Source organism: Lotus japonicus, chromosome 3 (assembly GCF_012489685.1).
Source record: "Lotus japonicus ecotype B-129 chromosome 3, LjGifu_v1.2".
In the NCBI taxonomy this organism is placed as follows: domain Eukaryota; kingdom Viridiplantae; phylum Streptophyta; class Magnoliopsida; order Fabales; family Fabaceae; genus Lotus; species Lotus japonicus.
In genome coordinates this window covers 7,574,898-7,715,763 of record NC_080043.1, presented here as the reverse complement: position 1 = coordinate 7,715,763, position 140,866 = coordinate 7,574,898, and the positions used below count along the sequence as shown (strand labels likewise).

At 35.7% G+C, this 140,866-nt stretch overlaps 17 protein-coding genes and 1 long non-coding RNA gene across 26 annotated transcripts; 9 read left to right on the top strand and 9 right to left on the bottom strand.

Moving 5' to 3' along the window:
• Positions 1 to 9,683: 9,683 nt before the first annotated feature.
• On the top strand, positions 9,684 to 10,702 carry LOC130749508 (FCS-Like Zinc finger 3-like). The gene is made up of 2 exons (XM_057602871.1): positions 9,684 to 10,003; positions 10,308 to 10,702. The coding sequence occupies exons 1-2, from the start codon at positions 9,831 to 9,833 to the stop codon at positions 10,480 to 10,482; spliced, it is 348 nt and encodes a 115-aa protein (XP_057458854.1). The 5' UTR covers positions 9,684 to 9,830; the 3' UTR covers positions 10,483 to 10,702.
• Positions 10,703 to 13,112: 2,410 nt separating this feature from the next.
• On the bottom strand, positions 13,113 to 18,803 carry LOC130748789 (probable serine/threonine-protein kinase PBL19). Its single transcript, XM_057602036.1, has 5 exons — positions 18,600 to 18,803; positions 17,847 to 18,258; positions 15,380 to 15,640; positions 14,233 to 14,355; positions 13,113 to 13,905 (listed from the first exon to the last, which is right to left on the bottom strand). The coding sequence occupies exons 2-5, from the start codon at positions 18,198 to 18,200 to the stop codon at positions 13,354 to 13,356; spliced, it is 1,290 nt and encodes a 429-aa protein (XP_057458019.1). The 5' UTR covers positions 18,201 to 18,258; positions 18,600 to 18,803; the 3' UTR covers positions 13,113 to 13,353.
• Positions 18,804 to 25,467: 6,664 nt separating this feature from the next.
• On the top strand, positions 25,468 to 28,248 carry LOC130748585 (receptor like protein kinase S.2-like). The gene has a single exon (XM_057601815.1). The coding sequence runs from the start codon at positions 25,598 to 25,600 to the stop codon at positions 28,061 to 28,063; it is 2,466 nt and encodes an 821-aa protein (XP_057457798.1). The 5' UTR covers positions 25,468 to 25,597; the 3' UTR covers positions 28,064 to 28,248.
• A 3,129-nt stretch (positions 28,249 to 31,377) lies between these two features.
• LOC130745366 (eukaryotic translation initiation factor 4G-like) lies at positions 31,378 to 41,089 on the bottom strand. 2 transcript variants are annotated; one of them, XM_057597559.1, is made up of 11 exons: positions 40,534 to 41,089; positions 40,060 to 40,196; positions 39,679 to 39,816; positions 39,442 to 39,512; positions 39,288 to 39,344; positions 37,655 to 39,025; positions 37,267 to 37,564; positions 34,716 to 36,948; positions 34,474 to 34,632; positions 32,189 to 32,383; positions 31,378 to 32,095 (listed from the first exon to the last, which is right to left on the bottom strand). In XM_057597559.1, the coding sequence occupies exons 1-11, from the start codon at positions 40,719 to 40,721 to the stop codon at positions 31,765 to 31,767; spliced, it is 5,178 nt and encodes a 1,725-aa protein (XP_057453542.1). In that variant the 5' UTR covers positions 40,722 to 41,089; the 3' UTR covers positions 31,378 to 31,764. The 2 variants fall into 2 exon arrangements, with proteins under 2 accessions (XP_057453542.1, XP_057453543.1); XM_057597560.1 differs by having other exon boundaries at positions 34,716 to 36,852.
• Positions 41,090 to 42,442: 1,353 nt separating this feature from the next.
• Positions 42,443 to 52,333, bottom strand: LOC130742901 (eukaryotic translation initiation factor 4G-like). Of its 3 annotated transcripts, none has more exons than XM_057594999.1 (12): positions 52,104 to 52,333; positions 51,716 to 51,988; positions 51,130 to 51,266; positions 50,764 to 50,901; positions 50,528 to 50,598; positions 50,375 to 50,431; positions 48,746 to 50,119; positions 48,363 to 48,657; positions 45,842 to 48,044; positions 45,599 to 45,760; positions 43,097 to 43,291; positions 42,443 to 43,003 (listed from the first exon to the last, which is right to left on the bottom strand). In XM_057594999.1, the coding sequence occupies exons 2-12, from the start codon at positions 51,898 to 51,900 to the stop codon at positions 42,673 to 42,675; spliced, it is 5,148 nt and encodes a 1,715-aa protein (XP_057450982.1). In that variant the 5' UTR covers positions 51,901 to 51,988; positions 52,104 to 52,333; the 3' UTR covers positions 42,443 to 42,672. The 3 variants fall into 3 exon arrangements, with proteins under 3 accessions (XP_057450982.1, XP_057450984.1, XP_057450985.1); XM_057595001.1 differs by having other exon boundaries at positions 48,438 to 48,657; XM_057595002.1 differs by lacking the exon at positions 52,104 to 52,333 and having other exon boundaries at positions 51,130 to 51,237; positions 51,716 to 51,939.
• Positions 52,334 to 57,406: 5,073 nt separating this feature from the next.
• LOC130742902 (methyl jasmonate esterase 1-like) lies at positions 57,407 to 61,740 on the top strand. 2 transcript variants are annotated; one of them, XM_057595003.1, is made up of 3 exons: positions 57,407 to 57,932; positions 59,657 to 59,791; positions 61,136 to 61,740. In XM_057595003.1, exons 1-3 carry the CDS (start codon positions 57,498 to 57,500, stop codon positions 61,415 to 61,417), a joined length of 852 nt encoding a protein of 283 aa, XP_057450986.1. In that variant the 5' UTR covers positions 57,407 to 57,497; the 3' UTR covers positions 61,418 to 61,740. The 2 variants fall into 2 exon arrangements, with proteins under 2 accessions (XP_057450986.1, XP_057450987.1); XM_057595004.1 differs by lacking the exon at positions 59,657 to 59,791 and having other exon boundaries at positions 57,456 to 57,932.
• A 990-nt stretch (positions 61,741 to 62,730) lies between these two features.
• LOC130745625 (uncharacterized) lies at positions 62,731 to 67,684 on the bottom strand. Of its 5 annotated transcripts, none has more exons than XR_009021831.1 (6): positions 67,189 to 67,681; positions 66,843 to 67,044; positions 65,758 to 65,865; positions 64,161 to 64,743; positions 63,869 to 64,068; positions 62,731 to 63,055 (listed from the first exon to the last, which is right to left on the bottom strand). It is a non-coding gene; the product is annotated as an uncharacterized LOC130745625 (long non-coding RNA). The 5 variants fall into 5 exon arrangements; XR_009021833.1 differs by lacking the exon at positions 62,731 to 63,055 and having other exon boundaries at positions 63,604 to 64,068; positions 64,161 to 64,232; positions 64,316 to 64,743; positions 67,189 to 67,683; XR_009021834.1 differs by lacking the exon at positions 62,731 to 63,055 and having other exon boundaries at positions 63,604 to 64,068; positions 64,161 to 64,232; positions 64,359 to 64,743; positions 67,189 to 67,683.
• Positions 67,685 to 68,508: 824 nt separating this feature from the next.
• Positions 68,509 to 71,927, top strand: LOC130743523 (gibberellin 2-beta-dioxygenase 8-like; the record flags this gene model as incomplete). Its single annotated transcript, XM_057595773.1, has 3 exons — positions 68,509 to 69,014; positions 70,144 to 70,459; positions 71,495 to 71,927. Coding segments are annotated over 3 exons (1,053 nt in total), but the record flags the coding sequence as incomplete, so codon positions are not given.
• A 3,548-nt stretch (positions 71,928 to 75,475) lies between these two features.
• Positions 75,476 to 77,090, top strand: LOC130743522 (methyl jasmonate esterase 1-like). The gene is made up of 4 exons (XM_057595772.1): positions 75,476 to 75,584; positions 75,646 to 75,995; positions 76,231 to 76,362; positions 76,776 to 77,090. The coding sequence occupies exons 1-4, from the start codon at positions 75,476 to 75,478 to the stop codon at positions 77,064 to 77,066; spliced, it is 882 nt and encodes a 293-aa protein (XP_057451755.1). The 3' UTR covers positions 77,067 to 77,090.
• Positions 77,091 to 78,111: 1,021 nt separating this feature from the next.
• Positions 78,112 to 81,723, top strand: LOC130743521 (methyl jasmonate esterase 1-like). Its single transcript, XM_057595771.1, has 3 exons — positions 78,112 to 78,537; positions 79,298 to 79,429; positions 81,373 to 81,723. Exons 1-3 carry the CDS (start codon positions 78,112 to 78,114, stop codon positions 81,721 to 81,723), a joined length of 909 nt encoding a protein of 302 aa, XP_057451754.1.
• Positions 81,724 to 82,049: 326 nt separating this feature from the next.
• On the bottom strand, positions 82,050 to 85,511 carry LOC130746968 (cytochrome P450 714C2-like). The gene is made up of 5 exons (XM_057599774.1): positions 85,172 to 85,511; positions 84,456 to 84,682; positions 83,841 to 84,082; positions 83,282 to 83,657; positions 82,050 to 82,650 (listed from the first exon to the last, which is right to left on the bottom strand). The coding sequence occupies exons 1-5, from the start codon at positions 85,458 to 85,460 to the stop codon at positions 82,201 to 82,203; spliced, it is 1,584 nt and encodes a 527-aa protein (XP_057455757.1). The 5' UTR covers positions 85,461 to 85,511; the 3' UTR covers positions 82,050 to 82,200.
• Positions 85,512 to 87,031: 1,520 nt separating this feature from the next.
• LOC130746967 (phosphatidylinositol 4-phosphate 5-kinase 9-like) lies at positions 87,032 to 92,746 on the bottom strand. The gene is made up of 3 exons (XM_057599773.1): positions 91,578 to 92,746; positions 88,239 to 88,500; positions 87,032 to 87,574 (listed from the first exon to the last, which is right to left on the bottom strand). The coding sequence occupies exons 1-3, from the start codon at positions 92,483 to 92,485 to the stop codon at positions 87,395 to 87,397; spliced, it is 1,350 nt and encodes a 449-aa protein (XP_057455756.1). The 5' UTR covers positions 92,486 to 92,746; the 3' UTR covers positions 87,032 to 87,394.
• Positions 92,747 to 96,091: 3,345 nt separating this feature from the next.
• Positions 96,092 to 99,990, top strand: LOC130748311 (acetylornithine aminotransferase, mitochondrial-like). The gene is made up of 4 exons (XM_057601489.1): positions 96,092 to 96,279; positions 96,674 to 97,139; positions 98,205 to 98,639; positions 99,224 to 99,990. Exons 2-4 carry the CDS (start codon positions 96,705 to 96,707, stop codon positions 99,746 to 99,748), a joined length of 1,395 nt encoding a protein of 464 aa, XP_057457472.1. The 5' UTR covers positions 96,092 to 96,279; positions 96,674 to 96,704; the 3' UTR covers positions 99,749 to 99,990.
• Positions 99,991 to 101,812: 1,822 nt separating this feature from the next.
• Positions 101,813 to 103,307, bottom strand: LOC130749545 (60S ribosomal protein L37a-like). The gene is made up of 5 exons (XM_057602919.1): positions 103,149 to 103,307; positions 102,977 to 103,016; positions 102,317 to 102,405; positions 102,144 to 102,226; positions 101,813 to 102,047 (listed from the first exon to the last, which is right to left on the bottom strand). The coding sequence occupies exons 1-5, from the start codon at positions 103,290 to 103,292 to the stop codon at positions 101,984 to 101,986; spliced, it is 420 nt and encodes a 139-aa protein (XP_057458902.1). The 5' UTR covers positions 103,293 to 103,307; the 3' UTR covers positions 101,813 to 101,983.
• Positions 103,308 to 106,486: 3,179 nt separating this feature from the next.
• LOC130743520 (smr domain-containing protein C11H11.03c-like) lies at positions 106,487 to 107,817 on the bottom strand. Its single transcript, XM_057595770.1, has 5 exons — positions 107,767 to 107,817; positions 107,503 to 107,624; positions 107,071 to 107,381; positions 106,641 to 106,710; positions 106,487 to 106,550 (listed from the first exon to the last, which is right to left on the bottom strand). The coding sequence occupies exons 1-5, from the start codon at positions 107,815 to 107,817 to the stop codon at positions 106,487 to 106,489; spliced, it is 618 nt and encodes a 205-aa protein (XP_057451753.1).
• Positions 107,818 to 113,514: 5,697 nt separating this feature from the next.
• Positions 113,515 to 117,392, bottom strand: LOC130749810 (beta-fructofuranosidase, cell wall isozyme-like). The gene is made up of 7 exons (XM_057603176.1): positions 117,186 to 117,392; positions 117,043 to 117,051; positions 115,757 to 116,391; positions 115,052 to 115,210; positions 114,375 to 114,619; positions 114,204 to 114,294; positions 113,515 to 113,951 (listed from the first exon to the last, which is right to left on the bottom strand). The coding sequence occupies exons 1-7, from the start codon at positions 117,349 to 117,351 to the stop codon at positions 113,769 to 113,771; spliced, it is 1,488 nt and encodes a 495-aa protein (XP_057459159.1). The 5' UTR covers positions 117,352 to 117,392; the 3' UTR covers positions 113,515 to 113,768.
• Positions 117,393 to 122,923: 5,531 nt separating this feature from the next.
• On the top strand, positions 122,924 to 125,046 carry LOC130743519 (uncharacterized protein At1g28695-like). The gene is made up of 2 exons (XM_057595768.1): positions 122,924 to 123,295; positions 124,534 to 125,046. Exons 1-2 carry the CDS (start codon positions 122,960 to 122,962, stop codon positions 125,044 to 125,046), a joined length of 849 nt encoding a protein of 282 aa, XP_057451751.1. The 5' UTR covers positions 122,924 to 122,959.
• An 8,018-nt stretch (positions 125,047 to 133,064) lies between these two features.
• LOC130749284 (uncharacterized protein At1g28695-like) lies at positions 133,065 to 138,024 on the top strand. Its single transcript, XM_057602620.1, has 3 exons — positions 133,065 to 133,435; positions 133,642 to 134,031; positions 137,326 to 138,024. Exons 1-3 carry the CDS (start codon positions 133,286 to 133,288, stop codon positions 137,860 to 137,862), a joined length of 1,077 nt encoding a protein of 358 aa, XP_057458603.1. The 5' UTR covers positions 133,065 to 133,285; the 3' UTR covers positions 137,863 to 138,024.
• Positions 138,025 to 140,866: the final 2,842 nt, after the last annotated feature.

Here is a 140,866-nt window from a genome sequence, read left to right as displayed (position 1 = left end):
TAGACTGCAAGCAGTGATGAGAAAGACAAACAATGAGGGCCAGAGTATAACTATTGTTTTGTCTGATGATGATGAGTCCCAGAATGATGTTGTCCTCCCAGATATTGTCCCTGAAGTTTTTGATGAAGTGAATGATGAAACTGGGATTGAAGTTCAAGTTGCTGAGAGTAATGCTGAGAATACTGCTGAGAATGGAGCTGAGAAAAGTCCTGAAGTTGCTGAGAATGAAACTGAGAATAATGCTGAGAAAGAAGGTGAGAAAAGTCCTGAAGCTGAGAATTTGATTTCTGATATTCCCAACCAAGATGGAGAAAACAGTGATAGTGGCAGTGACATTTCTGAGGAAAACATAAGGCTTGAAGACAGTGAAGAAGAGAGAGACCTAGGGAATGAAGATGGGTTTCCAAACTCAACTTTTGTTGAGGCAGAGGCACTGTTGAATGAGCATATCAACCAAATGATGCTCCAAGGTAAGGGGGATGATCCAGACTATGATGGAGGCTATGAGAGTGAGGACCTAGAAAGTGTTCCAACTGATAGTGACCTTGAAGAACTTCCTAGAAGAAAGTTTCCAAGGTTCAATGAAGAGGATCTCAATGCAGATTTCAGATTCAAACTAGGGATGGACTTCTGTTCCCTACAAGAGTTCAAAGATGCTCTAGCTGACCATGCTGTTGCATGTGGTAGGGAATTTAGCTTCAAGAAAAATGATAGCATAAGGTGTAGGGTGGTATGCAAAACTGATGGGTGTCCATTTGTCATGTTATGTAGTAAGGTTGGGAACAAGCAGACATATAGAATCAAAACACTTATAGATGAACACACATGTGCCAGGGTGTTTGACAACAAGTCTGCCACTGTTAAATTTGTAAAGAAGAAATTGTTGAACAAGGTGAGGATAGCAAACAAAATAACCACAAATGAGATTGTTGATGACTTTAGAATCAATCTAGGGACTGGGATTACAAGATATAAAGCATGGAAAGGAAAGAAATTGGCTACTGAAGAAATAGATGGAGCTACTGAGTTGCAATATACTCTCTTGTGGAGATTTGCCAATGAGCTGAGAAGAAGGGCAGCAGGTAACACATGCAAGATGAATTTTGTGTCTCCAAGGACTACATTGCATCCTAGATTTAGCAGATTCTATATGTGCTTGGATGGATGTAAGAGAGGGTTTCTCAGTGGGTGTAGGCCATTTATTGGCTTGGATGGATGCCATTTGAAGACCAAGTATGGAGGAATTCTATTGTCTGCTATTGGTAGAGATGCTAATGAGCAGTACTTCCCCCTTGCCTTTGCTGTGGTTGAATCAGAAAACAAAGACAGTTGGATGTGGTTTATGGAGTTATTGATGGGTGACATAGATCCTGCTAGATCATCTAGATGGGTCTTCATTAGTGATCAACAAAAGGTACACCTACACCTTCATTTTTTGCTTCTATGTATTACAATATCATACTAGATCATCTAATGCTTATTCAATTATTCCTCAGGGTTTGATGGAGGTGTTCAAAGAAGAGCTTCTACAAGGTTGTGATCACAGATTGTGCGTGAGGCATCTATATGCCAATTTAAAGAACAAGTTTGGTGGTGGAGTCCTTCTTAGGAACTTGATGATGGCAGCAGCCAAAGCTACCTATGAAGGAGCATGGAGGGAGAAAATGGACTTGATTAAGCAGCATAATGCAATAGCCTATGAATGGTTGATGGACAAACCTAAATCCTCATGGTGCAGACATGCATTTAGCATCTACCCAAGGTGTGATGTTGTCATGAATAACCTCTCCGAGTCCTTCAACGCAGCTATTTTGATGGCCAGAGACAAACCTATACTAACTATGATGGAGTGGATAAGAACCTATGTCATGGGGAGATTTCCAATTATGATGGAGAAGCTCAGAAAGCACAGTGGACAGATTATGCCAATACCCTTACAGAGAATGGCATTTGAAGCTGGAAAGTGTAAGAATTGGATCCCTAGGACTGTAGGTGCAACTACTTATGAAGTTCGACATTCTGACCGTTCAGAGAGGCATGTTGTTAATATTAATGCCAAGAAATGTTGCTGTGGATTTTGGGAGCTGAATGGATTTCCTTGCAGACATGCAGTTTGTGCAATTAATTTCCACCGCCATGACCCTAAGGATTATGTTGAAGACTGCTATAAGAGGGCTGCTTTCCAGGCAACATATGAAAACTATATCACTCCACTGCCTGGTCCTAACCAGTGGATTGTGACACCAAATGACCCTGTCTGTATTATGCCACCCTTGTATAAGAGAGGGGCAGGGAGGCCCAAGAAATTAAGAAGGAGGGATCCTTATGATGACCCTAACCCTAACAAATTGAAGAGGGGGGGAGCATTTGTAAGGTGTAGCAAGTGCAAGCAGTTTGGACACAACAAAAAGGGATGCAAGAACCCAGCTGTAGATGATGATGAGGCAGATTTAGAGGGAACACTGGAAACAATTGGAGAAGAAGTTGATGCAGAAGGAATAGAAAATGATGTGCCTGGAACTGATGAACCTGCAGTTGATAAGAACAAAGCAAAGGTATTACATATGTGTTGGTAATTAATCTTATATCCTAATACTATGCATATGTATAAGCCTGAAAACTAATGCATATTTTATTGTTTGTGAATATTGGTGTGCATAATATTTTCAGAAGAAAGGTTTTAGAAAGTGCAGTAAATGCAAACAATATGGCCACTACAAAAACAGTTGCAAGAACATCCCACAGGTCCAACCCCCTTCTCTGCCTGGGGTTGTTATAAGGGAACCTGTGAATACTCCTGCCCCTGTCACACTGCTTGTGAATTCTGGAAAACAGGCATTGATCTATCCCTATTTTGGATTTGTAGTGATAAACAAAGGATTAACTGTGAAACTAACCTTGTTAAATTATTTCAGAAAGAAAAAGTAGTAGAGGTTCCCAGATCTGAGAAGGGGAAAGGCACCAAAAGCAAGCAGTTTTTCTGGAATCACTTTTGATGGAGGTGCAAGCACTTCTGCCTCAAATTTCCAAGGTCAGATGGAGAGTGTAGCAGTTGCAGTTGAAGCACAAGAGACCCCCATGCCCAATGAAGAACAAGCTATGGCAGATGGAGATGCTCTACCTACACAGTGCAGTGGTGTTGTTGACAAAGCCCTTGGATGAAGAGATGACTTTTGCATAGTGGGAAAAAGCAAGGAATCTCAGCAGAATTTGGACCACATGGCCACTAGGGTCTGATTTTTTGTAATATTTATGGGGGGTGGGGATTATGGACCACATACTATGACCAAGACTATTATTATAAGTGTCTTTTTTGTTGAAACCCTGTTTAAGATGCTCTGTCAGATTTGTCCAAACAATGAGCAGTGTGCAGCATGTCCACACTTTATGTATTCAATTTCATGGTTCCAAAATCATGGTCTCATTTGAATTATGCATTCAATTTCTTTTTCTGTACTTGTTGTCATTTTAATGAGGATTCAATGATAAATGTGTTTGGTGAGTGAAGTATGAACTCAAATTGAGAAATAAATTTCACAACAACTCTTTTTCAATTTCATTAACATCTGCATACATCAAGTAGGACAGAAATCACACCCTCTCATTACATTTTTTCCAGTACCACAAAACAACAGACAAATCAAACCCTCCCCTTACATTTTCTCCAGTAAAACTGTCACTTTAAACCCTCCCCTTACATAAACACCACACTGTCACTAAAAAACACATCAAAGCAATCACACTTGCAACATTCTTCTGAAATCTCTCTACTTCAAGTTTCTTCTTCAGCTTTTTCATTTTTTTCATCAAATCAGGAACATGGTGCACAGAGTTGTGGTTTGATGAATTGCCAATCTCAGAACTCATTGTCTCAGCATCTACATGCGGTATAACTAGTTCTCTACCTTCAAGTGGATCATCAATCCAAAAAAAGAAATCACATGTGCCTGGAAGCTGAAGATTTAAACAAAGTCAGTGTTGATAGGGGATTTAGGCATAACACACACATATGGCTGCAAATTGGATATATAAGTGACAACCAACTTACCTGTCAATTTTTGCACCTAAGAAATCTCCTTTCTGAGTTTTCACGAGTACCAGCAGTGTAGAGCATTAGAGGAACTCCACATTGACATTTTGCCCTACCACCTGCACTTCGATGCCTGGAACGACAAGAGGATGCAGAAGAACCATTCATGTCTAATAAGATCCAGTTGAAGGAGAACACACCACTGTAGATCGAAGAGAGGAGATACACGAGCACTAGAGAGGAGAAGTAGAGGATCGATGGGAGGGATGAGGAGAAGAGAGGATGGAGATCGCAGGAGGGATGGAGATCGCAGGGAAGGAGATAGCAGAGGGATTATGTCGATGGGAGGGATGAGGAGAAAGAGGATCGAAGGGGGTGATGAGAAAAAGATAATTGGGATAGCATGAACCCTAATTTTACTTCTTATGATCTGAAAATTGGGGTGAAATTAGGAATAGGGATTGTATTTGGATTAGGATTATGATTAATTAGGGTAAGTTAATTAATTAAGGGATTTTTTAAATTTTTTAATTTAATTTTATTTAATTTTTTATGCCACGTCAGATAAAATTATCCAGTCAGCAAGCCTAGTCATCACTCGCCGGAGCTCCCAACTCCGGCGAGGACCTGCTCCACACACTTTCCAAACGCAAGGACTCACATTTTCAAATTTTCCGGGGAGGGACCAATTTCAGACGGCGACACAAACACAGGGACTAATTAGAGGATTAACCCAAATTATAATTTAACTTCTTATTATACCCTTTACCATTTATCTCTCTTATTAATTCTAACTTTTTAATTTTTCTACCACCAATAAATAAAGGGTATAATTGGTAAAGTATAATTAATGCTATCTTGAATTTTGTAAGGTGGCAGATAATTAAGAACAAAATTCAATTAGAAATAATGTCAGTTATATAGGAACGGAGGAAGTAATTATTAATCACACTTTAATTTACTGGTTACCCACGAGGCCTAGCCTCGAGCCTGGTTCAACCAATTTTTAGTAAAAAAAAAACATTTTCTTAATAAATAAATTAAGTTCCCGTTATATTGGGTTAAATTAATAATGGCGTTTTTATGGGTATCAAAATCATCAAATAATAAACCCACTATCAAGTGTCTCTTATTTTTTTATTCATATAGAATTGTGGGAGCTGATGAGTTGGGGAAAACAACGGCCAAAAGGAGTTGTCTGGGCTGTACACTGCATAGAAATCATGAGTTTGTTTGATTTTGAAGCATTGGAGCACCATCATAATTACTTTTCTGCGCATTCATTTGCATTATAATTTCTTAACCTGCTGGAAAAAAAATATGCCTCAAATATAAAAAGACTTATGGCTAAAGGTATCTTTGGTTTGTCAGTTGCTAGTTGCTACAAACGTTAATGTAATTTTACATATCTTAAAGTATTAACAGAAAAAAATTAATATGATGAGTTCGATATAAATTTGAGAAATAGAAGTTTGGCCTGTCAAAGTCAATGTAGATTCATATTAAATTTTTCCTTTATGATAAAAATATAGGTTACGTACATTTTCAATTTAGTGAGATTCACATGATTTAAAATTAATCAATGAGTAGTGTTAAAAAGTTATTTAAAATCTTTTGTTAAAAGAGTTTATTTCAGTAATTTATATTAACACTTTAGAAAATTACTTGAGATAACTTATAGCTTGAGGCTTATTGAGTTGGTTCTCACTTTTTTCATCATATTCTTATAAAATTTCTTCCTTTAAAAACATAAAAACCCCACTTAAAAAATTATATGATAAATTATTTACACTATCCTATTTAATTTAATAAAATATGAAGAATATTAAAATTAATATGTGAAATAAATTGAAATTAAAAAAAATTAAATTAATAATTATTTTTAAATTAATATCATATCAATATTGATGTGTAACAGGTCAATCATCCAATTATGTCCTTTGTTATGTAATTTTATAACTTTTGTTTGTTCAACAAATAGTTTTGACAAACATCTTTTATTCAATCAGGTAGCTTAACAACTTTAAACTTTCAGCTACCTCAAAACTTATTAGTTTTCAACTAGCTAGCTCTTTGCCAAATAGCTAGACTCAAGGAGAAAATTGGGAAAATTTCAGAGTGTAATTCGGTGACCCTAGCCCTAATTCAAATATGTCTTTGATATAATGATATTTATAAAGTTATAAAAAGTATGTAACTTATATAAATGCACACAAAAAATAGAGAAAAATCTCTTATTCTAGAAGTAAACTATTTGATACTTTATCAAAGAATATCAATTTATTTATGACATAACTTTATAAAAATAAATAAACACTCTCATCCTTAATTATAAGACACTTTAATTTAGAAATATATTTAGTAACCCTTAATATAAGAATTTCTACTAAATTTAGAAAAAATATTATCATTTTCCAATATATATCCATCGTATTAATATTTTTTTAATTTCAATATTTTTGTTACCGCTAGTAATTAATTAGTTTTCACTGTACCAAATACATCAATTAATGTTAAATATGGAAGATTGTATATTTTTTTATTAAAATAAATAAACATTAATTAATTTCAATATTTTTTTTTTGAATAAGTGTAATTGTCTAAGATGATCTTTTATAATTAGGAACTGGGAGAATATCATTTATAAAGATTATATACCTACAATTTTTTAATTTATTGAAAATTTAATTTACATGATTACCCAGGGCCGGCCCAAGGGTAAAGTCACCCATGTAAAGGCTTTAGGCCTCAAAAATAAATTTTTTTTACTAAGTAAAAAAGTCCCCCAATTTTTTTTTTACTAAATAAAAACGTCCTCCAAAAAAATAGTTTGTTTTAGGCTTCATTTAGGTAATAAGGCATCACTTTAAAGTTTGCTTTAGAGTTGGCCCTGTGATTACTAAGATAATATATATCATGAGATTAAGGGTTGGATTGATAAAAATAAGGAGTAATTTCTAAGATAAAGTATTTTACTGAAAATATGTTTCAGTTCTTGATTTTTTTATTTTTAAAAATATTAAGTCTTTGCTAGTTATTAATTAAATTATAATATATTGGATATGTGATTTATTTTGAAAATAAATAACACAAATAAGATGAAATAAAACCATGCATGCATGCAGCTAATCACACAATGTAATTATCATACCTAATCATACAAAATGAAGAAAAAAATAGTTTAAGCATATGTTAAAGTTCCCTCTGAATAAGCCTCTATAAACACCATGTGTCATATCTAGCTAGATTATAGACCTCACATGGAAGTTGTGTCTCATGAAGACATTGCAAGCAAAAGAAAGATTCTTTCTCAATTGTTTTTCCCCTCATGTCACCCATTAACAAGGGTTTTGAGACATTTTTCCCTGACTCACCAGATCTTAATTAAATTTGATCATGTACACTCTCTTTGTGGCTTTATTACTTGAAGATTTCATCATTTCCTAAGTGCCACGTTCTGTTCATTCCATCAAACAAATGAACTCAGAGGATGTGTGGACAATATAAGTAAAGATAGATTTTGTTAAAATAATAAAGTAAAAGCTGGCTGGATTCCCCTGTCCAAGTGAAGAGAACCTAGCTAGTTGAACATTATTTATTTATTCAGTTCTAACTTTCCTTTGTTTTTTGTCCTTTCCCATCAGTTGAGGAAGCATATGATTCAATTAAAGAGTGAAAAAAACAATAAATTTAGGGGTCCAGCCCAAATACTCAACAAAGAGAGGGCCACATATTGAAAGCTCTATAAAGAAGAAAGTTCATTTAGGAAAAAGTGCTTATAATGCATCAACTGGTCCCAATGTGGTTGCAAGTTTCAACCCCATGACATGACCTTCGAAAAAAGCCATTGGCTTTTTATTTTTTATTTCTTTTATTTCTAAAATTAAATGAATGGTCCTGACTCCTGAGAGTGGGGGTTAATGCTATTGGAGTATTGGTACACCATGACCCGCACGCACTTGGATGGTCCCTACCAATCAGGCCCTCAATCTAACCAATCACTTGATTGCTTTTGTTGAATTTTATCAAAATTTTATTTATGGGAACTAGAAATCTATTACTTTTACATTTACTTCTATTAAGGGTATGAGTTCTATAACGCTGATATCAAGGAAAAGGTATGGAACCTCTAAATTTTAGAGGGTACTAGAGGAATGACCTTTTATATAATTAGGTAAAAATACTTATAAATATAACTTGATTTTATAAAAATAAAAACAACTTCATGTTTATTAAGAAGTATTTTTATTTTAATTATTAACATTAAATTTGTCTTTCATATTTGTCTGTCACTTTTAAAATTTTAAGAAGCCATTAATTATTGTTTAACTTAAATAATAATAAAAAAAGCTGAAGGGTCAAAATTAATAAGAGGAATAAATGACATGACAATGTTTGATTATAATTTTGTCAAAATTAAGAAAATTAATACTGTTTCTTAATGTTTATTTGTACAAAAATTCGAAGTGATAGAAAAAAAAATCTAAAGGAGTGTAAAATTACTTTTAATATATACTTTTTTTAAGGAAAAAAACGTATATAAGTTTCTTGTATTCATTTTATCAACTTCACCAATTATGTAATAATGCATTCATGAATTTTTGAATTTAATAATAAATTCAAATGTCATTTATTTTTTAAAATAAAATTCATTTGTTATTGTTTAGATGAAGAACCTATAAAATGAATGTCAGGAGCTCGAAGTTTTTTCCTTCTTTCAATTGCCCTTGCCCCTTGGTAACTAAAGAGTAAAAAGAAAGAAATAAAGTCCATTTAGTCATTTAGTCTGAACTTAACTAGAGTTTTCTCTAGCTTGAGTTCATATGTTGTTTTGTTTGGTAGAATTTTGGTTATAATATTAATAACTTACGCTTTGGTTAAAATAATTAAACTTGGGTTTTAATGGAAGTGCATTCAACTTGTGTTTTTTTTTCTGTCAAAAAAATGTTTTTATGTTTATCAGTTTACTATTAAAATGACATATATATTTACCCATACTTTTCTTTCTATACCACTTTTCACTATTAGCCACAATATTTATGTTAGCAATTTTACCTAAGTGATTTCACTTTATTCTATTAATATAACATTTATCTTATTTTTATATTTTAAACTTCATTATATCAAACTTAACCGTAAAATAAACAGACCATGAATATAATTTGATTCTTAAAAGTAGAATCTAAGCCAGTATACATGACATGACAAAAATGTAATAAGTTTATTATATTTGAAATATTTAAGAATTTAGTCAAATGTTCAATTTTTAAGCAAGTGTATGAAGAAATTTTTGTTGCAAGTAATATACTAGCCAATTAATGTGATTTTTGAGTCTTGAAAAAATTAATTTCACTGTTGCCGGCAGTAGAATACTATGATAACACAAATGGAAATTATTCCAAAATAAAATACAATTTATTAAAATAATAATAATAATCACACAACAGTAATATATATAAATTTCAGTCCAATTATATTTTCTCATATCACTTTCTCATATTTTTTAATTCAATTAATTAAATTCAAATCTATGTCCACCCATCGAATTAATATGAGTCGAGATGTTTCAATCATTATCACAAAATAGTTTTTTTTAGGCTGTATGATTGACATAATAAAAAGAAATTGAAAGAATTCATATAATATTCACTTTAGAAAGAATCAAATGCAGCAATTATTAGCCACTTGAAAAACATCACCAAAAAAAAAAACTAACTCCCTGAACCTCTATATAGTTGCCATTCTTCTTTGCTTCTGCTCCCTCCCCTGCTTTCTTCTTCCAACTCCCCTCAACTCATCCATGGCTTCCTATTCTTTCCCTTCTTCATCACCACCATCCTCAATTGCTTCTCCAAAATCTAGCATGTTTTATTATGCTATAAGTGAAGATTCCTATGAGGAACCTCACTTCCTTCAATCCTGTTTTCTTTGCAGAAAGACTCTTGGCCAAAACAAAGACATCTTTATGTACAGGTCAGCTCAGTTTTCAATTCAGTCATCTTTATCTACAGTTTATGAGCTATTTAATCATACCCAGATGCTTGATTGGGTTGATGATATTGGCAAAGTTTTGATTCTATTTTTCTTCTATGATGTTGAATTCAGTTTTCAGCAAAAAGTTTCATTAAATTCCATAGATCTAGGATAAAATATATAAAATTTTGTATAATAATTCTATAATTAAACTTAAACATGATGGTGATGCTTGGATGAACTGATGAGAAATTGTTATGATGTTCAAATTTCTGATGAGGATGTTGGAATTGTGATTTTGCAGAGGGAACACACCATTCTGTAGCAAAGAGTGCAGAGAGGAGCAGATAGAGATTGATGAGGCCAAAGAGAAAAGCTGGAAGCGTTCTTCCAAAAGGGGTGTTAGACAATCAGAGAATAATCAAAATTCCACAACCAATAAGGCTGTGGGAAGAACAGGAACAGTTGCAGTGGCCTGATCAAAATATTCCATGAAATCATTGAAACTTTGAGTGTTGAAAGAATCCCATTTTTGAAGAAAAAGATGGGATAAGAAATTCCTAAAAGATAAGAGCAATCAATATCCATGAAGATTCTGATAGACCAGCATGAATCTTTGCTGAACTTTGTAAAGGAATAGTTGGGTCTCCAGAGAAAGAAAAAATCCAACAAAGAATTTTTGACTCTTTTTCTTTTTTACTTTCTGTTTTTGGTGATTTGATTAGAGCCTTTTATTTCTCCTTTTTTTTTTCTACTTCGAATTTTGATAGCCACTCACTCACGTCTCTCAATTGGTAAATTGTGGCATAGATTCATAGAAGTATGACATGATAACACAATTAACTGGAGTCCAGTAAACCAACTTAACAAAGTAAAATGAATCTTGAGACCTAAAACACACTGAGTCTACAATCACCTGATCTCCTAAGTATTCTGTTTGGAAAAAGTTGAAAATCGATGGAAACTAGGAAAGGTCATACGAGGGAGAGAATGGATGAGGAAAATGAAGATTCTGTTAGGTTTATGGTTAGAAATAACTTCAACAAAAAAACTTAAAATATGTTGTTTTCTTGTTTTGATAGTAAAACAAAAGATCTAACTAATAAAAAGAGTTTGTAGTTTTCCTTAGTTTAGTTTGGGTAACACAAGAAAAGAAGGAAGAAAGTTTTCTTAGGCTTGTCAGGAGAATCAATTCATTCACAAGTTACTATGTAAAGTTAATAACTTCTTACGGCAATCGATTTTGACCTTAGAATAAATTCTAAAAAAAAATATAAACAAACAAAAAAATATTTTCTGAGGCACGTGTTGTGTTGGTTTAAACGCAAATGTAATATCTAGCTCGTATTTTGCTTATAAAAAAAACCTTCTCGTATTTTAAAGTAGTAACATAGAAGATAAAATTTATTGCATTAGTTTAACATGAGAAATAAAATTTTAAACATAGAGTTCAATGGAAATCTAAAAGAAAAAAAGTTGAAATGACAATAAACTCCTTAACCATTGATTTCCTATGGTGATTTGTTTTGAAGGAATATGAGAAGCATGGTTCTATAGCTTGGTTATTACCTTGGTATGAAGTAGAAAATGGGAAGGAAAGTGGCGGATTGGAGTGTAAAAACTAAAAAGTAGAGTACCCTTGTGTATGTTTGTGTTTCTAAACAAAAATGAATTTCCTTGTCCAAAAAATTATAATAATATTTAGAATAATAGTAAGAAAAAGTTAGATATTATACTCACTTTCCAGTTTCCACTAGTCCAAACAAGTGAAGAGTAAAAGTTTATTTTCCTTTCCTTAATTTTTTCAATCTACTTTAAAGTTACCTTAATTCTCTTTATTTATTTACTGTCATTTTCTTTCTTCTTATAAATTCGTTTTTATTTTGACTTTTGTAAAAAAGGGCCCTGTAAAAAAAAGTCTTGTTTTTTAATCTATGTAGTGTTGAGGTGACAATGTGGACTGAAACCCACAAACCTTTCCATTGGGCCTTCCACTAATGACAAAAAAGTGTTTTGTGTGATAGTGGAGGAAGGTGAAATAATGTTGAAAGCAAAGAAGAAAGTAGATGATTAGTGAGTAAAAAGTTGGGGTTTTTTTTGGTAAACAAAAGTTGGGGGTTTTGATTTGAGTTTTGATTTTGGACAAAACCTTTATCAATTTTCTTATGTTCTTTTCTTTGAGTTGAACCATATATTGACACGTGTTCAATTTTTAAAACTTAATGATAAACTAATAGTGGATGTTATTTATTTTTAGAAATATAGTCTACTTGTCATTATTTGAATGAAGAACTTGATGAAAATGATAATCTAAGTTTTTTCCTAAGATTTATTTGTCTCTCTTCTGCTTATTGAAATTATGATACAAGTTTAATCAAAAGAAAAAAAAAATCTCTTTAGCAGATGAATATAACATTTTTCTTACTTTTATATTAGGATATTTTTATCTTGGAGTGAAGATCCCATTTTCAATGAAGTTGGGTCTGCCCTTGATAATAGACCCAAGACTTAATTTCATTTGGATTCTCCCTAAAGCCTAAATGGGAGTACCACGTAACTCAACATAACTCGTGAAACAATTAACCATCACATAAGATTAGAAATGATGGATACTTAATTTGATGTCTTGACCTCCAAGCTTTCTTTATATATGTGTGTGTTCGGATATGATCACATGAATTTGAATGTTAACATTGACTCTTGTTTCTTCTCCTTAGGCTTCGCCACCTCCTTCGACTTTGCTGGGTGGAGATGCAAACCACGAAATAAATATGGTTATAATGTGAAACAAGTGTAGACTTTGATCATTCTATTGATCTTTCTACACTTTTAGGTGTTCTTCTGTCTAACTTGAGCATCAGAGTACCCTTTACATGCACCCCACGCGGTGCTTCACCTTTTCTCTGCCCATCCATATTGCCGAGTATGAGTTGTTGACATGGACCTAAGAGTTGTGGAAGAACAACTACCCTTAATTGTATGATAACAAAAAAATCCATGACAATAAGTCTATTGTGACAGCCTAACAATCAAAACAATCTGAATGATCAATGATTAAGATCTGATATGATATATCAAATATTTAAAAGAAAAGAAAAGTCAAACTATATACCATAAAATAACTTTACTATATTAGCAATGCATAAAGGCCAACTCCCGAGCCATTAATATATTGAGTTCCCATTCATATCAAACAAAAATATGTGTCCACTCCATAAATGGAACATCATTGACAATTTAGTGCTCTAAACCACTCTATACATCAATCACATGCAAATGCTTATCATTCATCATCAATGGACATTGTTCCCAGTTACACTGAAGCAGATGTAGTTTTGCTAGAGATGAAACTATGAAGACACATTGGCTCTCTGGAGGATCATAAATCTTCTTCTACTAGCACTCTCCACTCGCTCACCGAGTTTTGCAAGATGTTCCATCCTCTTTCTCCACATTTCTGAAGAGGTTGATTGATTTGGGTTTTCCACCGGCTCAAGTGGATCATTTTCAGACATCTCAGCACTTAGCTCTGCAGAGTGTTCTTCATCAGAATCATTGATTATCTGCTTCAATCTCTCTACCACCTGACTCATTGTTGGCCGATCTTTCGAACTCTTGCACAGGCAATGATCTGCTAGCTTGGCAATTTTCTTTGCTACATTAATGGAATATTGTCCTTCAAGTCTTGGATCCATTATCAAATCAAATCTTTTGCTATCAGGAGGATACTGCTTCACCCACTCCAAAAGTTTCTGCTCCATTTTGGGTCTGTTTCTTTCCATTGAACGCCTGCCAGTAAGCATCTCATAAAGAACTACACCAAAACTCCACACATCACTCTTTGCAGTGAGATGGCCTGTCTCAATGTAATCCGGAGCAGCATAACCATGTGTCCCCATCACCTGACATGAGAAAAGTTCACATAAACATTGTATAAGCTTGGCCGTCAAGTATACATGCAAATAAAATATTAATTTTTTTGCTTATATTCAGAATGTCTTGTCTAAGGATTATATAATGAAGTTTATACACTGACAATATTTATGATGTACATGTTGGAAGTTTTATCACCAACAAGAGTCATGGAAAGAGTGAAGTTTATAATGAGCCAAAGAAAAACCCAAACATGACAGTCTCCAACATACAAGATTTTTGAGATCAACAAGTACAATATACTAATTCAATGTGCAAAAATGCTACTGAGTAAATATTGGGCACACAAAACTTACGGCAGTTGAAACATGAGTATTCCCAGCTACTGGTCCCTCCCTAGCAAGTCCAAAATCAGAAAGTTTTGGTATAAAATTTTCATCCAGTAGTACATTTGAACATTTAAAATCTCGAAATATCACCTGCAGCCAATAGAGGCAGTTAGAAGCAGAGAAAGAAGATTAAGCAGAATATGAAGTAGATGATATGAAAGCGATCTAAACTAAACGAAATGGACTGATAAAGGTGAGGATTTCCCTCGCATTTGTAAGTATTTCATTAGTCACATCTCTAGTTGATGCGGCGAGACTTAGCACACTCCTCAGAATGCCCATATCCCTAGCATGGAATATCTAATGGGCTAGTCAGGTAAGGTCAATGCCCTTATCCCCATCATGGAATATCTACATGGTGGTCGAGTCAATTTGTTAATTTCAAATTTCAACGGGTGGCCCAACAATAGATCTAGGATTGACTATAGTATTGACTATGATACCATATCAGAAGTTGAATTGGCCTAAATCTACCCCGAAAGCCAACTTAGATGTGAGGTTGTCCTCCCATTTGTAAGTACATCACTAGCCAATGCGCGACTTAATCCAATAGCTTATGTTGTTACTCCACCAATTTTTACTACAATTTTGTTGACATAATCAAGTGGGAAACACAATAGTTAACCTTCCAGCAAGAGTATTCTAATTTTCGATTTCAATATGGATGACATACAAATTACAATGACTTCAAGAAAACATTAAACTCTTAAGGGATTTGAGATTTCACATATATTTAACATATGTTTGCACCTTAATTATAGCATTGAAGTCTAAGAAATTTTTTTATCTAATTTCTTGGTGAATGCAGATTAATGGTTTCAACTTTCAATTCCTAACATGTCCCAACACGTGAAATCATGCTGGGCTTGAATTGTGGGCATTGGGAAACATATGCACCACCCTCCTTGTGCTGAAATCATAATTTAATTAGAAGGATGAGGAAGTTAACTTAGTTAAGTTAGGATTGCAATCTTAACCACATGGTCAGAGATACTAATACATTGTTAAGAAACCATAAGGTCAAGGCACATGAATGACAGTATGTCTTTAACTCTTCTTAGTGATGGAAGCAGGGATAATTCATAATATATAATCATATTGCTTTAAATCGAACCTGAACTTCTAATCCTTCATGCAGATACGATAATCCTTGAGCCGCTCCAAGTGCTACTTCAAGTCTTGTGTTCCAAGGAAGAGGATCATATGCTTTATTGAAAAGATGAGAATCTAAGCTTTTATTTGGCATGTATTCATACACAAGGAGTCTCTGGATACCTCTTTCATCATCCAGAGCACAGTATCCGATAAGCTTCACAAGATTTGGGTGCTCCACAACACCAAGAAACTGAATTTCAGTCACCCATTCCTTATGACCCTACATAACAGAAGGGGGAAAATTAAACAAAAAAAAATCAAAAGAATATCCTAATATCACAATATTGACTATGAAAAAAACAAAGCACCTTTATGTAATCAAATTCAGTATTACAAAAAAAAGAACAAAAAGGGAGAAGTAAAATTCTCTGGCAATTCATGAAAATTTCAAATTACCTAGGCCTAAGATATCTGACTAAGGCCTTTATGGTCCTTTCTCATGAAAAAGAGAGTAGTGCAATTTTAAAGAGGCACCCTATTAAAAGCATCCATGAATAGAATTCAAGTATTTAAACTGAGATTCTTGAGGCATTCATTTACAATGTTTTGTGATAAAGACAATTGACACACTCTTTTCAAGTCTTCTTAAAGCCTTATTCTAGAATGTACTATTAGAAAAGCAAAAGACTAAATAAGTGTTCCTGCTAAAAACTTGATCTCCTTTAAGTAGTCAAGGAGAAAATGGGCTGGAAAACCACAATACAGTGTTTAAAATCCTTCATATTAATTTTTTATGCATATTGCAGGCAGTAAATACAGTTTTAACTCATAATACTAAGTAACCTTACTTGAACTAGTTTCGTTTCTATAACTCCATTGACATACATATAATTTTGACAACTGAGACTGACTTTGATAATCATGCATGCATCAGCCACAAATGAAGAGCTAAAAACATAAATTCCACAGTAGAATTTTAAAATCAAAATCCTTAAATTAGAAATATTATCTCATGTAGGCAATGAAAATTCTACAGATGAGTAATTGCCTTAGGGCCTTTTGATAAAAAAGATTCTCAAAAGTACAAATCCTGGTTTATTCATATCATGCTAACATCAAATGACATATACCAATATTTTTTGTGACAATTGTCAGACAAATACGAAAAATAATATTTGCTCATTAACATAAAAGTCCTGCAAATCTGCCCACTTCTGTGCATATAGGTGAGTTTTCAATAGCCTGGTGAAAACTATAATATCCACAAGAGGTCAATAGCCTAATTTTTTAATAATGAAATTTTCCTCACAAAGAACAGTAAGTAATTTGTCATTTTCTAATTCTTGATACAAGACTAAAACAAACAAGAATGTCTATTGTCAGTTTGTAGAAATAATCAAAATATAAAAGGCTATGAAGTATACAAGTTTTGTTTCTCTGCATTGGTCCACTACTTCTATTAGTGTAACTTAAACTTTAACAAAGAAAAGGCCACAATCATTCTAGAGACAAGGGCTTCCCATTATAGCAAAATATTTTGACAGTTTTCACACACATGGACATGGTTCACAAAAGGTGTAAAATTACTTACACGGAATTAAATCTTCTTTTTATTATAGTTGATCAGACCCTATTAGCCACAGAAATTAAAAGCATTATGATATAATCAAAAGTCATTTCGGTGTCTACTAATTTTTTTCATTGGACACTAAAGGCATCTCTAAATCAACTTTCACCTCAATCAAGACTAAGTCTCTCCCCCAGAAATATTAGGGTCAGTCTCTGCCTCAGCAATATTAGGGTCAGACTCTCCAAGTTGGCATGCTGCATTTAAGGTGATCAATTTCCTTAAGAATTGACGAAAGGTTCGAGTTCAAGTGAAGACAGGGGAAAAGGATCTCTTATGTAAGATTTATCGGCGATTATGTCATGTACAAATTTAGTTTCTATTTCACATGAGATAATCCATTCTTATCAAGGTAGAGAGCACAAATCATTCATAAATATCCAAAGCCTTGGCTATGGATATCGGCTACATAGATTTTTCAACGCCATAAAACTCTATCATCTGCCGGTGCATCTATAGGTCTTCGCATTATATGTTTGAACAAACCACCTATGGCAAGACTCTACCATCTTTTCTACAATGGAGGTTACTCCGATTTTCTCTCTTATAGTTTCATTTCTTATCCCGTATGTGACATTCTCATCTTGATGACACTAAGTCTGTTCTCTTGTTGACTCTTTAAAGCCTAACATTCAATCCCACACAAAATTTCAAGCAAACAGTTGTGCAGTAAAATTTTCCTAAAGCCTTGAGTCGTACCTTTCTATTCCAAATCATACATGGACCATTCCATCATAACATCACATCAATAAGCAAAGCATACATAAAATAGAGATAACAACTATGAGCTCTAAAAATGTTTTTAATTTGTAGCATTCTCTGAAAAGTTACTTCACAAGAAACTTGTTGAGCCTCATACCTGTAATGCCTCCTTATTGAGCCTTTTGATGGCAACAAGAACAGGATCACCATTCCCCTCAACAGGCTTGATTGAGCCTTGATACACACTTCCAAACCCACCTTCTCCAATCTTAAGAAGCCTGCTGAAATCATTCGTTGCACGCCTGAGCTCCTTGTAGGAGAACGCCCGTAAATTGTGAGCCTTCTCCTCGTATAGTTCCGGTATACCACGAGCCGAGGCAGTTGAACATGAAGACTTGGTGTCTCTATCATCAGCCCCTGAAAACTGGAGCTTCTCCTTCTCTTTCAGTTCAGGTGCTGATCTTTGTCTCCTGAACCTGGATTTATCTTTGAAGTAGTAAAAGCACTTCATTGCACACAATTCAATTATCTATGGTTCTTAGGTTTCTCTCTCTGAGACTCTGATCATTCTGTTATCAATTCAACAAATCACCAGAACAATGAATGTCAAGAATATATCACAATGATACCTATAACAACTAGAAAGAAGAAAAGCAACAACAGCTAATGAATCAATGATCCAGAAGTGCTTAAAAATTGATGCAGTCCCAACAGCAATTAGAGATAAGATAAAAAAGGATTAAGTATGAAAAGCAAGATAAGAGTTCACACAACATACAATTCCAGAGAAATAGCTGATGCAAAATGAACCAGAATCAAGTAAAGCACATAAATAAGCATGATAATGAGAAATGAAAAGACAAAGAGCAAAAGGGATGAAAATGAAGAGTATAAGTATTGGAATACTCACAGGAGTTTTGAAGAACACAGAGGCATGGCTATGCTCAACATTCTAGAGGTTTGTGCTTTGCTCAAGAAAATGGAAGGCACACATCCACATATACTATTAATTTGCCTTTTTTTGGTTTGCTTCTCTTAGTCTTACTCACGGACATCATAGAAGAAATAATAGAGAGAGACGGCTCTGTAGTTATGACCATTTTATTGATTCATTGACCAAATGCCAACTTTCCCAGTTTCTGTTTTGTTAGGATGAAGGGATAACTGCATCAGCATTGACCAAAATTTTCAGATATTTTATTTTATAATAAATGCTACTCTTATTTACAATTCATAATTTATACATTTTTCATGTTGCTTCAAAGTACTAAAGTTTAAATGGGAGAAGCATTTGGAACTTTGGGAGAGTGCTACCCACTTAATGTGAACTCAGAGTATTAGAGATTAGTCTCATGACTATCAGTTATGAAAATACCTTGGGTAACAAAAAAAAGTGAAGAATATAGTTGACTAATACAGCATATAGTTCAGTGTTTAATCTCTAAGCGTGTGTATAAAAAATAATTTGTTGGGAAAGACATACTCATTTAATGTGATTTCTGAGTTTTAAGAAAATTAGTCTCATAACTATAACTGTTGGCTGAAATAAAAAATTAAAAAGCAAAATTCATTCGTTAGAAGAACTTTTGCTGGCACTCGTCTTATAAAAAATTTTAAGTCTAGCTTTCATAGTCATAGGTTTTTAATAAACTATCATTTTATCTATTGCCAAAACTAATAAAAAAACAATAGTGGTTCAATTATGTTTAATTGTTTAGAACGGAGAATTTTTAAAATATTTCTTTAAACATACGTTAGAGTCCCATTCTAATTCTAATGATAAAATATCGTCAGCATGATTCCCTGAATATCTCAAATAAACGAAATGAAAAAAGAAAAAATTGGTATTGAGTATTGACTAATCTCTAACCTTACTTGTCTGTTTGGGCTTTCTCCGCAAACACAAATTTATTTATATAACTTGTTGTCCAAGAATTAGGTAATCTTCCACAGTCAAATAGAACCTGGATTCAGTGATTGCACAGCTAACATATTGAAAATTTTGGACTATGTATCGTCACAAACTTTAACTCATTTTGACAAAAGAGATTTATAAGATTTTGACAGACAGTGACTTTAGTGACTCTAATCTTAACCTCCCCAATAAAATCAACTCACGAATAATATTATCTGCATAAATAAAACAAAAGAAAAAAAAGACATGTCATTATTTTTTTTAGAGTAAATTCATTTGGAAAACTATGCTTGTCCTTCCCAATTAGGGAGCGCAGTAAGTGTGACAGTTTATTATGGCTCGCTTGCCCGTTAAAGATGTGGTCTGATCTAACTGTTTATTAAGAAGATCGAGCTTCAACTTTTAAAAATTTGATCAATTAAAAAGTCTAGACTCAGATGGTATGTGAGCAAATAATTTTATTATACATCCAACAAACAGACACATTTCTAACGGTCTTTAGCCGTGGCAAATATTAGTAACGGTTAGAAACCGTCATTAAACGGTATGTTTAAAGGATATATGTGAAAAATATATATCTACTATAATTTATGTTATACTAATTATATTCTTTTGTGTTGATTTTTTTGGGAAATAATTACTATGTTTAAGTTTTCTAAAAAATTATAAACTATTTTAGTGCCAAATAATTTAATTCAAAGACACGGCTTTGATTTATTTACACTTCATTTCATTTTCATTCTTTTTTTTTTCTTGCCGCTTTCTTTCTTTCCTATCATATTGACCATTATACCTCTGATTTATGATTTATCTCTTTTCTCATCTTATATCTCACTTGCTGTGAGTGTTAAGTGTGACTATGATGTGAATGAACCTTTATTCTTAGTAATTTTGTTGTTGTTGTTGAAGGTAGTTTTGTTGGAATCGATAAAATCATTCTTGGTTGATGATCATGTACTTAATTTAAAGATTTTAACAACTTTTTAGTTCTTCAACAAGATCGATACACTGATTTTTACTACTTTTTTTAATATTTTAATTACTTTAATCCCTTAATTTTAGGTTCTTTTCCCATAGTATTTTAATTATTTTAACGCCTCTTGATTGAAGCCCTTTCTCCATCGACCATTGCATTGGGTTGGTTCTGTTCCTATCTCCTTAATATTGACTTCAAATCACTCTTTCAGAATCAAACCAAAATAGTCTATTAAACCAACAACTTAAACTAAAAAACTGGAATTAAGGACATCATATACGACCGAGCAGGGTAATTACTTGAGCAGCTATAATCCTCTGAAACGAATGTCCATTTTTTATTGGGTTATTTATAAGAGCTGAAGCCTTACACTAATTTGGGCTAATGGGCTAAAATGGGACCCAATCACCAGGAAAAAAAAATCTGTTTTCTTAAAAAGTATGATAACAAAAGATAAATGGGCCTATCTAAGGAAGTCTAGTCCAATGAATTATTAGTACTATAAAAATTATTTCTTATTGCCTAACTGATTGGTAAAAGCCCAAAATCAAGAACAAGTTCTATCATGCACCTATTAGAAGATGAGAAGTAATGTGAAACAAGACACCATGTTTTATGGTTTGTTATAAGACAACACCAATCAAGTTCTAACAACCAGTTATCCAAAGATGCTACAAGCTTAAGCTAAAAATATTAGAAGTTGAGAGGACCTAACTTTATCCCAAAATATAGTTTAGAGGTGATCGAAGGTTGCTCTATCTATTATAATTAAGGACTATCTTGGCTATATCAATTTTGCATTAGTTTTTAATAACATTCTTCTTTGCTGGTATTTTTCAATAATGTGAAAATTTTATGTTGCTATCAAATCTATATTTAACCGTCTAAAATAGTTTTTTAAATGTGTATTTATTATTAAATTAAATTTACACATAAAAATTTACTTGACCAGTTAAAACTATACTTTCAGATATATCTTAAGCTTAAGGTGTACATCTATATCTAACATTATATCGTTTGGAAATTAATTTCTTTCTTAATGCAGGTTTGCTTGTAATGAGAGGTTAGGATTACACTGGTTGATGTGGTACAAATGACTAATGAGGTTAAGTAAATTAATCCCCCTAGCTAGCTAGTTCTGGGTGGTTTTGTTGTTGTTTGAAAATTTCCATGGTTGGTTGGCATTGTACTATTGTTCAATGCGTGATTTAGACCTGCATATTAGGTATGTGTGTATGCGATTTCACTGACTCGAGGAGTTGGCCTGAATTCAACCTAACAATTCTACTTTTGTTTTTGTTCAATTCAAAGAAAATCGATTTTTATAACAAAGTAAAACTTCTCTTCTCAAGCCTTCCTTGAAACAGATACCTTTTCATTCTTTTCATAATATGTTATTTATGCCCATCCTTTGTATATATTAACCCCATTCAATTCGTGTACCACAAAACAATAACAACACTTATATATATACACCATTTTTTTCTCTCAATTTCTATCTTAATTATGTAACATCACTTCACATTATCACATTTATTTGTATTGCACCAAAAGAATTTATATAAATTCAGTGAGAAAAATTGAGCTCCTTGTAATTTAAATTCTACCATCTTGGCATTAAAATAAAAACCATAGCATAAAATCTTTGACTTGATATTGGTAGAGAAAAAAAAAATTGATTGGTTGCTTAAAGTATTTACAACGCTTATATGAGTTGCTTATTCCTCCTCTGTTATAAGACCCCTTATTGTGAGGGGGTGTTATTTTGTGAGCTCAAAATACCACATAATATATAATATAAACAACTCATAAGTATCTTATACAAATTTTGCTTCTATTGGTTCTTATGTTATTTTTGGTGGAATGAAAACGGTTGAAGTATGAGAAAGAAAAATCATTTTTTATCTAAGAATTGGGTTAAGACCGGCTGCTTACTAAAGCAATAATTGCTTTAGTTTAAGCATCTAGCAATGCATGTAGACCTCTTCCATTAAATGCAGGTAGCATTTGATAGACATGTAGGAAGGGAACGGAACATGACATATTGGTTCTTTTCAGTGTTTGTTATGTTTTTTTAGAGGGAACGGAACAGGACAAAATGCTCCAAGAACGGAACATTTTGGTTCCTTGAAAAATGGTGGAACGGAAAAGAAGAGAACAGGACACTCAATTAAAATATTTACACTCACTAAATTACCCCTAAATTTGTTCTCTTATCGCCCCTTGTCCACTCACTCAATGCGCACATCTGTCGAGAGCCGTCACCCATGATCTCACACCACCCACATCTCCCCCATTTCCTCCATTTACATTTCTGTCAAACATGTATTACCCATGTCGCTTACCCAAAAATGAAATGTATTACCCACATCAAATCTGTCAATCACGAAAGAAAAGGGGTAACAATGAAAATTGAAATTGGGTGAAACAATCTCCCTACTGCAAATCTGCAATGTTATCTATAATTGTATATATCTATGAAAGACGAAAAGGTAACAACATAATTAACATACATGTATAAAAGGTGGAGATTGCTGGTGCAAGTTGCAGCCGTTCATATGATAAAGTTTAGGCTTAATTCCACTTTGAGCCCCTGATGTTTTCAAAATGTGCGATTGACACCCCCCGTGTTTAAAACGTGCGGTCAGGGCCCCTAACGTTACAGAAACGTTAACTTTGGGCCCTTCCGTCCACTTCCGTTAGTTGACCAAACAGAAATGCTGACCTGAGACCCTTTAATTAATAAAAAAATTCATTTTTCTAATAAAACATATTAAAACATGATTATAATTTTTTTAAATTTTGGTAAATTAACCTAAATCCCTTTCAACCTTAATTTAACCCCAATTTGAACCCTAATCCAATCTGACCCATTCCCAATTTCATAACAATTGCTTCTTCTTCTTCAACAAATGCACAATCTTCATTTGCTGTGTTAATTTGCAGGCTAGAGAGGAAATGTGCAGGGAAAGATTGCGTGATGATGATGAGTTGGAGAAGAAGAAGAAGGAGGAGGATCGGAGATGAAGGAGTAGAAGATGATGTGATGATTTGGAAGAGAAAAATTATGATGATGATAAATTCTGGAAAAGCTTCATGATGAAGATGAAGGAGTAGGAGATGGTGGGAAGGGAAAATAGTGAAGAGGGAAAATAGGAGATTTGGGAAGGGAAAAACTTTCAGATCTGGGAAGATGGTCGGCAGCGAAGCTGGATGGGGCGCCGACGAGGCCGCACCACCACCACTACTGCACCACCAATTCTTCTACCTCCTACTCCTCTTCCATCGCACCACCACAACTACCGCACCACCAACCCACTCTCCTCTTCTTTCTCCTCCTCCTCCATCCCACCAACCACCGTCACAACCAAACCCCATCACCTCCAAACCCACGCCCTCGTGAAGTCCCTGTCACCGTCCAACAAGAGGAGAACCTCGTCCTTCACCTTCAGGTCCTCCTTCAACGCCTTCATGACGAATGCCTTGCCCATCGCACGCGATGGTTCCTCCTTCGCCTTCAGCTCCCCGGAACTCTTCCCTTTCGTGAGCCCGACTCCCCGTCACCGTCTTGACCTCGCTGGCATCGTCCAGAAGAAGATTGGATTAGGGATTTTGGTGGTGGGAGTCAAGCAGATTTGGGGATGGGGTTAGGGATTTTTGTTTCATGGAATCAGTTTTCTGGGTAGGGATTTTCTTTAATTTTTTACCCTAATTTTGGGGAAATTCCTTCTCTTCCTTTCTCCTTCTTCTTCGAGCTTCTTCTTCTCCCCTTCTCTTCTTCTTCTTCCTTTCTTTATTTTAATGTTAAACTAAAAAAGAAAATTCACGTCAATTAATGAAAGAGCCTCTGTTTGGTCAACTAACGGAGCTTAACGGAAGGGGCTGGATCGCACGTTTTTGAAACGTTGGGGTGTCTGACCGCTACGTTTAAACACGGGGGCCCCGATCGCTCATTTCTGAAACATCAGGGGCCCAAAGTGGAATTAAGCCTAAAGTTTATGATAGAATTCAATCAATTTTTTAGGTTTTAAAACATGACAGGGGTACATATGTAATTAATTATTTGTTCTTATTCTATTTGTGATGTGTTGCCAAACATAGTGTACAGAACATTTTTATCCTGTTCTATCACATTACGTTCTTTTCCGTTCTGTCATGTTCTGTTCCGTCCTGTTTCCAAACGCTACCTAAAGAATCCCATTAGAGATACCGAAGAAAATCAACTCAATTTAAATGTATTATTTTCTCAATTCCATATTTTCTAATAGTAAACCATCAAAGTGGCAGGTTATATTTCAATTTGTGAAAACTGATATTTGAGCAATCTGAACAACGCACAAGAGCTGACAATGACACCCGTTGACTTGCCGCCAAAACCATCGTCAGTTTTTTTTTTCTTCACTTTTTCATCACATTCATTCTTTCTTTTTTCTCTATTCTTTCCTTTTTACCTTAGTCAAGAAAAATATTTTCCTAGTTTCTAGAGAGCACACCATGAAAATCTTAAGAGCAACAATCTAGAGAGTACACCACTTGTGAGAAGGATAAGATCTAGAACGATTCATATTTATTATAATGATTTGCATCCATGACTAATCAAATCCTTTTCACTAAAAATTGTTATTAAAAGTTACAAAATCAATTAACGTGACTAATTCAATTTTCCAAATGTTACATAAACAAGATTAAGATTCTCACTGAAGAAACAAAGGACCTATGGTGTAAAACAAAATGTGAAATGAAAGAATCTTCATTGTTTTGCTACGTCATTTCAGACGTGGTAGGTTCCAATTTGGCATACATGGTTGCACACAATTCAACCAAACAAACTTAATGCGTTGAATAATCCCATTTATAATGCAATCATCATCATCAAATACCAAAACCTCCATTACATAACATATTGCAACACACCATTAGTACCACCATTACCATTTGCCTTAGCCATTTTCATGTCCAAAAAGTTTATGCTTTCTCATAAAGCAATATTGTTCATTTCCCACACATAAAAACAGCTATGCATCTCACTCAACTCTGCATCATTCTACCTTCAGATGCTGATGATGAAATAAAGCAACTTGATAAGGGGGTGAAACTAGTTAAGGCCAAAAAACAGCCTAAAGGGTCTTGTGGGTGTCAATTTGTTGCATTTTTTCATGGTTCTTTGACAAAGTTGTATGGGAGAGCAAGGAGAACCAAGAAGAGAAACTCTGGTGTGTTGTTTCATGATATTGGTGGTGTTCAACTCAGTGCCAAGATTGGGAGGGACAATCCAAGGATATACAGCTATGCTGAGCTTTATATAGGATCAAGGGGTTTCTCTGAGGATGAAGTTCTTGGCAGTGGAGGGTTTGGTAAAGTGTACAAGGCTGTTTTGCCAAGTGATGGAACAGTGGTTGCTGTGAAATGCTGCTTAGCAGGGAAAGGGAAGCAATTGGACAAGACTTTTGCGGCGGAATTAGCGGCGGTAGCGCACCTCCGCCACAAGAATCTGGTTCCATTGAGGGGTTGGTGTGTTTTCCAAGACCAGCTTTACCTGGTTTATGAATACATGCCTAACCGCAGCCTTGACCGCGTCCTGTTTCGCCGGCCCGAGAATTTGAAAGAAGAGCCTCTTGGCTGGTTCAGGCGTGTGAAAATTGTGAAAGGTTTAGCAGCTGCATTGTACTATCTGCATGAGCAATTGGAAGCTCAAATCATTCATAGAGATGTGAAAACTAGCAATGTTATGCTTGATTCTCATTACAATGCTCGGTTGGGTGATTTTGGCTTAGCAAGGTGGCTGGAGCATGAGCTTGAGTATGAAACAAGGAAAGCACCAACCAAATTTGACCTTTTCAGGTTGGCTGAGACAACAAGGATTGGTGGCACAATTGGTTATTTACCCCCTGAAAGCTTCCAGAAAAGAAGCATGGCTACCTCGAAATCCGATGTTTTCGGGTTTGGGATAGTTGTGCTAGAATTGGTGTCTGGAAGGAGAGCTATAGATCTTACCTACCCAGATGATCAAATCATTTTGCTTGATTGGGTTAGAAGGCTTTCTGATGAAGGGAAGCTTGTTGATGCAGGGGGTACAAGGCTACTAGATGGTTCCTACAAAAAAATTGAGATTAAGCACTATATTCACATAGGTCTCTTATGCACACTCCATGACCCACAATTTAGACCAAGCATGAAGTGGATTGTGGATGCACTTTCTGAAATGTCAAGCAAATTGCCAGCACTTCCTTCATTTTATTCCCATCCTATGTATATTTCTCTGTCTTCCTCATCAGACACTAGTCCAAGCAACACAAAAGGCACAGGCACAGGCACAGAAAGTTCTACCCATCATCATGCTTCTTCCAAATATGTCACAGCCTTAGGAGAGACTATATATGAAACTGCTGAAGCTGAACAAAGAAACAGTGGAACAAGCTCTTCTCAGAGTAGGAGCATACATCATCATCATCCATCATTTCCTGTGGTTGAAACTCCTAGGGAGATATCATACAAGGAGATTGTTTCAGCCACTGATAATTTCTCAGAGTCAAGAAGGGTTGCAGAGCTAGACTTTGGAACTGCCTATCATGGCATCCTTGATGACCGCCACCATGTCATGGTGAAACGCCTTGGCATGAAGACATGCCCCGCACTGCGAAATAGATTCTCGAATGAGCTGAGGAATTTGGCGAGGCTTCGCCACAGGAATTTGGTGCACCTTAGAGGATGGTGCACTGAGCAAGGAGAGATGCTTGTTGTTTATGATTACTCGGCAAGACTAATCCTGAGTAACCAACTTCACCATCATAAAAATGGGAGTAGAAATGGGGGTTCTGTCCTCAAGTGGCATCACAGGTACAGCATAGTGAAGTCACTTGCATCAGCACTTCTCTATCTGCATGAGGAATGGGATGAACAAGTCATTCACAGGAACATCACTTCTTCAGCAGTTACTCTTGACCCTGATATGAACCCAAGGCTAGGTAGTTTTGCTCTAGCTGAATTTTTGGCAAGAAATGAGCATGGTGATCATGTAATCATTGATAGGAGCAAATCAGTTTGTGGTATTTTTGGCTACATGTCACCGGAATATGTGGAATCGGGCGAGGCAACAGCTGCTGCTGATGTTTATAGTTTTGGTGTGGTGGTGCTTGAAGTTATCAGTGGACACATGGCAGTGGATTTTAGGCAACCAGAGGTACTATTGGTAAAGAAGGTTCATGAATTTGAGATAAGAAATAGACCATTAGAGCAATTAGCAGATATAGGCCTAAATGGAGAGTACAATTACAAAGAACTGATGAGGTTGGCAAGATTAGGAATTGCTTGCACTCGTTCTGACCCAAAACTAAGACCAAGCACCAGAGAAATAGTGAAAATCCTTGATGGCAATGACAAATTAATCATGGGGGATAACATGGAGAGCAGGGAAGAATGGAGACAGAGAAATGCTAGTTCTATGTCACTAGTTAAGAGAATCCAAGCTCTCGGAATACAGTAAAAATGTGCAGAAGAAAGTGAAGAAACAATATAGTCACTGATAATTTGTAACATAGAGAAAGCTTTTTCTTTGTATTTTTATGGTTTAGCAATTTTCTGCTTATTGGCTACCCTTGGTTGTATATAACAAAGAGAAGGTTAATATATTGGATATATTTCTGCTAAAGCAGGACTCATTCTATTCTAGTTCTATACTTTTTTTTCTTATTACTTTTAATGTCTAACAGATTGTATACATTTATGCCATAATATCAAGATAATGTAGGAAAAGATTCAGCTTTGAGCAAATCCAAGGTTCATCACATTCAAAATCTAACATCAAGTAGTGTTCTGTGCAGTATAACTTCCTATTTGTCTATTTGATGTAACTATTCATCCACACCAAACCTAACCCCTCTCATGAAAACATTTTTAATGGGACTCCCTGAAAGTGACTTCCTATTCTTGATTCAGACACATTTAGGTAAAAGGCCTAATTAAATATTTGGTGACTATCACCTAATTGCTTGTGTGAAAAAAGCTAATTCAATAAGCAATTATTTATAAGCCTTTTACAAGTTTTAACAAGCACATACTAGTGAAGTGTTTATGTCGTAAGATAAGTTAAATAAGCTCTAACAAAGGGCTTAACATCCCCGAATCCATTTATCATGCGTTGAAGATTCAAAGAAAGGGAAGTTGAATCAAGTAAATATGAAGAGCTAGTGCCTAGTATCACACAAGTTAAGGAAAAGAATCTCAGTTTCAATATCAAGTAGGAAAGCACAATATTAAGTTTCTGCTGAATAAATTATCAGTGGATAATGAAAAATGTCTAAAACTTGTATACTCTTGCATATATGCATTAAATTGTATGCGCTTGCATCCATCAACATCAAAGTAATGAAAAATGTCTAAAACTTACAAATAGAAAGCAACCAGCCAACTAAACAAATCAAATCGATAGATTAAACATGAAGAAATCATATTAACATCCTTTTATCCATATTCTCTCTATCCATCAACATCATGTTATGTGTGTACAACATTCATAAGAAATCCTTAAATGACGTAAATTCGCAAAGCATTTGCTACATGATAATCTGATCAAGGACACATTCTACAAACTCTACAAAAAAAGTTTCTTTCAATTCTAATCCTAACTTTCACTATGATAGAGTAAGTATTAGACCACCTATTATTAAAGTGTACTCTAGAAGGCTTAAAGAGTCTCTAATCAGGCCTGAGACTCATAAGCAAGGGCCTGTTGAACCAGAATTAATAGGATTTTGTATTAAACAAATAGTCAATTAGTTAGAAATGTTGACAATTGTATTTATGTTGTAAGCTGATATCTTTCCTAAGAAGTTAGTTAGTTTCTCTAATAAAGAGGAACTCAAGTCAAATTCAGTAAGAATTTCAAGTTATCTAGTTATTTACTTCTTTAAGACATGCTATTGCTTTCTCAGATGCTAACAAATTTAAGGGAGTCTAAATAGAAACTGAAAAAGTAATTTCAGTAATCAAAAGATGCTCATAGAGCATAAGAATAAGGTCCCGTTTGGAAAAACAGCTTAATTAAGCACTTATGGTCATAAGCGCTTATGACATAAGCGCTTATTCATAAGCTATTTTTGAAAAATTATTGAAATAAATTAAAAATAAGTTGTATATAAGCATAAGCTGTTTTTCATAAGCTATCCTGAGTAGCTTATGAAAATAAGCTGAAAATAGCTTATGGCAGGTCATAAGCTGTTTGCATAAGCCCTCCCAAACACTGGCATAAGAGCTTATGCTGTCAGATAAGCTCAAATAAGCTCTTCCAAACTAGGCCTAAGACTAACTTGGCAAGGTACATTTCATAATAGAAAAGAAATAAGAAATAAACTAAGCAGGAGGATGAAAATCCAGGCAAGGCACAAAGTTTCCTTCTTTGTCAACAACACAAATCTTTCCATCACGAGTAATTTTTTCATAAGAAGCTCCTTCATCTTTAAGCTCCGGCCTCCGGGTTGAGGATCTTAACTTTACCCGTGGTGAACAACATTGAACTTATATGGTCATTTTCAGCCTTAGTGAATCAGAAATCTTTTCAACAAGTTCTTTTTTCTTTTGCTCCTCCTCAAGAAGCTTGGAAATTTTTTCTTTCTTAGTAATCAGTGACCTTATTTTCTCCTCGTCCTGTTTAATCTTTTCGTGAAAAAGTTCAAATTCTTTCTCTTTTTCTCCTAAAGAAGATTCAACAATGTTTGTGTACTTAGTTTTACCCGTACATTTGGTTGCTGGGATAGGCTCTCCAATCAGGTGACATTTATCCATCAAAATATATATCTAGCTCCATGATGACGATAAGACTGTTTATAAATCATTAGATAACCAAATCATCAGCAAATCCTGACAGGATTCACCTAGTTTGTAATAAGAAAAAATGCTACCAAACACTCAGTTTAATAATACAAATTAATAAGGCACCAACAATGCGACACGCCTGAAATTGAAAAAGTATGATATCGGGACACCGCTTATATATATTAAAAAATAAAATTTATATATTTTTTTGAAAAACAGAGGAATAAGGCATAGAAAAAAATAGCTTGTCCAATAAAGGAATGATTTCCACTTCAACATATCCAAATTAAAAGCTACTCTAGCATTTTGTTAGTTGTGTTTTCCACTTCATTTGCTAGCCTCCATTATTAAGCCCTTCTTTTGGCATTTTTTTATGAAGCTTGTTGGGCACTACTCTCTGAACCCAACATGTAACACCAATGGGAGCTATGGTGGTGGGTGGTAGCGGAGGGATAAAAAGTTTACATGTCGTGATAGGAAGCAAAGAAGACAAAAAACACAAAAAACCAAGAAAGTTTCTACCTAAAAGATAGAAAATCCGACCTCTAGGATAATTTTTTTGGTTTTCCAAGGTATCCTCACAGCCGACAGCTATGAGACTAATCATTCGAAGCTCTGAGATCACGTTAAGTGAGTAGGCGTCTCCCAACAAATGCTTCTCCATACGCACCGCCCAGGAATCGAACTCTGGACTAGATGGTTAAGAAGCTCAACTATCTACCAGTTGTGCTACACCTTGTTGGTTAATAACTTCAACAAGCCACAACAAAGAGGAGAAAACCCCTCTAAAAAGGTACAGAAAACCTAATGACAACTCAACCGACCGAGAATTTGCTAGGCTAAATTGAACCTCTTACAATAAGTCAACCGACCTCTTAATGTTCTCTTCATAATGGAAAAAATACTAGACCAGCTTATCGTAATACACGATTCATGAATTTTTTACAAACAATATCATTTTATTCATCCTTCATTTTACACATAATATCAAAGTTCAAATGAATGCCCTCAATATAATAACGTTCGAATAAACACAAGACCAAGTAACTTGGCATTTCAAATTTTTCACCATTATGCGCAATTATAAACGAGATAGAAGATTATCAAGATTCTCAATGCTCATAGAGACCTTTGATATCTACAAAGAGGACATAAAATAGCAGCCTGAAACTTCTAATGCTCAAAGTGAACCTTTTACAATTGCAGAGAAGATGCCAGAGAAATAATATTAAGACAGATATTCCATACATTAAATTCTACCCACCCATCTCACGGAGAAAAATCATCCCTGCGAATTGAGTACCCTCAAAGCACCTGGCAAATTAAAATTTCCCCATGTATCTGTAAAAAGCCTACCATGAGCATCACTAACATCTAAATAAATGCCTCCAACTTCCTCGATGTAATAGGTTTCGGTGGCCGGAAAGTCTCCAGCTGCAAGTTAGAGCTTGTACGGATCTCACTTAGAACCGCGTCCCCTTTCTCTAATCTTATAGCCTCCAAGGTGCTTCCAAGAACATCAGCTGCAAGTCCAACTTGTAAGAGACTTTCTGGCTCCTCTCCACCATCATGTATTAACTGCCCAATCTCATTCAAAGAGACTACACTCTCTGTTATCACTTTGGCGAAAATTCGGCCAAGAAACTCTGGTGCTTTCGGGGCATCATTAACAGCATCCTCCAATGTACGGAGAGCAGATTCAAACCTAGTCATATAAAAGGGAAAAGAATAACATGAAAAGTGTCTTCAAAGTAAAGGAATTATTCTAATGGCCACTATATTGTTAAATAAGCCTCACCCTTTGACAAGTTGAGCTTGATTCAAGGTGCCATTCTGAGATTTCACAAGGTTGACAAGCAGTTTTGCCAAAAGATCTCGTTCCGTGTCCTTTCTCTCAAAGGAGTCTATGACCCAGAGAGAAACCATTGAAGGATGAAAGCTTGGAGAATTCAAATCTTTGACACATAGAGCAACTTCATCCACGTCTCTAGCACTGAAAATTGCATAAACTTCAGTCAGAAAATAATATGCAATAAACTCCAGTAATCAACTTCTAAAGCTTGCTTTGTACTCATGATTACGCTGATACCTTTTTTAATTTTTCACTAAAAATCTAGAGACCCTAATTATTCCAAAGTCTCATCCTCCCATTAAATAGTTTTATTTGCAGGACTTCATGCTTCAGACTCAATGTTTGTTTGGTTATTTAGGATTTAGGAATTAATCCTATTAATAAGCAGGAAGGATTTAGAACCCTTATGGATACGAATTAAAGAGCACTTGTTAGAGCTTACCCACTAAAAGACATTGAATAAGCTCCAATAAGTGCTCTTTGTTCCGCATCCAAAGGGGTTCTTAATCTAATTATGAGTTATTTTTGTTTCAACAATGGGGTTGCAAAAAGAAATAAGGAAGTAATCCAAACTTTCCCCTATATTAACTTTGGAAATAAACTAAAATTTTAGTCCTCAATACAAGCAAGTACAAAAACACAACCATTAAAAGACAAGATTCATAACAGTATGAAATTAAAATAATTGGCACCAGCACATAGTACAAAGTTGTACCAAATCAAAATAAACTCCTAACTTGAATAAAATGGTTAGATCCAAGAGATTGTAATGAACATTTGCATGTCTAGACTTTCAAGAGAGAGAGAAAGATGCTTCAATGCCTCAGAATAGCTACAGTTTGGTTGAAGGTCTAGACAGAACTAAGCACTAAAAGCTAATTGAGGAGTTAGACCTTAAGGCAATAAGAAGTGGCTAAATCACCTCAAGAGCACACAGGACTTGATTTATATAGATCCAAGAGATTGTAATGAACATTTGCATGTCTCAACTTTCAAGAGAGAGAGAAAGATGCTTCAATGCCTCAGAATAGCTACAGTATGATTGAAGGTCTAGACAAAACTAAGCACTAAAAGTTAATTGAGGAGTTAGACCTTAAGGCAATAAGAAGTGGCTAAATCACCTCAAGAGCACACAGGACTTGATTTATATTGATCTTTAGTCTCATCTCTTTTCACTCACAGAAGACCAATATTGCATATTAGCTCCTACAAGAACTATTTTGTTGATGGGTGCGCCTAGTAAAGTGATCCCAACCGCCAACAGGACGGATGGAAAATAGAAGGGAAACCAGAACAGAGAGCATTTGTGGGGATTGAACCCTACTCTCCCACTGCATGTCCCCAACACCTACCCACGTAGGATTGTTTTCATTGAAATACCCAGAGATGACAAATCTGTATCTAATACTGACATTATATTAAATAATACCCACATTCCTCAAAGTACTGAAGACATTAATCCTTACCAAACAAGATATCATGGTGACTGCTGTTGATGGTAGGTAAGAGGTCAGTGGCAGAGTGGAGAAGGCACTGCCGCGAGAGCAGAGCAGCATAAAGCAGAGAATAAGGGGATGGTGAAGTCATAGAGTGAATGGCGCAAGGGGTTTGGTTTAGGTAGGATAATCCCATGCGGATAAATTAATTTTGTTGTTACATAAACAGTTATAAAAATTATATTTGATATTATATTGCTGTATACAAATACATTCTTAGAAACATCATCATAGTAGCTGGATAGTTACTACGTACTATCAACTAATAACCAGCACCTAGACACCCTGTGTGTGTGAGTCAATCCAGTTGCATGCTAAATACAGATTTGTTTACTGTTGACAAACAATGAATATAACAGTTGTCTGACCTAAATATTTTCAAGTTCAGGAGTATTTTATTTATATGTAAAGGAATTCAAAAAGCTTTTCAAGATGAGATTTATGTGTGCTTCTAGAGTCACTTATACACAAGACGGAAGGCCCTACTTGACAAATAAAACATAACATGCACCAAAAACAACTATCTCATGAGATATATTTTTCCTTATTAGTGAAAACGAGTGGACGTTCAAGCAATAACAAGAAACAAAATTCCAATCTAAGAAATTGGTCATGTCTAGTAGAGGATTGTACCTAAAAATGACATGATAAGATGTTGGTTTAAGCTTATGAGGAAGGAGTATAACTAGCCGCAAAAGCTGTAACAAAGGATAAAAATAAAAGAGAAAACAATACCTGTAGTATTCTCTGATTGCAGACAAGGACAAGTCCTGCAGTCGTTCTGGAAATGCCTCAGAATCTGAAGCATTCTGCGAGACTAATGTCCCTTGCAATTGAGCAGGAGGTGAAATTGCAACAGGTCTGTCAAGATTCCGATCAGCATTTCTCCCGTCTCTGTTACCATAGTTTATATTACGTTCTGAAGCATTTAATTGATAAAAAGTAGCTGGATCAGAAAAGCTATTAAAAAACCATACCTTGACGCAAGATCCAAACTTGAGCTATATGCAGAGCGCTCTGATAAATTATTAGGACCATTGAGACCAGTACTTGTTCTATGCGAGTCTCCAGAGCCAGAATGCACATCAGATGTTGGCAAATTAGAAATAGCAGTTGATCCTCTGGACATTCCCTTAGCAAGACCACCTTTGGGTCCGAAGATCATAGAATCATCACCTGAGGGTCTTTGTGGTAAGACTGGCAATGTCCTAGCCTCATGAGATTGTCTTTCCTCAAAACGGGCATCCTGAAAACCATATCCCCGAGCTTGAGTAGGCAGCCCACGGAGTCCCCCCATCTGTGCATTAGGAGAAGGCAACATAGATGATCCTCTTGGACTATAATCCACAGGGTTCCTTCTTGTTGACTGAATATTGCCCGCACCACGACCCAGCCTACCAGCTTGAGCATGCCTCTCTTGTGCAGCGTCTCTATGTACCTCCTCAATCTTCTTTGGACCTTCAACTTTCCTCCTTTGTTGCCATTTATTCTTCCTCAAATCAATGGCATCCTTCAACATAAACCTCACCCTAGAAGATAAATTCATGTTGTTTGAAAATATTTTCATCCTTTCGAAGTATGCATCCATATGTTCCTTGGCTTTCGGATGGTCAATCATCTCCCCAATAGTACTCATCAGCTTGCACAAAGCTTCAACATCTTCCTCATCAGGATCCTGATACTGACCCAGTAACTTCTTGATACACTCATGCATAATTCTCTCTGTCAACATTCTCTTCTTATATAGTTCTCCAATCAATCTGATGTTACCTAACATGCGCCTTCTTGCCTTTACTCGTTTTGCTTCTCTTTCTTCATCAGACTGCTTGACGCCACCCTCCTCAACCTTATTTGCTTCTTCTTGTTCTCTTTCACCTCTCTCAAATTCTTCCTGGCACTTGTTTAACAATAACCTTTTAAAAGTTATTTTTTCATTGTTCTCACTAAAATCAGGCAACTCAGAAGCCAGATGTGAACAGAAGTTGGCATACATTTCACAGAAGGTAGGCTCCATCAGAGCCTTCTCAAAGATTTGTGAGATGACACCAGTGAGAGTGACTGCATTGTCAATATTAACTGCTTTCACCTGTTCAAAGAGTCGGTCAAAATTCTGGGGAGTTAGTTTGTTCAAGATACCTTTCAACTGCCTCTGCTTCACCTCTTCTGTGTCTGAGACTTTACCAACTTCATATTTCTTCTCGGCTTTATGCATCAACTGCAAGGGAGTTTGAGAAGTAGGAGAAGGAATTAAACCCCTATGCTGGAAGCTAGGAGCACGCTGCCACCTTTCCCCATCAGAGTTATTTCTTTGCATTCCACCCTGATTTCCCGCAGATTGCATTGGCCCAGAAAGGACACCCCCAGCATATTGCATTGATGAAAGGACACCCCCAGCATATTGCATGGATGCCTGTGCACGAGGATTACCTAAAACACCCCCTCCTTGGCCAGACCGAAATCCTGCATTACCTCCACTTCCATCCAAACCACGTCCAGAATGAAAAGCATTAGAAACTTTGCTCCATCTGTCGTCCTCAGTCGCAACATTCCCACGACGTTCCATCCGAGACATCCCACCTGGCCTATCTACAATTCTTCCAGGACTAGGATGGGAATCACGCTCAATTACATGGAAACTATTCCTATTAGCACTCACCAAAGCCTCAGCTATGTCTGCTGTGATTTCAAAACCTTCAGGAAGGTCCAGGCATTGCTCAGCAAATTTCAAGAGGAAGTCGCGAGAGTACTTTTTGGCTGTACCATCATTAACTGGAGGAGGTTCTTCATCAACTTTCAGCTTCGGTGTAGACATGTCAGCAGCATCCTCCCAGTCATCAGGTTCAGCTTTAATGTGATTATTCTTCTCACTTGCTTTTGCATCTGACAGAGCAGCTTCTGCTGGAAATTGCTTCAAATTTTCAGAAATAGAAGCACCTTCTGTGCTCTGTGAAATTAAGACAGCTTCTTTCTTTTCCTCAGGTCCCTTGTACGCATTATAAAGATCAGAAGTTGACCCAGCAGCATCTGCTTTCTGAAGAATCTCTCTTCTTTTTTTCTTCCCTTTAGTAGTAGTTTTCCCCCTATTTGCTTCTAAATTTGTTGTATCCTTTGAACCTGACACCGAAAGAGACATTGAGTCACCACCAGAATTCTCTGAACCATCATTGACATCCATTAAAGTCTTTTCAGGAAGATCAGCACACTGCAGATCTGATGTGCCAAAATTTCCAGAAACAAATCCGTTATTAACTAGTACACGATCATTTCTACTAAGATAAACATCTCTAGAATCCAATGCAGAAGAGGTAGATGTGCCTAAATTATCACTTTTTCTGTCACAAATAGCAATACAACTAGAAGATTCATTCTGCCCTTGGTGTAGTGTTTTAAAGCTTAATACCTCAATGCTTACATTTGCAGCATCTGTTTCAGTTTGTGTAAATAGTGTTCTATCATAGTTAATACTATTATTGTATCCCCCATAAAGAGATTGTTCATCATTATTATCATAATGCTTTTGTAGTTTACCTTCGGATGATTCATCTATCTTATCATGCATATGATTGTTCAAACTACCAGAAGCTAGAGCACCAGAATCAGATCCTTCACTTGAAACACAAGCAGAAGCTTCTCCAGACCCATTGGTCTTCGTTTCAATAGCACCAGAAATGCTACCAGATAATGTCTCAGATATAGGAGAATCTTCGGGAATTCCCACATAATCATTTGTTTTAGTTCCGACAGATTCAGAAACTCCAGTATCAGATATACCACTGTCAACAGCTTGAGAAGGCACACTATCCACTGCAGGAGATTGCACAGAAACCTGTTGTTGGAAAAGACAGAATGCAGACACTATATTTAAGTAAACCAAGATAAATTATATATGTCAGCGAATAATAATTTATTCAAATACCTGATGTTGTGAAGATTGCCCTTTTTTCCCTGGTTTCTTCTGATTATCCTTTAAGGAGTTAGACCTGCTAAGAGATTCTCTTTTCTGTTCGTTAGACACACCTGAGATAGAATCCTCACTCACGTCAGATGTATGAAGCACCGAGGGAGTGACAGTAGTTACAGCAACAGATGCCACGGATTGTTTTGGCAATGAACCCGAAACAGAAGAGTCACTGGAATACTTGGATTGTTGTGGAGAGGTATCCAAAATTTCACACTCTTTCTGTGGCAAAGTGGAGCCAGCATCACAATTTAATGATGAACCAGGAGGTTCACTATTTTGAACATCAGAAACACTGGTATTGGCCGATGACGAGTCTACAACAGAAGACACAACACTTGATTTAATAGTCACAGAAGCAACCCCTGACATATTAGGCACATCACGGGAAAATTCTACATTAGTTGGTTCGACAATGCCAGGAATTGGGGTGTTAGCTTTACTAACAGATACGGAGCTAAGTGATGGGGAATTCATGAAACCGACATTTTGTGGAGCATGACTCACAGGAGAGTTAAATATTGGTGGCTGAGAATTAGTAGTTATCAGGCTATTGGTCATTGGAAGAGAACTAGAAGGTGGATAGTAGAGAGAACTGGGATTGTATGAGCTGGGTGAATAATAGTTGATAGGATGAGAAGCAGAGAAAGATTTAACAGGTTGGGATTGAGAAGGTACATTAGGATGTGACCTAGCCCCAGATGATCCACCATCTGAATAAGCATCTTCCCGTTTTTCAAGCTTCAGCTCTTGATGCGTATCAGGATGAGTTATCTTCACAGGAGTAGGTTTTCGAGGACCAGTAAATTTTCCTCCTTGAGGCTGGGAATATTGGTGACCCATGCCAATGCCCATGTTGCCTAATTGATGGGACAACGGATGGGGAATGAAACTCATGTTTTGGCTTTGATGCATAATCCCCTGAGGATGCATCGGATGAGGCTGAAGGCCTTGAACAAAAACTTGAGGTTGCACTTGTGCAGCATTTCCAATTGGTAAAGGCATAGGTATGGGCATCTGAAGGGATGCTGTTGACAAACTCTGAGATGGAATCTGTGGATTAGGACCACCAAACTGTAAAGATGCCTGTGACTGGTGATATGGCAACGCCACCATTGAAATCCCAGAGGCAGGAACAGAAAGCTTCTGCATCTGGTTTAATGGGGTCAAAGCTGACACCTGAGGATCCTGTTTAAATTTTGTCCCCATATAAGGCTCCCCTGCATTAGATTGTTCAGTGAAACCTGCATCTTTCCTAGATGGTTGCTGCTGCCTTGGAACAGGAGGTACTGGCGCTGAAACCGCAGATCTATAAGACTCATGACGAGCCTTAAAATTAAGCAATTAGACATTAAGAAATAACTTAAATTCTACGAAAGGTGAAAACATATAAAGCAAGCTAACTTCAACAAGACAAAGTACAAATACATATGGCATTCCTTTTTCAGATTCTATTTTCAAATCAAGTTCCTTGTCATAACAGAGAATTTGAAGTAAAAAAGAAAAAGCTCTTTACTTCGTATGTGGGGAGCAATGGTTGTAACCAATATAATTCAAGAATTTAAGAGAAAAAAAGAATAAAAGTGCATACTTGATCACGCTTTTGCTCATCTAAATTGGGAGGAGCTGAGTTTGTACGAGCAGGAATCTGCATATTACAAGAGCATATGATCCTTTACTCACCCCAAAATTCCATGAAATATGCAAGACGCGAACATTCATCAATGAGTATATAAGAAACTTACTGCCATCCCATTCGTAACACCAGCACTAATTGATCCAAATTGAAAAGAGAACACATTAGATGCATCTCCTCCTGGTGCAAAATAAATAATCAGATTACTTCTGTCTCACAACTAATAGCTAATTAAAAAAACCAATGGTGAAGAGGACAGTTTATAGTGACCCAAGCTACAAGTCACAAAAAAGGAGTCAATCTGTAACTTTATGTATCACCAACAAAATCCTAAAAGCTAACATACCCTTAGCAGGGCTAGGAGGAGCAGCTGTATCAGAGCTCATGGAGGACTTTTGAGAAGTTGGAGCTTTAGAAACAACTCTAGAACTTCTCTGTGCAGCTGATGATTCAGACGACTTCGTAACTGGCCCATCAGATGCTCCTACCATATACCACATAAATGAATGAATTACGTAAAAATAATAATAAATAAATAAATAAATAATTATATACCAAACACTCTTCACCAAAAAATTAACAGATTCTTCTGTTATATAGAGGGCAGAATCTTGCACATGTGCTTCTCCAGTAAACTTTTACTGAAAAGCATAACCAGACACTAAAAACCAATGAACAGAAGAATCACATCTTTCAAACATTTAAAAAAACTATTTCTACAGCTTACCATGTACTTGCGGCTGTACATGAGTACCATTAGATGTGATCCGAGCAGCAGAAGCATAATTAAACTCTGTTGAGTTCACTGGGGAAGGGTTTACCCTAGGTTGCCCACCTTGTGCATTATTAGACTTCTTGTTAAAACTATAACACAAGCAACAACCATAATCAATAAAACGAAAACCCGAACAAAAAAACACCACACTAATGTAAACAATCACCAAATTACAGATCAACGACCCACGTAATTGTTGACATAATTTGCTATATATTTTCATGCATTTCATCATAATGTCGAATTTCAAACAAACGTGAATCCAAATTGTGAATAAGAAACCCAGTTTCCCTATCTACAGTTCTACACTACCAACACTACTCCACAAACAAAAATCAATAATCCACATACATACCCACTATTCATAAATAAATAAATAAATGAAAAATCACAAGTTAATCAGCAAATTTGCAAACCCTAACTTACCTCCGGGATGACGAGAGTGATGAAGCAGAGGTGCTCGCCGGCGCGTATCCACCACCACCACCGCCGCCACCGCCACCTCTTCCATGGGCACCTGATGAACCTCTCTGCTGATTGAAGCTCGTGGATCGCCCAGTTTTTCGGTAAGCGGCGGGGTCGTTCCTGTCGGACTTTGAATGATTGAAGGACATATATCCAAGTGCGTTGATTCCCTCACAAAAACACGAAAAATTGAACAGAAAAAAAAAACTAGAGAGAAATCGAATTTGCTTTTTTCAATTTTCCCGGCAACCAAACACGCAGATCGGCGACGCCGTCGCAATCATCGCACGCGGTGGATCAAAACCGGTTGCTCCGGCAGAGAGAAATGGAAATTGGAAACAGGAATTTGGGAACAGAGTGAAGCGGCACCTGAAGAGTGGAGTGAAATTAGGGTTTGGTTGAATGGAGCTGACACTGTGACTCTGTGAGATAAGAAAGACGAAGAAAAGGGGGAGAGAAAAAAAACTATGCAACTTTTATTTTATTTAATAAATCACCACTTAATTTTTTGTTTTTGATTTTAAAAAATCGCATCCACCATCGGAGATACATGCACTTTATAATTTTTCCTTTGTGGGGTCGCCACTAAAATTGGTGTTAATAATTTTTTTTAAACTAGTATCACAACTAAGATTGTATTATGTGTGGGAGCGTGGCTTCAGTAAGGTGTTGTGTTTCTCGGATTGTGTTGAGGTGGTAACGTGGTAGAGGGAATGCACGATGTTGGTTTTTATTGCATAGGGATGTGATTCAGCAAATTTGAGACATGCTTCTTCACAATTGGCAAGTTTATGTGCATTACCTTCATCGGAAACCTAATAAGATTGCAGATGAATTAGTAAGAAATGCAACTAGAGTTCGACATGTCTGCTAGTATTGTAGCTCTACTTTGTCATGATGTTCTTGTTTAGTTTCGCTTAATCTTGTGTGTGAGTGTGTTTAATTGTTCATGCAATTTCGACTCGAGTGTAATAAAGGTTGAGGTCCCTCAATGAATGTGACTCCTAGATTCGAAATCTCAACATATGAGTCAAAACAACAACCTTTTACTAAATGAGTGTTGGTCGCAATAGGTTAAAAGAATGTGTTCTGACGACTCGTGAGAGGTGAGAGAATTTAATTAGTATCGTTGGATCAAAACATTCTATTCATAGTTCATAAATTGTCAAAACTAACCCTATCATTAAAAATTATTTCGACCAGTCCAGAAGATCGCAAAGCCCATTGATATCTCAATCGACTCGAAGGCCTTACAACCAAATAAATGTGCAACACCTTTTTTATTAGTTGAAATTGAGGGATCATATCAAATTGGAAGTGACACTTATATATATAGTCGAATTATTTAAATAACTCACGGATTCCAACCAATGAAATAAATGAGCTGGGTAAGAGAATGTTAAAGTGAATGCAAATACTAAATACTATATAATAGCACTCCTCATGAGGATAATATTGATGATTTTTACTTTCTCATCATATTCTTTTGTTCTTGGTTTTTTTTTGTTTTATTCATTCTTGATCATATTTTTAATATAAAGTTCAAATGATTTTTCTCACAATATAGGCCAAAACAATTAACATTGTGAATTTTTTTTATCATTTAGCGTAATTATAAACGAGATAAAGAATTATATGCTCATTGGTTCTTTGATTTTTTTTTGGTCAACGATTCTTTGTTGTCTACAAAGAGTACACAACAAGCAAAAAAATCCTGTGCTAAATTGAACTTTTGTGCAATTTCAATCATTAGTACAACTCGAAGTTCAATTGAAGGCCCTTAATAAACTAAGGCTAGAATAAACCAATTAACTTGGCCTTTCAAAATTCAAATTTTTCAAAATTAAGCGTAATTATAAACGAGATAGAAGATTATCAAGATTCTCGATGCTCATAGAACCTTTGATATCTACAAAGTGGACATAAAATAACAGCCTGAAACTTCTGATGCTCAAGTGAACCTTTTACAATTGCAGAGAAGATGCCAGAGAAATAATATTAAGACAGATATCCCATACATAAAATTCTACACACCTATCTCACGGAGAAAAATCATCCCTGCAAACTTGGTAAAAAGCCTACCATGAGCATCACTAACATCTAAATAAATGCCTCCAACTTCCTCGATGTAATAGGTTTCGGTGGCCGGAAAGTCTCCAGCTGCAAGTTAGAGCTTGTACGGATCTCACTTAGAACCGCGTCCCCTTTCTCTAATCTTATAGCCTCCAAGGTGCTTCCAAGAACATCAGCTGCGAGTCCAACTTGTAAGAGACTTTCTGGCTCCTCTCCACCATCATGTATTAACTGCCCAATCTCATTCAAAGAGACTACACTCTCTGTTATCACTTTGGCGAAAATTCGGCCAAGAAACTCTGGTGCTTTCGGGGCATCATTAACAGCGTCCTCCAATGTACGGAGAGCAGATTCAAACCTAGTCATACAAAAAGGAAAAGAATAACATGAAAAGTGTCTTCAAAGTAAAGGAATTATTCTAATGGCCACTATATTGTTAAATAAGCCTCACCCTTTGACAAGTTGAGCTTGATTCAAGGTGCCATTCTGAGATTTCACAAGGTTGACAAGCAGTTTTGCCAAAAGATCTCGTTCCGTGTCCTTTCTCTCAAAGGAGTCTATGACCCAGAGAGAAACCATTGAAGGATGAAAGCTTGGAGAATTCAAATCTTTAACACATAGAGCAACTTCATTCACGTCCCTAGCACTGAAAATTGCATAAACATCAGACAGATAATATATGCAATAGCTTCAGTAATTCAACTCTAAAGCTTGCTTTGTACTCATGATTACACTGAGACCTTTTTAATTTTTTACTGAAAATCTAGAGACCCTGATTATTCCAAAGTCTCATTCTCCCATTAAATGATTTTATGTGCTGGCCTTCATGTCTCAGACTCCATGTATCATGTGGTCTGGTTTAATCATATTAATAAGCAGGAAGGATTATGAGCTATTTTTGTTTCAACTATGGGGTTGCAAAAATAAATAAGAAAGTAATCCAATTCTTTCCATAAATTAGCTTTGAAAATCAACTAAAAGTTGTCCTAAAAACATGCAAGTAAACACCGCACAGGCGCACAGCCATTAAAATACAAGATCCATAATAGTATGAGATTATAATAATTGGCACGAGCACATAGTACAAAGTTGTACCAAATCAAAATAAATTCCTAACTTGAATAAAATGGTTAGATCCAAGAGATTGTAATGAACATTTGTACGTCTCAACTTTCAAGAGAGAAAGAGATGCTTCAATGCCTCAGCATAGCTTCATTATGATTGAAGGTCTAGACAAAACTAAGCAATAAAAGTTAATTGAGGAGTTTGATCTTAAGGCAATAAGAAGTGGCTAAATCACCTCAAGAGCATACAGGACTTGATTTAGTCCCATATCTCTTTCCTTTAGAATAATCAGATGCTTTAATCGGAAATGAGACAAAAGGCTTTTCACACACAACTGACCATATTATGACAATGACCGTAACAAGACAGAAGACCAATATTGCATATTAGCTCCTACAAGAATTATTTTGTTGAGGGGTGCTCCTAGTACAGTGGCCCCTATGAGACTCCCTAATGAGGCCAACAGGACGAATGGAAAATTTAAGGGAAATCAGAACAGAGAGCATTTGTGGGGATTGAACCCTACTCTTCCACTGCATGTCCCAACGCCTATCCACATAGGATTGTTTTCATTAAAATACCCAGAGATGACAAATCTGAATCTAATACTGACATTATATTCAATACAACTCAGAGCCCTCAAAGTACTGCAGACATTAATGCTTACTAAATAAGCTACCATGCTGACCGCTGTTGATGGTAGGCAAGAGGTAAGTGGCAGAGCGGAGAAGGAATTGCTGTGAGAGCAGCATAAAGCAGAGAATAAGGGGATGGTGAAGTCATAGAGTGAATAGCGCAAGGGGTAAGGGTTAGGCACAGTGTTATCAAATCGCGATCGCGGACCATCGCGGTGAGCCAAAAATCCGCTATTTCGGCCGCTATTTGGCGGCAAATAGCGGGCAATAGTGGCGTCGCGATTAGCCAAAAATCTGCTATGCTATAGCGGCATAGCGCCGCTATAGCCGCTATTTGATTTAGGCATGATGATCTCGTGCCGATAAATTAATTTTGTTGTTACATATACAGATATAAATATTATATTTGATATTCTATTGCCGTAACCAATTACTCCCTCTGTTCCCTATTATAAGTCACATTTTTTGAAAAAAATTTGTTACAAAATATAAGTCACTTTCTAATATCTAGGAAGCATTGAATAATTTTTTCAAGTTTACCCTCGTATTTAATATGAAAGAGATGATAAACTTTAGAAATATTAACTTGGAGAGAGAAAATTATAGGAAAGTAAATAAGGGTAATCTAGGGAAGTAAATCATTTTTTTTATAAATTTATTACTAGTAACTACTTTTCTTAATCTAAGAGAATTAGTTATTTGTGACTTATATATAGGAACGGAGGGAGTACAATTTTATTTTTTAGAAACATCATCATAGTTGCTGATACTTATTACTTACTATCAACTAATAACCAGCACCTATGCACATTGTGTGTGTGAGTGAATCCACTTGCATGCTAAATACAGATTTCTTCACTGCTGTCTAACAAAGGAATATAATAGTTGTCTGATATCAATATTTTTAAGTTCAGGACTATTTTATTTATATGTCAAGGAATTCAAAAAGCTTTTCAAGATGAGTATTATGCGTGCTTCTAAATTCATGCATACACAACACGAAAGGGAGCGTGACCCTACTAGACAAATACAACATCACATGAACCAAAAAAACTTGATCTTGTGGGATATATTTTTCCTTATTAGTGAAAACGAGAGGACGTTCAAGCAATAACGAGAAACAAAATTCCCATTCAAAAGAAATTGGTCATGACTAGTAGAGGATTGTACCTAAAGATGAAACAGTAAGATATTTGTTTAAGCAACCGCAAAAGCTGTAACTAAGTGGGTAAAAATACGAGAAAAAACAATACCTGTAGTATTCTCTGATTGCAGACAAGGACAAGCCCTGCAGTCGTTCTGGAAAAGCCTCAGAATCAGAAGAAGCATTCTGGGAAACTAATGTCCCTTGCAATTGAGCAGGAGGTGAAGTCGGAACAGGTCTGTCAAGATTCCGATCAGCATTTCTCCCGTCTCTGTTACATTTGTTTATATTACGTTCTGGAGCATTTAATTGAACAAAAGTAGCTGGATCAGAAAACCTATCAATAACATACCTTGACGCAAGATCCACCCTTGGGCTATATGCTGTGCGCTCTGATAAATTATTAGGACCATTTAGACCAGTACTTGTTCTATGCGAGTCTCCAGAGCCAGAGTGCACATCAGATGTTGGCAAATTAGAAATAGCAGGTGATCCTCTACTGGACATTACCTTACCAAGACCACCTTGGGGTACAAATAAAGAATCATCACCTAAGGGTCTTTGTGAAGCAACTGACAATGTCCTAGCCTCATAAGATTGTCTTTCCTCAAAACGGGCATCCTGAGAACCATATCCACGAGCTTGAGTAGGCAGCCCACGCAGTCCCCCCATCTGTGCATTGGGAGAAGACAACATAGATGATCCTCTTGGACTATAATCCATAGGGTTCCTTCTTACTGACTGAATATTGCCCACACCACGACCCAGCCTACCAGCTTGAGCATGCCTCTCTTGTGCAGCATCTCTGTGTACCTCCTCAATCTTCTTTGGACCTTCAACTTTCCTCCTTTGTTGCCATTTATTCTTCCTCAAATCAATGGCATCCTTCAACATAAACCTCACCCTAGAAGATAAATTTATGTTGTTTGAAAATATTTTCATCCTTTCGAAGTATGCATCCATATGTTCCTTGGCTTTCGGATGGTCAATCATCTCCCCAATAGTACTCATCAGCTTGCACAAAGCTTCAACATCTTCCTCATCAGGATCCTGATACTGACCCAGTAACTTCTTGATACACTCATGCATAATTCTCTCTGTCAACATTCTCTTCTTATATAGTTCTCCAATCAATCTGATGTTACCTAACATGCGCCTTCTTGCCTTTACTCTTTTTGCTTCTCTTTCTTCATCAGACTGCTTGATGCCATCCTCCTCAACCTTATTTGCTTCTTCTTGTTCTCTTTCACCTCTCTCAAATTCCTCCTGGCACTTGTTTAACAATAACCTTTTAAAAGTTATTTTTTCATTGTTCTCACTAAAATCAGGTAACTCAGAAGCCAGATGTGAACAGAAGTTGGCATACATTTCACAGAAGGTTGGCTCCATCAGAGCCTTCTCAAAGATTTGTGAGATGACACCAGTGAGAGTGATTGCATTGTCAATATTAACTGCTTTCACCTGTTCAAAGAGTCGATCAAAATTCTGAGGAGTTAGTTTGTTCAAGATACCCTTCAACTGCCTCTGCTTCACCTCTTCTGTGTCCGAGACTTTACCCACTTCATATTTCTTCTCAGCTCTGTGCATCATCTGTAAGGGAGTTTGAGAAGTAGGAGAAGGAATTAAACCCCTTTGCTGGAAGCTAGGGGCACGCTGCCACCTCTCCCCATCTGGGCTATTTCTTTGCATTCCACCCTGATTTCCTGCAGAATGCATTGGCCCAGAAAGGACACCCCCAGCATATTGCATGGATCCCTGTGCACGGGGATTCCTTAAAACCCCCCCTCCTTGGCCAGACCGAAATCCTGCATTACCTCCACTTCCATCCAAACCACGTCCAGAATGAAAAGCATTAGAAACTTTGCTCCATCTGTCGTCCTCATTCGCAACATTCCCACGACGTTCCGTCCGAGACATCCCACCTGGCCTATCTACAATTCTTCCAGGACTAGGATGCGAATCACGCTCAATAACATGAAAACTATTCCTATTAGCACTCACCAAAGCCTCAGCTATGTCTGCTGTGATTTCAAAACCTTCAGGAAGGTCCGTGCATTGCTCTGCAAATTTCAAGAGGAAATCGCGAGAGTACTTTTTCGCTGTACCATCACTAACTTGAGGAGAATTTTCATCAACTTTCAGCTTCGGTGTAGACATGTCAGCAGCATCCTCCCAGTCATCAGGTTCAGCTTTAATGTGACTGTGCTTCTCACTTGATTTAGCATCTGACTGAGTAGCTTCTTCAGGAAATTGCTTTAAATTTTCAGAAATAGAAGCACCTTCTGTGCTCTGTGAAATAAAGACAGTTTCTTTCTTTTCCTCAGGTCCCTTGTACGCATTATAAAGATCAGAAGTTGACCCAGCAGCATCTGCTTTCTGAAGAATCTCTCTTCTTTTTTTCTTCCCTTTAGATGTAGCTTTCACCCTGTTTGGTTCTAAATTTGGTCTATCCTTTGTCCCTGACACTGAAAGAGACATTGAGTCACCACCAGAATTACCTGAACTATCATTGACATCCTTTGAAGAATTTTCTGGGAGATCAGCACACTGCAGATCTGATGTGCCAAAATTTCCAGAAACAGATGTGTTAGTAACTAGTACACTATCATTTCTACTCAGAGAGACATTCCTAGAATCCAATGCAATAGAGGTAGATGTGCCTAAATTATCACATTTTCTTTCACAATTTGCAATACAAATAGAACATTCATTCTGTCCTTTTTGTACTGTTTTAAAGGTTAATGCATCAGTGCTTACATTTGCAGCATCTGTTTCAGTTTGTTTAAATTATGTTCCATCACAGTTAATACTTTTATTGGATCCCTCATCAAGAGATTGTTCACCATTATTATCATAATGCTTTAGTAGTTTACCTTCGGATGATTCATCTATTTTATCCTGCTTATGGTTGTTCAAACTATCAGAAGCTAGAGCACCAGATCCTTCACCTGAAACACAAGCCGAAGCTTCTCCAGACCCATTGGTCTTCGCTTCAATAACACCAGATATGCTACCAGATAATGTGTCAGATATAGGAGGATCTTCAGAGGGAATTCCCAGGGAATCATTTGTTTTAGTTCCGACAGATTCAGAAACTCCAGTATCAGATATACCACTGTCAACAGCTTGAGAAGGTACACCATCCAATGCAGGAGATTGCACAGAAACCTGTTGGAAAAGACAAAATGCATACAGTATATTTAAGTAAACCAAGAGGAAATTATATATGTCAGTGAATAATAATTTATTCAAATACCTGATGTTGTGAAGATTGCCCTTTCTTCCCTGGTTTCTTCTGATTATCCTTTAACGAGTTAGACCTGCTAAGAGATTCTTTTCTCTGTTCATGGTTAGACACAACTGAGATAGAATCCTCGCTCACACCAGATGCAGGAAGCATCGAGGGAGTGACAGCAAGCTTCTCAGTAGTTATAGGAACAGATGCCGTGGATTGTTTAGGCAATGAACTCAAAACAGAAGAGTCACTGGAATAATTTGATTGTTGTGGAGAGGTATTCAAAATTTCAGACTCTTTTTGTGGCACAGAGGAGCCAGCATCACAATTTAATGATGAACCAGGAGGTTCTCTATTTTGAACATCAGAAAAACTGGATTTGGCCGATGACGAGTCTACAACAGGAGGCATGCCACTTGATTTAATAGTCACAGAAGCAACCCCTGACATATGAGGCACATCACGGGAAAAGTTTACAGTAGTTGGTTCGACAATGCCAGGAATAGGGGTGCTAGCTTTGCCAACAAGCAGTGATGGTGAATTAATGAAACCCACATTTTGTGGACCATGGTTCACAGGATAGTTAAGTATCGGTGGCTGAGAATTAGGAGTTATCAGGCTATTGGTTAATGGGAGAGAACTATGTGGTGGATAGTAGTGAGAGCTGGTATTATATGTGCTGGGTGGATAATAGTTCATAGAATGAGAAGCACTAAAAGATTTAACAGGTTGGGATTGAGAAGGTACATTAGGATGTGACCTAGCCCCAGAAGATCCACCATCTGAATAAGCATCTTCCCGTTTTTCAAGCTTCAGCTCTTGGTGCGTATCAGGATGAGTTATCTTCACAGAAGCAGGTTTTCGAGGACCAGGAAATTTTCCTCCATGTAGCTGGGAATATTGGTGGCCGATGCCAATGCCCATGTTGCCTAATTGATGGGACAACTGATGGGGAATGAAACTCATGTTTTGGCTTTGATGCATAATCCCCTGAGGATGCATCGGATGAGGCTGAAGACCCTGAACAAAAACTGGCTGTTGCACTTGTGCAGCATTTCCAATTGGTAAAGGCAACGGTATGGGCATCTGAAGGGGTGCCGTTGACAAACTCTGAGTTGGAATCTGTGGATTAGGACCACCAAACTGTAAAGGTACCTGTGACTGGTGATATGGCACCGAAACTGAAATCCCAGAGGCAGGAACAGAAGGCTTCTGCATCTGGTTTAATGGGGTCAAAGCTGACACCTGAGGATCCTGTTTAAATTTTGTCCCCATATAAGGCTCCCCGGCATTAGATTGTTCAGTGACACCTGCATCTTTCCTAGGTGGTTGCTGCTGCTTTGGAACAGGAGGTACTGGCATTGAAACCGCAGATCTATAAGACTCATGACGAGCCTGAAAATTAAGAAATAACTTTAATTCTATGAAAGGTGAAAACATATCAAGCAAGCTAACTTCAACTAGACAAAGTACAAATACATATGGGATTCCTTTTCCAGATTGTATTTTCAAATCAAGTTCCTTGTCATAAGGGAGACTCTGAAGTCAAATGAAAAAGATCTTTCCTCCGTATGTGGTGAGTAATGGTTGAAACTATATAATACAAGCATTAAAGCGAAAGAAAAAAAGAAGAAGAGTAAAAGTGCGTACTTGATCACACCTTTGCTCATCTAAATTGGGAGGAGCTGAGCTTGTCCGAGCAGGAATCTGCATATTATAAGAGCATGATCAATTACTCACTCCAAAATTCCATGAAATATGTAAGACATGAAACATTCATCAATGAATACATAAGAAACTTACTGCCATCACATTCGCAACAGCAGGAATAATTGATCCAAATTGAACAGGGAACACACTAGATGCATCTCCTCCTGAAGCAGACATAAATACTCAGATTACTTATTTCTCACAACTAATGGCTAATAAAAAAACAATGGTCAAGAGGACTGTTTACAGAGACCCAAGATACAAGTCACAAAAAAGGAGTCATTCTACAACTTAATGTATCACCAACAGAATCCTACAACCTAACATACCCTTAGCAGTGCTGGGAGGAGCAGCTGTATCAGAACTCATGGTGGACTTTTGAGAAGTTGGAGCTTTAGAAACAACTCTAGAACTTCTCTGTGCAGCTGATGATTCAGACGACTTCGTAACTGGCCCATCAGATGCTCCTACCATATACCACATAAATGAATGAATTACGTAAAAATAATAATAATATACCAAACAATCTTCACCAAAACATTAGCAGATTCTTCTGTTATAAAGAGGGAAGAATCCTGCACATGTGCTTCTCCAGTAAAATTTTACTGAACAGCATAACCAGACGCTAAAAACCAATTTACATAATAATCACACTTTTCAAACATTAAACAAGAAAAACTCTTCCAACAGCTTACCATGTAATTGTGGCTGTACATGGGTACCATTAGGTGTGATCCGAGCAGCAGAAGCATTATTAGACTCTGTTGCGTTCACTGGGGATGGGTTTACCCTAGCTTGCCCACCTTGTGCATTATTAGACTTCTTGTTAAAACTATAACACAACCAACACGACGCATAATCAATAAAACAAAAACCAGACCAAAAAAATACCACACTAATGTTAAAAAAATAACCAAATTACAGATCACCGAATCGAGTGTCACAACTCACAAGCACATCTTAACATCCTTCTCCCAAATTACCGATCATCGAACCACATGTCAGAAGCACATCTTAACATCCATCATAAATTGTTAACATAATTTGCTATATATTTCCATGTATTTCATCATAATGTCGAATCTCAAACAAACACAAAACCGTTTATTTCCAAATGAAGAAAGTGACTTTACCCTATGAGAAACTCAATTTCCCTATCTACACCACCATCACTACTCCATAAACAAAAATCAATACTCCACATACATATCCACTATTCATAAATAAATAAATAAATGAAGAATAAAAATTTAATCAGCAAATTTGCAAACCCTAACTGACCTCCGGGATGAGGAGAGTGAAGAAGCAGAGGTGTTCGCCGGCGCGTATCCAGTACCACCGCCTCCACCGCCACTCTTTCCATGGGCGCCTGATGAACCTCTCGGCTGATTGAAGCTCGCGGATCGCCCGGATTTTCGGTAAGCGGCGGCGTCGTTCCTGTCGGACTTTGATTGATTGAAGGACATATATCCAAGTCCGTTGATTCCCTCAGAAAACAAACCCGAACAAAAATACAGAAAAGAGAGAAATCGAATTTCCTTCTTTCAATTATCCCTGCAACCAAACACACAGATCAGCGACGCCATCATCGCAATGATCGGTTGTTCCAGCACAGAGAAATGGAAATTGAGAACGCGAGTATGGGAAGAGAGTGAAACGAAGCACGTACCTGAAGAGTGGAGTGAGATTAGGGTTTGGTTGATGGATGGAGATGATGATGATGATGATGATGATGACAGTGTGAGGGGGAAGGAGGAAGAAGAAGAAGAGGGAGGGGGAAGAGAAGAGAAGAGAAGAGAAGAGAAGAGAGGAAGAGAGAGTGTGAAAGAAACCAAAATGGGTGATTGGGAAGGAAGAAGAGAGAGAAATTTTTAGAGAGAGAAGTTGGTAACCAACAAACTGAGTGAGTATGGTCAAAAGAAGATGTAGGATTTTTAGGAGATCAAACTATTCCTATGGCTCGTGGTTTTTTTTTGGTAAAATAATTAAATACCTTTTCAATTTAATTTATTTTTGTAAGAAAATATTATTATATTAAATATAATAATAATTTTATTTTATTTATGGTTTTGCCACTGTTCAGAAAATGGTTACATGTCGGACCAACTCCGGTGCTTGGCTTTTGGGTGATCATGCGACCATGGCAGCGAGTTTCTCTCAGAGTTGATGGCGGTGGAGCTGGGACTCAAGCAGGTTTGGGAGTTGGGTCACAAGATTATATCTTGTGCTTCTGATTGCTTGCAGGTGGTTTAGGTTATTCTAAATGATTCAGATGTAGGGTAGGCAAGGAAGTCGTAGAGAAATGATTTTGCGAGTTCGGATGATTCTTAAATAGGATGAGATGTGGTTGTGGTATGTACCGCGTGAGAGGAACAATACACCAGATCTTTGGCCCACAAGCTCCACCATATCGCTCTTCTTATCGAGTGTGGAGACTTCAACCGTCTTCTATCATTGCCCCATTATATTTAGATGATGTAGTTTACTTTATGTTCTCTTTTAGCCCTCCTCTTATAACTAAAAAACAAAAGTTTTTCCAAAATATAATAATAATATTTAATTTTAAAAGTTAAACTCATTAAATTAACTAATATTATATTTAATTTAATGAGTTTAAATGAGTTTAACTCTTAACTTAGTTTTATAATATAAATTATATTTATTATAATTAAAGAATTTAATAGATACACAATCAGCATGGTAAAGTTTTTTACACTGAGATTCAATCAGTTTATTAAAATTTTAATTTCTGATGTGGCAGAAAATAAATAGATATTGTGTGAAAAATATTTACACCAATAATGTAAAAATATTAAATCCATAATTAAATTAAATAAAGTAAAACATACTTATTACATAAGACCTTGTAAAAAAAAGAAAATAAAAACAAAACTATTACATTCAAACGTGAAATTCATTCATTATTGGTGAAATTCATTCATTCTATGAGAGAGGAAAGAAAGAACATCTGAAGATGTCAGATTGTTGCTTTTGCTTATGTGTCGTTCTGTCATCTATGCCAGGTTTACTTTCATGATACGCATGACCCGGGTGTCGTCAAATTATTAAATTCCATAAAATTATGAACCATTCGTTTCTGTGTGAAAAAATAAATTAGGAATCATGCCAAATTTATGGAGTTTGAATTTCATATTATTATTACTATTTTAGCCCAAAAAAAATTAAAAAATTACTGTATTAGCTCTGTTCTGAAACATTTTGGCACAGCAGAAAAAATAATAAGAAAGAATCATGCGAAATTTACAATTTTTTAATATTCTTACCACTCCATCAATATTTATGTCTCATTTTGTTTTTCATATCATCCTCTTCATCTCCCAACTCATTCACCTCACCATCTTCCTACCTCTAGAAAAATCTTTAATAAACTTAAATACAAATAAATAAATAAATTTTTATGTCAATAACTGTTATATACAAATAAAGACAGTAACATACACAATCCAGTGTTGTGCCCCAGCAGAGAATGGCTAGCTGCATGTCTAAAGGAGGTTTAGGATTAAAACCACCCATACACATTTTTGGAATTAACTTCATCATTTTTTATTAATTGGCATTTATCATCAACTTTTTTTATGGGACTTACTGTTAATTTTGATTATTACTTTATTAGTTTGTCTACCACACAAGCTTAAAGTGAACATCAATATCATTTTTTTTTTCATAGAAAAATGTGAGTTATGATAACAATTTTAGGTTAACAACAACATATAAATGCGATAAATTTCTAAGAGAAAGATTTATGAAGGGTCATCACACACCTTGAAGAAAGTGTTCTCAAGGTTGTCAATCTCTTAAAATCACCTAATCTCGTGGAAGACAGATAATCTCGTAACGTAATCTCGTAAGAAATTACTTCAATATCGTAAGAGATGATTTCATGCAAAAATAATATTTTTAAAACCATAATAATGATGAGGTCACATCAATAGTACTAAAAATTATTCAAATCATTTAACAAGTGACAACTAAGCCATGTATAAAATTATAAAATAATTTAAAAATAAATAATATAGTTATTCAAGATATTTAAATAAATAATTTAAAGTTGAAGGTCTTACATTTTGTCCAACTTGCACGATATCCACCAACTCATGGATCCTAATTAATAAACCAACAAAGGATCTAACCCATCATATGTTAGGAGGGGCATGACATGAGGTCGCAGAGTCACGACTGGAGGTCACGTAAGCATGATGGAGCGAAGGTGGAGGTTGAGGGGGAATGAAGAGTTTTCTGAGTGAGGGAGTTGGTTGTGGGGGATGGCGCTGAGGTAGGGGGCACATCAGCATGGAGATGTGATGATCAGGAAGGGGAGGGTACAATGAGAATAATGTGAGAGAGTTGGTGTGAGGTATTAAGGACGAAAACAACCTATTATTCATCGAACATTAGCGTCGGCCAAGCCGATGCGCTAATCCATGGGCTGAAATAATGATTCAGATCCATTTCAAATTAATGTCAATCTGAGATGATTAAAGTGGTTGGCGATATTTTCATCAGCCAATTTGACGCTCATGGACGGTGAGCCGATGCTAATTGACGTCAAAATTTAATGGTCATATAACTTCTTATAAGCAACATTTTTAATCTTAACCAATTTATACTATCTATATTTTGATTCATTTAAGGAGAATAAACTTGTGCAACACTAGTATTATCAAATAAAGTATTTGTATCATTGTAAACAAACATAAATTGATGTTTGCTCTTGGCATCCAGCTTAGTTCCAATGTTTCTAGATGAATTACTATATGCATGGATGTGTAAAAATTTTCACATGAATTTGTCATGTCAAAATTAGATTTGGTTTTAAAAATATTTTTAATGAAATTTGTGTGATGCATATTTTTTTTACATCGGAAAACTTGTGAGATGCATATGATTGAATGCATGTGTAAAAACCAGTGCTACGAAAACCGGACCGAACCAATCGGTCGAACCAACTCAACTGGGAATTGGGTTGTTAGTCGGTTTGGTTAGGCCGTTGAACCGTGAAATTATGAATCAGACGTTGGACCGGTGAACAAGAAAAACCGGTCAGAATCGGTTGGTCAACGGTTTTAGAAAAATTTAGTTTTGAAATAAATTTTGTCCTCACTATGATTTGAATCTTGAACCTTGTAGTTCCAAAAAGCATTGTGTGCTACTAGGCCACAAGTTCTTTTGTGTTTAATTTGGTATAATTTTATATTTATTATAAGTACATAGTAATTTTTTTTTGTACATCGGAAAGATAAATTGCACCCACAAAAATTGATCCCTAGAACTCCCTTACTCAACCCATATGGCCCTCCAACTCCTACCACTTGAATTATCCTACGGGAACATAAGAACATAATGATTGAGAAAACAAATCTTTCATTCAAGGCAAAAAATTACCTTAAGCAACCATTTTTAATAATATATGCATATTACTTAACATATATTTTTTTATATTTATCCAAGATTAATATATTTTTATATTATATTATTTCTTTTTATTATTATATAGAAGAAAAATAAATTTACAAGTATGTAGTATTTTAATATAGAGATAAATTAAGTAATAATTTGTGTAAATGTAATACTATATTTTTTATTTTTATATTTAATAAAAAATAATTTTATCATATTCTATTAATAAGCTATTCATTATTCACAAAAATAACATATACTATCTATATTAATATATATGTAATGTGTAAAGAGAAAAAGGATGATGCACCGACGGTGTAAAGTTTTTTTACACCGTCAACCAATCAGATTTCAATGATGTGTCATGTCAATTAATGAAATTAAATAAAAAGAGAGATTTTCTCATATCCTTGAAATCTGATTGGTTGACGGTGTAAAAAAACTTTACACCGTCAGTGCATAGAAATTAAACTCATGTGTAAAACTTATTTGGATGATTGTGTAAAACATTTACATCATTCATGTATAATAATTTGATGGACCGCGCGCAAGAGGATAAAACAGAGGATCATCACATTGGGCTAACAAGAGCACACCACAAGTGGATTGGACACCGCATCTTTCACCCAAAATCTCAAGGCATTGGGTGTATGAGTCTCTCACTTATAAAGTGTTCATTACTCTCCTAATCTTCCAATGTGAGATTTCTTACTTACACTTGAGTACTTGACATCCCAACAATCCCCCTCAAGTGTGAGTTCATCTCAAGCGGAAACCTCCAAATACCTGCATCGTCATTGGATCTTCATCAACAAGACACGCCGCCTAACCACCATTGCTAGGAAGACTTTCGACACAAGGAGCCGTCATCATGGTCGCACTAACCATCGACTCTAATCCCATCGATGGGCCGCGTGCATGGGGATAAAACCGGGGAATGATAACATTGGGCTAACAAGAGCACACTACAAGTGGATTGGACACCACATCTTTTACTTTTTTTTATATTAATCAATCTAAAATTAAATTATAACTCTAATGATAGTCCCTTTCTGATCGATCGTTCTTCGGATAACGCAAGCTTTGTTTTTGTGTATGAAGAAGAAATTTCCACATACGTATTGACTTTGTATGTGGTTGTAGTGCCTCAACCAAATAGATTAATTGGTTGCTTTTCACACGGTTTAATGACTTGATTTTTGAAAGATAAGGCATTATTCATGGACTATAGTTAAATTTTCAAACAAATAGAATTGACCTTAATTGTATCAGTTGGTAAGAGCTAGAGACATAAGGGTTGCGAAGGGTAAAGGATGAAGGGTCCTGGGTTCGATCCCGGAGGAGGACTAATTTACCAACATTACTAACAACTAATATTTGTCTATCAAAAAAAACTTTTAGAAATGGATTCTCAATTTATTTTTCTGAATGGAAAAATACATAATAATCGGATGGAGTATTTATTTGCCTTTCATCAGGTCAACCAATTATCATATATACAAATTTAAAAGCAAATATATATGTAAGCATTGTTCTAGAATCATAAAATAATTAGCCTTGAACAGCTACACATAGAAGACCAAAGACTCCAGTTTTTTTCTATATAGCCTGAGAAACCAACTAAGGACTAGACAAGCAAGCCAAAATGTTGAAGATGTTTAAACGGGAGAGGCAATTTTTGTCGATCTTTGTCTTGTTCTTTCTCTCTTCCTCCAATTTTGTTAATTGTGGTCACTTTGTTCTGGTTCATGGAGCATTCCATGGTGCATGGTGCTGGTATAAAGTGGCGACTCAACTGAAATCAGCTGGTCATAATGTTACAACTCTAGACATGGCTGCTTCTGGAATCAATCCAAGGAAAACACAAGAGGTTCTTTCAATTTCAGAGTACCATGAACCTTTGATGGAATTCATGGGGTCACTTCCTTCAAAGGAGAAGGTGATTCTTGTTGGTCACAGTCTTGGAGGGTTATCTGTATCAGTTGCTATGGAAAAGTACCCTAAAAAAATCCATGTTGTTGTTTTTCTTGCTGCAAACGTTGTCAGTGAAAACCTCACTCAGCTGGCTTTTCTTGAAGAGGTAACTTAATTTGTAGATAATGACTATGTTTGACACGTTTAGCTGATAAGCTAGCTGAAAGCTGAAAAGCTAGCTGATAGCTGAAAAGCTAGCTCATAGCTGAAAGTTGATAAGCTAGCTGAAAGCTGAAAAGCTACGCAATTGTAACAAAAGTGTTTGGTAAAACTAGCTGTTGAACAAGCTGAAATTGTAAAATGACATAAAAGAACATAATTGTATAATTATTTTTATATTTAACATTACTTTATTTTCACATTAATACCTATAGAATATTAATATTAAAATTATTTTAACTTTAAATATTTTAATTTGACTTAATTTTATTTATCATCTTAAAAATAGGTTTTCCGAAGGAACAAAAAAAATCATCTGAAAAATATAATATTAATTTTTACTTATTTTATTTTAACATTAATACCTATATGGTGGAATTTTAATAAAATAATAAGGATAAAAATGACAATAAATTCAATAAGCTATAAGTTACCTCAGATAGCTTATAACTTAAAGCTTTAAGCTACTAAAATAAGCTTCTTCACCAAACACTTTTATAGAGCTTTTAAGTTAGTCAAATAAGCTATAAGCTAGTTGAAATGACATGCCAAACATAGCCAATAAAGACAAAAGTTTGCTCAATAAATCACACTGAGTTAGACTTTTAACATTTGAAAAGTTTGATATGTGAGTTTTCCCCTTAATTACTTTTGCATCGCTGGCAAAGTGATTCAATCCATCCCGTTCAACCAACTTTCTTTAATTGCAAGAAAGTGCTGATTGTTGGAAAAATTGTTGATATTTCAAAAGTTTCATGTTCCACGCTTGTGTCTTGAACTTTCAAAGACTTTATATACCAAACCTTACTTGTGGATGTCAAAGAGCCTAACAAGGGATGGGTCTCGCGCGCATGAGAATTGGGCCAAGTTGGTCAACATAATGCAAATCCTCCGATTTGCCCCCCCCCTGCGCGCACGTAAATAGAGGTTGGATTTCACTTTGTTAATCATCCAAAATTCTTCTCTTCCCTTCTTTCCTTGCCTTAGTCCTAAACAACCGCTAAGTAGGAAAAATTTGTAGGAAAAATGAAATAAATATGGCTAAATGTAAAACTCATACATTGAAAAACTTGAAGAAATGGTCTAAATGCATGACAATAGGGAAAATACTCTCAAAATGATCTCAAATGCATTTGCAAAAAGCACAACCTTGATTGCAAATGCATTTGAGACCATTTTAAAAAGTCATTTCCTATTGCTACTGATCTAGACTATTTTGTTAATAAGTTTTTCATTATTATTATTATTAGCTTATAAAAAAAATTATTATTAATTATTATTATTTTTATCATATTGCACACATCATTTTACTATCTTTATATTTTCTGACCATTTATCTTATTATATTTTCCCCATCACATATTCATAACATTCATATTTTTATAAGTATAATTATGTTATAAAATAATGAATTTGAAATATTCATTATTTGAAAAAAATTAGAAACATAATTTGAGTAAAATCTGTCTTATGTAACTCTTATCCATAACTTATAGTTTCATGAGGATTTTTGTTGGTTACAAATTCATGAGGACTTTGTACCGCAATAATGCAATATGCATCTAAACACAATTAAATTTCTATTATGTTTTTGTTCTGGTCTACAAATTAAATTACTATTGTCAATAAAACCCATAGACCATTTGTCGAATTTTTGTTGTGAATCATCAGGCGAGGAAAAGATCACTAGGCTCTGTTTTGGATACACAATATTTCATCTTTGATGGAGAGGACAAACCTCCTATGCTCTCATCAGTTGGACGTGAATTCTTTGCATCTCGAATGTATCAATTATCACCAGCTGAGGTAAAGCTTTTTAATTGAAACCTTTCAGTTTAGCAGAATGTTTATCTTGTTGTTTGGTTTCAGAAAATATTTTTTATTTTATGTTTTTTAATTTTCTAAAAATAGTTTTCATTTTTAAAATTTTAAAATTAAGAAAATTTATTGGTTTTGACTTTTTATTTTTATTTTTATCATCCTTGTCATCACCACCATCGCCGCCACTATCATTGTCGCTACCATCTTCATTCTCCACTGTCGCCACCACTTCCATCATTGCCGCCACCCGCCACCGCCGTTTTTTCATCTCATTGGTGGGTGTGGCAAGATGGTGGAGGCAACTACAGTGGTGACGAGGTCTTGACGGTGACAATGACGACAACGAAGACAACGATGACAACGGCGATGGTGATGAAGGTGGTGGTAGTGATGGCGACGACGATGGTGGTCCGGACAATGGCAGTGCTAGTGGCGGCAACGACCATAGTAGCACCTTATTTTTTTTTTTTTGAAACCACCTTATTTTCATTTTCATTGAAAATAAAAACAATTTTTTTTTTATTTTCTGTTTTCGTTAAAAATGCAAACAAGAAATAAATTTCTCATTTTCTAAAAAAATCTTCATAATTTGAACCGGTATCCCTTTTTTTTTTGTTGAACCAGTATCCCACATTCTACAAAATATTTTAAATTTAAAATGTGGTTGCTTAACTTATTGGTGTGAGTTGTTTAACTGTATGGATAAAATAAAATTATTTTAAAAAGTTACTCCTCATCACTTAGATCCCATCTTGGCTAGGGATTTATTAGCCTTGTAGTCGTTTTTTTGCTTTTTTTAACTTTCCGATGTACAAAAAAAAACAATATTTATAAATTATAAGTTAAGATGAGATACTTTAAAAAAAAAGTTAAGATGAGATTAAACAAATCCACACGGGTAAGTGAGACAAGACAACCCATATCAAAATTTATTAAATTTCTGACTTTTAAAAATTATTACATGTCCTCAATCTATTATAAATTCTAAAATATCAGTATAGTAAATAAAAGATTTAAGGATCTTATGTTTCATAAAAAAAATTAAGGATCTTTGGTACACGAAGATTTATAAAATGGTCAAGTTACCTTCCCACCCAACACATATGTTTCCAAACCCTTACCACTAGGGTTATCATTTAGGGACGTTTTGTTTAATTTTAAAATTATAGGAACTTCTCTTTCAAAATAAAAAATTATAGGAACTTCAATTGCTCAAAAATTACTAAAGCAAAAAATTATAAAATTCTTGATTAAGAGGACAAAAAGTGCAACTAAACAAAGAATAATTGTTTTTTTTTTCTCTGAAGCCAAACCCAATTTCTATTACAGGATTTGACGCTTGCTTTTTCTCTGCTGAGACCTTTACCTCCTATAATGAACAATACTGCATTATTGGCGAAACAAACAGCAGTTACCAAAGAGAAGAATGGAAGGGTTCCAAAAGTCTTCTTCATCACTGAGAAAGACAACATTGTACTACAAGATTTTCAAGAATGGATAATTGAAAGATCTGGTCCGTATGCTAAAGTGAAACTCATAAAGAATTCTGATCACATGGCCATGCTCTCCAAACCAAAAAAGATTTCCTCTGAGCTTCTGAAGATTACTTAAAATATCTGAATGTTAAAATACTATATATGCACTACAAAAAAAATGTTAATGTACCATCTCCAACTTGGACACTTTCTTATTACTCTGTGCTTTGAAGTATGAAAGATTTCGATGTCTTGTGTTGTAAATAAATTGTCACTTTTAATTTTTGATGTTTGTGTGTACTAGGATTGAGACTCGTGCTATGCATGGGGTCTTTATACCTAATTTTTTTAGGTTATGATGTAATCGAACCGTATAGCAATTGACTGCGTATACGTTCATAAATAAAGAATCCATGTTTACTTAGCATTACCAACAGCGAAATAAAAAATCTTTAGATATCTCCATGAGCATGATGTCTTTGATTAGAATACTTATGATAATCATTCATATATCAAATTCATGTGTCGCGGTACAGAGTGTCGACATAGTCAGTGATGAGATTGGATTACAGCCTTTCGAAAAAGCTTAGACTAAAAATACACCTAATATAGTCAGTCAGTAAGCAATACAGTGCGGATTATGTGGAATTGCTGCAAGTGAATAGAAAAGGATGAACTTTGTGAAAATTTAATCAACAATAAACATTTCACAATCTGAGATCCAAACTATGTGAGAAGGAGAGGTGAGAGCAAAGTATATGTAAAAAATAAAATTGCATTAGATAAGCCAATAATGAAAAAATTTAGTATTTATATAAATACTCTAGAATAGATGTTGAAGTTGGCTTGCTGCTTTTTCTAGTTCCAATTCGCAATCCTTTAAGGACCATCTACCTAAATGGGATTATTAGCAACGACAAAAGGCATAACAAAACAAACTATAAATTCATAGCTCCTATTTGATAAAGTGTCCTCAGAAAAACAATAAATTTCTTTCTGCATAAACCTGGTCCCATAAGAAACCTGGTAAAATGATAAATCCACTTCTTAGACATCAATGCAGCAAAGGAAAATAGTTACGAAAATCACAAAATTTAATACTCTGAAAAAGGTTGGACATAATCTTCCTAAGGTGTAAGACATTCTCAAACTCAATGAGGTAATTTAAGTGCAGGGTTTAAATGAAATAACTCATTTTCTCATAATGTGTCATAGTTCCATTATTATAATTCAACTATGTCCACATATAATGGCCTAAATCATACATGTCAAATAAAGATTTAGTAACTTACTGAAAAACAGTATAGTGAGACATAGAACCTAACTGATTCAAAAGTTAAACCTAATTAAGGGAAGATTGATGCTTCAGCTATTCGAAAACAATCTACCTAATGACATTCCACCTAGAATAGATTTTATTTGGTTAATTAGGATTAAAAACATATCAAATGCAACGAATTCAACAACATAAATTTGGGAAAAGGGAACTAAATATAAATACAACCATAATTTGCAAAATACATAATAGGTTCTTGGGCACAAATTCATCGAACTTAACAACACAAACTTGAAATTAAACACACAGTAAACAACAAATTCTATTACGAACATGAAGTAATGGACATTGTCTAGAAATAAACAACACATATTCAGCAACCAACCCTTCGGCAGCTCACACTTTTAATGGCGGTTGACTTCCACCATGTAGGTATCCTCCTGTTGCATCTTCAGAAGTTTCTGTTACTATTATCAATGTTCTCTAGTCAACTTAAACCTGTTTTTGACATCAAGTGGTCAAATGAGTGAGTACATTGTGTTGTCCAAGTGATAGAAAAATAATATCTTCTTGCAAAAAAAAGGAAAAAGAAACAACAAATTGCCTGCAAAATAATGCAAGCATAATAAAGATTATTAATGAGCTAATGAATAATGTGTAAGTTTAAAAAAACACAACATCTCAGTTTGATCTGAAAGCATCAAAGGGATTGAATTTCTCTAATTTCCTTCTCTTCTTTTAATTTCTTTAGGTACAAACCAATAAAAAAAATAAAGAAACTAAAGTCATTACTTTTGTCCTGTGATCAAGTCAGTTGAGAAATTCAAAATAGCCATGTTGAGAATGCTTTAAATGTCCCCTATATGTTTGTCAGGGAATCAGGTATATGTCATGAATTAATGAATGGTAGCTTGATCTTTTTTATTTCAAGTTTCTAGCCATCAAGTGAAGTGCAAATGCAGTCACAGTATGAAAATTGTCGCTTGTTGCCATAATATTGAGCCTATGCAAATAGTTGGTGCAACTAAGACACCCTGACATTTCAGTTAACCAAATGCCCAAAGAAAGGTTTAAAAGCTATGAAATTTTAGTGCAGTTAAATATTACATTAATGTTGGGGACTAAAAGCTATGAAATTTTATTGGAGGGACCAAATTCAATTCACATCTATTTTACAGGGACTAAAAACATATTTGACCCAAAATAAACAAATTGTTCAGTAGCAGTTTTAGTCTTAAGCTGAGACCCTTGCTATTCCATGGTGTGTGAAATAATTAAATGGTTTGAACAGGGGGATGTTAAACCACTTACAGGATCAGCAATGGCATGCTGGTCCAATACCGTAGTAATTAATAAACACCAGGATCCCATCATAGAAAACATGCTTCCCATTCAAGTTATTCACTCGTAATTAACTTAGAGTTTCCTTCAGGGTCCCTAACCACCACTTTTCCATCGACGAACTTCTTTCTCCACCAATCACAAAATTGCTCATTCACTGGCCAATATAGCTGCATCAAAAACAGAATGACAGAACAAATAAGAGGAAGATTAAAACAGCTATAAACAACTAAAATCATTGTGTATATAACTTTCTTACTACCTTTGGCTCAACCTTCAATCGGAAAGTGACGAACTTGTCAAACTTGGGAACCACGAAGACAACCATGATCAACTACAAAAAGGGAAAACTTTGTGAGTCAGACATAACTTCATTGGCTTGAATGAAGAATCCAACTGTCATAAATGTATACACACATAATATAGAAGTTCCTAATGGCAGCATAACCAATGACCATACAATAGATAGTTTGTGCATTGAGTGAGTGGTCTAAGCTTCACATCTTCTTTAGAGTCATTTCTACATCTTGCATTAGTCTCATCTTCCAAAAACGCGGATAACATTATTCCAATAATGAACCCCACAGTCCATACTATCATTCCCTGATTTCTTGCAATAACTTTGTCATCAGCGAAGCTTAATATGTTTCTACACGCCAGAGTTCTATTAACAAATTTTTGGAATCTTAGCCTCTTTCATCTCTTGAAAATAGTTTGAGTTCTCCCCTTTTATCTTCCTGGAGCACCCTGGATTGGATAACTGCCTCAAAAGAGTTTGAGTCAAGCTGGATAGCAGTCTTCCATGTGTTTCTCAAAAGCGATGTGACATGCGCAACCATATTTGCCTGACAATATGCTTTAAAGAGATAAGCATATAATGATGAATCAGTTTTAACTCAATCTAGATGCATTACATCAAGGAGAACATGTGCTTGATCCAACCATCCAAGTGAAATGTATGAAATAATGACATGAACCAAGTGCAGAATTGTCATTGAAAATTGGGGAATCTTTTCTTTCTACCTAAAGAGGAATTACTGCCAAGTGTTGGGGAGAGTAATAATGGCTAATAAAATATACTTTATTAATAGTAGACAACAGGAGGCCTAAGCTGAATTGAGATTTTAAGACTTTGAGGCATAACAATAAAGCTGAAGAGATCACTGAAATTTTCTTACAAAGCTGAATCAAATTATACCAAGTCAATTTAACTATGATATTCAGTTGTCCTTGCACTAAAATGTGCCTTTGTTATCAGAAATTATTTGTTAGCTCTTTTCTTTTGGAAAGGAAAGAAAGGAAGACTCTTGCCAACCTGAAGAGGTAAGACCAGATTTCAGAGGCTATCTTTAGTTTAAAAATCGGACAATAAAGAAGAAAAGTATAATCAAATATAATAATTTGCAGCAAAACTTCTACTTTCAATTATGAGGTTATTGCCATGCAAAATAGTAACGTTTGCATTCTCTAAAATCTAAAACATTGCTCCCAAGCACCATAAACATGTCTCTTCTTCTATTAGAAGATTTGAAAAGTGCATTGTAAACACAAATTCAAGCATATGAAAATAGTGATAGACAAATTTATAAGGAAAAAAAACATTATTACAATCAACTTTTAATGGGTGCACCTAAAGACTGGATACAATGTTGGAATCATTATGGTACTCAGGAGTTAGGACCCCTTAGTGATACAAAGGCAAACTTCCACTCGCCAAATAAGAAATACAATAAAGCGGTTTGTAATCAATTCAAGTATTCTGATTCAATATTTTTCCAATGAAACCATCATAGCAAACAATATAAATAAACAGATTTTTCTTATGTAACAAATGGAAACACAGGTAAAAGAGGAAATACCTTGCCAAACTCTTCCCCAAGATTCAGGAACCTGATGTTTTTCCTGTTTTTCGTCTTCAAATTTAGATTGAGTTTCACCTTCATGTATAACAAAGAAATTTCATAGTCCTGCACAAGCATACGATTCACATAAATATTACTAAAAAAAATATTGCTAAAAGTGAAGCACAAGGAAGATAATAAAACATCTTAGTCACTACTGCAATTGTGCAACACAGAAACAAACATTTTCTCATATGATAGAGCAGATCCAAAATAAAAAAAAGCACTTTTTAACCATCATCAAATTTACCCATCTAAGAAGTAATCTAGAGAGAGATAATATTTTAACAGGGAGAAAGGTAAAAATCATAGTTTACTGTATCAGATTCAGAGTTTTACAAGAGTTGTTTTCATGGAGAGACACCACATCAAAGTTGGCATGAAACCCCACTTGTGTAAGGTTTTTAGAAAAAATAAATATGGAGAGTGATCAAATTCAAATCTGTTAGGTGTATGTACCATTTAATTATAACTTTGTTCCCCGCATGGCAGAGGATCCATTCATATAATACTACTATACATATTATAACCTTCACTGTCAAAAAAATACATACTGTAACCTTAACCTGCACATCTATACCATCATAGAAAACCACCGCATATAACATAGCATATGATCCTTCTACATTCAAGTTTCACATCATGAAATTTGCAATGTGAACTATTGACTGAAAATAGTTTTTGAGCAACATGGATCCTCTGCAGCCATATTCTCCGCTGCAATTTTTTTACCATTGATTCTTATATTAAATGGTTCAATTTGATTCATAAAAGGTAAAATTGGTCAAAACTTTTCTACACTTGACATTTTGCTGCTGCAGAGGCAATAGAGGATTCAAAATCGTTTTTGCATGAGGGGCTATCATATCATCATTACTACTAAATAAAAAAGTAAAATGCAAACATGTACTTCAGAATTCTAATAGTATGTTTGGAAATTCTAAAGCTAAAATCAATTCTGGTTTGTAGCTTCTGAATGCGAGATTATGATCACTGTGAGATTGGAAGGGAGGGAAACACAATGGAATTGAATAATTACTTACATCTGGTTTCTTTTGCAAGGCGAGCAAAATCCTTAGCAGTACATTCACGTTTCTGATCCTAATTAATATTTCTGAGTGGACAACGGTTGAAACAACCTGCCACAGCAAACACCAGAACCTCAACTACAACTATGAGTGGCATCAACGCTGCATAGACACGCTCTCCTAGGGTCCTAGATCCCAACAATGCCTGTTCAATAACCTTAAAATTCACAACAACAAAAAAATCACACTCTATTCATGAATCTTGAAACCCCAACTAATGAAACGAAGCAATTTTGTTTATGCTAGAATGAAATGAAGTAAATTTGATGAAATTTGCAATATTAGTAGCAAAAAAACCTACAGGGTCATCTGTGGCCATGGTGTGGTGTGTCTGCTTTTGCAGCTAGGAAACTTTCCCACATACGGATGATCCTAACCTTAATACTTCCATTACTTTTACCTGAACGTAAGCTACTTAGTTGATTCAAACGCCCAGCCATCTCTATCTCTATCTCTTCTCTATCTCTATTTCTATCTCTAATTCAGTTCAAAGCACAGAAGCAAGCACACGAAAATACACTTGGTGGATGGTGAATTTATAGGAGAAAATTATTGTTTACAGGATAGTAAAAGCCTCCATCTGTAATCTGTAATCTGTAATCTGTACCATCTGTAAAGCAAACTAAACAGCTGTTAATGGCAGCATGAGGGAAGATGACGAAGAGCCTTGGGGAGTATCAACCCACGCAATTGTGTGACAGCATGGGTCATCAGCACATGGGTCATTGTGTTGTGTGAGAACAAAAGAAAAAAGTAGTTGTCTAAAAAAAACATGAACAGTAACCGGGATTTAGAAATAAAGGATAGAAGATATGTTCAGTTACTCCAATTGATTCTGAATGTATAATATTGGTTTTTAGTACTCATGTGGGCACATGACTAAGGACAAACCAACTTTTAGGAAGAGATTCAGAGCATCAAGAATGAAAAGACAGCATACTTTTAATTTTCACACCGTTCATAAAATAATCAAAATAACAAACTTCAATTAACTTACAATTGTTGCTCTTTTAATTGATTTTTGACAAGAAATTAAATTGCTAGCAACATTTAATTTAATATGCTTTTTCTTAACACTTTTTGTTCAGTTGAAAACGTTAGATATATTTTAACTTTTTTCCACTTACATTTTCTATATATTTATCTATTTTCTTTTAATTAAATCACTCGTTACGCTTAATAGGTGTCGATCGCAGTGGTTAAAAGTGATTGTATGAACTCCTGAGATTGAAAGTTCGATAATTAGAAGACGCACTTTTTGGGAGTCTCACACCCGAAACTGAACATAATTGCCTAAAAAAATATACACCCCCCGGTCACATATATAAGTAAAAAAATATATTTTAAGTTCATTTATTTAATGAATGTATCTAGTCATTAATAATATCTAGATACATTCATTAAATGAATGAACCTAAAATGTCTTTTTACTTATATATGTGACCGGATGATGTATATATAGTTAAAAAAAAATCTTATCACATGTTTGTTTTTCTTTCAATTTCTCTGTTGTCTTTTATGCATCTTCAATAATATATAGATACATTTATTAAATTAATGAACCTACCCACATTTTGGTCCCTATAATAATATTATTTTTATTATATAAATTTGATAGTGAACACACCAACTTCCATTTCATAATAATCCATTCTCACTTCACAACAACATGGAGTCCTACCCTCCCGTTTTCCGCTGCCAACAGATCACACCCCTAGACCAAGATGACTCCCATGACCCAATTCACGATCCGGATCCTGTGCCAGTCATAGATCTTGAGAGCTTGCACCATAATATTGATGATGACAATAACATCAATAAGAAGATTCTAGAGGAGGCTTGTGAAGATTGGGGACTATTTCGTTTGGTTAACCATGGAGTTCCACCAACACTTTTGAAGAAGCTTCAGGACCTAGCCAAAGAGCTATTTTCATTGCCATTTGAGTCCAAAAAAACGGCGTATGACGGCGCCCCTATGACATACTTTTGGGGTACAGCTCTTGTAACACAATCTGGAACAGCAATAACAAGAGATCCTCAAAATATGAATAGGGTTGAAGGTTTCTCTGTGCCGTTGACCCACCTCTCTAATTTCCACCCTCAGCTTCCAACGCTTGAGTGCATGAGGTAAGTACAACAGCCAACTTTTTTAAAACCAAATTGCATGATTAAAAACAAGAAGATATCGAAACCAATACATATATATATATATATATATATATATATATATATCTGCAATTACATAATATACCTCAGATTTTGGTTGTGGCTACTGCAGTAATGTGGGAATAAATGGGTGCTGGGTTAGTAATTGGTAGGACATTTGCAGGAGAATCATGGTTGGCTTTAGTAGTGGGTAGGAACATGTTTTGGTTAATATTGGGATCAGGTTATTGGTGTGGGTTCTTGTGGTCACCATTGTATTTCTTCCTGCTAGAGTTCTATGTTAGCAGCACGGGACTTAGGTGTTGTCATTGGGGTGGGTTGTTGCCAATAATTCTGTGTTTGGCTTTGAAGGGTTTTTGGTCGTTTCTTGTTTTTTCTTGGATTTTTTTCTTTTGTATTAAGGGTTGAAGTATCTTTAGTATTTATTTTTTAATGCATTTTTTTGCAAAAGATGGAGCGTCCTACAACCAATAAATTAATAAAATCAAAATTAATAATTTAATATTAGTACACAGCCAACTTGAATATTATTAGTTTTATTTGTCTTGATCACTTTTTTTTTTTAAAGTATATGCGTTTGTTTCCCTTGTTTTTTCTGTTTTTGTTTGCTAGCCATCCTTTGTGTCTGTTCTTTCGGATTTTGTGTTTGGAAAATGGTCTTGGATTGTGGGGTCCTTGGATTGTGGAATCCAAAATTCTTTTATTTTTAGGAATTTTAATTTGGTGACCGATTGACTTATTAGTGTTGCGTTGCTTCTTTTTTTTTTGGGGGGGGGGGGGGGGGCGGGGGAATCGTGTTTTTTCCCATTTGGGCGGTTGCCTTTGTTTTCCCTGTCTTTGTGTAGGTGAGGATTTGTCTTCTTAGCCTTTTGAGCCTAGAGCCTAGTTTGTTTTTTTCACCCAGGAATGTAAAAAAAAAAGACTAAAGCTATAGTAAATTCATGTCTCTGCATTTGTCAATTTGAAGCCAATCTTTTAATTTGAGCTGATTTAGTGTATGTTTGCATGCCTTGCAAGACTTATGTTGATGGACTATGAAACTCACCTCTTAATTTGAGCTGATTTAGTGTATGTTTGCATGCCTTGCAAGACTTATGTTGATGGACTATGAAACTCACCTCTCAAGAATTGCTACAACTTTATTCGAGGCTATGGCGAAGAACCTTGGCCTGAATTTGGAAACCTGCAAGTCATATTTATCAGTAGACACTGGGGTGGTTCGTGTGTATCGATACCCACATGGTTTAGTTGGTTTGGGAATGGAAGTGCATACAGATAGCTCAATCTTGTCCATTTTGAACCAAGACGACCAAGTCAGTGGACTAGAGGTGCTCAAAGATGATCGCTGGCTAACTGTCAAACCCATTTCCAACACATTGATTGTCAACCTTGGAGACATGATGCAGGTAGGACCATGCATACTCTACTCTTTTTTATGTTTTTGTATACGCTTTAGATTATGTTTGAGGACTCAATTTTTTTTGTATCCTTCTGGTGTTTCCTTCTCAATCCCATTAACATGTAATTTAAAAACAGTTATTTGAGGTTATAACTGTCATACTAATAACATAATTTAACTAGTTAGGCAGAGAAGAAAACACCAAAATGAGACATGAGATCTCCATCCTATATTTGGATTGATGTGGATTAAAAAGCATTTACTTGGGGCTTATTGAGTACTTTTTCGAGTAAATAAGCTTCAATAAGTTATTTTTAGTTTGTATTCAAACGGACCCGGTTAATTTTATTTTGTTGCAAGAGGATGACAAATCAAATTAATTTGACAATATAATTTTAAGAGATTAATTTTGATGCACTATTAATACCGACATTAATCATTTAATGTCACATATTCAATTTTTATTTTTATTTTACTATTGGTATTTTACTATTTTCTTTTATGTCAACCAACCACATTGAACCTATGTGATATTGCATACAAATTAAATCATAATTTTAATTATAGAGGTAAGTTTCTTTGATTATATATTACAATATTTTCTAATGCCTTAAAAAAACAATATTTTCTGATTAAGACAAGGCGGAGACTTTGGTCCGGCGCGGCCATTAATATGGGAGGCACTCGTGCCCCACCAATTCTGGCCATAGATTTATTCATAGTTTAATTGAATGGTCTAATGCTAGTGATACTTAGCTTTAGTTTTTTTTCCTACATTTTGTCATTAATTAAATAAAATTCATATGAGTCTACTTAAAATATGTTATATTTTCAAATTTTAGTGGAATTCACATAAATTTCAACTAATCAATGATAGGCTGTAAGAAATAATAATGTTAAAATGATTGTTGCTACAACTCTTTATCAATTTTCTAATCTAATTATAGATGTAGTTTCACAGTTTCTCCTATCCAATTTCTTCTATATGAATTGTGTTTTGAAGTTATATATTCAAATTCATAATTGGTGTGTTTTGGTTTAGGCAATAAGTAATGACAGATACAAGAGTGTGTCGCACAGAGTGAAGGTAAGCAAAAATATTGATAGGATCTCAATATGCTACTTTGTGTTCCCTGGTGAAGACGTTGTGATTGAGAGTACAAAGTACAAGCCCTTCACTTACAATGAGTTCAGAGCACAAGTGCAGCAAGACATCAAGGCCCTTGGCTATAAAGTTGGGCTTGCAAGGTTTAATCAGATCCAGGACTGTTAAGCTTCAGTGCTGTTAAAAAGACCTACATTCCTTGTCCACTGAACAAAAAAGAGGTTTATTGGCTGCGAGTCAAAAATTTGATCTCAATCTTGTTTCTAATTCTATTATGTTATGTGTACCACGAAATGGTACATATACGTTGGGAGATCTTTTTTTTCTCTATTTCCTTTCCAATCACATCATACTTATTAGTTGACTTTCATTTCTTCTTTTCTCTTTTCAGTAGTCTACATTTTTTTATTGAAAATTGAAAAATTCTCGTAAGACGGAAGTGTTGGTAAATTGCTATTTCTCTTAGTTAAAAAAAAAAATACAATTAGTTCAATTTTGATTGTAAAATAATATACCAAATACACCTTAAGCACGTACACCCTCCGATCACATATATAAGCAAAAAAGACATTTTAGATTCATTTAGTTAATTAACGTATCTAGTCATTAACAATGGGTAGATACATTCATGCCAAGGTCGTGCCAAAGTAGACACGGGCATGGTGATAATTAATGGAACACGAGCATGGCGAGGAAAAGCCACAATTGTGTTAGGATTTGGATCCCCTCATGTGGGAGATTCACATGACATGGTCATGTGAGCAGATCTCAACCATTCCTTAATTTTAATTGAATCCGACCGTGGATGTTATTTTGCAAATAATTTCCTCATTTTCTATTATTGTTACTGCTATCGTGTGACAGATGAGGAAACCCACTACACCCTCACCTCCGAGAACGGTCTCATGACTCATGAGCCACCATGACGACGAGTGACCTCTGATCGACCTCCGCCTCCAACACCGGCAAGCCTCCCCCCTCCGTGAGTGACCCACCTTTCCGTGGCCACAAATCCCCCTTCGACCTCAGCCGCCGGCAAGCGTCGTCACTGGTGGCTCATGAGTCATGAGACCGTTCTCAGAGGTGAGGGTGTAGTGAGTTTTCTCATCTGTCACACGATAGCAGTAACAATAATAGAAAATGAGGAAATTATTTGCAAAATAACATCCACCGTCAGATTCAATTAAAATTGAGGAATGTTTGAGATCTGCTCACATGACCATGTCATGTGAATCTCCCACATGAGGGGATCCAAATCCATTGTGTTAATCTTTGGGTAGAATAAACCAATAATGTTACTTACACTCATTTTGGGGTGGATTGAGGAGAGAGATAGGAAGAAAAAAAAAAGTATGCAAGAGAAAATATGAGATGTGATAAATGATAAGAGGAGAGAGATAGAAACAGTATGTAGAAATAAAGTATTCAAAAAATGAGGTGTGTATATATCATTGAGAATAAACTGACTAAATTATCTTTCGTATTAACATCGACCAAGTACATTTTGCATTAGTTGTTGTGGCTGACACGACGCAGCTAAATAAAATGTCTCTTGTTTGTAGTTCTGGTCTCTACAACAAATTGATTATTTGCTTATTTCTCACATGCCATAAGTCACTAGAATTTGAAAATGATAGAATAAAATATTCTTATATTTATTATTTTGTAATTATGCATGTAATTAGGATTTAGCCTTTATTATTAGTCAACTTTGTATTTGTATAAATAGAGGTTTATTTATCAATAATAGTCACGGAATGGTCTCATGACTCATGTACCACGAGAGTACCTTGAGATGTCGCAGTATGAGACGAGGCGCCGGTGTCCATGTACCACGTGGTGTCTGGAGGAGTCAAGGACATGGTGTGCATGTCAGCAGCGATATCAGTGGGTGCTGGAGAAGCAGTAGCGGTGTAGGCCTGAGGACGCTGACCTAAAACGCCGGGTTGCTGCGGAGCACCTATGGGACGCGACCACTGAGATGTGGGGTAAGGACAAGGAGGCATGCCCCAAGGGGAAGGAGCCCAACCAGGGGGAGGAGCCCAACCCCAGGGATTCCAGGATGCCTGCGGTGGCGGGCGCCATGGGGGAGGAGCTGCAGCAGGGGAACCAGAGGACCCAGATGATCCAGTATAGCGGGAGTCACCTCTCTTTTTAGGCTTACCAAAACTACCCTGATAGTGACGAGGTGGCACTGACCCTGAACGGGGGTTGGAGTGTCCCTGATTGCCGCGGTTGGTGGTGCGCTGCTGAGAAGAGTCATCAGAGTCCCGTGGAAGAGAAGCAGAGGTGTGCAAAGCAGTTTGAGAGGCAAGGCTTGACATCTTGGCGAGACCGGATTCCTCTAGGATCAGCATGGAGCAGACCTTGAGGAAAGGAGGCAAAGGCTCGCTCTGACGGATCAGGGTGGCAACACCACGGAAAGGCTCAGTGAGACCGGAGACCAACTGGAGAACAAGACGATGGTCACTGACTGGGGCACCAACATTCTTCAACTGATCAGAGATATGTTTCAGACACTGACAATAGGCTGAAACATTAGGAAAGTCCTCCATGCGAGTGGAGATGAAATCCTGGTCGAGAGCGACAGCACGAGAGTTCTGATTGTCCTCAAACAGAGAAGCTATACGGTTCCAAGTATCCATAGCAGTAGAACCTTTCTCCATAACAGTGGCGAGAAGATCGAAGGAGATGGTGGAATAAATCCATTGTTTGACAGTAGAGTCAAGAGTGGCCCACCGGGCATAGGAAGCATCGGTGCGCGCAGGAGGCTCCATGCCAGCTTGAGGAATGATGTGGTGGAGCACTTGAGTGGCGTGAGCATGAGTTTCAAACAATTCAGCCCACATAGCATAATGGTCCTTGTCTATCTCGAGTTTGAAGGGAATGTTGTTTTTGATATTGGTGACAGCAAGGGCCGGATGAAAGTCCGACTTGGCAGACGCCGGCGGGTCATGTGGAGTGACCACAGTAGTAGCGGTGTCATTTGTGGGGGCACCGTTTGGAGAGCCAGGGGTTGAAGCGGACGTAGCCATGTAACCTGCAAAACAGAATAAGTAATGTGTTTTTTTTTTAAAGGTTGCTGCAGGTGTGGTTGGACCGGGTTTTAATGAACCGGTCTGGTCGAGCCGGGCTGTGTGAACCGGTCGACCAAACAAAAAACAAGAAACACGTTTGGGAAGGGGAGGGCGGGTCGGGTATTGGGGTCCTGGCTTGGACGGGTCGGCGGCAGCCAAACAGGGCAGCGACAGAGAGGAGGGGCCGACGGGGACGGCGTAAGGGACGGCGGAGGCCGGCGCTGGCGGCTGGGTGTCCGGTCGTTGGATTTGGTCACGGGAGGGGTTGCTCGAAGAGGCACGTGGGCACAAGGGGAGAAGGCCTTTGGAGGCGTGCGGTGGGTGCTTCGATGGGAAAAGAAGAACCGACTGGAGCAAGGTGACCGACGGCGGCGGCGGCGCTGGAATAAGGGGAGCGCGGCGACGGCGGAGCGGCTGCGATGAGAGAGAGAGGCAGCGGCTGTGGGGGGGGGGGGTTTGGAAGGAGAATTAGGAAAATAAAAAAAATTAGGTCAGATGTGAAGAGAGGATCTGAACCTGCTCAATGATACCATGAAGGAAATCAATTCCGTGACTATTATTGATGAATAAACCTCTATTTATACGAATACAAAGTTGACTAATAATAAAGGCTAAATCCTAATTACATGCATAATTACAGAATAATAAATATAAGAATATTATATTCTATCAGAAAAAGATAACGCATTGTGCGTGACACAATAGTTAATTCTAAACAAAAATAGAATTGACATTGTAATGCACTAAATAACTATTTCTTTGCCTTTTATCAAGCCACAGACATATATAAAAATTTAAAAAGCAAACATGTGAGAATGATTCTAGAGTAAAATATTTAGCCATGATCAGCTACACATTGAAGACCAAATACTCCATTTTTTTTTCTATATATAGCCTAAAGAGAACAATTAGAGACAAGACCAAAACTTTGAAGATGATGAAACAGGACAGGCATTTTTTTGTTGATCTTTATCTTGTTCTTTCTCTCTTTCTCCAACTTTGTTAATTGTGGGCACTTTGTTCTGGTTCATGGAGCTCTCCATGGTGCATGGTGCTGGTACAAGGTGGCAACTCTGCTGAAATCAGCTGGTCATAATGTTACAGCTCTAGACATGGCTGCTTCTGGAATCAATCCAAGGAAAACACAAGAGGTTCTTTCAATTTCAGAGTACCATGAACCTTTGATGGAATTCATGGGTTCACTTCCTCCAGAGGAGAAGGTGATTCTGGTTGGTCACAGTCTTGGAGGGTTATCTGTATCAATTGCTATGGAAAAGTACCCTCAAAAAATCCACGTTGCTGTTTTCATCTCTGCAACCGTTGTCAGTGGAAATCTCACTTATCAGGCTTTTACTCAAGAGGTAACTTTGTCAAACTTAATACACATTTGGTACTTTGTTCACTAAATTACTATTGATCAATCTTTAAAGTTAAAATCATTTGAGCGTCGGTTTGGAAAGTTACTCAGGTCCACTTTTGGTCAGTTCGACGTTTTCAGAAGTAAAAAATAGTAGTTTTTGAATTTAAGGATTCATGTTTGGCCTGTCTAGACTTGTAACTAAACACACTTAGAAATTTTTATCGTGGATCACGCAGCGAACTAGAAGAGCGGGGTCCACTTTTGCCAAACAATCTTTCATCTTTAATGGGGCGTATAAACCACCAAGTCTCTCATCGGACGGATTAAAACTTGTATCATCCAGAATGTACCCATTATCACCACTTGAGGTAGGTAAAGCTTTTAAATCAAAACCATATTCATATGTGATTGTGTAAATGACTCTAGATAAAGTTTAAGATAAATCATCTATTTTTATGTGGATCAATAATATTTAAGATAAATGAGTTTCAAAAGAAAAAAAAAATGAATTAGAAATTTTATAGTTTATCATGTAATTTCAAATTTCTAACTCACTTAGTCGCTAACAATATTAAAACAGGTGAAGTTAGACATCGTTATACTCTTTATAACGGTTTTTGTGTAAGCGGTTATTAACCACCACAAATGATTTATCATTGGTTTTAGCGGTTTCCACGAAATAATCTGGGAGACTAAAAACTTTGAAATCAGTATGTACAATTAACATTTTCCAGAAAGTAATTAATTTGTTCCTTATGCCAAATCCAATTTCTATGTGCAGGATTTGACGCTTGCTTTATCTTTGGTGAGACCTTTACCTCCATTTACAAGCAATGTTGAATTGTTGTCAAAACAAACAGCAGTTACCAAGAACAAGAATGGAAGGGTACCTAAAGTATTCTTCATCACTGAAAAAGATAATTTGCTAACACAGGATTTCCAGGAGTGGGTAATTGAAAGAACTGGTCCATATGCAGAGGTGAAAGTGATACTGGGTGCAGATCACATGGCCATGCTCTCCAAACCCAAAAAGCTATATAAGCTTCTAAAACGTACCATACATATCATGTAATAAAATGTTAATGCAGTACCATCTCCGACTTCCACACTTTCTTATTGTTCTGTGCTTTGGAAGATTGCTAGTTACTTCTATAGTTGACATGCTCAAAAAACAAAAACTTGTAGCAATGTAAAACAAGGTTATTATAAGTGATTACAATATTGTGGTCACGTTTGCTTTCTTAACGGGTTTCATTTTAATATTAAGTATGTTTAGACTATTTTTCCATTTCCAAAATTAAATTGACAGCTTCTCTGCTTCACCTGTAAGAAATTACTTTAGTCAGATCTATACCTGGATTTAGAATACCAACATAATGAGAATAAATTGCAAAACTCTTGAAGACATCATTACACGTCCTTTTGATTTATAGAATGCACATAATTGTATGTGATAAATCTTCCGCTCGATCTTTCATCTTTAACAAAATGACTTTTCAATAGAGCATCGAACCGTTAAAGAATATTAGAGACAAATGAAGATCCGGCCTTTTATGAATAAAACATGGTAAACCTAATGTCCAATCTATCTTGGATATTATATGCTCATATATAAGACTCTACACAAAAGCTCACACTTTACTAATTGGACTCAACCCAATAAACGTGTGTGCACATTGTGATTCCCAAAATGACCCACAACAATCACATTAACAAATAAGCTTACATGAAAAAATATTTCAAGTCTTACATTCAACTCATTTTTTGGTAAAATAAAAACACATCAATCAAGGCCAATTAAATAAAAATTCTAACATCAGCTGCAAGAAGATCCAACTTCTGACGCTAATTCTCCCACTCCCATCACCACCAGCCTCTCAGGGACGTAACCACCAATAATGAGAATGAGATTGTTCTCTCACAAACACAGCAACAAGGAATTTTCATTTGATAAAAGAACTACCAAACCAAACTTCCATTACGTAAGTAATACATATAATGTGACTGAAGAACAAAATAAAGAAAGAGGGAGATAAGGTTGGTGATGATAAAAAGACTCCAACCTTTTTTTATATATAGCCTAAAGAAAACAATTAGACAAGACCACAATTTTGAAGATGTTCATACGTGAGAAACAATTTTTGTTGATATTTGTGCTGTTCTTTCTCTTATTCTTCAACTGTGTTAATGGTGGGCACTTTGTTCTGGTTCATGGGGCACTACATGGTGCATGGTGCTGGTATAAAGCGGCAACTCTGCTGAAATCAGCTGGTCATAATGTCACAGCTCTAGACATGTCTGCTTCTGGAATCAATCCAAGGAAAACACAAGAGGTTCTTTCAATTTCAGAGTACCATGAACCTTTGATGGAATTCATGGGGTCACTTCCTTCAAAGGAGAAGGTGATTCTTGTTGGTCACAGTCTTGGAGGGTTATCTGTATCAGTTGCTATGGAAAAGTACCCTAGAAAAATCCATGTTGCTATTTTCCTCTCTGCAACCGTTGTCAGTGAAAACTTCACTTATCAGGATTTTATTCATGAGGTACCTTTGCCAAACTCAAACACATTTGGTGCTTTGAAATGGTTTCGTGTCAATGTAATTGTTTCATGAGGTACCTTTGCCAAACTCAAACAAATTGAAGCCAATGTAATTGTTTCATGTCCGTCTTAAAATGGTTTTACAACTTGAGGGCTTCTTAAGTATTTTTTAAGTTGAGGGACCAACCTATAGTAAGTGTGTAAGTTAATCTCCATTCATTTTTGTTTAAAACCGCCACAAAATGTGTTAGCGGCGATTTCAACGGCCACTAAATACCACTAAAATGTATGAAGGAACCAAATTTAATAATTTACTATTTTAAAGGATCAAATTCAACAAAAATTAATAGGGGCAAGATTCAATAATTTGTTATTTTAAGGGGACCATTTAACCCAAATCAATAACTCACACTTTTATAAGGTTCAAACACATATTTAAATTATTATTGTTTTTGTTTTTGTTGTATCAAAAAATACTATTTTTTTATGAGTTGTCTAAATAACTCATGAGAAAGTTTGAGTTATATAATCCATCGTCCAATCATATTGAACATAAGTGGGTTATAATTTCTATTTTTTATTTATTAATATCTTTATAAAAAATTCTATTAGTCATTGAGTTGTGGGTTAATAACCCACATGAGTCATTTAGACAACATTTTTATTTTATTGTCTCTAAATTACTATTGATCAACATATTTTCAAAAAAAAATCACAATTGACTAATCCATAAACCATTTGAGAATTTTGTTGTGGATCAACAGCGAAGGAAAAGAGTGGGGTTCACTTTTGACAAACAATATTTCATCTTTGATGGGGCGGACAAACCTCCAATCCTCTCATCCGACGGATTCGAACTCATATCATCCAGAATGTATCCATTATCACCACCTCAGGTAAAGCTTTTTAATTGAAATCATAACTATATATATGCTTTTCTTTGAATATTTTTTTTTGAAATTATATATATGCTTTCTATATTGGAAAAATTCATTAATTTTTTTGAAAAATCAAATATATTGATTAGGGTGTAATTAGACTAAGCTCTAAACCAGCAAAATAGAGTCCCCGTATGATAGCTCAAGTTGTAGAAGCTGGGGACATATATATGAGTTGTGTAGAGGGAGGTCCAAGGATCGATTCCTAGCGGGTGCAATTTATCTTTTATCCCTGTAGGATAGCTTAAGTGGTAGGAGCTAGGGACATATGAGTTGGGTAGGCGGAGGTCCAGTATCAATTCCTTGCAAAAACAAGTCACGTATGGGGAAAACAATAACAAAATTCCGAAGTCTTTCACAAGGAAAACAAACCCCCCACACCACCCTATGAAGAAAACAGCATAAAACCAACTATAAAGTAGAGAGCAAAGCCAAAATGAATCAAAAGACACAAAACCAAAGACATGCACTATAACCAAAGCAAAAACACCAGACGCTCAGAGAGGTCACCATTCCTTCATTTCATTTTCAGGCTGCGAATAGCCTCCTCGTCACTTATGTCAATCACCAAACCCAAAAGCTTGCCAGCAAGCCACGCCTTCTTGGCTCGTGTCCAGTAACCACCAAACATGGCACTACCCAGAGACGACAGAGTAGTAGGAACTAAGGGTGTGACCACACTGAATGCAAAACCAACATCAACAACAACAACCAAAACCTCACAAGAGTTTGAGGCCACTGAACGGGGCTTACGACCTCTATTATTTTTATTGGGACGTCCATGCCTGCGAGGTTTAGGGGTAGCCTCATTGGGCGAGGGTGGGATAACCAAGCCTCCCTCAAGATCAAACAATCCCGCCGCACCAGAAATCAAGCCAGCCAGGGATGAGGAGCATGGAGTCAAGTACGAGGAAAGATGAAACCTAAGAGATACATCTTGAGCTCTAAAGTGTCTCCAAAAGAAGGAAGAAAAGATAGCTTTCAAACGTTTGAAGGGCTTAGGTTCTCAAACCAGAAAAAATCTTTTGCCTACTTTCAAAACCCAAAGATTGTACAGGGAGCCCCTGCTACCATCAAAGCCCCACAATCGACTAAATCGAGCCCCTCCTGTACCAGGTCGCCATTTGCAAACGAATCTTCATTCACTTGAGCAAGATCTCTAAGACCCCAAAAGTATAACTTTGAGAAAAGAACCTCCACCGGAACCCTTGTCCCCAAATCACAAAAGAAATTTATTTCCTCGAGCAGTCTCTCCTCGATCGGCGAAGATAAGGACTTACGAGGAACCGACAACTTCCCAACCAGAACTTCCCTCGATGAAAACCTAAAACCATGCCCCTTCACTTACCTTCCCTACAGCCTGGAATCTCCAAACTCTTCCCCCGAAGCTGTGAGCACACGATAAATGCAATTAAACCTTTAAAAATAATTATAATAAGATAAAAATTAAAAAACCATGCCCCTGTGTGGAGGTATCAAAATGAGAAAACACTGCATATGATCTCATGGTGTTCAGTAATGGTTACTTTGAATCTTAGCATTATAGCCCCAATCATGACAACTAATAAAATGAGGCAAGGAATAAAAAATCAGACGAAATAGTAGGTATACAGTAAATTTCCCAATATGCTTTAGGCTGTTTTTTAATTGCAGCTAGCCAGCAAGAAAATGGCTGCGCGAACAATTGTTGGTTCATAGATCATCAAATTAAAATTCCTACAAATGGAATGAGAAGTGGGTTATAAAATAAAATACTAGTTCCATTTTTTATTTTCGGTGCCATAAATACTTACTTTTCTAACATAAATTTCTTTGTTTTCTGTATTCTTATTGAGATGTCAACTAAACTGTTAAAAAATGATTAATTAATTTCTAGAGCCAAACTTAATTTCTATGTGCAGGATTTGACGCTTGCTTTATCTTTGGTGAGACCTTTACCTCCATTTACAAGCAATGTTGAATTGTTGTCAAAACAAACAGCAGTTACAAAGGATAAGAATGGAAGGGTACCTAAAGTTTTCTTCATCACTGAAAAAGACAATTTGCAAACACAGGATAATCAGGAGTGGATAATTGAAAGAACAGGTCCATATGTTGAGGTGAAAGTGATACAGGGTTCAGATCACATGGCCATGCTCTCCAAACCCAAAAAGCTAAGCTCTGAGCTTCTAAAATATACCATCCATGATCATATAATAAATGTTGATGTACCATCTCTGACTTCCACACTTTCTTATTGGTCTGTACTGTGAAAGATTGTTAGTTGGTATGTTTAAAAAAAGTAAAAATTAACTTGCAACAGAACAAGCTTATATAATAAGTGATGGTGTTGAGTTTTTTTCTTAGGTTATGTAGGCTAAGTCTAGTATGTAGCTTTTTGATGTAATGTAATGATGATATAAGTATATCTTTTGTAATGTAATGTGTTGATGTAAAACTTACCTAGCACTCGATGTATTTTGTATAAGTATGGCTTTAATGAATGAAAAGCTAATGCACTTCAATTCAAAAGTTATACTTTGGAGGTTCCTACTAGAATTGATATTCAAAAATGATGTTCAAAAGCTAAACCAAACACTTATAGTATTGCATATGATCTCATTATTCATTTGAAGGAAAAGTTATTGTCTTATCATCATATCCACCTTCCCAACCACAAATACATAGAAAAAAAAGGAAAATAGAGGGGTCCCAAACAACAAGGGAAAGCCTTCTAGTTTCATTGTTGCTTAAATTTTTGACATTTTAAGAACAACTCCCTGGCCAGGTTGTACAACCAAGCGGAATGCAGGCGAATGGCTGTAACTCGATGAGAGGGAGAACCGAAACTTCAGCAGAATGAGAGACAGAATTACCTTCAGTTCTGCCATGGCTAAATGTTGCCCCGCGCATACACGAGCACCTTGTCCGAATGGCATGTAAGCTAGTGGACTCTTGCAGGCGCCCAGCACCCCATTTGCAAATCTTTCTGGGTTGAATTTGTAGGCATCAGGTCCCCAGAGCTGAGGATCTTGCTGCAGAACTGGGATTGGAATCTGAATGTTCATTCCTTTCGGAATTAGGATACCTTTTAAATTTATGTCCTTGAGAGCTGTTCTAATGACAAATACTGCTGGTGGATAAAGCCTCAGGGTCTCTTGAATCACCATGGTTAGATGCAGGTGCAACATTTTTATAGACTTGATCAGTAAGAACGTTAGTGAAACTTTGAGGAAATGTACTACAATTATCAAGATTCAAAACAAATATTGAATTAAGTGCATCTTATGAAATCTCTATACAATTGACTCTAAAGTTAAAATTAATTCTGAGAAGAAGCTTATGTGAGTAACTTCCAGGTTAAGAAATAGAAGTTGATCCAAACATGCTATAAGAAAGGTTTCTTTTGAAAGAATTTCGAAATATTAATCTGTCATGGGAAAGTATTGTATTGGAATTTCTTTGTTACACATGCATTTGGGTTAGGAGTCTAGTTAGCTATATAAGGTGTATACACTATGTAATTGGTATGTTGTTAATGATAATGATACTCCTTTTCCCTAGTTTCCCTCTCTATTCTCTCTGTTCTTCCCTCTCTCCCTAATTCTATCCCTATCATTCTTCACTTACAAACTCACTTTATAACTTAAACACAGACACCATGAAATTCATTAGATGTCATTCATGCAATGTTTCCGATCCAAAAACTCAGGAATGAAATTTCCATGCCATTTTGATGAATCCTAAGATTAATGTAATTAATTCGAGGGGCAATGAATTCAACCAAATTCATGGAAATATTTAACATTAACACATTCGGAGGAAACATACCGTTTTCATATTTCTAAGCATGCTTGCATCAGGATCACCATTTCCACAAACTTCAAGCACCTCAGCACGGGCAAGATCTTGCCAATCTTGGTTTGAAGCTAGAAGCATTAAGCACCATGATGCTGTAGTTGCAGTAGTCTCATGTCCAGCAAAGAATATGTTTTTGCAGTTATCTACCATAAACCTTTCACGCGAGACAGAATTTGATAAGAGGCCATCACTGACCTCATAATTCTTTGCACCCTCAAGTATCATTTGTAAGAGGTCCTGCTCATCATGAGTTTCCTCCTGGCGTTGTTTTATAAGCTTTGATATCTTTGAGTTTATCTCTTTCTCTAATTTCCACATCTGTCTGTTGCTTTTGTTTGGCAAGTATCTTAAAACATATTATGATACCATTTTCCACATTAGTATCATATTCATCACAATGAAGAACAATAACACAATATATAAATATGCAGTAATGATGCAACCAAAAGGAAAACATCAAAATGGAAATCTTGCTTGCTATATCTCTCACTAGTGATGAGCATAAAAGTTTTTTAGTTATCATCCATACCTAAAGCCTGGAATTCCGGCATGCTTATTGGAAAGGATTTTTTGAAGATCTCTAAGCATTGTGAATATTTCTTTTCCTTCAGTATAGTTGCTCCCAAAACAAGTTCTTGCGATTATGTCGGCCGACAAGCTACGCAGATCTTCATCAACTCTAATCTCTGAAACCACTCCCTTACTTTCTAGTCTAGCCTCCCAAGATCTTAGTTTTGTATTTGTGGAGTCAACTATCAGATTAACCATTGCCTTCAACAAGATTTACAGCAAAAGAAAAAGTATTTAGATTGCTATTCCAGTTCAACATTTACAATCAGTAATTTTAACTCTTGAGTGTGAGTCTTAAACAAGCAGACCAGTTGCATAAGTAACAGCAATACCATTAGTACTACATATATACCTATCATTCGGCTAGCAACACACTCTTTTTAATACACTTTTCATACACACTCCATGTGATTGCTTAAATTTTTGAAAAGTAAAAGTGAGGCAAATTTGTTGATATTCTAAAAAATAGATCAATCATAGGGAGCATGTTCAAAAGACCGTGTTGCTGGAAATTAGTGATCAATGTCAAAATATTTCAAGATACTTAAAAAGAGTAGGGTTTTTATACATTTACCTTCACCTTGTCTAGGTAAAGTTCAGGGGCAATTATCTTCCTCTGATGAGCCCAAATTGTTCCACTTGAAGACAATATACCTTCTCCTAAGAGTGGCCCCATATCCTTGGACAGATAAGAAGGCTTCCCTAGATCTAAAGAGGTGTTCATGAGGATTTCCTTTACCATCTCTATATCTGACACCAATAACCACTGAATACTCCCTGAAGAAAACAAGTACATGGGACCTGCAGCATGTATCCATTTGAAATCAAAGTTTGGACTTAAAACTAACATCATCTCAATCATATTACTCTACTACACTAACCCGTGACCAATAGTTAGGGTTAGGACAAATCTGTTTACTTTACATGAGAATTGTGATCTTGGTTCTTTTTTATTGAAATTGAAAATGCCACAAGTAACAAATGCCTTTAGAACAATTGGAGACATTAATAAAATACTGTGCTATGGAATCTGATAAAGATGTTTACATACAGAACAGTTCTATAACATCACTACTTACAAAATAAACCAAATTAGATTCTTTATCATGTCCTCAAAATAAGAACACAGATTAGTTTATAATGAGGGACAAAAGTTTAAAGAAATAGACCACCACCACCACAGTCAGATTCAACAAACATGAACCAAGAGAAGTATTGTGATCATCCATATTTTTGTAAAAACAATATGAAGGAAACAACATCACTAGGAGACAGGAAAAAGTAGTTGACCATATTGGTTTCTCCACTTTTGAATGTGAGGGAATAGAGTGGAAGTCAAGTTGTGAGAAACAGATACAATATCCCTGTCTTTGTCTTTGTCTTTGCCTTGTGTTGAGTGAGATTGGAGTAAAATTGTCTTCATTTCTGGGATGTTGCCAAAGTAGAAGTGAGGAGAAGGACCATGAATCCCTTGCCTGTGAAGCTTTGCTCTCAGTGATCTTGGCCTCAACACCATAACATTGAAAAGATATACCAACACCACCAAAATTGCTCCCAGAAAAACTTGCACTGCATTCATCTCCAACACTTGTCTTTTCCTCTTCTTCCACTCCTTAACCTTCTTAATGTCTTTGTGTGATCGAAGAAACTATTCAACTTCGAATATGGTCGTTTTATATTATATATGTATGTACTAGGTAGGAATGCTCATTTTATATTATACATACTAGGTAGGTGCTTGTACGATGTACGGCACATATTTTAAAAAATGCGAAAATATTGTATCATAGTTTATTATAATATTAAATAATATTTTATGCATACAATTGTGTGATTATCCCATCTACTATCTGACAAATAATGCATTTAATATTAATTAAATAATTAGTTCAAAAATGAAATTAGTACGCGATGCAAAGTCAGCATTCAGTTTCTTTATTTGCCCTTACATTTAATAATAATGTCCTATATATATACACATCTCTTTTAAACTGAAACATATTTAACTGCTTAATTTCATATAAAAATATATTATTATATTTCATTCTAATATCAATAGAGTGATTATGACATAAATTTACTACCCCTATTTTATCACATCCCCTAAATTAAATAATTATATTTGACCTTAATTTTGTCTTTTTTTTTTGGTACATGAGGAAGAATTTTTTTATCTTTTATGATATATAATATATCAAGTATTTTTTCATTAAATATATCCTATTGTTCAATTTCCAATAATAATTTCGAAAATGATAGGTTCTATTTCAATACCATTTTTTAAATTTAATAAACTAATACAATATAGCCAAGAAGTATTTTTACCATGGCATTTACAAATTTTAGCCTTACAAAGTAATACAAAAAAAAAATTAAATCTAAAATACTACATTTACAATTTGTAAAAAATGTATCATACCACATTTCCTTCATTAGCTAATTACAAAAATTCCACAAATTTATGTTATTTTTTAATTTATAAAAGATGAAATTTTTCCATGAGCTTGGGCGTGGGTTGGAGAACTCTGTTTTTTCACCAGTATCCTTTGTGGGGTTTTGATATATATATATATATATATATATATATATATATATATATATATATATATGTATGTATTTTTTTTTTCAAAGAAACATCTTTTCTATTGTTGTAAGTACTCTGTTTCTCACGTATTAAGGGTTGGGGGTACCCCATTACTAGCCATTACCCCCCCCCCCTTAAATACATTTTTGGCTTGTAAAAAAAAGTGCTTCAGGTCAAAGCATTAAACCAACCAAAATTTATTGATAAAAAGTATGAACAGGTTCATTCATGGCTATCATGACCATTAACTTCAAGGAAATTTAAAGAACATAATGTGGTTATATATGTACAAGAATGTGATCACAATCGCATTGGTTGTTTTCCATTAACGGTGTGATAACTTACTTTTATCTTCTAAAATGACTCTCACTTTAGAGGAGCCACTTTAAGTTTCAACCCACATTAATACCCATTCCATGCAAAAGAAAAAAAAAAACACATTTGTTCAAAGGAATAAAAGAGTTGGATTGGATGAGAGGACTTTCGCATCCAACTCACAACTCTAATACAGACATACCTTAAAATGAGCCAAATCTCTCATCCAAAGGAAAAGAGCAAATATCAAGTTGGGAAAAGGAATATGTTATAATAGATGTCTCTTCTTATTTTTACCATATGCGATATTACAATAGTAGCTGGGTTGAGGTTTCACCCGCGCACCAGCACATACAGCTACATAAATTTACAAAATGAAGGAAAAAGGGGGGGTGGGGGATGAAGATGTAGTCTTACCCCATATGTCATCAGCCTTCCTCTATACAAGACTCAATAGCAGACACAGAATATATCTGCTTGGTTTCAGCTAGCCACTGATGAAGATGGTCGTGATATCGCGTTGTGGTTTAAACTCAGTAGCTACCATTACCAACCTCTCCCACAATCTTATGCTTCTCTACACTCTACTTAAACAAAAGTTGTAGTTGATAGCCTCACACAATAGGAATTGGGAGGCTCTCCCTGTTAACATTATTATGCATTTGCCTCTGCGCAGCCTTGACAGCAGCTACTCTAGCAGCATTAGCTGCTCTATTAGCGCCTGCTACTGCTCTATTTACTCTTTCATCTACCTTGCCTACATCGTAGGCCTTCTGAGCTGCTCTTCTTGCTTCCTGTTTTTTCATTCATGAAGAAACACACGATTAATATTGAAATCTCACAATGCAGCAAATTATCTCACTTTTTGTCTCATATTTTCCTTTCCACAAATGTGCTAATTTAAACCATATAAGAAAACATCTATCTATCTGTCCATACTCAGCTTTCACATACAACCAGAATATGAGAGAATGCTTAATTTTTCTTGGATGTGGGATGTGTAGCAGTATTCTGTTCAATGATTCCCTCACATGCAGTGAAAAGAAACCAACCAAGTAAAACATTTACTTTATATGAAATATATGAAAATGGAAACTACTATAACAACTGCATACATTAAGTAATGACAATTACAAGAAGTAAATATGATACTGACCAGAATTTCTAACAACCCAAAGCATCGATCAAAAGCACATAAGTAAGGCAGACCACATTTCAAATCATAAGAATTACCAGTTCAAAGTTACACACAGCGAAAAGACAATGATTCTGTCATTGCCATAATATATTCAAACCAAATGGCAATAACAGAATCATTCAGCCTGATAAATCTAGGCCAACATGCAGACATCGAAGAGAAAATATTCAAAATCCTTCATCCCTTTTCATTAATTTTTAATTGGAAAATAATATTAAACACTAAATTATGGTAAACAAAATCATTAAAAAAGTGAGTACCTGCACCACATTAAGTACTTTGGAATGATTGACACCAACAGGAGAAACTGGATAGGTGGGGTTCTGTGTGCTTGGAATGTCAAGGATTCCATTTTGCCAGTGACCAGATTGGGTCTCCCCATTTCTAAATGTATACATTCCAAGCCCTTGTCTTTTCCCCTCATGCCAGGATCCTTCATAACGATGGCCATTTGCAAAAGAATATACCCCAAACCCATGCATCTTGTCCGCAAAGTATTCACCAGCATATGTATCCCCATTTCTAGTGGAAAAAAAATAGTTAGCCCCCAAAAGAATATAACAGTACATTTATTGGTCAACAAAAAAAAAACAAGGTAGACAATGCCTTTCAAAATTCAAATCACGATAATGCAATCATCATTAAATGCATAACCAGAATCTTACTTTGATATAGACTACGGACAGCACTCAGTTTTGCAACAAATTAAATAATGATATCAGTGATGTTCAACAAAGCATCTACCAAAGTGCACTGATCATAGACCAGATAGTCATTTTGTTTTTGCAAACTATTCTCATTAAGTGGATTAAATAAAAGTGGAAAAGGAGAGGGAGAAAAGGAAATTATAGAAAAATTGGCAGCAAATAAAACTAAATTACAGACAGAATAGCATCATAACATATGGAGTTCTTGTTTTGTGACCTAGAGGTTACCAGTTCTATGTCATGAAATTAGCCTCTTGCATGGAACTTAAGGGATCATTTGTCCAATAAGACTGTGTTAGTGTTGTTAGCTATGGCTTATCACCCTATAGAGTTGTTTTAAAGCTTTGAGAGGTATAAAGCACCTTCGAAACTAAACCAGCCTCATGATTGGGTACCCCTGGCTATTAGTAACGTGAAATTATCGCAAATGGGAAAATGCCTGAAAAGCATAAATACAAACTACTAAGACACATACAAACCAAAGCTTAACTTCAAATATTGTGTCAATCCACCAGATTAAAATTGGTGAAACTTATAAATCTAATTACAGTTCAAAGAATGACCGGAAACAGATTAACAGGTTTTACTTGGCCAGACTCAGCTATGATTCATTGTGCTCATGCTTTCCTTCATGTAATTTACTAACCCTCAAAAGCTAACAAGACCCACCTCTTTTACAACGAAAAACCACACTTATTTCCACCTAGGGCCAAGCTGAGTCATCTACTTATATCAATAGAAGATTAAATATAAGTCTGATTAATAATTCATTGATTCAGATAAAACAGAGAATATGAGAAATATAAACTCAATGAGGAAATTATTTGGACTTTCATTCAGATGAATCACAAAAAGAATAAAGAATAACCAGGAAATCGTGTATTCCCTCAAAATAATTTTCTTCTCTCCTCTTTCCTACTCAAATACAAAACTGGATTATAAAATACAAAAATGATAAAAGACATTTTCAAAAATAAATTCTCCAAAGTAAGACATTTTTCAAAATTAAGAGACATTCATAATTAACAACTAAAATATCAAGGGTTTTAAGCTAGATATATAGGTTCATAAAGTGAGGATTAAATAAGTTCAAGACTTAAAATAGAAGCAGAATAGTTTAAGAATAAAAAGACAACAGAAGATAAGGATGAAGAGGGGATGCGACCTAAAACTGGTAAAACAGTTGACATAACAAAGAAATATAGAAACATCAGATAAAACAGAGACCTGACATGAAAAGCAGCGGCTATGATTAACAGAGTACGAAGATGAACATTCGACAGAAATTCAAGTGTGAGTGATAAAGTATCCCATTGGTTAGAATGGTTAATTAAGGACAATATAAGTGTGAAGACCCACAAACTAATTACCTTAAGGTTTTGGGTAAAGAAGTGGTGTTGAATCACTATTCTAGTGTATTTCTTTAGTCCAGTAATAAAGTTCTCTCTTCTCGGGCTCCTCTCATAATCTAACTCTGGTATCAGAGTCTATCATAGATTCCTTTATTGGGCCACTCGTAGATGTCTAGGCCTACAAATTTCACACTCAAGATATCCATCTCTAGACATGAAGCGGGTGTGTTAAGGTCACATAGCTAGAGATGTTGAAAAGGCTTTCAATACCTTCAGAGTTCAGACTACGAGTTTATGAGTTAGTGAAGTCGAGATTATGCAGGGCTTTTCAGAATTTCTGGGTTTTTGAGGTCCCATCCATAGTTGAGGTGCAATAGTGCACGAAGGCCGCAATTTCCACTGCGATAGCGGCCGCGACAGTAAACGGCAACACGATGGAGGTCCTTGTAGCGGCACATGGACATGACGCGATGGCGCGAAGCGATGTTATCGCAGCGCCCTTGTAGCGGCGCATGCACGTGACATGATGGCGCTTGCGTGCTATTGATAACTATGGTTACTCAGGCAGTAAATCTCCGTAAAGAATGAAAAGTTCCATTTCTGCTCCCTTTTTCTTTCTTATAACACACGTGAGCCCGCGAAGTACTTTTCACAAAACTGATGCTACAACAGGAGCAAATCAAAGACTTTCTCTGTGTTTTTGTCCCCTATTGACTACAAATACACTTAAAACCGTAAGAAACACACAAAATGAACAGTATTCAAATATCATTAACCCTAATATAACCACACTGGCAGAAAGAGAAGCAAAAGGTGACAAAAGGAAGAAATGCAAAAAACCTAAGAAACCACAGATAAAGCATAATCAAGCATCAAAACCCCAAAGCAACTCATAAAAGACTTACACGTTACTCTACATAAACCTGCAAGGCAGCAATAATACCTTCATTATCGGTTGTAAAAGCTAAACGCCAATGAAAACGTAACAACAAAGGAAAACCTACGGTGAACCCTTGTTTTTGTCCTCAATCTTAGCAAGATTTTTCATATTAATAAACACAAATAAAGGTTCTCAACCTATACTTGTATTTATTACCTATTCCTCGATCTATGTTTTTTTCGATAATGTTAATCCTCTAGCAATTGACTAACATAACCAACAACAACAAAAAAAATACCTTCCCTCGTGTTTTGGTGGGAATAAAAATAGAGATTCACTCAAAAACCTACACAAAAATAAGTAAATAACTAACCGTGGATATTCCTCCAAAATGAAGGGGGGCTGATGATCTCATATTAAAATCTCACACCTATCTCTCTTTTGGAAGACATTAAACAGGTCAATTTCACAAAGTCCTACTCAAATTTGTTAACATGAACAAAGATTATGGATATCTACAAAAGAGGAATAAGTACAAAAAAGCAACATGACAAGAACACCGAGAAATTTTAACATGAGAAGATCCTATCCATCCATGCCACAATCAAAGATATGCACTGAATTCATGATTATTTCCAGAATATGGTTTGATGAACATACCTAAAATGGTAGTGGCCAAGTCCATGCTTGACCCCCCACTTGAACTCCCCAACATATCTACTCCCATCATCACAGGTATGAACTCCACATCCATGGCTCTGTCCACTAGACCATTCCCCTGCATAAACATCTCCAGTGTAAAACCTATACACCCCAAACCCATGCCTCAACCCTTGCCTATACTGCCCTCTATACCTACTCCCTCTAGCCCAAGTCTCCACCCCACACCCATCATACATCCCATCCACCCAATCCCCTTCATACCTCCCATTCATACTGTAATAATACACCCCACTCCCTACACACTTCCCTCCCTGAAACTCCCCCTCGTACACGTCCCCGTTCGCGTAAACCCTAACACCGCACCCAGCCGCCGCCTTACGGCGCCACCCGACTGTCCACACCACCGGCAGCGACGGCCGAGGCCTGAGCCTGAATCGTATGGAGGACGGGAGACGAGGGACAGCGAGGTGGAGCGAGAGGAGAAGCCCGGCGGAGAAGGCGAAGGCGGAGAGGAAGTCGAGAAGAAAGGACTCCGCCGGGTGGGTGACGAGAAAGTAGAAAAACGGGAGGGAGAGGAGGAGGACGAGGCGGAGGTGGAGGCGGAGACGGCGGATTGCGGCGGCGGAGAGGGAGGAGAATGAGGCGGTGGGTTTGGAGAATTTACAGGTTGGTTTGTTCGGGAATTTGAATAGGGTTTGGGATTTGGAAAGTGAGGGTCTCTTGTAAGGTGCAGATGATGATGAAGGTGGAATTGAGATTTCAATTTGTGTTATCTGCTGTTGTTGGTGTTGGTGGTGGTGGTGGTGGTGGTTGTGGTGGAGGAGGAACGGTGGTTTAGGGTTGAAATCGGAAGAGACGCCGGTGCTTTCTTTTCCGATCTGAATTTCAGATTTCTTCTGATGCATTACATAAAGGAACAAGAAGCTTCACTCTCTGTGTGTTTTTCTTTCTCTTGATTTTCTTTTCTTTTGGTTTTCTATTTGAAATTTTCTTTCCGATTTCTCTCTGTGGTTTTCGCGGCGATCATCATATGATTATTTACGGCGGGGTTGGTTTGGAAAGCGGCGGCGCGTGCGTGCGAAGCGCTTTTAAGGAAATGGAAGATGGGGCGAAGCGACCGATTTGAATGCTGAGGTGAAAGGTGATGAGAACGGGAAGAAAGAACTTCAGCTTGAAGCAAAAGTATTCTTTTTAAATATAATAATAATAATATAATTAGTCTAGACTCTAGATTGACATTTTTTTTGAACTTTTTTAAAAAATTTAATGTGACAATATAATGAGTCAAATTTATGTATACAACCATAATATAATTATTAATTTGTTAATCAAAATATTGAAATAATCAAGCGATAACTAATCTAATCAAATCACCTAGAAGGGTGTTGATTGAAGAGGAACGCTGGAACTTCGGCAAGGAAGGGTAGTGAGATGATCATCTGCACGATGCTTTGTTGTCCTTGAGCTCGGGATGGGTCCTTACAATGATACTTCAACGCTCAAGTTAGAACGTGGGTTTAGGGTACTTTGAGAAATGGGAGAGATCATTCGTCCTTTATGCTCTCCAGGCCTTAGCTTTTTAGAGTTTGAGATTGCACTGTTTGAGTGGTCATGAGTGCTTAGTACATTATCGAGCTTTACAAATTTGTATTGGTCGCTGGTCCATGGTTACTTGGGTTGGTCGGTCGGGTTAATCATCCTTGTAATTGATCGAGTGAGGAGACAACGTGATCCACCCTTGGGTGATTGGCTGGAACGTCTCCCGGAACAATAGTCCACTAGCTCTAGTCCACAAGGATTGAATTGTGGAACTTGAACTAATAGAGTGTAAGTCAGAAGTTGTTTTCAATCGGGTAAGGAAACAACATAATTGACTCGAGGGGTGATCGGCTGGAGCGTCTTCTGGAACAACTCACATCCTATATTCACTGTTTAAAAAAAAAATCCTTTTTGAACTTCAAATGCTTAAGAAAAATTAAGTATTTATCACTCTTATTTTATGAAAAATTGAGAAATAAATATCCTTTTTAGGCTCAATTGATTGAAAAGGAAAAACAAAATTATGCCCTTTGGAAGTGTCGTTGGTTTTTTTTTTTGAACACTTCTTGATTTGTCTGCGTTCGGATTGAGTCATCCGTTGCAAAACTGATTGAAATAAACAAATGAAAAAAAAAAATTCGCTAACAATTTAGTCAATAACAGTTAGTGGAATATTTATTTTGTATGACGCTTTTGATTGTTGCAGGCATATGACCATATTTGATTAAAAAATATTAGGTGTGGGAAACTTGATTCTTGGCCTGCAAGTTTGATTAAGAATATAAACAAATTATTTTAAACACCTTGGTTTAGTATACCCTATTTGAATGGGTGTGATAAAAGTAACAAATCTTTCTAAAAGTGCGTATTTTTTAGCCTTAACAAGTGTTAATATGTTTGAGGTACACACAGTTTCTTTTAACAAATGACTTTTGTAGGCCTCGATCTTGTTACATCACCTTACTGCTATGTTTGGTTGGGTGGAAGGAAAGGGGGAAGGAAAGAAAACACGGAAACCGATGAATGAATTTAGACTAACCTAATCTAAATTCATTCATCGGTTTCCGTGTTTTCTTTCCTTCCCGCTTTCCTTCCACTCAACCAAACATAGCAAGAATCTAACTTACCTACCACTAGGTCAATACCTTCTTAGTATATTCCTTAAGCGTTTTATTCAATAATGCATATTTAACTGAATTCTAGATTGAATAAACTTGCATTTATAATAAAAAAGTCTAATCAATATTTATTTGGAATGAGTTTAGTAGTGTATAGCACATCTTAACATGCCTCAAGTTCCCTTGGCATCTCTCGCATAGCTATGTTTGGTGGGGTGATCTGCAATGCTCTTAGCGGATGGATTGTTGGTTTTTCCGACTTCTTGAGGATCTTGGAAATTCTCAAAGCCGAGTTCTTGACGATCTTGTATGATCTTCAACTTTGTTGGGATTTTAGGTTTCGTCGTGTCGTGATACAAATTCCTGTTTCGTGTTGCGTTTTCTTCAGAAGCCTTGTTCTAAATTCCATCATTACGCTTCTGTTGTTAGTGATATTGGTGGTCTTCTAGAGATGAGCTGGGTGGTGTTGCTTGAGCACACTCTTTGTGAGGGCAACGCTGTAGAGGATTTCATGGCTAAGAGGGAGTGCATGACTATAAAAGACACTTATTTTAGCTTGGTTGTTGCTTTTTGTTTTTCCTTTACTCGTTCTACAAAAAAAAACATATCTAAAGCTTTAATTTAGTGATGTGAGAAGAGTTTAAATTTTTATGCATTGTCAATGTAAATATTTTCTACATTACCAATCAAATATAATTCAAAAACGTGTCACATTAATTAATTAAATTAAATAAAAAAACCATTTCCACATTTTTGAAATCTCATTGATTGGCAACCTAAATTTTTCTACACTCTTACAAGTACTTTTTCTCATGTGAGAAGGAGCCTCTTTCAACCAAAGCAAAAAGTTTTGATTAAGACGATAATCATGTAAAAACCAAAGAAGAAATCGTCATGCATGAAGTTTTGTCTTTGAGCTTATTATTTTTAGAATAAAATCGTCATCCAAAGGGCATAATTTTTTGTTCCTTCTCGATCAATTGAGCCTAAGTTTTCATACATGTTCAGTAATATGTTTTTTTAAGAGAAATATATAACAATAATAATAATAATAATAAGTGTTGATAACATCCCCTAAACATGATATAGGCCCAGTTTGGAAGAGCTTATTTGAGCTTATCTGACAGCATAAGCTCTTATGTCAGTGTTTGGAAAAGCTTATGCAAACAGCTTATGATCTGTCATAAGCTATTTTCAGCTTATTTTCATAAGCTACTCATGATAGCTTATGAAAAACAGCTTATGCTTATACACAGCTTATTTTTAATTTATTTCAATAAATTTTTAAAAATAGCTTATGAATAAGCGCTTATGACATAAGCGCTTATGACCATAAGCGCTTAATTAAGCTGTTTATCCAAACGGGGCCATAGTAACCTAATTAACAAAAGCTGACAAAAAACACAACTACTATGACAAACATCTTCCAAACACCTATAAAACCCCCCAAACATCTACACCACTAGAAATGACCATGTTCAAATGGAAAAACAGTGATAAAATCACTGCATGACACTTAACTGACATAGAGATTAACTTAATTACTTAACTGACATTTTACACCATCAAATACCGCGATTTGTGTTTTAGGGACGAACTTAAAAGTGCAACACTTTGAAAATGAGTTATGATATACTCACATCTCTCCTTCTCTTACATATTATTTTCACTTTTTTTTCTTTTTTTATGTCATATCACCTATCATATCACTCATTTACCTCAATTTTCTTCATAATAACTTGATGAGATGGAGGTGGAATTAAAGATGGGAAGAGATAATTATTCCTTTGAAAAGACCCATTTAACCCTTCACTCATAAAAAAAAACAAAGAACAACAATGATCAATCAGTCTTATCCACTCCAGTGTATTCCATTCTGTAACCAAATGCGGACAAATACAATGAATCTTTTCCTTCCTTCAATGTGGTCTTAAACTCGCTATCAACTCATTCACTCACACTCTCTCAATTGTGAAGTCAAAACCCCACTCGGTTCAGTTCCAAGTTGCCAACTTGCTGCAGATTCGATTTCACTCTGAAGGGTATCGTTTCTTCTCTATCAATGTCGTCTAATCCTTCTTCATGCTTTTCTTTTTCTGCAGTAATGTGGGGTGTTACAAAATAGCATTGGGGAATCAGGGTTTTGAATTTTGGTTAATTTTGTGTTATTTTACAGTAATCAATCACATGCTCAAAGATGAACTATAGTGTAGCAAAATTGTGCTTAGGAAACTGCATGTTTGGATACACTGTGGAAAACCACCATGAAACCAAAACCGCGGTTGACAGAAGCAACTTCCGTGCGCTTTTGCAACTGTCCACCATATGACTTTGGTCTCACTGTGATTTTCCGGTATCCAAACATGCAAATGGGGTTTCTGTACTTATTATAAGCTAATTGTTTGCCTATGTATTTTTGGTTTAGAAAAATTGTAGAGGGTGAGAATCAAGCCATTTGTGGGACACAATGAGTACAGTTCACATTTATCTGAACCATTCAATTTCTCGATCAGTATACAAACTTGGGTTCAATTTGGGGAGAGAGAGCGCTTTGATAGGAGGAAGACAATTTACTCAAATCAATAGCCGGAGGGCCGTGAGTGCTTGTCTTAATGTGGATGTTGGTGCAGCTAATGCTGCGAATGTAGCATTGGAGAAGACTAAGAAAGTGATGGAGATGGAAGGGAAGTATTTGGTGGGGACATATGCAAGAGCACCGGTTGTGCTTGAGAGAGGGAAAGGTAGTAAGGTGTATGATGTTGAAGGGAAAGAATATCTAGATTTGAGTGCTGGGATCGCTGTTAATGCATTAGGGCATGGGGATGCAGACTGGTTGAAAGCTGTTGTGGAGCAAGCTGGTACCCTTACTCATACCAGCAATATTTTCTACACAATACCTCAGGTTTGAACATGTCATTATTTGTCTTTTTGGAGTTATATCTTATTTATCTGCGTTTGCATCAAACGCAGATAAATAATGGAAAACATTATGCTAACCACTCAATACCTCAGGTATGGGCATGTGGTGATTTATCTGTTTGTTTCTGAGTTATTTCTAAATTTTTTTCAATTTGCTTAGTAATCATGGAACTTTTTTGAATAAACCACTGTTTTTTTTTCTGGATTTGTTTGAGTTAAAACACTAGTCTACTTCGAAACATGTAAGCAGGGCAACAAATACGCCATCTGTTTCATTAGTTGTTTATTATGGATGATTCAAACTTTCATACTTTTTGCCTAATTTTGTATTTCTTTGAACTGTGTAAGGTATACACAGCCTTATAAATGCTTTTATAAGGAATTTATAAAATTATTTACGATTCCCTTAATTCTGGCATGTGTCAACTATTATTTTGGCTTAAAGGGTGATTGTAGAAGTACCGTTTTACAAAATTTACAATGATGAAAGCTTAGTAATGACAAGGTATGGGTGAGCAGTTGTGTGCACTTATTTGTTTTTAATGGTAAGAAATAGTTAGCAATTTTAAGAATGTACATGGCAAGAAAACTTTAGATATGATTGAGGGAACATAGTTTTCTGAATGGGCAATCTACCTTAGCTTCTGAGAAAATATTGTGGATTAAAGACATGTTTTTGAACTATTTACTCAATGAAGAAAAACTCGGTTATCATTATCAAGCATTATATGACCTTCAGGAGTAAACCCTGCCTCTGATAGAGTTTGAAATTGTGTTTCGGATATTTAAGGTAAAGAGATTGCCATTATCAAGAGGAAGGAAAACTGTTTGTTAATATATCTGCTTGGTCCAATAAGTATATGGCTGTAACATTATGATGATGATGCATGTCTATCTTACAATATTTTCGCATCCATTCATTTGTAATTTGTTTAGTTGTTTCATTATGCTTAACTTTATTCATATCTTGTAGCAGCGCGTTCTGTGTCGGAACATTGTTGCATTGCACCTTTATCTGTTTTCATAATTATTTTGGTACTGGATGCAGGTAGAACTTGCAAAGCGTCTGGTGGCTTGTTCCTTTGCCGATCGTGTATTTTTCGCAAATTCTGGAACTGAAGCAAATGAAGCGGCTATTAAATTTGCAAGAAAGTATCAGAGACACATAACTACTGATGGGAAAGTGCCAGCAACAGAGTTCCTAGCTTTTAGTAATTGCTTTCATGGAAGAACCATGGGTGCCCTTGCTTTAACAAGTAAAGAGCATTACCGAGCACCTTTTGAACCTGTTATGCCCGGAGTAACCTTTTTAGAGTACGGAAATGTGCAGGCTGCAACAGAGTTAATTAAGCAGGGCAAGATTGCTGCAGTTTTTGTGGAACCCATCCAAGGAGAAGGTGGAATTTACAGTGCTACAAAAGAATTTCTAGAGTCTCTGCGCAATGCTTGTGATGAAGCTGGGGCACTTCTTGTGTTTGATGAGGTATCCACTCTCTAAAGTTAATATTTAATATGGCTGTATAATAGTGAGAAAGTGCCTTTTAAACAGAAATTTGCATTTGTAACAGAGAAGACACAAAACTGGTTTCCACCTTTATATATTTGGGTTAATCCTCTAATTGGTCCCTGTGGTTGTGTGGCCGTCTGAAATTAGTCCCTCCCGTAAAATCTAAGTCCTCGCGTTTGAAAAAGTGTGTGTAGCAGGTCCTCGCCAGAGGGACTAATTTCCACACACTTTTCAAACGCGAGGACTTAGATTTTACGGGAGGGACTAATTTCAGACGGCCACACAACCACAGGGACCAATTAGAGGATTATCCCTATATATTTCTTTAGTTTCTTTTTGATGCTTTGTAAAATAGTCTTGGATCTTACTCTCGATAACATTGTCGCTTGAAATGGTTGGTTAGTTTATCTTTGCCTTTTTTCAATTACTATTATCAATTGAAAGGTACCGAGATCAAGATTGTCAAATTAGTTAATCTGCAGAGATTTATCATTTCATTGAGTGACAAAGTATAGCCTATTTTGAAGTATATTTATAACATGCATTCTGTGATTTTGCAGGTTCAATGTGGTTTAGGTCGAACAGGGTATCTTTGGGCCCATGAGGCATATGGTGTCTTCCCCGATATGATGACCCTAGCCAAGCCTCTTGCTGGAGGCTTACCTATTGGAACCGTCCTGGTGACTGAGAGAGTTGCTTCAGCTATCAAGTACGGCGACCATGGAAGCACTTTTGCTGGAAATCTTCTTGTTTGCAGTGCTGCTCTTGCTGTATTGGATAAGATATCAAAACCTGATTTCCTGTCTTCTGTATCTAAGAAAGGCCTATACTTCAAAGAACTACTGAAGCAAAAGTTAGGAGGAAACCGGCACGTGAAAGAAATTCGCGGTATTGGGCTAATCATGGGAATTGATTTAGATGTACCTGCCTCACCCCTTGTAGATGCGTGCCGAGATTCTGGTCTTTTAGTATTAACTGCTGGAAAAGGAAATGTTGTCAGGCTTGTTCCACCATTGATCATAACAGAGCAGGAGCTTGAGCAAGCAGCTGATATTCTATGCCAAGCTATATCAGTTCTTGATTAGAGTAACTAAAACTAGGAGTTTTGCTTGAAGTCTTGGATGTAAAAACCTTGAACTTCCTTTCCCTGAAGGTGTTATTACCGTGGTAAGAATAATTTAGCAAAGCATGCATCATATTTCTTGAAACAGTGGATGGAAGATCCTCTGTATTCTCTGTGACAAATTTATTTATGGTGTTTTTCATCAGATTGAACATATCCAAGGGATTTGAAAATCTTTTCCTTTACATGGGTTGGTTTTGAATACCCCTACTCTTGCCCCATCATAACATAGTTTGAGCGTCATAGTTATATTCTTTTCTTATTCATTGATTACCACATCATTATCCTCATTTGGTTCTTATTGCTCGAGTTTTGCCTTCAAATTAATAATTTTCTCCATTATTTGAATTTTAACTATCTCTTTAGAAGACTGTTATTTTATTTCGTTGTTCTCTTCATGTAGATAATGCATCACTTGTAACTATAACCTTGTGTCTTTCAAAAAAAAAACTATAACCTTGTGTGTTGTGGGATTGCACGGGCGATATCTCTTAATATCACATGGGTCTTAGGATCCTCTTATATCACATGATAGTGTTACAGGAAATTTCGTGTCTATCATTTTTATAAATATTCAAATGGTCTCACATGTTTAATAGGTATGAAGAGAGATAAACACAAAATTTTAACATGATGTTGTCATGTAAAATTTCCACATGAGAGTTTATGACCCCATCACGTGTATTTAGATTTTGTATTTAGTTCTTTTTCTTTTCCTTTCTTATGTTTCTCTAGAGGGAAACATATGAAAAGAATAGTTCTCTCAAAATGTTTTAAGACTTATTAGCTTGTGTAATGTGATTGCAAAGATTGTAACTAAGTGCATAGCTAATAAACATAAAGGCAATTTACCCTATATTGTAGGAATCAAGGTAATTTTCTCATGAGAAAGAAAAAAAAAACTAAAAAAGTAATGGCCCTCCAATTAGATTTGTTAAAAGCATCTGATAGGATGGATTGAGGTTATTTGGAGAAAGTACTGAGAGCCATGAACTCAATTAAGAATTTCAGTTCTCTAGACGTGTCTCTTTATCTCCTATACTATCTTAATGGATGGGGAACCTAGAGATTGGTTCACTCTCTAAAGAGGACTAAAAGAGAGGATCCATATCTCCTTTGATGTGATGAGAATATTTTCATCTCTTGTCAGAACAACTACCCAAGAACAAAGCTTCATGGCGTAAAAGTTGCTAGAGGTTTACCATCAATCAAATATTTGTTCTCAGTTGACAATAGCCTCTGGTTTGGGAAAGACACACAAGAAGAAGCTGAGTACATCATTTCAACAATTAACGAGTACATTCTTGCATCAGGTTAAAAAAGTAAATTTCAATGATTTTCTCCTAGCAAAACAATTCTGGGAGAAATAGATTTATTGGCACCCGAGAGAATGTGTAGATATGGCATGATGCTTGGCTCCTAGGAATTTACAGTGGTGAGGTTCAACCCCAAAGAGAGCTTCTTTCAGATTCCAAAATTGGATATTTAATTTTACATGACCTAAGATAATGGAATGTAACACTTATTGACTGTATATTGCACCCAGAAAAGCTTAAATCATAAATAAAAGCAACACAGATTTTTGTGGTGCCCTAAGTATCAATAGGCAAAGCCATGTTTACATGGGGAGTAAAACCCTTCCTAAGCCAATAGCATACAGGAGGTGCAAACCCTTAATAAGCCAGTAATAAGCAGCAAAGACCTATAGCAACCCCTTCAATCATTCCACATATACTCCAGTCTCCTGTAAATTCTATATAATATTTTAAGTATAGCTTGAGCATCACCATTAACATATAACATTTGTTAATATAAGAACATATTTGATCCTTGAAACTGCATTTAGGAACCACGGCAATGATTTTCATCTTCAAGAGCTAATACAATCAACCCTAATTTTTTTAAAAACTAAAAGCTTCTATTAGCCATATAACCCTTAAATTAGAGGACGGAACATGTGACTTCAACACAAGAACACAAGGTTACAAGCACCAGAAACATCAACCAACTCATTCAAACCATCAAATGAAGAAAAGCCGAAATTAAATAGCATGTAAGAATCTAAAGTAGCATAACACATATACTTGACAAAAATCTACTGAACTTTTGTTCTTCATTGACTATCCCAATCAAATATCAAATAAGCAACAAAACTTATGACTAGATGTTGATAACCGATGAAAAAGTGATATTGACTTCAACCCTCAGTCTGCTCTCTCAGCCTCCTGATAGTACTCCGGACAGTCACAGCACTGGCAGTACTGTCAAAAGAAATATGCAAGATCAAATCAATACCCTCAAACACTATAAAATTGAAAAAGATTAAATGGAAAAACAGATTAGAGCAAGATTCTTACTTCAATGTATAAGCACCCCCAGCCTTGACCTTTCCACAATCTTTGCAGCCCCAAATGCCCACAGCCTTTCTCTTAACAGCATACTGTATCAACAATATATCGTTAACAGTTAATAACGATCTTAGCCCAAGTCAACAGGGATAACAAAAAATATCACACAGATAAAAGATTACCTTTCCACAGAACTCACAGAAGAACTTGCTGTGCTGACTGACCTCCATCTTCTTAATTTGCTTCCTCAAACTAGCACCATATCGGGTGCCTGAAATTTGACACCACAAGTTAACACCTCCCTCACAGACAAGGATTTAAATAATATAGAGCCCCACTAAAATATAAAGTGTCTGTCTAAAAAGCATACAGGATGTTCTAGTAATCTTCCGTTGATTATGCTGAAAGTTCAATATGTTAAACTTAGCTCAGTAAGGTTCAAGGTTGGATACAACCTTACTTGTTTATTTCAGAAACAAATTACAATATTTCATGAATAATTATACAAAAAATAATAAATGGGTAGATGGCAAACTGGACAAAAAAGAAATGTGAACCACCACAGAAACTTATTTCATTTTGTTCCAATTCATTACCTAGACAAACTGATGCAGCCAAGCTTTATAAAACATAAATAAACATCAAAATCAAAATATAAGGGTTACAACATTGACCTCATGTACCTCCTATTAACCATGAGGTTCTGTAATTCAAAATCAAAATTACAAACATGGCATTTGAATTCACACTTAATAGTTATAAAAAAAAAATTAACAACACAACACCCTTTTTAGAACAAACAACACAAGCTCGTTCTACAAGAATTGAAATGCATTACATACCGTATTTCCCAACAATACCGGCCTTCTTGGTTCTCTTGGTCTGCACAACAAATCATAAAAAAAACACCCATAAATAACATAATCATGTTCGATTCTCAAATCACAACAACATGCGAAAGAACCAGATCCTTGAAACCCTAAAATCCAATCAGAAAGAGAGAACGAGAGGTACCATTTTGGCAGGCGAAGATGGAAGATTGGAGGCGCGGCTGCTAAGCGTTTCGAGAGGTTGAGGGTTTCTGATAAAATGGCTTATAAGGGGTGTAGCTTCAGCATCAAACTGTAGTAGTAACTGGGCCTCATTTGACCCATACATTGGCCCATGTCAGATTGGTCATAACCAATAAATTAGAAAAATTTGTCATATGGGTAGCTGAGAGGGTAACACATACCGAGCGAGTGTGTGGGAAGAGCTCTCGGGTTCGACCCCACTCAATACACTCTGAGGAGGGGTGAGAGTCTTAACTCTGGCTAAATCCTGAATCTAACGGTCATCCAAAGGGTGATCGGGTACCAGATGTTTATAACAAAAACCTTTAAACCCTACATCATTCCTCTTGTAACCAAATAAAAAATAAAAAACCCTAACCTATTCCATATCTTTCTCAAGTCAACTATGGCAATCATCTCTGATTTACACGAAAACAAACAATAGAAGAATAGTCAAAATTAAAAGATACATAAATGGTATATTATGAAATTAATTTGATAGTAATTAAGTTATAAAAGTGTGAATTTTAATATATATATATATATGGGGAATGCTAACTTACTCCCACTTGTTTTTTAGAAGGAGTAAGTTAGCATTCAACACCTTTATCTCTTGGACAAAAATAACCTTTCTCTAATGCTTAAAAAGAACTTCACCTACTGGGCAACTAGTAATTGGGCTCTCCCTTATTTATTTATTTCTAAAAACCTGTGTTGCTTTTTGTTTTCTCTCTCATGCTTAACTTTCTTCAAGCTTCCTTCCCCAAGTACATGTCCCACATCTGCAACTTACTTCACCATTTTTTTTAAGAATGCGGTTCATGTTGTCTGTACTGTGTGATGTTTCTTCCCCTTCCATTAGACTTCAACTCCACCCATCCAAAAACATTTCTAGGTTACGATATATTCTTCCTACCACGCTATTTCTTTCTTCTCTTCTCTTCTTAATTCGTGGTAAAAGGAGATGAAAAACAAAAATACTGAGAAGTGGTAAAATGAGATGGAAATAAGAAATTTGTTGTGGCCGTGCGACGAAGAGGAGATGGAACTATGTTGGTGAAGCCATGAAATCTTCTGAGATTTGTGTTGGTTCCTTTAGAAAGAGAGAGAAATTGGGAAAATGTGATAAATGAGGAGAGAGAAATAGAAATTGTTGACTTTAAAAATTATGAGAAGAAATTTACATGAAAGCCCTTAACTTTATCTACTTTTAACAATAAAAGGTTGGAGCTTTTTGTCAAAAGAAAAAGGTGTTGAGTGCTAACTTACTTCTTCTAAAAAACAAGTGGGAGTAAGTTAGCATTCCCATATATATATATATATATATATGTGTGTGTGTTTCTCAATACACATGCTAAAATATTAAAGAGATAGATAAAAAGGAAGAAAGAGAGTAATAATTAGAGAAAATATCTAAGTTTTTTTGAAAGTGGAAATATCTAAGTTTTTACATTAGCAATTAGCTATTGTATTCCATTTTTCATATTTATAAGTCATTTTCTACTAATTCACATGAACTAAGAGCATTAGTCAGGATTAGTCATTAGCCTCAAATTTATCAAAAAAAAAAACAAAAAAAAAAACAAAATCACTTGTCAATGTAGCTAAGGTGTCGTTCGGGGTGGTTGCAAGTTTTCAGTTTTTGGTTTTCAAATACAAATTTGAAAACAAAACATGCTCGGCAAAAATGGAGCTGAAATGAGTTTTTATTGAATTTCAAAACCACAAAATATAGGTTTGTGATTATGGTTTTTAGTTTCAATAACATGTAACTTCATCACCATCACCACCCACCGCCATCACCACCACCACCACCGCTACCGCCACCACAACCACCTTCACTGCCACCACCGTCTCCGCTACATCACCACCTCCACATGCATCCTCCACCCGTACCACTGCCGCCACCACCACCCTTCATCAATATCACTTGCGCCACCACTACCTCCACTGGCTGCGCCACCACCACCACCGCTTGCACTATCACCCTCCAACACCACCACTTCCCCCTCCACCACCGCCGTGCCTAATTTTTCTTATTCACTTCCACTTGACCCATCTACCATCCTCAAAGCCCCCTTTTGTGGCAACAGATAGTCCCACAATCACCCCTTTCGTGACCAGCCACAATTTTGTTTTCAAGTGCTTATACCTATTGTTGTTGCCAACTGCATCAATGCTTTAGATTGGAAAATTTTCAGTATTTACTATGGCCATCGTCTCTAATATCAATGTAATTCCAATTTTAGTAAAAGATTCATACTAAATTACAAATAAAATTAGGAGGAGCTGACGACATGATTTTTTTTTTAAGTATAAGCACACTAACGACATGGTAACGTGGATGCAGATATGTGGGAATTGGTTAGCCCACTTTCACCATCTTTAATTGGCAACGGTTTTTAAAATTCAAAACTATATAAAAAGTTGAAACTACCAAATGAAAATCAAAAACAAATTTTAGTTTTAAAAAATATGAAAACTTAAAACCTAAGTAAATATGAAGGATAATTTTGAAAAAATATTTAACACTTTATTGATGTTCTACACTTAAGGGACTTACATTCAAGAAAATCGGAGAATATAAACCCCATACACTGATACACATGAAAAATGCAACAACGTTTGAGAAATTAAAACATCCTTCTAAAGTAAATTTGATACACTGTTTTTTTTTTACAACAATAAGAATTTTTATTAAATGAGAATAAACTACATGAGAACAACCCTCTCATGAAATAGGGGAAACACAAAGAGATTGGTAAGAAAGAGCTAACCCATCCTCTTAGAAGATCAATACTTAGGGAAAGTGTCTCATTAAAACCATTCTAAGAAAAACCCATTTATAAACCTTTGAAACATTACCTCCCATCGACCCCACCATGCCACCTTCCATGGAAACAACAAAAAAAGACCCCTTTGATACACTGTTATTGATACAACATAGGTACTTTTCATCATGAGCCCATGATTTTTCTTATCTGGTCATGGTGGGTTTTATTAGACCCTCCTGACACCATTTTGCAGCTACCATCGAGGCAATTAAAAGCCTCCTCCACCTCGATTGGGAGGTTAGATTAAGCCATTTTCCGAGATAGGGCAACATGGCAGCGAATTTCTTGGCCAAGCTAGGTGCCTCCTCCACCGGAGATTTGATGATCTACGAGCTCCTGCCGACGGGCTTACAAGAGATCCTGATCAAAGATGACGTCGGCATCCCGTCACTTCGGCCTTAGTTTTCCCTTTCTTTTAGCTCATGCATGTACCCAAAAAAAAGAGACCCTCTTGACGAAATTTTGACTATGAGAAATGAAACTGAGGGTGAACTTTGAGGGCTCCAGGTCTGATCTCCTCAAAATGATAACTGCATCATTATTAACATGTTAATAATGAGCAAATTAACTCCATACTACATTCTCATTTATATTGACATTGAGCTGCGAGTTATTTATACTTGTTTTTTTCTAGGAAATTTCTCACAAGTCCTGGAAGAACTGGATTTCCTTGGCTATGTTTGCCAACACCTGTAGAAAAATAAAACAAATTAAACATGAGTGAAGTGTTTATATATGAGTAAATTTCACTGCTTTTTAAAAAGAGACTACTCTCGGTTCCTTAATATGTGTCACTTTAAGATTGTGACACATATGTTAAGGAAAAGTATTTAATGTTCTTGTAATCTTGTTTTAATAAAATTATTATCTAACTTTCTAATATACATTTTATGATCTCTTATTAAATTTATTTTTTCAATTTTCCCATCACCGTTGAGTTATGGAAAAAAACAAAATTAATACTCTCTTAAAATTGTAAAAGTGACAAATAAAAAATAACAAAAAAGATCAAAATAATGATAGTTATATAGGAACGGAGGAAGTACAAACCTGTTATGACTTGCAAATGCCTTACTGGTTTTGTAAGGGACGAATGAAGAAGTTCACATCCTTCTTTTTGAATTTGTTCCAAACGTTCTTGTAAGGCTTGAACCGCTTCAGCAGCACGAAGACCATGCAGATCTATTCTCCATACATTATTTTTTCGATTCATGAATTTTAGGATCTCTATGGCTGCCTTGGAATGAAGTTCTCTAGCCCTTTCTTTTTCTTCTCTTGCTTTGGTGGAATGGTGCTTGGCACATGAATGAGCACCTTGAATATATGCTTCTTTGGCTAGTTTAAAGTGTTCATCAGCTGATCTGAAATACATAATTAATGAACATAGTTAACTTAAAGAATATTTTGTATTTAGTTATTTCAAAACTTTTCTAAATTAATTTAAGGATGAGTTAAGGTTTATACAAAGAAATATGGACTAACCTTTCCATCTCCAATGCTTCCTTCCGAACAATTACGTATATATCATTCTTCTTGAAGCCAATGGCAGCCGGATCATATCTTGGAAATTTATTATTGCATCTTGCTTGGTGATTATTTGAAACCTTTAAAAGAAAAATTTCACAAAAACAATAATAGCTGTTTCAGTTGCTTCTTCTCAAAAAGAAAGAATTTTTCATTACTTCAATTTTATTATATTTAATTTAGTGAACTAATACAAACATGCAAACAATTCTAAACGTTTACCTTCAAGGATTTGAAGTGATCAACAAATGAATTGATCTGAATGACTTCCATGGATGTTGGCTGAAGAAAATGTTTGTGGATGCATAAATTCTTTTAGTCAACTATAGATACAAATAATGCTCAGTCCATTGGTATTTATGAGGCAAATATCAGAAGTTAGTTTCTCATATATATGTCAAACATATTGAGTTTTTTTTTAAATATTACACAACTTTAGGGTTAGTTTTTGGATATGATCAAATATAGGGATTAATATTACTTACGGTTCCCGTAAAAAAAAACCTAATTACGGTTACCCAATATTTTGATCTTTTTTGATAAGCAATATTTTTTTTTATAAGCAAACTAATTAATACTCTCATGCAATATTGATAACTAATTATTTTGATCAAACTAATTACGGTTACCCAATAATGATAGTTATATATTCTCTCATGCAATATTTTTTTTATAAGCAATAAGCAAGAATATATATTGAAATGAAGTACAAGGGGTACTTCAACCCAATATAAGTAGAGAACGAAAGTTAAAAGAATTACAATTTACAGTACCAAAGGACCCTCTACTAATAACAAAGTCCACTACCTACTTGGAGGAAGGACTAATTAAAGAAAAGAGCATCATTAAAACCTTACTAAGAAAAACGCTCTTCGGAAAACTTAGTGAAGGAAAAAAGAGTACTCGATTCTAAAGGCCAAATGCACCAAGAGGACTAAAGCACATCAAGAAAAGCTAAGGACAAATCCAACATTCCAATTCCATTCCAAATGTGCCAGCAAAACAAACCACCAAGCACCTCCATCACGTATATCAAATTAAAGTAGGGGTGTTCGCGGTTCAGTTTGGACCGGTTTTAGGTGAAACCGAAAACTGATCCAATCAAAATTCATTGGTTCGGTTTCCATCAATTGTTAACCAAAAAAAATTTAAAATCGAACCAAACCGAACCGATGATGAATGGTTTGGATCGGTTCGGTTCATCGGTTTCACAATTTTTTTTGGTTGTAAATATCAATTTCACAACTTTAAATATAGGTGACCCCTAATGTGGACCACTTTTAAAGTGGTCTAATTTTAGACCACTTTTTTTAACCTGCTATAACAGGTCAACACATCTTTTTTTAAAGAAATTTAATATATGACAAATTTTTAATGATATTTTTTCTTAAAAAAAATAATGTGTTGACCTGTTATACCCGGTCAAAGTAGGTGGTGTAAAATTACACCACCTAAAAATGGTGCATATTAGGTTCTCCCTTAATATATAGCAATCACACATGACTCACAACTTAACAATGCATAAAATGACAAATCAATAACTCAATCATAGCTTAATCACAAATCCAAAATTCATAATCAACAACTTAATTACTTAACAATGTATAAATGCTTAAATTGGTGTTTAATATTAGTACTATTACAAATTAATAATAGAAAAAAAAAACATAATAAGTCTAACAAACATAAAAAGTCTAACATAAACACTATTTCTTCAAAAAATTACTTTAATAAATACATATATATATATATATTAAATATTTCGTAAATAAATAATTATCATCGGTTCGGTTCATCGGTTCATGGATTTTTAATTTTTCAAATCGTGAACCGAACCAATCTTCATTGGTTTTTATCGGTTTGGATCGGTTTTAAACCAAATAACAAAAAAACCAATCCAATTGCTTTGGCTCGGTTCGGTTCGTCAGTTTCATCAGATCGACCCGAACCGATGAACACCCCTAAATTAAAGTGCTGCCAATTACATTGAAACAAACCAGCTTGAAGTTCAGCATCAAGATAACCCACCACCCCTTCACCCAAACCGCAAAATAAATGATAACGTCTATGGAGCCAGCCAAAGTCCATCCAAGAAGCTTCTAAGCTAACACCATAAGTCTGCCACATTCCGTTTTAGCAAGTTAACTCTCGTCTGGACCCGATCAAGGAGAACCCGCCACCCTAAAGCAATGGCATTTGAAGCTACTAATGCTCTCCACAAATTATTGAACACCTGATCATCATCTACAAGATCAAAATCCATAAGCTCCTCATACGCAGAGCTCACTGTATAGTTCCCACTTCCCTCTTTTATCCAACACCAAGAATCTGGCCTCCCCCTCACCAATTGAACCGACGAAATAATTCTCAATAAATTATTTCTCTCAATTTGAAGATTAGCAGACAGATCTTGGCATCAATTCAGCTCCCAATTCCATTTATTATCAACCCAAAAGCCCATGTTTAATATCCTGTCATGCTGCTGATTAAAAATGTTAAATAAATCAGCAAACCTCCCATGAAATTGTCCCCCACCATGCCAATCCTCCTTCCAGAACCGGATAACATTCCCTTCACCAAGTCTCCTATTTATACAGCCCTCAAACCAGTAACCTGCATCCTCCCCCACACATGATTTAACCAAATATTTCCACCATACAGAAGCTTTGGAGGACTCCCCTGTTCCCATATTTTGACAACAGTATTTTGCATCACAACTCAGTATTATTTTGTAGGAAACGCCACCTTCACTTTCCTAGCAAAGCTATGTTAAAATTTCCCAAATCTCTCACCCCCAAGACCACCAACACTCTTTGGTTTACACACCTTAGACCAGCTCACCCACGAAATCTTCCGACCCTCCTCCAAACCTCCCCAAAGAAAACGCATCATTAGTTGTCTGCATTTTTGTAAAACCCCTGGTGGCATCCTAAAGAAAGATATATAATACAAAGGTAATGCAGTGAGAATGCTTTTAATCAAACAAAGCCGACCACCAAATGTCAAGTGCTTCCCCTTCCAACCCGAGAGCCTCCATTTCAGTTATCCACCACCGGGTAAGTAAAGAAGCAAACCTCCCTGTCATAGAATTATCAACTGCAATCCTTGCAAGCTTACTCTTATGAAAATTAACTTTCATCCCCGAAACTAATTCAAAACATCTCAAAATGCATTTCAGGGCTCTCGCAGTCTGCAAGCAAGCTTTCCTAAAAAACAGAGCATCATCAGGAAATTGGAGCAGAGCCACGTCAACCTTGGCCCCCTACCAACACTAACAGGATGAAAATGGTTTGTAACAATTGCCTGTCTCATGATACCATTTAGGCCCTCTGCTACCAAAAGGAACAGGAAAGGAGCCAAAGGATCTCCTTGTCTAATCCCTTTTCCATGTTGAAGTCAGTTGTTGGGCTTCCGTTCACAAGATTCAAGGCATCCCATCACCCACCTAATCCACACATCACTGAAGTTAAACCTTCTCATCATGTAGACAAGGAAACTCCACCTGACTGAGTCATATGTCTTTTCAAAATCAACCTTCATAATAAGAGAGGGAATTTTCCAGCACTTTGCTTCATGAATTACCTCATTCACAATAACCACACTGTCAAGCATACTTCTCCCTCCAAGAAAGTCAAGCTGATTCTCTGCGATTACCTTTGGAAGAACCACCTTAATCCTCGCTGTCAGAATTTTGGTGACAATTTTATACCTCTCATGCAATATAATACTCAATCCGTTATTTTAATTGATTTGGTGCAGTATTTTAGTTAATTTGTCAAGATATTTTCTGTAGGAAGTTTTAATTTTTTCTTATTTAAAATTAAAAAATGAAAACAAGCTAAAAATGTAGTGTAAGATTGAGAATTATTTTATTAAAATAATTTTTCATCAATTAAATTACACTTTGAAAAAAGTAATAACTGTTCCACATTTTTAGGAAACCTGTGTGCATTGAACAAGATATTAGCAGTATTGTTTCGTTTCCAAAAATAAAAGAAGCAATTATTCGAAGACCGGGCATATATGAAAAATGTATTTTTTATCTAACTACCTCATTCTACATTTTGTACAGGGAATCTGAGTTTGTTGAGACTTGAGAGGCATAATATTTTTTTTACAGGAAAATGATTTTCATTAATGGTTAGTTAGAAACTAAATCTGAGGAAATAACTCTCTTTAAACCGATTCTTCAACACATGATTTTTTTTGGTACAACGGAAAAGTCTCAACACATGATTAATTATTATATAAAAAAATAAACTTTCAATTTAAATAAAATATAAAAGAATACGAGTATGACTACCTTTGAATATGCTGCATTAAATGAGGAGGTTTGCGTAAAAAAATTATTAAAATTGAACTCTATTTTTTATACTTGTAGCTTAAGAAATCATAATATTTACTCGCTCTTTTTTTTTGGCAACAAAAAATGGTGGAACGAAGAGAAAACACCTCCAGACTACCGGGCAGGGCGCGAGTGGTATGCTGAGGAGGCCAGCAGAGGTCCACTCCTAGAAGGAGCGACTGGAAATCTCCCCGAGGAGGATTGCCCACCAACTAAGATTTTACTAACCCCAAGAGGATTCGAACCCTCGGCCTTCAGGTGTTGAGAGTTAAATCCAAAACCTAAAACAAACCAGTTGTTAAAAAAAAATTTACTCGCTCAGTGCCAATGATAATATTTTTACTTTTAAGAAGATGCAATATAAAACCTGAAAACCTCATCCGCATATGCGGAAGATGGAAGATGGATGAGAGAGTTGAAAAACTGAAGAAGGTAGATGGTGTGGGTTTGTGGGATTAGGATTTTAGTGGTACTTTGGTCTTTTGACAATTATTATCTTTTTTAGAACCATGCTGGACAAAATCGTTGGCGTTCAAATTAAACTTTGCATTTATCCATTCATGCATGAGTTTTTTTTATAGGCAAATGTTAATTGTTAGTAGTGTTAGTAAATTAGTTCTTCCCTAGGGTTCGAGGCCTGGACAATTCACTCTTCATCCCACCAAACCATTTTATCTCATATTTCTTACAACTTGAGCTAACCCTCAAGAACCATTCACGCATGAATAAAATAATAAAAAATGCGAGCAAGAGTATTCAATTTCCAAAACTCTTTCATTAATTTCTCATATATAATTAAATTTAATTACATTATTAATTAAAATTAAAAATTAAAAAAAAACTGCAATCCATAATTAACTGATCTTATTTAATCATTACATTAACCAAACAAACATAAGCTTCATCTTCATCTTCATAAAAAACCCAAAAGACACAAAATCATGAAAAATCCAGAATAAAATCTTCTCTTCATCTAACTTCATCTTCATCTTCATGAATGTTCTTCACCTTCGTGAGCATTCTCTAGCCTTTCTAATTCAAACTAGCGAAATCAACCTCTAATCTCAAACCAAACCCAAAACCATGTAAACTAAACCTTCAATTTCAAAACCCTGCAACCCAACAAAATTAATACTGTCGAAAACCTGCAACCTCCCAACATGCAAAGTTAGAGAGAGAGAGAGAGAGATTGGTTCCAGATCTTCTTGCATGTGGCTCCACCGAAAGGGTTTTGCTCAAGTTTAAATTTTTACCCAGTAACAGATGCCACTGCAACCACCGAAGTAGCTTTGGACTATCCTCGATATTCCCTCTTCTCCTTCATCATTGGAGTCTTAGAAATTGTTGTTTTTCTGAGCTGTCGCTGAGAAACCTTCATGAGCTAGCGCGTTATCTATCCTTATTCAGACTAGAAAAATCATCTTCCTGAATGTTCTTCACATTCTTGAGCGTTCTCTATCCTTTCTTATTCAAACTAGTAAAATCAACCTCTAATCTCAAACCAAACCACCTAGCACCACCTAACTTCTTTTTAGAGGGACAAAAATATATTTAACTAACCCTAACTTCTTTTTAAATCATAATTAACTAACACTAACTTTGATGGAGCCATATATGTTCAAAATTGAATTAAACCAAGTGCCTGATATTGAATAAATAGAAAATGATAACAGCTTTTATTTTCAAATGCCAACAATAAGGAATGGCACGACATTATTTAATAGCACATCTTGTGCTCTCTATATATATATATAAATTTGGCTGATTAAAAAAAAGGAATGGCACAACATGTCCGATCAACGGCTAGCTAGTACAAGAATAGAAAGAGACTACTAATTCTTGCTTACTTATTTCTTACTATTTGCTCTTATTCTTGATTTCAATTCATTTTCTTTGCTTTTTTCATGCTCCAAGCACTTAATCTTGTGATCTTAACATCAACTGTTCCATTGTTGAACGCATGCAGGTGTGCCTTACCATCGATTGCCAACGTGGGATAAACTCTTGCAGTGATGCATGCTTTTCCATGACCCCCAAAACTCTCCACTACAGAGTGATCTATCTGTGAAAAGTACAGAGTGATAGGAAAAATTATTAGATATTTCTAAAGTGTATAGTAAGAAAATATGAACTTGATGGGTTTCCCTCTACATCACTCACTAGAGCATCATTTTATATCTAATGGTAAAATCAATTGAACTTGAAGGGTTAATCGAAGGTTATTATTTGGTCCAAAGAAAACCTTCTGTCAATTCTTAAATTATATTCACTTATTTTTGCTTGTGCATCTTATGATTATATTATTACAACTCACCAAGGTTCTTATTGACAACTCCTCGTGAACAGGGTCCACATCCACAAAAGCTCCATAAGTGGTCAAATCGTTCTTGTGATCCAAAGAAGACCTATCAAAAGAGTTTGCTTAAAAGTGGCCTTTTTTTTGTGAGAATTTGATTATGGATAGTGAAAAACGAGTGACACGTACCTGCTTTGGTCACTGCACATGAGCACCACATAACTTTTGTTTACCCTATATACCTTAAAGAACACTGATGTGTACTCTTGCATGCCCTTTGAAGCCAAAACTAGCAAACCAAACGGTCCCAATCCTCCTTTCACTTCTTTTGGGCCCTTTCCACTACAGAGATGTTGAGGGTATAGTTTCAAATTTGGGTCCAATGCTTGTGCCTTTCCAAGCTCACTCACTTCAAATGAAATTTCAACATCAGCCTGCAAAGGAAAAATGACAATATTGAACAAATTTTGCACGCTTATATTCACACCCCAATAGTGAAGCAACAAATATGTATGTACTTATATATGTGTATATGTTGTCATGTTCTGTTTGCCTCCCACTATTTGTGGTTTGGCATTTTTGTTAGGCTTATAGCAGGTATGACGTATTTAAGTTCCACGCAAGCAATCTTAAATTCTCACAGTGAATGGATATAAATAGTTAGATTAAGATAAGTCGGCTTATATATTTTAGTAAAATCAAATGGACATATAAACTTAAAAGTTGAGTTGTCCAATCTTTGATCAGAATCCTTATCATAATGAATTTAGGAATTCTGTTATTGCAAGCAATCCAAATTCAAAGTAATTCTAGACCATTTTACCGTGGAACTAAACATACATTAAATTGTAGCAAATAAAACTCACTTGTGCTGCTGTCACACCAGAAACTTCAAGCAATGTGCCTCCCTTGAGCACTTTGGAATGTAAGTTTACAGGGTTGGTACGTAGTTTTTCAATTTCCACTATAGGCCACTGTACCAATTGCTTCCCAGATTTATGAAGCCATAGAGTCCTAGGAATTGCCTACAAAATTCATGTGCCCATATGTTTAATTAATTAATAATTGAAGCCAAATTAATTAATTAATTAATTGGGTAAATATTTTGAGTAAGGGTTCATAAGTTGAATAAGCAGAACAATGCCACTCACTTTAACCCTTTCTTTTCAACACTCTTAAATTTATTCATTAAAAATCATGTGAATCCCAGTAACTAAGAAGTGATCCATATTTTTAGCGGATCTTCCATGAATTTCAACTAATTAATGAGAGAGTGTTGAAAATAAAGTGCTAAAATGAGTGTTGCTCGCATTTTTTCACAAAATTCTTTCCTGAATTCCTGACCATCCTTTTTGAATGTCATCTTCCCGAACTGAAGATTCATTAACCCAACCCCACAACACCCTTCGCTTTTTTACACCATCATAAAACGTTTTAGAAGCATAAAACTTCCCATAATCATATCTCATGACCAAATTGTCCTCAAAACCCTTATCAGGTATAAACACATCCTTGATAATGTCATAAGTTCCAATAAGATAACAATCATGTGCCACATCAAATAAACTAACCTTGAGCACATGCCTAACGTGATGACCAGGACCATTAATTGCAGAAGTGTCAAGCCCATCTGAACCGTGAACCAATACAGGGTAGAAATCAGGACACTCCCACATCCCTGTTTTCTTAGCTGAATGCAAAGCATGTTTGGCTTCAACCCAATTCACAAAATCTTTGCTAAGATATAAAAGTGCAATTCCATTGTTACCTATTTGGCTTCCCACAATTACCCTCCAAAACCCATCATGACCAAGCCAAGCAGTGGTGGGGTCTCTAAATGAAGTACCATTGATTTTATTACCCCTAGTGGGTCTCATTACAGGGTTCTTTGGTGATTTTACCCATTCTCTAAGAAATGGGTCAGAAACATTTTTGGGTATAGCCAAGTTTTGAGTTTGGTCCTCATTGTAGTTATTGCCTGTGTATAAGATAACTGGTTTGGCACCATGGAGAAGTGTGGTTGAACCTGACCAACAGCCATTGATGTCATAGGGTTGAGTTGGGGTGAGAGCTGGTTGTAATGGGAACCAGTTAATGAGATCTAATGAAACAGAGTGGCCCCATACAATGCTATTGTTGCTCCAAATTGCAGCTTTTGGATTGTGTTGGTAGAACATGTGGTAGAGTCCCTTGTATATCATTGGCCCTAATTAACATGATCGGAAAACACAATTAGCAAAATTTTCAGCCAAGGGATGAGCACACACCTCATAACTAATGAAAGATAAATTTGATTTTCACATCAATTATTCATTAACTCAAATGATGATCAGCAGAGATATGCTAAGTATATCTTATAGTTTAGTACATGAGGTGAATGGAGTCCTACTGCATCACTCTCCAGAAAAATCCTAATCATCCATTTATGGGAAAATAGTAGATTGTTATTATAATTGGTCAATGTGTAAGTTAAATTGGTCCATATGTTTATGGCATCACACCATATGTGTTTGTTGTAGAGGGTTTGAAAATCAATCAAATCAAAAATTGAATAAAGTAAAAAAAGAATTATTGGATGAAATTGAATTTTAATCTCATTGTATTTATTATATTATATACTAGCAAGTTTCTCATGTGAATATTTCTCTCGGGGTTCCAAAGATAATTTTAAATGAGTAGAGATATAATTGAACTATCAACTAAATACTTAAAGAGTTCATCCATCCGCATGTGCTGAAATTTGGTTCTAATTATATTAATTTACTTTATTCTTCTATGTTGGTAAATGAAATATTTCATATATATGTTGTGTATTAACTATTAAGTAATTAAGAGAACAGGACCGAGTAGAACTAACCGTTAGGATCTTCAAGTCCATTTCACCATGTCAAAGCAAAAGAAAAATTATTAGATAAATAATGAGCAACACAATATTAGGGAGAAATCTAGGAGCATTAGTCAGAAGAGATTAAAGCTAAGTTGAGAGAAATAGTGAAATACCATTCATCCAATTCTTGGAAGGTTGAAAGTGAAAAGAAGGTCTGTATGTTTGGTTTAAAATAAAGATGGAATGATTAGTTTGATGTGAAGCCTTAATATTATCAGCAACGCCATAGCCAAGAAGGAAGGCAAACGTAGCCAACAACCAAATTGAAGAAGTACCCATGTGAGAGAGAGGCTTTGTGAGGATGACAAGGGAAGCCTTTGCACTGCGAACACCTATTTATAGAGAGTGACAACATGAAGTGCTTTTAATTGTGTGTGTTAAGAATTCTCAAATAAATATAGGTTATGATCAAATTGAAAATTCGAGATGTTATTTTCCCCCTCTTTCCCCCGGTTTATGTTAACCGAAGTAGTAAATATTAGTATATTACTCATAATGTTGTTTAAACAAATATATATATATATATATATATATACACACAAATCACTCAACAATGCAACCCACTCTCACTCTCAGACACCCTGTGTTAATGACGGTTTTTAAACGCCGCAAACTTTTGTGTCATTCAAAAACCGTCACCAAATGAAATGTTTGAAGGGGGCTACACTGTTGTGTGGTTTGTGTATCATAGTTGTTGTTCACTCATATATCACCTCAAACGGATTTGTATGTTTTGGCTGCTGGAACGTCGAAATTCCCTTCATCATGGTCTCATCCTCTAGAGGGGATAATTAAGATAAATTTTGATGCTTCTTTGAGGGACTTGCATGTGGCTGGTTTTAGTATAGTTGCTCAGGATAACATCAGGGAGACTTTAGTTGCAGCTACAACTTTTTCTTCTGAGGTTCTCTCTCTGGCCAGTCTAGAGGTGATGTGTCTGATATGGTCTTTGTCGTTGGTCTCTGATTTAGGTTCATGAAGGTCCTTTTCGAGACAAAATGCTTGTAGCTTTTTAATATGTGGCGCAAGTGTGGCTTAGGTAGACCCAATATGTATTCAGTTGCTTGCGACTTGGCCTCTAGTTTTGATTCGATGGATCTTTATCTCGTTCGTCGAGGTGGTAATGCGATTGTTGATGCTTTAGCTAGGAGGACTTTTTCACTTTTGCATTTTCATTGGATTGAGGAGATTCTACCAGGTCTTTTGTCTTTGTTTCAACATGATGTACTGACATCTATGTCTATGACTATAGTATTAAAAGTCACTTTAATACTCTCTTATTAATTTGTTTAAATTTATGTAGACCTCACTAAATTTGAGATAAGGCCTAGCTACATTTTTAATAAACCTAACATAAATTTTAATTAATCAATGAGAACGTGTTGGAAGTAGAACGTTGCTAACATTTTTCATTATTTTTTCAGTCTTGTGTGAATGGATGAATGCAAAATTTGAACACCAATAGTTTTGTCCAACATGGTTCTAATTTTTTTAGAAAGACCAAAATATCCCTAAAATCCTAATCCCCACACCATCTAGCTTCTTCACTTTCTCAACTTTCTCCCTCTGTCTCTCTCACTCATCCATCATCGGCACAATGCGAACGAGAATCATATCATCTCCTGCCGGCTTCGGTGGGGCATAGAGAAAAAGAAGCGAGATGCAGAGAGATAAGGAAAACAAAAAAAGAGTATTTTTGTAATCTTCCAATTTAAATTATTGTTTAATTCTTATTGATGTTTAATTAGAATTGTTTAAAATATTTTAATTATATATCATATATATTTTTTGGTCAATAATAATATGATATGATCACAAAACTTTTCTCTTTTTTTTTTTGTCAAATAAAATTTGCATTTTGTGGACCACTAGAGTGGACCAGGTTTACAATATTCGGAGCCCAATTTAAAGCACTTTATTTTTTGTACCAAAAATTAAATTTAAGTCACTTTTTCATTTCGACCAAAAAAGAAGTCAATTTCATTTCTTTCAATTACTCGTCTCACTTGCTCTACAACCTCACTAGTCACTTGCTCTCCGCTTTTGGCTCTGGCTCAAACATTTTTCTTCCATGGGCTCTCTATTTTCACTCTTGTTCTCATGCTTGTGCGCACGTCCATTCATGCTCCTCATCCAATTCTCCCTTCCCATCTGTTGCAAATTCTCTTCTATTTTCTGTAATCACATTGCAAATCCATTTCCTTCTCCCTAATCGCAAAATGTTGAAGCACTTTGCAGGTTTTGTGAAAACCTTTGCAGGATTTCATTGCAATATTAATTTGTTCTCCCTACACACTAATCAGTAAACCTAAATGCAGGCTTTGGTTGCATTCTCCATTCTAACAAAGCCCTGAAACAGGTTTTGTTTGGCTTTCATTTTAATCATGGTATTGTGTTGTCATGAGCTACTTCCAAATCACTGATCCTTTATGATAATTTTCAGTCTAATGTCTTTGGTTGCACTCTTCCAATGCTAATGATTTGGAGTGAAACCAACATGAAAATTCAAGGCTTCCATTTAGCCCAAGTCTATACTCAAGGAATAACTAGATATGGCATGTAGGTATGAGTACATTGTGCTTCATTTTCTAGGATTGAGTACTGTGATTATTAATTTATTATTACCTGTTCTAAGTGAAAACTCAAGCTAAGATGTTGGTGAGAACAGAGTTAATTAGAATCAACTTGTCTCATTTTGTAAATTGAAAATGCTATATGGCTTAGGTTTTGTCCGCGTCCACCTGTTTGATTGGTGTATCGGTACACTACTTGTAACTCGTAAACATGTAATTTGTAATTATGTAAAATAAGGTATTAGCTTGAAAAAATAGTTGTAAAATAATTGCCCAAAATTAGTTGTCAGCTGCCAAATAGTTGCGAGCTATTTTCATAGTTAATTCACAACAATTTAATAGCAGTGTTTACATCCACCATCCGAACAAGCGGTGAACACCAGACAACCCGCTTAAGCTTAACTTGGATCATTCCTACAAAAAGCTAGTGTTGACACATTTACCACCACTTGAATGGGCAAACATGTGATTTGTAATTATGTAAGATAAGATTTTAACTTGAATTGAGCTGCGAGTTATCCTCATAGTTAATTCACAACAATTTAGTATAAGTGCTTACATCCACCGCCCAAACAGGCAGTCAAGACTATACACAGCCGGCTTAGACTTAACTTAGAACATTATTACAAAAAGTTGGTGTTGAAACATTTATTTGCCTTTGGTTTTACGGGTTTCTTAATCACGTACCCTTATGCATTTTTTTTTTGGAATAGGACAACCTATGCTTTATATGAGTGAGTTTTCTAATTATTAAGAATTGAAATTTTATCTTAGATTTGTTGTAGTCTTGTATGATACTATACCTTTAGTATTTAGATTCTTTTTTCTCCCTTAGCTTTTCTGGTTTGCATCAATTTCTTGCCACTAGAAGACTGCAAGTGCAAGGTTGAGTAACACGTACTAGTGCAATTAGATATTTGGGTTTTACCCAAGCTTAGTAACTCATTAGCATGAGTAGAAATGTGTACCTTTAATTTGCTTAGTAGTTAGATGGAAGCTGAGGGAGGCAGAGAGAAAGAGAGACAAAATGGAAGTGAAGAAAATTGTGGTGGTAGTAAAAGATGCTTGTGCATCTAGAAAAATCAAATTCTCATTTAATATGAGAAATTGAGAATTTAGACTCTGTATCACATTAATAAAAAGAGATATACCAAAAGAAATAGGTTGATGTAAACGATCAAATCAAAATCATGTTATATAACTAAAAACCAGAGCACACCATAGATTACTCTTTCTTCCCTTTATGTGTAGGATTCTGAAGCCACCAATGTGGAAACAAAAATCACTGGCTACCTATCTCTTCACAAATTCTACATGACCATTCTACCATATAGCCAAACCTTTGGCATTTGTATCCTCACAAGAGAACAGAGAACGTAGAGAATCATCATGTATAAACCAAAGCAAACGCTTTGGACTTTCATAGTGGTCGGGCTACTCATCGCCTGGATTTTTTTCCTTTACAACTCGTCCTCCTCTTTCTCCACTCTACTAGCTCTATCTCGGAAGGAACAATTCTGCCATCAATCAAACCTTGTAAGTTCAAATCATCCTGCTTTGTTTAATTATTTTTTTTCTATAACTTTTTTCATTAAAACAAATCATGTGTCTTTCTTATTGTTAAACTACAACAAAAACCATGAGAAATGTCATATGTTGGGAGAGTGTCACAATTTCCTCGAACATGATTAATTTTTCCCTCGAATGAGATGAGAACATGTTAGAGGATTGACCAATGACGTAGGCGTTAGAGGATTGACCAATGTGTTGGGGTGCTCTTTGCGAAGGACCTCCCTCTTCAAGTATCAAGTGATCAAGTGCGCGTCATGGGGTAGGTACCTGTAAGACACTTTAACACTCAAGTATGCAATGTAGGATGAGATATAAAGATTAGGGTTGAAGAGATATATTGTATGCCAAAGGTATGTTTCCTGATGGGGTATATGTAACATAGAGTTGTAACAAACCTAAATAGAATCAAGTGTTGATATGATATTATTGTATAAGTGATATATGAGATATTGTGCAATAGCACAATAATAAGGAATCTTGATTCTCACAATGCGTAGGACCAAGTCAATATCGGGCAAATGTATTGTGCCTATTATTTTATTATGTAACAGTTGCCCCCTATTCTGAACATCTGATGCATTAAGATGCTTGGAATGTCGAAATCCAAGATAGCTCTCTAGTACGATGCAATGTGATGTTTGTTCTGCCCCCATCCGAGCTTATTTTCTTCTACCACATATTTAGGGAGTGGACCACTCTCTAGATAGTGCCCGATCAGGGTCATCCAATCTACTATCGTGTCAGTTTGCAACATCACATGTCCTTGAATTGTTCTTGTAGAGGAAAAATTCTCTTCTATGACTCTAAAATATGTTAGCTCTAACATTTTGTTCCCTGGGAACGTGCATGAACTCAACTAAGTCGAATTGGCTAGCTAAATACTATTGGAGTAAGTACTGTTGGAGTTGGGGCTCTTTTGTCTGGTACTCACTCCCCTTTAACTTGAGGGACCAAGAGTTGAGAATCGTTGCATATTTTAATCTCACTTGCTCTAATGTCTATGGCCACTTGAATTCGATCCAGTCAGGCAAGCTTCATACTCTAACTGATTATTGGACGTTAGGAAGTCTAACTTATAAGATAGTTCTAGTGAGATTCCTTGTGGATTCTCCAAAACAACCCCTAATCGATTCCTTTTTGTGTTAGATGACCTATTCACACGTATTATTCATTTGTTTGCGGTATTTCCTCCAGTTGTGGAATTTCCAAACCTAAATAAGTGAAGTTGTCGTTAGAAGGTTGACCAACATGTTGGGGTGCTCCTCGTAAAATGCATTTTTCTTCTAGTATTCGGTGACCACGTACGTGTTAAAGGATGTGTACCGGTAAGACACCTTGACGCTTAAATCAGAAAGGTTGAATGAGAAATAAGGATTAGAGTTAAAAAAATGGTGTGTACAGTACTTATGGTATGTTCCCTCATGGGGTATATATACATAACAAACTTGAATAGAACAAGTGTTGATTTGATATTATTGTATAACATACATCACATATAAATATAATGTAATATCACTAAATAAGAATCTTTATTCTGTAGAACCAAATCAATAATCAATATTGAACCAAATTTTATTCAGTAACACGAGTCAAAAGCAAAAAACTAGAATGAAAACATTTTTTTTATTAGAACGTAGGTTACATATATAGATTAATTTATCATGTGTATTCTTTAATTTCTGTTGTAGACCTCCACTGATGCATATAGAGATGAACTTGACTCTGCTTTGGCCAAAGCCGACATGGGAAACAAAACAGTGATCATTGCTGTGGTGAATAAGGCCTATGTAGACCAAGATGTTGTGAGTGACACCACTATGTTTGATCTATTTCTCAGTAGCTTTTGGTTTGGAGAGGGAACCAGGTCTCTGATTGATCACCTTCTTATAGTAGCAGTTGATCGAACAGCCTACGATCGGTGCCGGTTTCAATGGTTGATCTGCTTCAGATTGGAAACAGATGGTGTTGATTTTGAAGGTGAGAAAATCTACATGTCTCAGGATTTTATCAAGATGATGTGGAGAAGGACACTTTTCACATTGGAAGTCCTCAAGCGTGGCTACAACTTCGTTTTCACGGTACATATGCTCTTTTTCTCTCAATGTTTTTGTGTTAATTTCCCGTTGTATGTGTTTGGACGGAACAAAATGCTAGGTTTTTGGAGAAAATTACTGAAATTCCTTCAAATGTAAATTTCATTGTTTGTATGATGTAATTTAATTTCCTTCATCGACCTTTTTTATTTAAATAAAAAAATGATAATTTTTCTAACATAAAATACTATATTTTAAACTAAATTAATATTATTACAATAATCATAATATAAAACTCGAATTGAACGGGCCAGATCAACTTAAACAGTCATATGGTCAACAAGAATCGGCTCGATCGACCTAAACCAACTATGCTTACCTGAATGGGTCGGGCCAAACAGAGCGGGTAAGGTCGACCTAAATTAGTGAGACCAACCTGAACGGGTCGGACCGACCTAAACCCTAAGACAGACCCTAAACCCCACATGGGGACTTGAACATGCCTGGTTGACTTGAAAGGGTCAAGTCGACACGCCCCACGCCAACTCAATGTTGACATGCCTTGAACCCTAAAATTGACCTAAGCCTTATAATTGGCCCAAAACCTTAAACCCAACCCGAACCTTAAAATTGACACTAAATTCTAAATCTGATCCGCTAAATAAAGTGGAAGTATGAATTAATTATAGCTCCTTCTAAATTTCACTGATGGTATAGAAAGATAGGAAATGTTGTAAAATATTTTTTCCCACGAATTCACTCGTTAGGTGATTTTACCAGTACATAAAATTTATGTAAACTAAAGACACCAGTAAAATAATAAAATGTGGTAAATTTGTATATACATCAAAATGACATGACAAAATTCATTAATGATTTTTTTACCAAGTACTATATTTGAACTTATTGTTCAATTTCTAATTTGCATAAGAATCAAAATTATATTTAATTTTGTCACCCTATCCATATTATTAATTGTTGTAGCACTTTAACTTCACCCTCTCGCCTCAAGCTTATAAAAAAAAAAACCTCTCGCCTCATCACTTAATAAAACAGTTGAATGTAAAATATATATGATAATTTGACTTCTGACCTCTTCATTTCATCCTTCAATAATTCATGTGAAATTATGAATTTGTGATATACTTGGTACTCGGGTCCAATGTTATGTGTGGTTCAAAAACTTGAACTTTTTCTATACATAACACTCAGTTATTTATATATACTTTCATTTAGTTGATGAACCCATTGATGTGGAACATAGTCCTTGAACACTTTTGCAGGACATTGATGTAATGTGGTTAAGAAACCCGTTTGCAAGGTTGAACATTAAAAGTGAGGCTGAAGACATGCAAATGAGCGTAGACAAATACCTTAATAATCCATGGTCAGAAAAGCATCTACTCAACACTGGATTTTACTTTGTGAGGTCAAACAACAAGACAATCTTCTTGTTCCAAACATGGTACAACATGAAAGACAATTCCACAAGACTAAAAGAGCAAGATGTGCTTCTTAACCTCATTAGAGGTGGTGTAATTGGACGCTTGGGGCTTAAGGTTAGGTTCTTAAACACCCTCTATTTCAGTGGGTTTTGTCAAGATAGCAAAGATTTTCGGGTAGTGACCACCGTTCATGCCAACTGTTGTCGAACCATTCCTGCTAAAGTGGCGGATCTAAGGGCTGCCCTCCGTGATTGGAAGCAGTTTAAGAAGCTTGACGCTAATTCCTCAATAAGTCACCGGTGGACTAGGCATGATTGGTGTTTGCAATCTTGGGAAAGACCAATGAGTTGAATATCATATTCACATAAAAGTTTTTTATTTATTTTGTGAATGCTCAATTTCGTCTTTGAAAATATAAACGTCGAGCAAGTTAGTGAACTGAATAGAATATTTGTGTAGTTGATACTTTCTATTAACAAGAAATGTACATTTATAATAGGAGTAGAAAATTATTTCCTTAATTAGCTCAGAGCCGTGGAGGCCTTTAGGCAGATAAGGCAGCATGCCTAAGGCCCTGGAAGAAAAAAGGCCAAATTTTATTTTTGTTTAGAGTGACCCAAACAGATAGCATAGATTGATTTGACAAAAAAAAAAGATAGCATAGATTGAAAAAATAAACGGACAACATAAGAAATTGGGAATTGAAATATTGGGACTTGCGTGATACATATATATTAGAACTAGATTGAATGATTGATATATATTAGTTTCATTATAAATACCGACTAGAAATAAAAACTCATAGTGTATCTAAACAAAATAAATGGTGCCCACGTGCCCACTAGGGTGGGCAACTATGAAAATGGTCCACCCATGGACCAAGGGTGATTTTTGTAATTTTTTCAATAGATAAATATATATAAAAAATTAAATCCTAAAACTTTCACACCTTCATCCATCTATTTTGTTTCAAGATTCAAGGTTCCAAAGTTCAAAGAGTTTCTGATTCTTCCATCTTTCTTTTCTTTTTGACAAGGCTTAATTGCACTTTTCGTCCCTGATCTATATCATTTGTGCAATTTTGGTCCCATTTGTTTAAAAGGAGCAATTTTGGTACACTAAAGATTAATTTGTGGCAATTGAGTCCTTCCCGTCAATTCTTCATCAAATTACTAACGCTGTTAGCTGACCTGGACATATTAAGTGATGTGGAATTGCTATTTGCACCACAAAGGAAAAATTAAAAAAAAAACAAACTTTTCATCTATTTCATCGTCATCTTCATCAGCTAATCCCTACTCTCACCTGTTCCTCATGGTCATCTTCATCATTTCCATCCCCACCATCCCCATCATCTTACCACCACCACCATTCTCTTTGAAACCCCACTTCTTGTTCTTCTTCATAACCATTGGTTACTACCCATAAATCAACAAGCAAAACACATAAATAGAAAAACGAATCCCTCCCATTCCCTATCCATCAAAACCCAACCTGCATCATTAAACCCAGCTGCATCCATCAAAAATCACAGATCCAACACAGTCTGGGTTGATTAAACAAGAAAAACACCACTTCTAGAACACTAAAACTACAATTTTTTGATAGAAATCGAATGATAAAGATAACAATATGCCAATTTTTTGGATCGATTCATAAATGTAAAAGGCTTGTGTTTGAGGGTTTTGATAAGGGAGGAAGGCAGTAGAGGAAACCCAGTTGAGAAAGTAGATAAAAGAACCAAGCTTCAATCTTGATGAAGGTAGATCAAAGAACCAAACTTCAACCTTGAGAAAACCCAGTTGAAGGTGTCGCAGATAGTAGAAATCACGAATTCCAGCGGCGACGGAGATGGATTGTGGTGTTTGGGACGATTTGGGGTTTGGGGTTTCTGGAAAGAGTTGCAATTTTGGGTTTCTGGAAATATTATGGGTTTTGGAAATTTAAGGTTTCTATGTGGGTTGAAAGAAGAATAAGGTGAAGGTGGGAAGGAGGGATCGATGCTGATGAATGAAAATATGGATGGTTCTGATTCATCTCCTTCCATGGCAGATTTGGATGTTGGGTTGGTGGGGAAGTGTTTTCGGTGGGGTTGAAAAGGGAGTGATGAGTGGGAAGAAGAAGAAGAGAGTGTGGCGATGAGATGATTGAGTGGAGGTGGTGCGCTGGAGGAAGAAGAAGAAGAAGAAGAAGAAGAGAAGAAGGGGTGGTGGTGATGTCGAGAGATGAAGGAGGGTTGAAGAACTGCCGATTGTAATTTCCTTTTTTTTTTAATTTCCACCTTTCTTTCATAAAAAATATTCCACCTTTCTTTTAATTACGTGGAGGCTTATTTTGAATCCTAGTGGCAGTAGTGTCAGTGACACATCATTAATGAATGCCACATATGCCAATTTAGACGGAAAATTAACGGAAGGACCCAATTGTCACATCCTAATTTTTAGTGTACCAAAATTGCTCGTTTAAATAAAGGGGGCCAAAATTGCACAAGGGGTATAGATCAGGGACGAAAAGTGCAATTAAGCCTTTTGACAAAACTTTATCAATCACATTTTTCACTTCTGTTTGTTTTCTTCCAATCTGCAATTGCATCTTGCAGGGTTGCCTTTACCACTTGTTGAGGTGGAGGAAAGAGCACATAGCTCACGGCAAGGGTAGATTCAAGGTTCAAAACTTCAAAGAGTTTCTTGATACTTTACCCAAAACCCAGAGACCCAATCTGATTTTCCCTTTCATGATCAAGAGGCTTTTGGGTTCTGATTTTTTCATCTTTTTGAACCCAAAACCCAGCGACCAAAAACCCCATGGAACCAACCCCAAAACCTAAAAATCATCCCAGATCTTCAGATTTGTGCCTCATACCATGGATCTGTAGCCATCGCACCACCCACGATGAATCTTCTCCTCTCACTCCATCGCTCTCCTTCTCGCACCTATGTTTTCTGCTTCTTCATCTTCTCTTTGGTTCTGAATGGGGTTTGTGGGGGTGAGTTTCTGGGTGGGGTTGAGGTTGCAATTGGTTGGGGTGAGGTTAATCGATCTGCAGATGTTGCTAGACATCATCATCATCATTGTTTGTTGTTAATTTAACCACAGAGCTTTGCATTTGTGTGTAATGAATAGATTGAACCAGAAGTTCTTTGATGAACAGGGGTGGGTTGGGGGAAAGATGAAGAACAGGGTGGGTTGTGGAAGATGAAGAAGGGTTCTAAATTTACATTTTTATCCTTTTGTTCATCATTTAATCCTAACCATCCAATAAAAGAATATTCTAAGATTCTCAGATCTAATGGCATATGATAATGGTGCATCGGTGGACCATTTTTAAAGTTGCCCACCCTAGTGGGTACCAAAATAAATAAGAATCTTTTCTCTTTCCTAAAAATTAGTCAATTAAAAATAAATGTTAAATCTGATTGCCCCAGGTTATTGTTGAATCCAACTCCCTAGAAGCTGCATTTGTCTCAATCTCATTTATATGAGCACGTGGCCTCTAGTATTCTGTAGATGCAGCAAGCCCATGGGGCCATTGTTTTCCAGCACACGCCGAGAGCTTCCAATTCTTTGGCGGATTACTTGGCTAAAACAACTCTGGATTTGCACCTTGGTCTGCATTACTTTAATACCCCCTTTGGAGAATGTCACTCCATTTGAGACAAGATAGTTGTCCTACTGTTGATCCTCTGGTGGATCCTCATTAGCTTGGTGTTGGACTTTATTTTCCCCTCTTTGTAACAAAAAAAAAGTTAAATGAATATTATCGTCTCTTTTAAAACTATTCAATATCATCATTAATATAATTTAAAATATTTATTTATTCTAAAAATTAAATTCCTTAATCCCTTAATATATTCCAATTCTCTCTCAATCTTTCACTCTCTCAATGGTTTAGACGTTTACGTTTCTGCTCCTGGTTTATAAAAAAAATAAAAATCCTCACCTCTTTCCCTTCATCTCTATTCTCTTGAAGACCAAAGGCTTCGAACCAAATGATCTTCTTAACAACAAAATCTCTGGCTCTCTGTGACTCTGCCCGTTTACAGGTTCTATTGTTCTGTACTTCTATTAATTAATAATCCTTTTATAAAATATATTTTAGACTTTAGAGTTTATTTATAAAAAATATAATTCTTGTAAAAAAAACCCTTTAACATTTTTCGTCTTAGGCCCCAAAATGTCTGTACACGACCCTAAATTAGCTTGCGCTATTCTAGGTAAAAAGTTAATAAATTAAATGATACAATCAGTGACTATTTAATTACAGTTAAATTAGAAGAATATGAGTGAGATTTGATGTTGATATATATGTTCCTTTATTAGAGAGGATTTAATGTAATTGAATATCCATTCTAATACAATCAAATCTTCTCAGACTAGAAAGACATGTTTCCCGTTATACACCCCCTCATAATTGTAGTGTCGACAAGTTGATTCATCATATTGATGTGTGAGATAATGATGAAACCATTTTCAGCTATGTCTCGGACAAAGTGGGTGTCGAGGGAGAAGTAGACATGCGATCAGTGGGGTTCCCGACCCAATATGCATCAGAGTAGGGGTGTCCACCGGACGGGTTCGGTCGGATACGGGCCAAAACGTCGGTTTTGGTCGGTTGAAATTACGCCAAACCAAAGCCCGCCGCCGTCCGCCCATCACCATCGGATTTGTCGGGTTCGGTTTCATCGGTTAAACGGTTAGATCTGTCGGGTACAACGGTTGTTGATCCATGAAAAAAATCACAAAAAAGAGAGAGGAGATGAGGAGTTCCAGGCAAAAATTCATAAAATCACATCTAATATACATAAATCCTGACTTCCTTGATAAATCAACATAAATGATAGTACAAAATTCCAGATCTATATATCTCAGACACGAAAGAAATACAAAATACAAAATCAATCAAGATCTTCACCACTATGGTGCTGCATGCAATCCCTCCGACAACGTCTTAAGCATTGATGAAACCATGGCAACCGACAACGAAACCCCTCAACCGCGATGAGATCGCTTTTGCTGCGATGAAATCTCTCCGTTGACGATCGGGATCGCTTCCTCCACCTCAGAAGGAGAAGGAGGTGGAACCATGGAGGTGTGGACTTGCTGTGATACACGATGGTTGGACTTGGAGGCTAGGGTTGAGGCTTGAGAGGTGATGGAGTGGCGGCTGAGGCTTGAGTGAGAGAGGTGGAGGCTTAGTGAGAGAAATACAGAGGTGGTGGAGGCTAGGGTTGAGGCATGAGAGGTGGTGGAGTGGCGGCTGATGCTTGAGAGTGGTGGAGGTTTAGTGAGAGAATCAGAGAGTGGAGGCTTGAGTGAGGCTAGGGTTTCTGAGAGAGTACATATCTGAATATATATGGTAGGGTTAGTGAATGTGGGTTGGGTTGTGGGATTGGGTTGGCCGGCTGGGCTTGTAACTTTTTTTTTTTAAGAGTTGGTTCGGTCGGTTCGGTCGGGCTTGAGCCCAAACCGTGACCGACCGACTTAAACCACTGCAAACCGTTTTTTTTCACCCGGTCCACCCGAACCCCGACCCGGACCGCCCGGTTTTGCCAAAAAGGCCTCGGTTTGGGCGGTTTCGGTTCGGGCCAAGCCCGTTTGGACAGGCCTACATCAGAGTATGCTCTAAGAGTAGTAAGAGGGTGACATCGTAGAAATAAACCATGCATACCCTTTTCAACCAAGCAAGCTTTATAATTTTCCATATCACCATTGGGTTTGCGCTTGAGGCAAAATACTAAACGATTACATTGGTGAGCATCATACCGGTGAGGGTGAAAAATTGATACACAATGTGTGGACGTTAATTCGAAATTTTATTGTTCCTATTATTCAGATATTGTCAATTCCCTTTCAAGATTTTGTTGATGTCGTATTGGGACCTATTGTTGTGATAGTTGGACGGGTTCCTGTGTGGATTGGACGAATTGCGCGTGTTGCAAGCACTCTTGCTCGTGACAATTATATTACTAAGGGTTCTTGAGGACATCAAGGCAAGAAATGAATACTCCATTCCTCAACTCACCAATCATTCCATCTCAGACAACCATATTTCTAGCAACTCCTTCGATCTTCAGGCTGGGATTCATTACATAAAGTTGAACATCAACATTCTGAAAGGCCATAAAAAACCTATCAGCGATAACATTATCAATAATGATAATGCTATCACTAAGATTTTAGTGTATTCTGCCTAGATTTATTTTCCTTCTTGGATTAAATAAGGGAATGGGTCTCCTTATTTTCAATAGAGAGGTTGGAAAGCTCCTCCTATTGAGCATCCCATTCCAGATGGATGCGAGATAGTAAAGCCTCACTCTCCTTCAAAGAGTTGGTGAGAGTATTGGCTTTCTCCTTGGCTAGGGAGAATTTGGTTTTGATCTCATCCACAAAAGATTTAAGGGTGGTAGTCTCGAATCGGAAAGTTTCAATATAATAGGTCAATCTCCTCTTCTCCTCCTCAAATTCATCGAGTTGGAGGCTAAGATTTTTCATATCCTCAATGCATTAAGGTACTTGGAAGCCTTTTTAGGATAAAAAGTGTTTTCATGTAGGATGACACAAATTCTTGCTTTGGGGGGTCTTCTGTTCCAGCCTGCAACTAACCCCAAAGATTGAATATCATTGCAGCCAACCCAAAAGACTTGCATTTAAGCAAATTCCATAAGGTCGGGCCGGATGACTTAGTAAAGAAACATCTCATCCCAGCTAGCTAGTGTCCAAGCGCTCATACCACGACCGAGATACAACATTATAGCAAGTTAGTTTGGAGCGAACCTTGCGCTCGGAAGTTCTTTCATAAAGACTCCTTTTTGACCTGCAAAGGCAATGACAACGCACCCCGAGCCTATAAATATAAGTATGGTCATTCGTTTACTTAACACGCTCATCATTCTTACAAGCTCTAAGTTCTTCTAAGACTTAAGATTTTCTTCTTGATCTCTCACTGACTTGGGTATCAGAATGTCTTTTACAGATACCCCTATCGTGCTCCAACAACTCCACCTGCTCCAACAGCTCCATCGTGCACATAGTCGTACTCTACTACACAGACAGGGAGAACTCTCGAGTTTTACTAAGGGAATGGCAGCAACCAAAATAATAATATATACAAATTTAATAACAATTTATATAAAAGTATCATATTTATTTAATATTGATTGAAGAATTAGGAAAGTAAAAATCTCTTTATAATTGAATCATATACTATATACTCTTTTTGTTTCATAATAATTGTGCACTTAAAGAGAAAAAAATTGTTTCACAATAACTGTCCACTTAGAATTCCAATGGAGCATTAATTGATGTTTTTACATACAATGCCCCTATGAAAAAAATAAATGAGGAAAGATAAAAGTACATTGTAAAGGGTAAAATAGAGAAACAAGTTATATGCCTTAAAAAGTTAACAAAATTAATTACATTTCTTAATATGTGTGCATCTTTTCTAAGTGGATACTTATATAAGTTATATTGAAACAGAGTGAGTACTATTTTCAAAACAAAAAAGTGGCAACTCCAACAAGTGTCGCCCCCTTATTATGTGTATTTCTTCATAAGTTTTATCTCTCATACTATAATTAGTAGCTAGGTAGATGTCATATTTATATTTTTTGATTTTTTAGTAATTTAAATATTAAATAATTTCATATTTTCAAATATAATTACTGTATTAATATTGCATTTAATAGTTTTTAATGCAATATTATTTATTGATGATTTTAAAATAATTAACAAAAGTCAATCGTGATTTTTTTCAAAAATAACTAATGTATTAATTTGACATTTAATTATTTTTAATGAGATTAAAATAATTAATAAAAGTCAATTGTAACTTTTCTATCATTAAGATTTATGTTGACAAAGTTTTTTTTTATGATTATGGTTATTTTTTATATAACAAAATAAAAAATTGATATAAAATAGTTTTAAAAAATTGATTAAGAAATTAACTCAAAACTTTTGTATTTTATATTTTCATATATAAATCTGGAAGATTAAAATGATTTTGGTTTATTGATTCAATAAACCATAACAAATTAGAATAAAAAAAAGAGAGAATTACAATGTACCTAGGATTAGGAAAAAAAAACTTAAATAAATGATATACTTATGTATTTAAAAAAGAAAAATGAGATATGAAATATGAAAAAGACTAATATATGCTGACAAATTACTCTTATTCTAACCGTGCATAATACGAGATTAATACTAGTAATTAAATAAGATAAAAATTAACACTAATTCAATTTTAGTATGAGAATTTAGAAAGAATAATCAAGTCAAAAGTCAAAAGGGATTCTCTTAATAACTCATATTAAATATTGTTCACACCAATATCATGTTTTAAAACTATAAACTAGAGAGAGCAGCCCAGATATTACTCTTTCTTCACTTTGAGTGGAGGACTCTCAAGCCACCAATGTGGGAAAAAAGAATATCATTGGCTTCCTCCCTCTTCTTCACAAACTCTACATGACCATCCTACCATAGCCAAAGTACCTCTGACCTCCCAAAAACTAAGCACCCTATAGTTAGGCTTTGAATTTTGGCTTTCTGTCTCTTCACCAAAGAGCCGAGAAAGTAGAAAATCATGGATAAACCAAAGCAATCAATTTGGACTTTCACAATAGCTGCGTTACTCCTCGCCGGGATTTTTCTCCTTTACAACTCATCCTCCTCCTCTTTCTCTACACTTCTAGTTCTATCTCAGAAACAACCACTCTGCCATCAACCAAACTCTGTAAGTTCAAATCACCCTCCTATGTTTATTTTTATTTCTTTAACTTTTTGCATAAATAAAATCATGTGTGTACTTTGTATTGCAACAACTACAATAACAATCGACAGTCATATTTTGTTGTGAGGGACTATCACAGATTCACTTGAAAACAAAAACTACAATGACAATCTTTTTCTTTTTCTTATTCTTTGATTTCTTTTTTTTAGACTTTCACTGATGCATATGGAGATGAACTTGACTCTGCTTTGGCCAAAGCCAGCATGGGAAACAAAACAGTGATCATTGCTATGGTGAACAAGGCCTATGTAGACCAAGATGTGGAGAGTGACACCACTATGTTTGATCTGTTTCTCAGTAGCTTTTGGCTTGGAGAGGGAACCAGGTCTCTCATTGATCACCTTCTCATCGTAGCGGTTGATCAAACGGCCTACGATCGATGCCAGTTTCTGGGTTTGAACTGCTACAGATTAGAAACAGATGGTGTTGACTTTGGAGGTGAGAAAATCTACATGTCTCAAGATTTCATCAAGATGATGTGGAGAAGAACTCTTTTCACGTTGGAAGTCCTCAAACGGGGCTACAACTTCGTTTTCACGGTAGGTTTCCTCTCGTTCTCTCTTACTCTTTTTTTTGGTTGTTAATTTCAACGAAGATATAATAAAAAGGGCAAGAAGAAACGTACCTTAACAAATATACAAGATTAACTTAATTCTGTCTATAATAGAAGGAATTCATAATTTGGATTTTGGAGTATCTGAAAATAATGTCAGGTGATCAAGTGATAGTAAACCAAGTAATCACTATCTTTTCTAAGGCTTTACCATAGAAGAACTCAGTCAATTGTGAAAGACTAGCATGACATTCAACATGAAGTGCTAAATATATTGGGAACAATAAATTGAGTTTATTTCATAGTGTTAGAAGTCTTTCATTGGCTAGAGATAGAGCATAGATAATCTTTATAAAGGTAGAGCAAACCTCAACTCTTGAGCTAGTTTTTGGGTTGAGTTAGGCCTCCCTAATTCTAACACATAGCATAAACATTTATTCATGTGTTTGAATAAACTTGTGAAAATAAATTATGAGCTCTTTTAAACTTAATTTTCATAAATTTCTCATATTACCTTATGAATAAATATTTATATGTATCATTGCTTTTGTAAAAAATATTTTTTATGTATCAATAAACCATTTTGATTTTCTCAAAAGATTTTCAAATAAGTATATGAATAAGCTCAGATGTCAAAATTGTTTTTGTTGGAAATGCTTAATTAAGTTATTTATCATAAGCTTATGAAAATAATTTTTGTTCTAACTATAAAATATTTGTATTTGTGTTAATAAAATTTTCAAGTTAATTTATGAATAAATAATTAAATAAATATATTTTTTAAACATACTTCGACAAGTTTCTCAAAAAGTTATCAATTAACACATATGTAAGAAGTGTTTATCGGCATAAACGTTTAATTAATCTACACGTAACCAAACACACGCCCCAGTTTGTACATAGAATTTTCTTTCCGTCTTGTTAAGATTGTAGATTAATTTGGAATATTGAGCTAGTTATTAGTAATTTGTTATTCTACATATTAGTATTCATTACTTCTACGTTATATATATAATACTTTGACTAATCCGTGAAGCCAGACATGTTACTAAGACATGGCATGTCTAGTACATGACATGTCCAGTTAGCATACCACACACTTTTTCGTATTACTAACGTTTTGGTAAAGAGGTAACAATCCTCGTGAATGTTAGTGAAAAGCACATTTATGGAAATCATATAGAGAAACCGACTTAGTTACGTACTTATTGGTGTTATTTCTCAATCAGATTTCTGAAGTGATAAGAAGTGTATCCATGGATAACTATTTTCAATTATTTTACTATGTCAAAAAATCCCAACAAAGTCTAGCATATAGCTAATAGATCAATAACTGAATTTTTTAAGCATCTACTAGTTTAGATTCAATGTTTGGGTGGTGCATATGGAGAAGAATTTGTTTAGAGAGACCTACATAATTAATATGATCTCTGAGCTGAGTCTCGAAGAGATTAGTCGTCTTATAGATGCTGGAATAGTGGAGTCATTTTGAAAAGAAAAAAAAAATCAATCATCAATGATAAATTCTATAATATTAAATTATAGAGATATTAACAAAAAATCAATTATCAATGATAAATTCTATATTAAATTATAGAGATATTAAAAATAAATTATAGAGATATTAAAACTTGTTTTTATTTAGAGAAAGATTTGTTGGAAAATATCTACTCATTTAATATGGTCTTTGAGTTTAAGGGAATTAATCTTATAGCGGCTGACTATAGGGATATGTTGAGAAACTAAGCTTTATTTTTGCTGTTGTTTGTACCTATTTCAAATGTTTGTAATGAGTTGAAGTACATCTTTTCATTTAGAATATCCAAAATGGTAGTGTTTTAGGGTGAGATCAAGATTCATATTTAGGATATCTTGGTATTTAAGTGATAATAACTAGTTCTATTTTAAAACTTTAGTTAATTTAAAAATTTCCTTTTTGTTTCAGTTTTTTATTCTAAAAGTTATTTTTTTTACATAACCTCATTTAATTTAATGATTGATAAAAATTATTTCAAGTAGATCCTTAATTATTTTATTTTTTTCAGTTTTAAGCTTTCATTTTAACTCAAGTTTAAATTCAGAATAATTTGACTATATTTCAGTTTCCATTTTTCTTTTTTTTTCAATATATATATATATATATAATTTAATTTAATTGTACAAAGTAAGGCCAAAGAAAATGTTTTTATTGTAAAAAGAAACTATTTATGTCTCGAAAGGCCATTGACCAAATTAAACTAGACACAAAACCTACTGAGAAATACTTTATTGTTTTTATTTTTTAATTAATATTTGTCTTTTCTTATTTAGTCATCAATTTATATTTGACTTAAAAAAAATATGATTCACGTCTCTATTCATGGTCGGGTCGTGTGGTGCCGAACAACGTCACTTATTTTAAATTACTTTCAGCTTAATTTTAAAGTAGTTGCAGGCAAATAATATATTGGATATTAGTTTTGTGCTGTATATGCTTGATAGCTAGTCTCACCAGCATACCAATTTTCCTAATTAAAATAGATTGCCTCGTGTAGAACATATTTAATTTGCTTATAAAATTCGAGCTAACCCTATTTTCAAAGTTAACTTACGGAAGTGATATCACTATTTGACTTTATATATCAATTTTGTGTAATCATGAGATGTTGTGTGGTGATTTGTCACCTCAAGTCTTAATAATGATGTAAGTTTAATTACTATTGTTAGTATCTGGGTCTGCATAACTGGTTTTAGGTTTTGAGTTCACCTATCACATTCTCATAAGTTGGGAGTTCAAATTTTTTGAGTCAGTAAAATCTCAGTTGGTAGACAAACTCCTTAGAAAGATGTCGGCCCTAGCGCTCCTACTTGAGCGTGAGTCTCTATTAGTCTCCCCAACATTATACTATTGGCACTCTGCCACATTAGATACAATGATCTCAACAAAAATATTAAACATATTGTATTGTTTACTGTTTTTTTTTTGGTCGACTATTGTTTACTATTTGGTACGTAGCACATGAATGAGGTAACGTAAAATGGACAACATGTTGCATGGAAGGCAGCAATAGTAACATCTGGGCCTCTTTTTCTGTTTTGTTTACGGGTCAAGTGCCGCAGAAACGGCCCGAAAGTGAGATGGGCACATGTCATGGGCCTTGGGGAAACTTACAAATCACTCCTCAATGTCGTCAAATTAATACAATGATCTAAAAAGCACATAAATTTAACTTCTTAACTCTTAATTCCACCCTCTAATCAATTGATGTGAAATTAATTGTAACATAGTTCACTTTTGCAGGACACTGATGTAATGTGGTTGAGAAACCCATTTGCAAGATTGAGCATGAATGAGACTGAGGACATGCAAATGAGCGTAGACCAATTCTATGGTGATCCATGGTCAGAAAAGCAACTCATCAACACTGGATTTTACTTTGTGAGGTCAAACAACAAGACCATCACCTTGTTCCAAACATGGTACGACAAGAAAGACAATTCCACAGGACTAAAAGAGCAAGATGTGCTTCTTGGCCTCATTAACAATGGTATCATTGCACGCTTAGGACTTAAGGTTAGGTTCTTGGAGACCCTTTATTTCAGTGGATTTTGCCAAGATAGCAAGGACTTCAAGGCGGTCACCACCGTCCACGCCAATTGTTGTCGGAGCATCACGGCCAAGGTGGCCGATTTGAAGGCTGTCCTCCGTGATTGGAAGAAATTTAGGAAGTTGGAGGCTAATGCGGAAGTGATTAATCTCCAATGGGGTACACATGATTGGTGTTGGCAGTCATGGGGAAGATCTAACCGAACAAAGGTTAATAATAATCACTTATAGAGGTCGTTTTGATGCGCACTAAATATCAATAAGTTTATTTAATTTCTTGTTTGTAAGTTCTAATAAATATATCTTTTTTATCCTAATGAAACAGATTCAAAGTGGAACAGTGATGCATCATATGCATCTCTTTTTTATGGATTAATTCTTTTTAAGTGTTTAGTTCCCTTTCAAGGAAAATGTGAGAGATTGTAGTTTTCTTTTAACCTAAAAATAAACTATAATATCGCATAGTTTTTGAAAGAGAATTTAATTGAAAAATGAGGACTATAATTTAAACTGTTGCATAATACTGTTATTTAAGTATTTATATTTAATTTACAATCTTAACAATCAATTTTTAAATAGTGTTTATATTTTCTTATTATTTCATGAGAATTGTTATTAGGACCCCGACAGCTATTTGGACTCTCCGCACAACTATTTTCAATTTTCGCTCGCACTTTAAAAGTGTTTTTGAAAGTGCGTTACCGACGCACTTTGGAAATGCATTATGGACGCACCTTTAAAATGCGTTATGGTTGCACTTTGAAAGTGCATAAAAAAGTGTTTTTGCAATTTAAAGGGGGTTCAAATAGATGTGAGGGTCTCAATAACAATACCCTTATTTCATCTATGAATTTTTCAGTTTAAAAGGAACTCATTTTCTGCACTCTAAACAAGAAGTTGTTTAAAGAAAAATGAACATTTGGGTTTGTAGACAGATATCAAGAGATTGATAAACAAAAAAGCATGTCAAAGTCTTGCGAGAATGATACATATTAAAGTAAGAAAATAGTGTTTTTTTACCTGCGCGTTGCACGGAGAATATGTCTATTGTATTTGATATATCAATCAATACATTAATTTTTTAGATTTCTGTTTTTTTCCCAATCATAACCTCAACATATGAATATGATTGTTTGTTAACCAATTCGTTGTATTCGTGAGATAAAAAATTTGATCCATATATCATTACTCATTTATAATTAACATAGAAAATACGATTGAATCCATATGTAAAACACTAAAGTAATGAAAATATACTATTACAAATAATATAATTGACCAAGGAGATGAAAGTGAAGCTGTAAAGGGGGAGGAATCAGCCGATTGAAACTGAGACAGATTAGGGATTGAAAGTAGTGACGCTCGGTGACGGATCTGAGGCAAAGGGGAGTCGCGATCGGAGTAGATGACCATGTCGGTGTTGAAGGAGGACTTGCTGAGGGGTGGCGGTGAACGAAACGGGTTCTGATCTAGGAGGTGTGGGGTGAGAGTTGACCTTCTTTTAGGGTTCTGATTTGAATTGGAATCGAATTCAAACAGAGTAAAATGAGGAGAGAGTAACATGTGTAATTCATGAAGAGTGAACTATTGGAAGGACACGTGTAAAGGAGGCTTGGAGAATCAATCAGGTATATATCGGGACCGGTGATAGGTGCAATTGAAATTAAATTTGAATTTGAATTTGTGAACCATAAATGCCGAAAACGGGAAAGAAGAGAGAAGATTTGAAAACGGGAAAGAAGGAAAGCAATGAAGGCAACGTGGGTCAGGGAAGAGAATTCATGTGGGAATGCCACGTATTAAGAAGCAATAGAGAAACGTGGGAATGACACGTAGGGAGGGAGCTGTGAGAATTAATCTGAGAGTACCATAAAAATTAATTAATACTATAAAAATAAATCAAAAATAAATTAAGATAAAATCAAGAAATAAACAACCTAAATCATAATCAAATCTAAAATTTAAAAATGTATTTTTTTATGAGAATTAATCTGAGAATGACACGTGGATTTTTTTTATGAGAATTAACGTGAGAATGACACGTCACTAAGAATTAACGTGAGAATGACACGTCACTAAATCAGCCTGATAGAAGTTCTTCTTTTCTAATATATATTGATATTGATATATTATTTCATTGAGATATCTTGGTGGGAGAGTTTTCGCTTCCAAAGTGGGTGATACTAGACTCAATCTGAATTGTGAACTATGCATGTGGTTTAAAAAAAAAGTGAATGATTTGTAACAAAAGCTAAATGATATTGTTGTTTCAAATAAGTTGTGTAAGGATTTAGCTAATTGTGAATTGACCAAATAACAAATGTAGTTGATTCCTTAGTCAAAGTGATAACTTGAGGAAGGACTCTAATCTTGGTTAACACACACTCCATCGATATTCTAAAAAGCTCTACATGCAGGTCATTTATTTTGCATTACCGCCTTGGTTCAATCGCTATTTATTTCCTTTTTTATTTTCCTACACGAGGCATATGCAACACATGTCATTTCATTTGGTTAGCCTATATAGTACACCCTCGCTTGCTGGAGCGAGTATTGAGACAATTTTAGTTTGTTCGAAATGTTCATAATCTACCACCGTTTGATAAACCAACTTGTGAGGACGTAGATGAGATGTTTGCAGATTTCACTAGTCATGCAATTAATTGGGCACCCTTCGAATACACATCTCAGACATTTGATGATTACTTACGGTGGTATAAGCCAGTCTCTCACCCCATAGTGGTTCCTCTGGAGACTAGGGATGATGATGCAACATTCTATGGGTGAGACTTTGTTTCTAGTGATGCAAATACGTTAAAAAAATTAGTATAAGAAACTTACATTTAACTGTTCTGCATTTTATTATGCTATTCTTGACCAGTTGAGGACATGGAGCTTAATAACAGTGAGCCCCGACCCCCGAGGAGTCATGATATTAGGAGGGAACGAGGATATGGAAAGAAAACAACATATGCACGCCATCATAGAGCGGGTTGTGCTGGGTGTGCATGCTGAGGGTGATAGTGGTAGTGGTAGGAAGAGAAGAAAGATGAGGGAAGACTCATCTCTCCAAGGGTGGCGGACATTGATTTTGATTTGTTGTAACTCTATTGTTTCATTGTAGAATGTGTATGGATGTTATAACTTTATTGCATTTTACTTTCGGTCATTATGTTTGGTAGATCAAAGTAAGTTCCTAACTGTCTTGAATGTATGGATGTTATAACTTTGTTGC

Coding starts and splice junctions, on each gene's coding strand:
- LOC130749508 (XM_057602871.1), top strand. CDS start 9,831: ATGGCTTCCTATTCTTTCCCTTCTTCATCACCACCATCCTCAATTGCT. Junction 10,004..10,307: donor AAAGACATCTTTATGTACAG/GTCAGCTCAGTT, acceptor GTGATTTTGCAG/AGGGAACACACCATTCTGTA.
- LOC130748789 (XM_057602036.1), bottom strand. CDS start 18,200: ATGAAGTGCTTTTACTACTTCAAAGATAAATCCAGGTTCAGGAGACAA. Junction 14,356..15,379: donor ATGAAGGATTAGAAGTTCAG/GTTCGATTTAAA, acceptor TATTGGCTGCAG/GTGATATTTCGAGATTTTAA. Junction 13,906..14,232: donor ATACTCATGTTTCAACTGCC/GTAAGTTTTGTG, acceptor TTCTCATGTCAG/GTGATGGGGACACATGGTTA.
- LOC130748585 (XM_057601815.1), top strand. CDS start 25,598: ATGCATCTCACTCAACTCTGCATCATTCTACCTTCAGATGCTGATGAT.
- LOC130745366 (XM_057597559.1), bottom strand. CDS start 40,721: ATGTCCTTCAATCATTCAAAGTCCGACAGGAACGACCCCGCCGCTTAC. Junction 37,565..37,654: donor GGCAATCTTCACAACATCAG/GTATTTGAATAA, acceptor TTCCAACAACAG/GTTTCTGTGCAATCTCCTGC. Junction 32,384..34,473: donor GCAATCAGAGAATACTACAG/GTATTGTTTTCT, acceptor TGCAATTTTCAG/TGCTAGAGACGTGGATGAAG.
- LOC130742901 (XM_057594999.1), bottom strand. CDS start 51,900: ATGTCCTTCAATCAATCAAAGTCCGACAGGAACGACGCCGCCGCTTAC. Junction 50,120..50,374: donor ATGAGCAAAGGTGTGATCAA/GTACGCACTTTT, acceptor CTTAATTTTCAG/GCTCGTCATGAGTCTTATAG. Junction 48,045..48,362: donor AATAGATGAATCATCCGAAG/GTAAACTACTAA, acceptor TTGGCACATCAG/ATCTGCAGTGTGCTGATCTC.
- LOC130742902 (XM_057595003.1), top strand. CDS start 57,498: ATGTTGAAGATGTTTAAACGGGAGAGGCAATTTTTGTCGATCTTTGTC. Junction 57,933..59,656: donor AGCTGGCTTTTCTTGAAGAG/GTAACTTAATTT, acceptor GTGAATCATCAG/GCGAGGAAAAGATCACTAGG. Junction 59,792..61,135: donor ATCAATTATCACCAGCTGAG/GTAAAGCTTTTT, acceptor TTTCTATTACAG/GATTTGACGCTTGCTTTTTC.
- LOC130743522 (XM_057595772.1), top strand. CDS start 75,476: ATGATCAGCTACACATTGAAGACCAAATACTCCATTTTTTTTTCTATA. Junction 75,585..75,645: donor GAAGATGATGAAACAGGACA/GGCATTTTTTTG, acceptor TTGTTAATTGTG/GGCACTTTGTTCTGGTTCAT. Junction 75,996..76,230: donor ATCAGGCTTTTACTCAAGAG/GTAACTTTGTCA, acceptor TGGATCACGCAG/CGAACTAGAAGAGCGGGGTC.
- LOC130743521 (XM_057595771.1), top strand. CDS start 78,112: ATGTTCATACGTGAGAAACAATTTTTGTTGATATTTGTGCTGTTCTTT. Junction 78,538..79,297: donor ATCAGGATTTTATTCATGAG/GTACCTTTGCCA, acceptor GTGGATCAACAG/CGAAGGAAAAGAGTGGGGTT. Junction 79,430..81,372: donor ATCCATTATCACCACCTCAG/GTAAAGCTTTTT, acceptor TTCTATGTGCAG/GATTTGACGCTTGCTTTATC.
- LOC130746968 (XM_057599774.1), bottom strand. CDS start 85,460: ATGAATGCAGTGCAAGTTTTTCTGGGAGCAATTTTGGTGGTGTTGGTA. Junction 84,683..85,171: donor AAAGTGGAGAAACCAATATG/GTCAACTACTTT, acceptor TACATGCTGCAG/GTCCCATGTACTTGTTTTCT. Junction 82,651..83,281: donor TGCTTAGAAATATGAAAACG/GTATGTTTCCTC, acceptor TTACTGATCAAG/TCTATAAAAATGTTGCACCT.
- LOC130746967 (XM_057599773.1), bottom strand. CDS start 92,485: ATGCATCAGAAGAAATCTGAAATTCAGATCGGAAAAGAAAGCACCGGC. Junction 88,501..91,577: donor CTTGGCCACTACCATTTTAG/GTATGTTCATCA, acceptor TTTTTCCACTAG/AAATGGGGATACATATGCTG. Junction 87,575..88,238: donor AAGTACTTAATGTGGTGCAG/GTACTCACTTTT, acceptor ATGAAAAAACAG/GAAGCAAGAAGAGCAGCTCA.
- LOC130748311 (XM_057601489.1), top strand. CDS start 96,705: ATGAGTACAGTTCACATTTATCTGAACCATTCAATTTCTCGATCAGTA. Junction 97,140..98,204: donor TTTTCTACACAATACCTCAG/GTTTGAACATGT, acceptor TACTGGATGCAG/GTAGAACTTGCAAAGCGTCT. Junction 98,640..99,223: donor CACTTCTTGTGTTTGATGAG/GTATCCACTCTC, acceptor GTGATTTTGCAG/GTTCAATGTGGTTTAGGTCG.
- LOC130749545 (XM_057602919.1), bottom strand. CDS start 103,292: ATGTATGGGTCAAATGAGGCCCAGTTACTACTACAGTTTGATGCTGAA. Junction 102,406..102,976: donor CGGTATTGTTGGGAAATACG/GTATGTAATGCA, acceptor GTCAAATTTCAG/GCACCCGATATGGTGCTAGT. Junction 102,048..102,143: donor GGGGGTGCTTATACATTGAA/GTAAGAATCTTG, acceptor TTCTTTTGACAG/TACTGCCAGTGCTGTGACTG.
- LOC130743520 (XM_057595770.1), bottom strand. CDS start 107,817: ATGGAAGTCATTCAGATCAATTCATTTGTTGATCACTTCAAATCCTTG. Junction 107,625..107,766: donor ATCACTTCAAATCCTTGAAG/GTAAACGTTTAG, acceptor TTTCTTTTAAAG/GTTTCAAATAATCACCAAGC. Junction 106,711..107,070: donor GCATTTGCAAGTCATAACAG/GTTTGTACTTCC, acceptor ATTTTTCTACAG/GTGTTGGCAAACATAGCCAA.
- LOC130749810 (XM_057603176.1), bottom strand. CDS start 117,351: ATGGGTACTTCTTCAATTTGGTTGTTGGCTACGTTTGCCTTCCTTCTT. Junction 114,620..115,051: donor CTGGTGTGACAGCAGCACAA/GTGAGTTTTATT, acceptor TTTCCTTTGCAG/GCTGATGTTGAAATTTCATT. Junction 114,295..114,374: donor ATGTGCAGTGACCAAAGCAG/GTACGTGTCACT, acceptor CTCTTTTGATAG/GTCTTCTTTGGATCACAAGA.
- LOC130743519 (XM_057595768.1), top strand. CDS start 122,960: ATGGGAAACAAAACAGTGATCATTGCTGTGGTGAATAAGGCCTATGTA. Junction 123,296..124,533: donor GCTACAACTTCGTTTTCACG/GTACATATGCTC, acceptor ACACTTTTGCAG/GACATTGATGTAATGTGGTT.
- LOC130749284 (XM_057602620.1), top strand. CDS start 133,286: ATGGATAAACCAAAGCAATCAATTTGGACTTTCACAATAGCTGCGTTA. Junction 133,436..133,641: donor TCTGCCATCAACCAAACTCT/GTAAGTTCAAAT, acceptor TCTTTTTTTTAG/ACTTTCACTGATGCATATGG. Junction 134,032..137,325: donor GCTACAACTTCGTTTTCACG/GTAGGTTTCCTC, acceptor TCACTTTTGCAG/GACACTGATGTAATGTGGTT.